Genomic DNA, 139068 nt, shown 5'->3' with positions numbered 1-139068 from the left:
TGGTTTTGAGCTGGAAGAGGAGAGGTTGAGACTGGAGAGTAGGAAGCCTGGCTGGGGCACTTAGTGCCATGGTCTGGTTGGTTGGGCAGGGCTGGGTGCTAGGTTGGGCTGGCTGAGCTTGGAGCTCTCTTCCAGCCTGCTTGATTCTATGATTCTATGAAAGCAGCCTTAAGCCTGCATCAAAATTAAATGGGAGCAGTATCTTCAGGTGCTGAAGGAAAGAAAGCTCTGATCCTGGAGACCTCTTCCAACCTGTCTGATTCTATGACTCTATGAAAGTGGTAAGTGGGGAGAAGTCTACAACTACCTGAAGGGAGGCTGTAGCCAGGTGGGGTTGGGCTCTTCTCCCAGGCACCCAGCAACAGAACAAGGGGACAGAGCCTCAAGTTGTGCTGGGGGAGGTACAGGCTGGATATTAGGAAGAAGTTCTCCACAGAGAGATATTTGCCACTGGAATGGTCTGCCCAGGGAGGTGGTGGAGTGTCCGTGGCTGGAGGTGTTGAAGCCAAGCCTGGCTGGGGCACTTAGTGCCATGGTCTGGTTGGTTGGGCAGGGCTGGGTGCTAGGTTGGGCTGCCTGAGCTTGGAGCTCTCTTCCAACCTGCTTGATCCTATGATTCTAAGGGAAGGAATTGCAGAGTCCTGGGCTGGGCATTCTTAGTATCTGGAGGTTTTTACTCTAATTAAGGTCTTTGGAGCAACACTTGGCAGGATGATTACATTAAAACTCTACCCAGGGTACCTAAAACCTCACTGGAGCTATCTGGCAGCACTGGAACACAAATCTGCATCCCTCAGCTCTTTAGCAGCTCTAGTTAATTAATGATGACATTAAACCAGCAGATGATACATTAATGATACATCAAACCTGCAGAGAGCTCTGCTTCTGGGTGTGCCCATTGATGTGCCTGTGCCAGAGACCAGTATGGCTGTGGCATCACCTAGCTTCTGTTCCTGGGCACTTCTCCATCCTCAGTTTGGCTGAGACATGGCTGGAAAGCTGCCCAGCAGAGACAGGCCTGGGGGTGTTGATTGGCAGCTGGCTGAGGATGAGCCAGTGTGTGTGCCCAGGTGGCCAAATTCGGGACAGTGAGGGTGGTAAGAGGCTGGCACAGATTGCCCAGGGAAGCTGTGGATGTCTCCTCCCTGGAGGTGCTCAAGGCCAGGCTGAATGAAGCCTTTTCAACCTGTTTAAGCCCCCATGGCATGGGGTTAAACCTAGATGATCCTTAAGGTCTCTTCCAACCTAAACCACTCTATGAGTCCATGACCTAGAAGAGGGCACAAGGACATTTCACTGCCAAGGAGCTGATGAAAAGAAGTCACAGAGCCACAGCAATTAAAGCTGGGACAGACCCATCAGCCTTTTGGTCACCAGTCAGGCCATGCTAGTGAGGAACTGTTCCCCACAGCACTTTCCAGGGCAGCAGCCAATGAAGAATTAATAATTACCTGATCTGTCAGTGTGATTTCATGGGATCAGAGAATGGGTTAGGTTGGAAGGTAACTCAAAGCTCAGCCAGCTCCAACCCCTTGCCCTAGGCAGGGACACCTCCCACTAGAACAGGTTGCTCAAGGCCTCATCCAACCTGGTCCTGAGCACCTCCAGGGAGGTTGTGGAGCACAGAAGCATCCAATGGGATCAAAGATCAGAGATCACACTGGGTGCTTCTGTGCTCCACAACCTCCCTGGGCAACCTGTGCCAGTGTCTCACCACCCTCACTGCAAACAACTTCTTCCTCACATCCACTTTCCATCTCCCCTCTGACACTTCAAACCCATTCCTCCTCCTCCTGCCATTCCCAGACCTTGTCAATAGTCCCTCCCCAGCCCTCCTGCAGCCCCCTGCAGATCCTGCAAGGCCACTCCAAGGGCTCCTCCAAGCCTTCTCCTCTCCAGCCTGCACAGCCCCAACTCTCTCAGCCTGGCCTCACAGCAGAGCTGCTGCAGCCCTCTCAGCATCTTGGTGGCCTCCTCTGCACTGCCTCCAACACTTCCCTGTGCTGCTTGTGCTGGGGGCTGCAGACCTGCCCCCAGGGCTGCAGGTGGGGTGTGAGGAGAGCAGAGCCAAGGGGCACAATCCCCTCCCTTGCCCTGTGCCCACACTGCTCTGGCTGCAGCCCAGCACAGGGTTGTGTCTGGGCTGCACTCACCCTGCAGCCTCCTGTGGAGCTTTGCATCAGCCCAGACCCCCAGGGGCTGTTCCTCAGGGCTGCTCTCAGCCATTGCCCACCCAGCCTGGAGCTGTGCTTGGCATTGCTCTGACCCAGGTGCAGGACCTTCCACTTGGCCTTGTTGAGTGTCCTGAGGTTGGCCTGGGCACAGCTCTGCAGCCTGTGCAGCTCCCTCTGGATGGGTCCCTGCCCTCTAGCAAGTCACCTGTGCCACACAGCTTGGTGCCAGCTGCACACCTGCTGAGGCTGCACTGATTGCTCTGCCCATGACACTGACAGAGATGTTCCACAGCACTGGTGCCAGCACTGACCCCTGAGGGAGCCACTTGGCACTGATCTGCAGGTGGACACAGTGCCCTTGATCACCACTCTCTGGGTGCCACCATCCAGCCAGTTCCTTACCCAGCAGTGCTGCACCCAGCCAGGCTGTGCTGTCCCAGTCTGGTGACCAGGATGCCATGTGGGACAGAGTCCAATGCCTTGCTCAGCTCCAGGTAGATGCTGTCAGTTGTCCTTCCCTTGTGCACTGTTGCTGTGACTTCATCATACAAAGCCACTGCATCTGTCAGGCAGGATCTGCCCTTGGTGCAGCCACTGCTGGCTACCACCAGCCACCTCTGCTTTATTTCCATTTGCCTTGGCAGAGCCTTCAGGAGGTTCTGCTGCATGACCTTGCCAGGCACAGAGGTGAGACTGACTGCTCTGGAGTTCCTGGGGTCATCTTTTTTTCCCCTTCTTGAATCTGGGCTTTATCTTTGCCCTTTTCCATTCAGCAGGAGCCTCACCAATCTGCCAGGACCTTTCAAACACGAGTGAGGAAAGGACTAAGTGGGTCTCCCAGATGGTAGAATCATTTTGGTTCACTTTAAGGAGCTCAAAGAAGAGATTCCAAGTTGCAGCCACAGAGCTGGAGCTTTCCCATTGCTGGAACAAGCAATAAATCCTGTTGGACAGCTGGAAGCACTCTGGTTGCTGTCTCTGCTCTTTCCTGCCCATCCCTCCCTAGGACAGGATCAACAAAACGTTTTGGTTGGAAAAGGCTTTTCAGATCACCCACTCCAACCATTATGCAACTCTGCCATGACTGATGCTAACTCAGGGCCCTCAGCAACACACTTCTGCCTCTCTGAAGCCCCTCCAGGGATGGGGATTCAACCACCTCCCTGGGCAGCCTGTGCCAGTAGCAGAGAACCCTTTCAGTTTCTTCTCATATCCAACCTCAATGTCCCCTAGGGCAACCTGAGGCCATTTCCTCTCATCTTAGCTGGGAGAAGACATCAACATTCATCTGGTTCCAGCCTCCTATCAGGGAGCTGTAGAGGGCAATGAGGTCTCTCCTCAGCTTTCTCTTCTCCAGATTAAACATCCCCAGGTCCTTCAGCTGCCAGTCACCAGCCCTGCTCTCCAGATCCTCCACCAGCAACTCTTTTCCCCCTCTGCCCTGGGGAACCTTTCCTCTCGTAGAAGCATAGAATTCTTTTTACTGGCAAAGCCTTCTAAGATGACCCAGTCCAACTCCCAACCCAACCCCACCAAGGCCACTAAACCCTGTCCCCAGGTGCCATGGCCACAGGCTTCTTGAACATCTCTAGGGATGGGCACTCCACCACCTCCCTGGGCAGCCTGGGCCACTCCCTGACCACTCTTGCAGCAAAGACTTTTTTCCTCCTCTCCAACCTAACCCTCCCCTGGCACAATTCCAGGCCATTCCCTCTCTTTCTATCACCTGAGACTAGCAGAAAAGACCAACCCCCAGCTCACTGCAGCCTCCTCTCAGGGAGCTGTAGAGAGCAATGAGCTCTGCCCTCAGCCTCCTCTTCTCCAGACTAAACACCCCCAGCTCCCTCAGCAGCTCCCCCCCAGCCCTGCTCTCCAGACCCTTCCCCAGATCTGTTGTTCTTCTCTAGACTCACTGCAGACCCTCAATGTCCTTCTTGTAGTGAGGATCCCACAACTGAATCACAGAACCAAGCAGGCTGGAAGAGAGCTCCAAGCTCAGCCAGCCCAACCTAGCACCCAGCCCTGCCCAACCAACCAGACCATGGCACTAAGTGCCCCAGCCAGGCTTGGCTGCAACACCTCCAGCCACAGCCACTCCACCACCTCCCTGGGCAGCCCATTCCAATGCCAATCACTCTCTCTGCCAGCAACTTCCTCCTCACATCCAGCCTAGACCTGCCCTGGCACAGCTCCAGGCTGTGTCCCCTTCTTCTGCTGCTGGGTGCCTGGCAGCAGAGCCCAACCCCACCTGGATACTATGATTCTATGAACGCAGCCTTAAACCTGCATCAAAAGCAAATGGGAGCAGTGTCTTCAGGGGCTGAAGGAAAGAAAGCTCTGATCCTGGAGGTCTTTTCCAACCTGCTTGATTCTATGATTCTATTACTCTATGATTCAGAAGGAAAGAGAGGCTGAGGGAGCTGGGGTTGTTTAGCCTGGAGAAGAGGAGGCTCAGGGCAGAGCTCATTGCTGTCTACAACTACTTGAAGGGACATTGTAGCCAGGTGGGGTTGGCCTCTTCTCCCAGGCAAGCAGCAACAGAAGAAGGGGACACAGCCTCAAGCTGTGCCAGGGCAGGTCTAGGCTGGATGTGAGGAGGAAGTTGCTGGCAGAGAGAGTGATTGGCATTGGAATGGGCTGCCCAGGGAGGTGGTGGAGTGGCTGTGGCTGGAGGTGTTGCAGCCAAGCCTGGCTGGGGCACTTAGTGCCATGGTCTGGTTGGTTGGGCAGGGCTGGGTGCTAGGTTGGGCTGGCTGAGCTTGGAGCTCTCTTCCAACCTGCTTGATTCTGTGATTCTATGATTCTATGACAGTAACAAACAATAAGGAGGGGATCAGGCTGAAAGGAAACCCTAAAGAAGTAGCTCCCAGGTTCAGTTGAGATCAGAACGAGTCATGCTCAGCATCAGCACAGGGAAGGCAGAGAGCTGAAGAGGTCAGAGGGCTCTTCAGAATCAATGAGGTGTGTTGGCAACACTGGGAGAGCCTCGGTGCAACACCCCTGAGGAGCCCCTTCTAGGAAGAGCTGCCATTGCAGACAGCAACCTCACATCTCTGCTGACAGCAACCTCACATCTCTGCTGACAGCAAGAGGAAGATGCTCACCTCCCTTCCCTGGTGTCAAACTCTAGGAACAGCCTGCAAGTGGAAAAGCTTAGGAAGCTGCTGGGACTCTGTTATTGCTGCAAGGGGGACAGGTTTGGCCAGCACGGAGCAGAAGCTGGCTGTGATTCTCATCAATCAGCCTTCCTGGTGGTAGCTGAGTCCCAGTCCCAGCTGAACAAAAGGGCTAAGGAGGAGTATGAACAGGAAAAGAAACAAACCAAAAGTTTAACCAAACAGCTCAGTACATCAAGAGGGGTAAAAAAGGGGAAGAGAGGAAGATCTAGGTCTGAGCTCAGGGTAGAAGTTCAGGCAGTTCATACTGTAACTGAGCCAGAGCACACAAACCATCTGCAACTCTCCTGGTGGCCCCCTTGCACTTTGTCAGTGAAAGAGCTTCAAGTGAGTCAAAATGTGATCTATTTTTTTTTCCTTCAGTTAAATTGTACTCTTCTGGACAAAAAGACCTCTTCAATCTCCTCCCTCCCATTCGCTCTCAGTGTTATAGCCAAGGGACTGAAGACCTCGAGTGGATGGTTAAGAGCCAGACTGATGCAGTGACTTAAGCATCACTTAAGCACTCTGAAGAGAGAGCCTGGCTGGAGGAGAGCATCATCAACCAGAAAAGCAGAAGCTCTAAGTCTAAGCATCCTACAGCACAATTAGGTGCTGCCAGGGAGCAGTGAACAGGCAGCAGAGGAGGGCAAATGCCAAACACAGCCAGCAAGGGATGGCAGCACGGTGTGGAGATCAGGGAGAGAAAGGAAGCACATCTGTGCCTGCTGGGACCCAGGAGAATCTGCTGGCCACTGAGCACTGTGTTAGACAAACACTGAGCTACAAACCACACCAAAATGCAGGTGGCACTCCTTGAGTCACTGCCACCACCACTGCCTCTTGAATGAAGAAGCCTGGAGAAAAGAAGGCTCCAGGGAGACCTTGGAGCAGCCTTCTAGTACCCAGTGGGGCTGGAAGAAGGCTGCAGAGGAACTGTAAAGGTCTGGAGTGACAAAACAAGGGGAAGTGGTTTCAAACTACAGGAGAGCAGATTTAGATTGGATGTGAGGGAAAAATTGTGCACCATGAAGGTGCTGGAAGACTGCAGCAGGTTGCCCAGAGGGGTGGTTGAGGCTCAATCCATGGAGATCATAGGATGCTAGAATCAGTCAGGGCTGGAAGGGACCACAAGGATCAGTCAGTTCCACGCCCAGGGACACCCTACCCTAGAGCAGGCTGCACACAGCCTCAGCCAGCCTGGCCTTAAACACCTCCAGCCATGGGGCCTCAACCACCTCCCTGGGCAGCCCATTCCAGCCTCTCACCACTCTCCTGCTCAACAACTTCCTCCTCACCTCCAGCCTCACTCTCCCCACCTCCACCTTTGCTCCATTCCCCCCACTCCTGACACTCCCTGACAGCCTCAAAAGTCCCTCCCCAGCTTTTCTTTAGGCCTCCTTAAGTGATATTCAAGGTGATGTTCAAAAAGGCTCTGGGCCATCTGACCTAGTAGAGGATGCCCCTGCTGAGTGCAGAGGGGGCTGGACTGGATGATCTTTGGAGGTCCCTTCCAGCCCAAACCATTCTACACAGGTTAGTGGTGACACAGGAGTACTGGGTTAACACAGGAGGGGCTTCCTCTACTAGTTCAGATTGCCCTTTTTGACCCTCACCTTGAGGATCTCCAGGGATGGGGCCTCAATCCCCTCCCTGGGCAACCTGCTGCAGTGTTCCAGCAGCCTCATGGTGCAGAACCTAGTGAACTTGGTGATCTCAAAGGGCTTCTCCAAAGCAAACATCTGTAGCCATGATAGTATATAGCAACTTCTCCCACCCCAGCCCATCTGGACCACCTCTGTGGGAGCTCCTGTGGCAGAGGGAAACTGCTGGCTCACCTTTTATCCCTGTGCCAGCAATAAAGGAGAAAGGAAAGGCCACAGCAGTCAGATGCACTTAGACCACAGTACAGAGCTGAAGTCCTGCCAGAGGAGATGCTCAGCTCAGCTCCAACCTCATGCTGTGACTCACTCAATTTCATCAGCTCCCCCCCTCCACATCCCAACATGAGTTTCCTGTTCTTGCCTCCCAACTGGCCTTCCAACTGGGGGCACAAAATCACCTTCTCTGAGCCTGAAGGCATTTCTATCCTTTGTATGCACCCCCCCAGCCCAGCCTTGGCTGCTGCCACACTCACAGCTTGCTTTCTGCCCAAAGCCACAGTCTGCTGCAAGTCTCAGTGTGACCTGGACAGGTTGAAAGGCTGGGCAAAGAGGAACCCACTGAAGTCCAACAAGGGCAAGTGTAGAGCACTGCACCTGGGGAGGAAAAACACTAGGCAGCAGGACAGGTGAGGGGTGACCTGCTGGAGAGCAGCACTGCAGAGAAGACCTTGGAGCCCTGGTTGATAAGAAGGTACCCAAAGCACAGCAATGTGCCCTGGTGGTCAAGAAGGCCAATGGCAAGCTTGGGCACATTAAGAAGAGTGTGGCCAGAATGTTGATGAAGGTTCTCTTTTACTCAGCTGTTAGACCATGTCTGAAGCACTGTGTGCAGTTCTGGTACCCTCAGTTCAAGAGGGACAGGGAACTACTGGAGACACTTCAGCAGAGAGCTGCAAGGATGGTTAAGTGACTGCAGCATCTCTCATCTTTCTTATGAGGAAAGGCTGAGAGCCCTGGGGCTGCTCAGTCTGGAGAAGAGAAGGCTGAGAGGGGATCTGAGCAATGGCTACAACTGGCTGAAGGGTGATGGTCAGGAGAGTGCAGCCAGGCCCTTTCCAGTGATACCCAGGGAGAGGACAAGGGGCAATAGACATAAACTCAGTACTGCTCAGGCCATCCCTTGAGTGCTGTGTCCAGTTCTGGGCTCCTCCATTGCACAGAGATGCTGAGGTGCTGGAAGGTGTTTGGAGAAGGGCAGCAAGGCTGGGGAGGGGCCTGGAGCACAGCCCTGTGAGGAGAGGCTGAGGGAGCTGGGGGGGTGCAGCCTGCAGCAGAGGAGGCTCAGGGCAGAGCTCATTGCTGCCTGCAGCTGCCTGCAGGGAGGCTGTAGCCAGGTGGGGTTGGGCTCTGCTGCCAGGCAAGCAGCAACAGAAGAAGGGGACACAGCCTGGAGCTGTGCCAGGGCAGGTCTAGGCTGGATGTGAGGAGGAAGTTGCTGGCAGAGAGAGTGATTGGCATTGGAATGGGCTGCCCAGGGAGGTGGTGGAGTGGCCGTGGCTGGAGGTGTTGAAGCCAAGCCTGGATGGGGCACTTAGTGCCATGGTCTGGTTGGTTGGGCAGGGCTGGGTGCTAGGTTGGGCTGGCTGAGCTTGGAGCTCTCTGCCAGCCTGCTGGATTCTATGATTCTATGGTCCTCACCAGAAATATTTGTTCCCTTTGAGGACAAAGAGCAAGGCAGATCCAGAAACTCTAGTAAGATGACTATGGGAGTCTTCAATGTCCTCCATCATCCTCTTCCTCTGCTCTGGTGGAAACTTTGCTGCTGCTGGCACTCATCTTTTCATGAGCAGAGCTGTGAGGCTCCTACCAAAGCCCAGCAGGCTGGACTGTGGGAGCCACCACCCATGCCACTTGCAAGGCCATGAGAGAGCTGATGAAGTGCAGGCTGTTGCAGTGAGTGTTTGCTGATGAAGCCCACGAACCACAGGCAGGGACTGAAGCCCTTGTGAGAAAGCTCAACCACGAGGTCAAGCAAACAGCAGAGAGAATTACTCAAAACTTGGCCCTGGGTGGGGGGGGAAATAAAATGGAGTGAGTGAGCACTTTCTGGAGCAGAGTGCTGGCAAGAAAGGGTGTTTGAAATTATACTCTGGAAGCTGTTCTCTGCTGTTTCACTTCAATTAGATCCCAGGATCAAAGCAGCTATGGACTTTTGCCCCTGAAGATGTAAAATTACAGTGAAACATGATGAAGCTGAACCCTCCTCAGCCCTGAGGCTGTTGGCTCTGCTGTGGATGAATGTCCCACAGAAGCCACCTTTGCTGTTGCAAGCTTCAATGAAACATTGGCTGTTGTCAGAAGGCCTTCAGAGTGTCCCCAGGTCCAAAGAGTGATGAGCTGGGCAGTCTTCTGAGGCACCAGGTTTGCACAAGTGAAAAACACACAGCAGGAAGCAAAACCTGCCAGATGCTGAGGGAGCTGGGGATGCTCTCTTCCAACCTGCTTGATTCCATGAGTCTGTGACACTACCAATACTGCATCCCAGCCTCAGTAATCATCTTCAGTAATCATAGCACCCTAGAATCAAGCAGGCTGGCAGAGAGCTCCAAGCTCAGCCAGCCCAACCTAGCACCCAGCCCTGCCCAACCAACCAGACCATGGCACTAAGTGCCCCATCCAGGCTTGGCTTCAACACCTCCAGCCACGGCCACTCCACCACCTCCCTGGGCAGCCCATTCCAATGCCAATCACTCTCTCTGCCAGCAACTTCCTAACAACATCCAGCCTAGACCTGCCCTGGCACAGCTTGAGGCTGTGTCCCCTTCTTCTGGTGCTGCTTGCCTGGCAGCAGAGCCCAACCCCACCTGGCTACAGCCTCCCTGCAGGCAGCTGCAGGCAGCCATGAGCTCTGCCCTGAGCCTCCTCTGCTGCAGGCTGCACCCCCCCAGCTCCCTCAGCCTCTCCTCACAGGGCTGTGCTCCAGGACCCTCCCCAGCCTTGCTGCCCTGCTCTGGACACCTTCCAGCACCTCAGCATCTCTCTGCAGTGAAGGAGCCCAGAACTGGACACAGCACTCAAGGTGCACTCAAGATGCACCCAAGGATGACCCAAGAGCCCGGGAAAGCTGCATCCATGCTGCTGCAGGAGGCTGACCTCCAGCCCCGAGCCAGCTGTCCTGACTCACAGCCTCTGCTCCAGCACAGATGTGCAGCCACAAGCAGTGTTTCTCTTGCCAGCACTCCCAGCTGTGTGATGTGAATGTTCCCATGAAGGGCTCGAGCACAGGGCAGGATTCCTCACCCACATCCTTACCTCACACCCAGGGCCTGCCCCATGGCAGGCTCCTGGCCAGAGCAGGTCACACAAGATGCCGTGGGGAGGTTCTTTCATTCACAGACTTCTCAGAGCCTGCAGCTAGACAAAAGTGCTGCCAAAGCTGCAGCAGAAAGGAGCAAAACTTCACAGGCTCTGATGGACTGAAGTCACATTTCTTTCTTTTATTGTCTCTCTTGTTTGTCCCCACTCTGCCCTGGAGAACCTTTCTTCTCTTTGGAAGCACAGTTCAAGAATTCCTGTGGCTGGCAAAGCCCAGTCCAACTCCCAACCCAACCCCACCAAGGCCACTAAACCCTGTCCCCAGGTGCCATGGCCACAGGCTTCTTGAACATCTCTAGGGATGGGCACTCCACCACCTCCCTGGGCAGCCTGGGCCACTCCCTGACCACTCTTGCAGCAAAGACTTTTTTCCTCCTCTCCAACCTAACCCTCCCCTGGCACAATTCCAGGCCATTCCCTCTCTTTCTATCACCTGAGACTAGCAGAAAAGACCAACCCCCAGCTCACTGCAGCCTCCCCTCAGGGAGCTGTAGAGAGCAATGAGCTCTGCTCTCAGCCTCCTCTTCTCCAGACTAAACACCCCCAGCCCCCTCAGCTGCTGCTCCCCAGCCCTGCTCTCCAGACCCTTCCCCAGCTCTGTTGCTCTCCCTGAGTCTCGCTGCAGTGCCTCAATGTTCTCCTTGTAGTGAGGGCCCCACAACTGAGCCCAGGACTCAAGGTGTGGCCTCACCAGTGCTGAGCAGAGAGGACTATCATTGCCCTGGTCCTGTTGGCCACACTGCTGCTGATCCAGGATAGGATGCTAGTGGCCTTCTTGGCCAGCCAGGAAGTCACTGATTTGGCAGGAGTGGTGGTCAGGCTGCTGGCTGAGTGGCTGTGAGGAGCAGGCTGCAGAGCAGCAGAAGCATGCCTGGGCAGTCTGAGCATGGCACAGGGCACAGGAACACCCAGGCTGCACAGGCCAGCCCTCAGCAGCCTTGTCCTGTCCTGCTGCATGGCTTCACAGGTGGGCAACCACTGCCCCGAGCAGCTGCTCCCTTGGCAAGTGTGTTACTGCTCCCATGTCAGCACTCAGCTCACTCCCCCCACTACAGCATTCACTTTCCTGCACTCTGACATGCCAGGTCCAGCTGGAGAGCTGTGACCAGTGGAGTCCCCCAGGGATCAGTGCTGGGGCCAGTCCTGTTCAGCATCTCCATCAATGCCACTGCTGAGGGCACAGACAGACAGAGGCTGCTCAGCAAGTTTGCTGCTGACACCAAGCTGGGAGGCTTGGCTGAGACAGCTGCAGGCTGTGCTGCCATCCAGAGAGCCCTGGGCACAGAGCTGGGCACAGAGGAGCCAGAGGAGGTTCAACAGGGACAAGTGCAGAGTCCTGCACCTGGGGAGGGATAACAAACTGCAGCAGTCCAGGCTGGGAGGTGACTGCTGGAGAGCAGCCCCAAGGAGAGGGCCCTGGGGGTGCTGGTGGCTAACAAGTTGCCCATGGCACAGCAATGTGCCCTGCTGGCCAGGAAGGCCAATGGGGTCCTGGGGTGCATTAGCAGGAGTGTGTGCAGCAGATCCAGGGAGGTTCTCCTGCCCCTCTGCTCTGCCCTGCTGAGACCTCCTCTTGAATCCTGTGTTCAGTTTTGGGCTCCCCAGCTGCAGAGGGACAGGGATCTGCTGGAGAGGGTCCAGCAGAGGGCTGTGAGGATGATGAGGGGACAGGAGGGCATGGCTGATGAGGAGAGGCTGAGGGCCCTGGGGCTGCTTAGTCTGGAGAAGAGAAGGCTGAGAGGGGATTGGATAAATGTTTATAAGTATCTGAGGGCTGGGGGTCAGGAGGGGGGGACAGGCTCTGCTCACTGCTGCCTGGGACAGGACAAGCAGCAATGGATGGAAGCTGCAGCACAGGAGGTTCCAGCTCAGCACAAGGGGGAACTTCTTGCCTGGAAGGGTCCCAGAGCCCTGGCACAGGCTGCCCAGAGAGGCTGTGGAGTCTCCTCCTCTGGAGCCTCTCCAGGCCTGTCTGGATGTGTTCCTGTGTGATGTGTGTCAGATAGGATTGTCCTGCTCTGGCAGGGGGTTGGACTGGATGATCTCCTTGGGTCCCTTCCAGCCCCTGACATCCTGTGAGCCTGTGAGCCTGTGAAAGCAGAGATCTCAGACAGCAGCACCATGAGGGACCCGAGGGATGCTTCCCCTTTTCCTAGCACTGCCCTTTCTGCCCTGCTGTGCAGGCTTCTCCCCAGCAGCAGGGTGGAAGCAGAGCAGCGCCGCAGGGCGCACAGCGAGGCTCAGGTTACCTCTGCCTGGGCTCCGCTCGCCGCTCGTGTGACGCAAGGGAGCTCTTTTCCCTCTTTCTCCTTTTTTTCCCCCAGCACCACCCAAATCTTTGTGTCCTTCCCACACTGTTACGTCACTTGCCAATTGTTATTTTAATTGCTTTCCTTTTCTTTCAGTGCACTCGCTGTAATACACCCCTGGAGCTGAGGAGCAGCTGCATTTTTGCCATCTGGCAACATACAAAGAAGGGAGAATGATGACTCAAACTCCCAAAGCAAAAGCATCAGACATCTCCTGAGAGGTGCACAAAGAGGCAACACTCCTGAGTGCAGGGCAGACTTTTCAGATCACAGAACCATGGAATCACAGAATGGATTGGGTTGGAAGGGACCTCAAAGCTCAGCCAGTTCCAACCACCCTGCCACAGGCAGGGACACCTCCCACTAGAACAGGTTGCTCAGGGCCTCATCCAGCCTGGCCTTCAACACCTCCAGGGAGGTTGTGGAGCACAGAAGCACCCAATGGGATCAAAGATCAAAGATCACATTGGGTGATTCTGTGCTCCACAACCTCCCTGGGCAACCTGTGCCAGTGTCTCACCACCCTCACTGCAAACAACTTCTTCCTCACACCCACTTTCCATCTCCCCTCTGCCACTTCAAACCCATTCCTCCTCCTCCTGCCATTCCCAGACCTTGTCAATAGTCCCTCCCCAGCCCTCCTGCAGCCCCCTGCAGATCCTGCAAGGCCACTCCAAGGGCTCCTCCAAGCCTTCTCCTCTCCAGCCTGCACAGCCCCAACTCTCTCAGCCTGGCCTCACAGCAGAGCTGCTGCAGCCCTCTCAGCATCTTGGTGGCCTCCTCTGCACTGCCTCCAACACTTCCCTGTGCTGCTTGTGCTGGGGGCTCCAGAGCTGCCCCCAGGGCTGCAGGTGGGGTGTGAGGAGAGCAGAGCCAAGGGGCACAATCCCCTCCCTTGCCCTGTGTCCACACTGCTCTGGTTGCAGCCCAGCACAGGGTTGTGTCTGGGCTGCATTCACACTGCAGACCCCCAGGACCTGTTCCTCAGGGCTTCCTCATCTCCAGTCTCAATCTCCTCTCTTCCACCTCATTCTGGCACTTCCAGTTCTTGTCAAACATCATTTCCCAGCTCTTGTGTAGCCCCTTTCAGGTACCAAGACCTCAAATGAAGCACTGAATAAAAAGTGGTCCTCATCTGCATCAACACATCAGACATGGCCTCAAGCTGAGGCTGGGGAGGTTTAGATTGGACATTAGGAAAAAGGTTTTCCTGGAGAGAGTGGTCTGGGACTGGAATGAGCTGCCCTGGGAGGTGCTGGAGTCCCCCAGCCTGGCTGTGTTCCAGGGTGGTTTGGCTGTGGTGCTTGGGGCTATGGTTTAAGGTGAGTCTTGCAGAGCAGGGTTCTAGGTTGGGCTTGGTGCTCCTGAGGGGCTTTGCCAGCCTGCTTGGTGCTGTGGTTGTGTGATCCTGAGGGTAAGGCCATGGTGATGAGGAAGATCTAAACAACAAACATTCAGTTTCACCATTTCCACTTCTGAGGGCTCTCTATGTGTTTAATAATTCAGTGCAAAGTGATCTCTCCAGAGAAGAGGAGGAATTGTTAGCTGAAGTGGGGTTCTTCACATACAGCCCCACAAGCAAACCAACTCACAGTCTCATTGGATGTTAGGGATTGGAAGGGACCTCTGGAGAGCTTCCAGTCCAACCCCCCACTGCCAGAGCAGGAGCAGAGAATGCAGCACAGGGCACACAGGAACACATCCCAGCAGGGCTGGGAAGGCTCCACAGAAGGAGACTCCACAGCCTCTCTGGGCAGCCTGTGCCAGGGCTCTGGGACCCTTGCAGTCAAGAAGTTCTTCCTCATGTGGAGCTGCAACTTCCTCTGTTGCAGTTTCCATCCCTTGCCCTCTGTCCTGTGCCAGGGCACAACTGAGCAGAGGTTGGACTGGATGATCTTGGAGGTCTCTTCCAACCTGGTTGATTCTATGTCCAGTTCTGTGGCCAGTGCTGTGCCCAGTTCTGGGCTCTTCCATTGCAGAGAGATGTTGAGGTACTGGATCATGTCCAGAGAAGGGCAGCAAGGCTGGGGAGGGGCCTGGAGCACAGCCCTGTGAGGAGAGGCTGAGGGAGCTGGGGGGGTGCAGCCTGCAGCAGAGGAGGCTCAGGGCAGAGCTCATTGCTGCCTGCAGCTGCCTGCAGGGAGGCTGTAGCCAGGTGGGGTTGGGCTCTGCTGACAGGCAAGCAGCAACAGAAGAAGGTGACACAGCCTGAAGCTGTGGCAGGGCAGGTCTAGGCTGGATGTGAGGAGGAAGTTGCTGGCAGAGAGAGTGATTGGCATTGGAATGGGCTGCCCAGGGAGGTGGTGGAGTGGCCGTGGCTGGAGGTGTTGAAGCCAAGCCTGGCTGGGGCACTTAGTGCCATGGTCTGGTTGGTTGGGCAGGGCTGGGTGCTAGGTTGGGCTGGCTGAGCTTGGAGCTCTCTTCCAGCCTGCTTGATTCTATGATTCTATGACTCAATGATCTCAGAGATCTTTCCCAGCCCAGTTAATTCTGTGATCCTGTGATGCCCTGAGGCTGTCTGTAGGTCTTGCAGTAACAGTTAAGAGCACTAAGAACTGCCTCACAGCTGTCCTGTATCTGCACTGATAGCTCTGGCACTCACGTTGAGATCTTCAGCATTAAACTGATAACAGAGCTCTTACAAAAGAGCAAGACCCCAACTTTGTGGCAGCCTCCTGTCCCCCAGCCCTCAGCTATTGATAGACATTGCTCAGATCCCCTCTCAGCCTTCTCCTCTGCAGACCAAGCAGCCCCAGGGCTCTCAGCCTCTCCTCAGCAGGCACTCCTGGGCATGCTTACAGTTTCTTAGTGGATTCCAAGAGCCATCATAACACAACAGTAAAGGAAGGTAGGAAGAAGCTGAAGGAGGTTGTGGAAAGGACAAGGAAGGGAAGGACAACCCTCTAGCACAGCCTTCCAATGTGATGAAGGGGGAGGAAGCCTTCTGCTGGTAGATGAGCCCTTGAATTAGCATGGTCAGAAATAGAGCTGGCCAGGGGCAGTGAGTTTCCATGCTGTGATCCTTTCCAAATTGCCAGAGTATTTGTCATCCTGCTCTGGGAGGAAAAGCCAAGCACTGGAAAATCTGCCCAGCACTGAGAGCCAGCCACAGTTTGCTTCAGGAACTCTCAAACACAAGGTGTTCCCAAAGAGAAATGTGTTTCCTAAGGGCCCCTCACTGGATCAGACACCACAGCTGGGAACAGCGACAGCAGCAGCTGTGTGGTACTGCAGGCTGCTCTGCAAGGGCTCCCTGGTGGCCTGCTGCATGCCCACCAGGCTATTGCTGTGCTGACTGCCATCTACAATGGCCACAAATGCTCCCACCCCTGCCCTCAAGCAGCTCAAAGAGTAGAAGTCCAAAGCTCAGCGGCTCAGATGGACTCAACCTGAGAGAGGCTGGGGAGAGGAGGGAGCAGCCTCTTCTCTTTGTAGCAAGTGATAGGCTCAGAGGAAATGGCTCCAAGTTGCAGCAGGGCAAGTTCAGGCTGGATGTCAGGAGCTCTTTCTTCACTGGAAGGGTTCTCCAACACTGGAATGGTCTGCCCAGGGCAGTGCTGCAGGCACCATCCCTGGAGGCAGTCAGTTCGCCTGCGGAGCTGGCGCTTAGGGATGTGCTTTAGTGCTGAGCCCTCAGTGCTGGGTCAAGGGTTGGACTGGATCAGCTTGGAGGTCTCTCACAGCCAGCTGTACTCTGTGGTTGTGAGGTTAGTGAAGCAGAAGCTGGGCAGAGAGATGTGGCATGGAAAGACATGACAAAGTGCCCATCCCCAGGCACAGAGATGCTCGCTCTCAGCAGCTGCCTGGACACGCTGGGGCTGCCCAGCCCTCAACCCACCCCTCAGACGGGTGCCAGGGAGGAAAGAAAGGCACTGACTAGGAAAACTGGCAAGTTCCTAACCAAAGCCTGCCCAGCACTGACATTTCAGATCCTGCCTCTCACCCAGCAGGGTGTAGGAAAGCTCTGGCCAGCTGCAGCCCCACGTTCTTTGCCACCCTCTCTGCTGGAGCTGCAGCAAGCACTGACCATGGCTGTCTGCAGGCCATTTGCCCTGGCAGGCTGCCCCAGCTGTTTGGGGCAGGTTTCTTCAGAGAACCCACCTGAGTAACACTGCTCTGCAGAAATTAAACCTTACATGCTCTGAAGTCTACTATGTGGAACAGAAACTTCTCATACATAGAATCATAGAATCATAGAATCAGTCAGGGTGGGAAGGGACCACAAGGAGCAGCCAGTGCCAACCTCCCTGCCATGCCCAGGGACACCCTACCCTAGAGCAGGCTGCACACAGCCTCAGCCAGCCTGGCCTCAAACACCTCCAGCCATGGGGCCTCAACCACCTCCCTGGGCAACCCATTCCAGCCTCTCACCACTCTCCTGCTCAACAACTTCCTCCTCACCTCCAGCCTCACTCTCCTCACCTCCACCTTTGCTCCATTCCCCCCACTCCTGACACTCCCTCACAGCCTCAAAAGTCCCTCCCCAGCTTTTTTGCAGCCCCCTTCAGATGCTGGAAGGCCACAAGAAGGTCCCCTGGGAGCCTCCTCTGCTCCAGCCTGCACAGCCCCAACTCTTTCAGCCTGTCCTCATAGGAGAGCTGCTGCAGTCCTCTACATCTGACTTTACAGAATAAGCAGCAGCAGATTCTATTCGGGGCAGGTCTAGGCTGGGTGTGAGGAGGAAGTTGCTGGCAAAGAGAGTGATTGGCATTGGAATGGGCTGCCCAGGGAGGTGGTGGAGTGGCTGTGGCTGGAGGTGTTGAAGCCAAGCCTGGCTGGGGCACTTAGTGCCATGGTCTGGTTGGTTGGGCAGGGCTGGGTGCTAGGTTGGGCTGGCTGAGCTTGGAGCTCTCTTCCAGCCTGCTGAATTCTGTGATTCTATGATTTTATTCACACCAAAGCACCTCCTCCATATTCTTTTTGGTTTAACTTCCTCTATCATCTGAGCTCTGCAGCATCAGGTTCTGTATGCTCACTGCTGCCTGGAACACCTCACTGAGCAAAACTCCTCACTGCTCATGGATCTTCCAGCACCACTCTGGTATCTATGAGTCAGTTAGCTCCAGCCTGCTTGCTTCTACTTTTCTGACTCTGGAAAGAGCACAGACTCACTGCTGAATCTAAAACCTGAGTGCCTGGGCATTCAGACAAGGCCAGTTCTCTGGAAGACAGAGGAGAGAAGGTGTCAGCTCCATCAGACTGTGCAAGGGAAAGCTGGAAGTTTCCTAGGAGGATCCCCAGAGTGTGGCTTTCCATGTTCAGAGAGTCATGGAACAGGGTGGGTTGGAAAGGACCATAAAGATCATCCAGTTCCAACCCTCCTGCCGTGGGCAGGGTTATCTCCTCCTTGACCAGGTTGCTCAAGGCCAACCTGGCATCAAACACTTCCAGGGAGGGGGAATCCACAATCTCCCTGGGCAACCTGTTCCAGTGTTTCCCCACTCTCACTAGAATTTCTTCCTCATTTCTTCCTCCAGTCTCCATGTCCCCTCTTCCAGCTCAAAGCCACTGTCCCTCAGCCTATCACTACAAGTCACAGAACCATAGAAACATTGAATCAAGCAGGTTGGAAGAGAGCTCCAAGCTCAGCCAGCCCAACCTAGCACCCAGCCCTGCCCAACCAACCAGACCATGGCACTAAGTGCCCCAGCCAGGCTTGGCTGCAACACCTCCAGCCACGGCCACTCCACCACCTCCCTGGGCAGCCCATTCCAATGCCAATCACTCTCTCTGCCAACAACTTCCTCCTCACATCCAGCCTAGACCTGCCCTGGCACAGCTTGAGGCTGTGTCCCCTCCGAGCTCAGTCAGCCCAACCTATCCCCCAGCCCTACCCAATCAACTGGACCATGGCACTAAGTGCCTCAAGTCCTTGTCAAAAGTCTCTCCCCAGCTCTCCTGTAGCCTCCTTCGAGTACTGTCAAGCTGCTCTAAGGTCTCCCCAGAGCCTTCTCCAGGCTGAGCAGTCCACACTGCTCCCTCTCTCCAGTCCACTTCTCTTCCTTCCTCCAATCCACATCTCTCCCTCTCTCCTGTGCACATCTCTCCCTTTCTCCAGTCCACATCTCTCCCTTTCTCCACTCCACTTCTCTCCCTTCCTCCAATCCACATCTCTCCCTCTCTCCAGTGCACATCTCTCCCTCTCTCCAATCCACACCTCCCCCTCTCTCCAGTCCACACCTCTCCCTCTCTGCAGTAGAGCCACATGGCCTTGCTACCAAAGTGCTGATTCCCTGGCTCCTTCAAAAAGCCTAAAGTCTCTTTCAGGCAGAGATTCCACTTCCTTGCTATTTCTTCTGCTCTCAGTGAGCTGTGCTCAGCTTCTGGCAAGGCTGTTTCTCACTGTCCATTTCATCTAGGCTGCAGAGACTCTTCCAGCAGCACAAAGTTGCACAGAGGTGGCAGAATGTTCCAGCTCTAGCTCTCTTTGAGCATTAATTAGGTGTACAGCTTTTGGCCAGAGACCCTCCTGGCAAGACTTGGTTGCCAAAGGAGTCACACAGTCAGTTAGGCAGGACTTAAAAGCTTAGGACACAAGACTCAATCAAATCCAGCTCCTTTTTATTTAAGGAAACAATTTCCTCTAATTCCATTCCTGCAATTACCATATAATCCAATTTCTTCTCAGCCTTCATTTGGGTAGGCTAAACAAGCCAAGCTCTGTCTACATCTGAGTCCCAGTGCCAAGCTGGGCAGCTGCAAGCCAGGTCTGACCCAGGAGCCACATAAAAGTCTTCACACAGCACTCTGCCAGAGTTAATATGCCCTGCAGAGAGGCTGAGCATGTTGCTTTGGACACAGCTCTGTGCTAATGTTGCTCTCTAGCTCCAATGAATGTTACCGAAGGGATTTCTAAAGTGATTATCCCAGACAGTGCCCTGCCAGGAGCTTAGCACATGCTAAGCATGCACCCAGTGATAGGCAGAGGAGAACTACAGCACCACAGCATCACAGCATCACTGCATCACTGCATCACTGCATCACAGCATCACAGAACCACAGCATCAGCATCACAGCACCACAGCATCACTGCATCACAGCATCACAGAACCACAGCATCAGCATCACAGCATCACAGCATCACTGCATCACAGCATCACAGAACCACAGCATCAGCATCACAGCATCACAACACCACAGCACCCCAGCACCACAGCATCACAGCACCAAAGAACCACAGCATCACAGCACCACAGAACCACAGCATCACAGCATCACAGAACTACAGCATCACAGCACTACAGCACTGCAGCACCACAGCATCACAGCATCAAAGAACCACAGCACCACAGCATCACAGCACCACAGCACCACAGCATCACAGCATCACAGCACCGCAGCACCACAGCATCACAGCATCACAGCACCGCAGCACCACAGCATCACAAAACCACAGCATCACTGAACCACAGCATCACAGAACCACAGCATCATAGCACCACAGCTTCACAGCATCATAGCACCACAGCATCACAGAACCACAGCACCACAGCATCATAGCACCACAGCATCACAGAACCGCAGCACCACAGCACCACAGCACCACAGCACCACAGCATCACAGCACCACAGCATCACAGCACCACAGCATCACAGCACCACAGCACCACAGCATCATAGCACCACAGCATCACAGCACCATAGCACCACAGCATCACAGCACCACAGCATCACAGAACCACAGCACCACAGCATCATAGCACCACAGCATCACAGCACCACAGCACCGCAGCACCACAGCACCACAGCACCACAGCATCACAGAACCACAGCATCACAGAACCACAGCATCACAGCATCACAGAACCACAGCACCAAAACATCACAGCATCACAGCATCACTGCACCACAGCATCACAGAATCACAGCATCACAGAACCACAGCATCACAGAATGTCAGTGGCTGAAATGGACCTCCAAAGCTCAGCCAGTCCACTCCCTGCCAGAGCAGGGTCACTCAGAGCAGATCACACAGGAACACAGCCAGGCAGGTCTTGAATGTCTCCAGGGAGGGAGACTCCACAGCCCCCCTGGGAAGCCTGTGCCAGGGCTCTGGCACCCTCACAGGGAAAAATCCTCCTCATGTTTCAATGGAACTTCCTCTGCCTCAGCTTCCACCACTGCCCCTTGTGCTGGCACTGGCATCACCCAGCAGAGCCTGGCTTCAGCTCCTGCCACTCACCTGCACATCTTTATACCCATTGCTGAGGTCACCTCTCAGCCTCCTCCTCTCCCAGCACACAGCCCCAGCTCCCTCAGGCTCTCCTCCTAACAGAGCTGTTCCATTCCCTTCAGCAGCTTTGTGGCTCTGCACTGGACTTTCTCAGCCAGTTCTATGCCTATGTTGGGGCATCCCAGTCAGATGGGAGGTGAAAAGAAATTACAAGCCTATGGCTGCTGTCTCCCATGTGCCAAACCTTCCATGGGAAAGGCAGCCTAGGAAGACCTTGGCTTCAAGCTAGGCTGATTCTCCAGTTAGACAGTGTTTGGCCTTCAAGCTTGGAGAAGGACAATTCTGGGTCATCAGCAGGTGCTCTTAAATCAGTTTTCTTCCTCAGCCAATCCCTTCCACTGGAGATATTATCACAGAATCAGAGAATGGTCTGGGTTGGAAGGCACCTCCAAAGCTCAGCCAGTCCAACCTCCCTGCACTCAGCAGGGGCATACTCCACTAGATCAGGTGGCTCAGAGCCTTGTCCAGCCTGACCTTAAATATCTCCAGGGATGAGGGTTCAGCTACTTCCCTGGGCAACCTGCTGCAGTGTTCCAGCACCCTCATGGTGCAGAACTTGTTCCTCACACCCAATCTAAATCTGCTCTTATCATAGAATCATTGAATCCAGCAAGTTGGAAGAGAGCTCCAAGCTCAGCCAGCCCAACCTAGCACCCAGCCCTGCCCAACCAACCAGACCATGGCACTAAGTGCCCCAGCCAGGCTTGGCTTCAACACCTCCAGCCACAGCCACTCCACCACCTCCCTGGGCAGCCCATTCCAATGCCAATCACTCTCTCTGCCAGCAACTTCCTCCTCACATCCAGCCTACACCTGCCCTGGCACAGCTTGAGGCTGTGTCCCCTTCTTCTGTTGCTGGCTGCCTGGCAGCAGAGCCCAACCCCACCTGGCTACAGCCTCCCTGCAGGCAGCTGCAGGCAGCAATGAGCTCTGCCCTGAGCCTCCTCTGCTGCAGGCTGCACACCCCCAGCTCCCTCAGCCTCTCCTCACAGGGCTCTGCTCCAGGCCCCTCCCCAGCCTTGCTGCCCTTCTCCAAACACCTTCCAGCACCTCAACATCTCTCTGCAATGGAGGAGCCCAGAACTGGACACAGCACTCCAGGGGTGGCCTGAGCAGTGCTGAGCACAGGGGCACAAGAACCTCCCTTGTCCTGCTGCCCACACTCTTCCATCTGACCTGAGAGTTCCCTGCTGAGCAGAACCCAGGAAGGTTTTCTGTTTTCAGCAGTTCCTTCCTCACCTTGCCACTTCTCTGCTAATTCCCACTCGTTTTAGTTTAAGTGGTAATTTCCTCCCTGGCAAGGAATCAAAGCCTTCCCTGGGATCCAGAGAGCTCCTACTGCATTTCTCTACTCAAAAAAAACCCTTCTATGTTTTATGAAAGAAAAATATTGGGCTAAGCTTCAGGATGGGGCTCTGGTAACCTTAGCTTGCAGTTGATCCTGTTTTAACTTCTACCTCCACAGCCTTCCTTGTTTTTCCTTTACAATCAGCCTTCCCAATGGAGTTCAGGCTGTGCTAAAGCACTTGGTATTACTCAGGACTTTCCCCCTCCTCTTTTTCTCTTCTCCCTTTGCACAGGACTAGCTCAGCTTACTCAGTACCCTTGGTGATTGGCCTTGAAATGCCACCACCTTCACAGTTTGGCTTAGAACTTAACCTGAAGCAGTTTAGCTTCCATCCCAAGGGCCTTCATTTCCTCTTGTGGCCTTTCAGACTCCTGAGCAGTGGCATCACCACAGCCATGCACTGCAAAGGGCTTTGTCAAAAGCACAGACTCCTTGCTTGGCAAATTGTGGTGGAGCCTGCTCCAGTCTCTGCTAGGCTCTGCTGCCTCAAAGCCATTAGAGAAAACACCTCCAGTTGAGGCTGATTTTGTTTTGTGAGCTTACACAGCTGCCTGCGTGGGGGTTTGCTTCTTCATCCGTGTGATGCTGGGAGAAGACTGCACAACTCTGCTGGGGATCATCCACTTCCAGATTCACAGCACCATGCAGGCTGGCAAAGCCCCTCAGGAGCACCAAGCCCAACCTAGAACCCTGCTCTGCAAGGCTCACCTTAAACCATGGCCCCAAGCACCACAGCCAAACCACCCTGGAACACAGCCAGGCTGGGGGACTCCAGCACCTCCCTGGGCAGCTCATTCCACTCCCTGACCACTCTCTCCAGGAAAAACTTTGCCCTAATGTCCAATCTAAATCTCCACAGCCTCAGCTTGAGGCCATTCCCCCTTCTCCTGTCTCCAGTGCCCTGTGAGCAGAGCCCAGCAGCAGCCTCTCCACAGTGTCCCTTCAGGTAGCTGGAGACAGCAATGAGGTCTCCCTCAGCCTCCTCTGTTCCACACTACCCATCCCCAGCTCCCTCAGTCACTCCTCATCAGATTCATTCTCCAGGCCCTTCCCCAGCTCCATTGCTCTCCTCTGGACCTGCTCCAGCACCTCCACAGCTCTCTTGTATTGTGGTGCCCAAAACTGAATTGGCTTGGCTGAGAGTATTGCATGAAACATACAGTGTAGAGTCTGAACTCACAGAAGTGTGAGTATACAGAAGAGAAGTTGACATCCAGGTGGTGGAGTCACCATCCCTGGAAGTGTTTCAGAGGAGGCTGGAAGAGGCACTTAGTTCCATGGCTTAGTTAATTACAAGGGTCATAGATGATCTGGAGCAGGGGATTGAGTCCAGCAGCAGTAAGTTTGCAGATGACACCAAGCTAGGAGCAGCTGTGGAGCTGCTGGAGGGGAGGAGAGCCCTGCAGAGGGACCTGGCCAGGCTGGATGGGTGGGCAGAGGCCAAGGGGATGAGACTGAACAAGGCCAAGGGCAGGGTTCTGCACTTTGGCCACAACAACCCCAAGCAGCACTACAGGCTGGGGAAGGAGTGGCTGAGAGCAGCCAGGCAGAGAGGGCCCTGGGGGTGCTGGGAGAGAGGAGTTGAAGAGGAGGCAGCAGTGCCCAGGTGGGCAGCAGAGCCAATGGCATCCTGGGCTGGCTCAGGAGCAGTGTGGGCAGCAGGACAAGGGAGGTTCTTCTGCCCCTGTGCTCAGCACTGCTCAGGCCACCCCTGGAGTGCTGTGTCCAGTTCTGGGCTCCTCCATTGCAGAGAGCTGCTGAGGTGCTGGAAGGTGTTTGGAGAAGGGCAGCAAGGCTGGGGAGGGGCCTGGAGCACAGCCCTGTGAGGAGAGGCTGAGGGAGCTGGGGGGGTGCAGCCTGCAGCAGAGGAGGCTCAGGGCAGAGCTCATTGCTGTCTGCAGCTGCCTGCAGGGAGGCTGGAGCCAGGTGGGGTTGGGCTCTGCTGCCAGGCAGCAGGCAGACAGCAGCAGAAGAAGGGGACACAGCCTCAAGCTGTGGCAGGGCAGGTCTAGGCTGGATGTGAGGAGGAAGTTGCTGGCAGAGAGAGTGATTGGCATTGGAATGGGCTGCCCAGGGAGGTGGTGGAGTGGCTGTGGCTGGAGGTGTTGAAGCCAAGCCTGGCTGGGGCACTTAGTGCCATGGTCTGGTTGGTTGGGCAGGGCTGGGTACTAGGTTGGGCTGGCTGAGCTTGGAGCTCTCTGCCAGCCTGCCTGATTCTATGGGTCTATGATTTTCTTCACACCAAAGAACCTCCTCCATATTCTTTTTGGTTTAACTTCCTCTATCATCTGAGCTCTGCAGCATCAGGTTCTGTATGCTCACTGCTGCCTGGAACACCTCACTGAGCAAAACTCCTCACTGCTCATGGATCTATGACTCAATGATCTCAGAGATCTTTCCCAGCCCAGCTAATTCTGTGATCCTGTGATGCCCTGAGGCTGTCTGTAGGTCTTGCAGTAAGAGTTAAGAGCACTAAGAACTGCCTCACAGCTGTCCTGTATCTGCACTGATAGCTCTGGCACTCACGTTGAGATCTTCAGCATTGAACTGATAGCAGAGCTCTTACAAAAGAAGAGGACCCCAACTTTGTGGCAGCCTCCTGACTGAATCACATCTCCTCTTGTTGCTCTGAATGAGAGAAGCACAGAATGGTAGGCCTTGGAGGGGACCTCTAGAGATCAATCAGTGCAATCTCCATGCCACAGAAGCATCACCCAGGGCAGGGCACACAGGAGCACATCCAGGTGGGGTTGGAAATCTCCAGAGAAGGAGACTCCACAACCTCTCTGGGCAGCCTGCTCCAGGCTCCAGCACCCACACAGTGAAAGTTTCCCTCCTGTGTCTGTGGCAGCTCCTCTGCTGCAGCTGGCACCCAGTGCCCTTTGTGCTGCCCTTGGCCAGCCCTGAGCAGAGCCTGGCTCTGTGCTCCTGGCACTGCCCTGCACAGCTTGAGCACAGCACTGAGGGCAGCCCTCAGGCTCCTCTGCTGCCAGCTCCCAGCCCCAGCTCCCTCAGCCTGGCCTCACAGGAGATGTTCACTGCCTGCAGCAGCTTTGTGGCTCTGCTGCACTCTCTCAAGCAGTTCCCTGAGGTCTTCTTGAACTGAAAAGGCCAAAGGACTCTTAAATTCTGGATGTGCAGAACAAATGCTCTTGGTCTTTGTTCCCTCTTGACTAGATAACAGCAGGTCACTTTGAAATGACCTTGCACAGTTGTTGTTCTTGGAAGCCTGCTTTCTGCAAGGCAGACTCCAGAGCCTGCACAACAGCCTCTTGTGCTGGAAATAGGTCTTCTTGGAGGAAAAAAAACCCACACCAAAATGAATGCCAAGATTAAAGGAGCCTAAACAGTCAGTGACTTCTTGGCCCACATCTTTCCAAGGCACCTGCAGTACTGCAGGAAGTACCCACACTAACATAGGCACTAAAGCCTCCTTTGCAGGCTTCTCCCCATGTACTGTCAGTGAGAGGCTTGCTGAGAAAGTGCACACCAAGAGCCCCAGAGCTGAGCAGGAGGAGCCAAAGGAGCAGGTTACCCTGACAATAAAGAGATGTAGGCCAAATGTGACCTCATTTCTCCATGAAACCATCCAGGCAGAATTGCTTCCAAGGGATTTGCTTGCACAGAGAAAAAAATCCTCCTTTTTCCTACCTTCTCCAGCTGAGTTCTACTTCTCTCTCGTTTTTTTTAGGGGGTGGACTGCATATTGTTTGGACATAAACACTCCAAACACTAACCCCTTGCCCAATAACTCAGAGTGTACCTTACCTGCTTCCCCACAGTCCATTCATTAGTTTGATGGCTGCACCTAAGGAGTGGCTGTCAACAGCTCCATGGCCATGTGCAGTCAGTGACAAGTGGAGTCCCTCAGGGATCAGTCCTGGGACCAGTCTTGTTCAGCATCTTTGTGGGTGCCATGGACAGAGGCACTGAGTGCAGCCTCAGAAAGTTTGCTGTCCACACCAAGCTGTGTGGTGCAGCAGCCAGGCTGGAGGGCAGGATCCACCCAGAGGGAGCTGCACAGGCTGCAGAGGTGGGCACAAGCCAAGCTCAGGAGCTTCAATAAGACCAAGTGCAAGGTCCTGCACTTGGGACAGAGCAATTCCAAGCACAGCTGCAGGCTGGGTGGGCAATGGCTGAGAGCAGCCCTGAGGAACAGCCCCTGGCGGTCTGGGCTGATGCAAAGCTCCACAGGAGGCTGCAGGGTGAGTGCAGCCCAGACACAAGCCTGTGCTGGGCTGCAGCCAGAGCAGTGTGGGCACAGGGCAAGGGAGGGGATTGTGCCCCTTGGCTCTGCTCTCCTCACACCCCACCTGCAGCCCTGGGGGCAGGTCTGCAGCCCCCAGCACAAGCAGCACAGGGAAGTGTTGGAGGCAGTGCAGAGGAGGCCACCAAGGTGCTGAGAGGGCTGCAGCAGCTCTGCTGTGAGGCCAGGCTGAGAGAGTTGGGGCTGTGCAGGCTGGAGAGGAGAAGGCTTGGAGGAGCCCTTGGAGTGGCCTTGCAGGGTCTGCAGGGGGCTGGGGAGGGACTATGGACAAGGTCTGGGAATGCCAGGAGGAGGAGGAATGGGTTTGAAGTGGCAGAGGGGAGATGGAAAGTAGATGTGAGGAAGAAGTTGTTTGCAGTGAGGGTGGTGAGACACTGGCACAGGTTGCCCAGGGAGGTTGTGGAGCACAGAAGCACCCAATGTGATCAAAGATCATGTTGGATGATTCTGTGTTCCACAACCTCCCTGGAAGTGTTCAGGACCAGCTTGGATGAGGCCTTGAGCAACCTGTTCTAGTGGGAGGTGTCCCTGCCTATGGCAGGGGGTTGGAGCTGGCTGAGCTTTGAGGTCCCTTCCAACCTAACCCATTCTCTGATTCTCTATCTGATCCACTATACCTGAATCAATTAGGTGCACTACCCCCACCCCCCTTTGGGTGAGATATTAAGACCAGGGACTTAGTTACCTATTTCTCTCCACAAGGTCATGGTATAAACAGGGAGGAGGCTGCAAGGATCCATGAATCACAGAAGCACAGAATGTTAGGACTGGAAGGCACCTCCAGAGGCCACCCAATTCAACCCTGCTGCCAGAGCAGGATCACCCAGGGCAGTCTGCACAGGGATGCATCCAGGTGAGGTTTGAAAGCCTCCAGAGAAGGACACTCCACAGCCTCTCTGGGCAGCCTGCTCCGGGACTCTGGCACCCTCACACTAAAGAAGCTTCTCCTCACATTGAGGCAGAACCTCCTGTGTTCTCCCCTTGCTCCCAAAAGGAGCCTGGCATCTTCCTCTTGACACCCACCCCTCAGATATCTCTAGACATTGATCAGATCCCCTCTCAGCCTTCTCTTCTGCAGGCTACATAGCCCCAGGGCTCTCAGCTTTTCTTCACAGCAGGAACGTTCAAGTCCAGCCAGACATCCTTGTAGCTCTGTTGGGCTCTCCCCAGCAGGTCCCTGTCTCTCTTGAACTGGGGAGCCCAAAACTGGACACAGCATTCCAGGTGGAGGCACTGTGTAGTCCTTAAACTGACTTCCTCTTCCCATGTGATAGTAAAGTTGTCCTTGGCAAGCCTTCACCTCCCTGACCTGCAGTGGCCTGGGGAATGCTGGGCAGCCCTCTGCCAGGCAGAGCCATTGTCACAGCCTCACTGGCACTTTCCTCTTCTCAGTGACTCTACAGGTGCTGTGGGTGCAACCCCACAGGATCACACATTAGGAGTTGGAAGGGACCTCATCGTGCAGTTCAAGCCCCCTGCCAGAGCAGGAGCACACAGCAATGCATCCAGGCAGGTTTTGGAAGCCTCCAGAGGAAGAGACTGGCAGGGATTCTGTCCTGTGCAATCTCTTCTGGGTGACTCTTCCTTGGCAAGGGGGTGGACTTGATTATCTGCAGAGGTCCCCTCCAACCTCCTGTGAATCTGTGCTTCTCAGGCTGGCAAGCACCCTCTTGCAGCTACTTGGAATAAAACTCTGCTGCTTCTCAGCATCTTCCCTCAGAAGTGGGAGTGGATGGGTCAGCACAGAGAATTCCTTCCCAGCCAGGGAGCTGCCCTCTAGCACAGCTTGGCACTTGGAAAGGCAAAATCATAGATTCACAGAATCAGGCAGGGTTGGAAGGGAGCACAAGGATCAGGCAGTGCCAACCCCCCTGCCATGCCCAGGGACACCCTACCCTAGAGCAGGCTGCACACAGCCTCAGCCAGCCTGGCCTCAAACACCTCCAGCCATGGGGCCTTAACCACCTCCCTGGGCAACCCATTCCAGCCTCTCACCACTCTCCTGCTCAACAACTTCCTCCTCACCTCCAGCCTCACTCTCCCCACCTCCACCTTTGCTCCATTCCCCCCACTCCTGACACTCCCTCACAGCCTCAAAAGTCCCTCCCCAGCTTTTCTGTAGCCCCCTTCAGATGCTGGAAGGCCACAAGAAGGTCCTCTGGGAGCCTCCTCTGCTCCAGCCTGCACAGCCCCAACTCTTTCACTCTGTGCTCACAGCAGAGCTGCTGCAGCCTCTGAGCATCCTCCTGGCCCTGCTCTGGACACACTCCAGCATCTCCACAGCCCTCTTGTCCCAGGGGCTCCAGAGCTGGATGCAGCACTCCAGGTGGGGTCTCAGCAGAGCAGAGCAGAGGGGCAGAGTCCCCTCCCTGGCCCTGCTGGCCACACTGCTGCTGCTGCAGCCCAGGCTCTGCTTGCTCTCTGGGCTGCAAGTGCACACTGCTGGCTCCTGTTGAGCTTCTCATCTACCATGGCATGGGCACATTCAGCACCTCAACATCTTTCTTAAACTAAGGGGCCCAGAACTGGACACAGGACTCAAGGTGTGGCCTCACCAGTGCTGAGTACAGGGGCAGGATCTCAACCAGACACAAATGAAACTTACCAGAACTCAGTAATTAACTGCCTGTTCACTTGGGATCTTTAGAAGTCTGGCAATACTGGTCAAGAGCCAGGGCATCATGTCCAAAGAAGGGCAAAAGAGCTGGGGAAGGGTCTGAGGAACAGGTCTGGAGAGCAGCACCAAAGGGAACTGGGAGTGTTTAGTCCAGAGAAAAGGAGGCTGAGGGCAGAAGACCTCATTGCTCTCTACAACTCCCTGGAAGGAGGTTGGAATGAGGCAGGGCTTGGACTCCTCTCCTTAGTAACAAGTGGCAGGATGAGAGGAAATGGTCTCAAATTGCACCAGAGGAGGTTTAGGTTGAGTATGAGAAGAAACTTCTTGCCTGAAAGGGTTCTCAAGCCCTGGCACAGGCTGCTCAGGGAGGCCCTGTGGGCAGATAAGGCACAGAAAGAGAGTCCTCCTGCATTCACTTATCTTCCTATGTCCTTCTCCAGCCTAGAGAAGGCTCCGGAGAGACCTCATTGCTCTCTACAACTACCTGGAGGGAGGCTGTAGCCAGGTGGGGTTGGGCACTGCTGTCAGGCAATCAGGGACAGAAGAAGGGGACACAGGCTCAAGCTGTGCCAGGGCAGGTCTAGGCTGGATGTTAGGAGGAAGTTGTTGGCAGAGAGAGTGATTGGCATTGGAATGGGCTGCCCAGGGAGGTGGTGGTGGAGTCCCTGTCCCTGGAGCTGTACAAGAGGAGGTTGCATGAGGCACTTAGTGCTGTGAGTTATTAGTTAGAAGGTGGTAGGTGCTAGGTTGGACTTGATGACTCTAGAGGTCTTTTCCTACCTGGCTAATTCTGTGATTCTCTGGTTGGATCCCATCCCTGGAGGTGTTTCACAGGAGCAGAGATGTGCTTGGTTTGGCACCACCCTTGGTGGTTGTTTGACTCTTGAAGGTCTTCTCCAACAGAAGTGATTCCATGATTCTATACGTTAGGAGCTCCAGGAGGTTTCATTTTCCCATCAAGCAGCTCTACTGATATTCCACCTATAGATAAGGAGAGATGAAACCGAAAGCTCACAGCTACTGCTGCTGAAATATGGACTGCAAGCACTGTGCCAGCACTTGCCAAAGGGCAGGAAGTGCTCAGAGCTCCATTGGCTGGTGCCATTCAACCATCTGCTCTAAGCATTCCCCCAGGCAGGGCTGCCAGGCAGGTTCCCTAGGTAAGCTGCCCTGCCTGGAAGCTGTGGCAGGCAGGCTGTGCTGCAGTGAGCTGCTCTGAGGGGAGATCCTAGCCCAGGCAGCTGAGAACTCAGTATCACAGTATCACCAAGGTTGGAAGAGACCTCACAGGTCATCCAGTCCAACCCTTTAGCACAGAGCTCAAGGCCAGACCATGGCACCAAGTGCCACGTCCAGTCCTGCCTTGAACAGCTCCAGGGACGGCGACTCCACCACCTCCCCGGGCAGCCCATTCCAGTGTCCAATGACTCTCTCAGGGAAGAACTTTCTCCTCACCTCCAGCCTAAATCTCCCCTGGCACAGCCTGAGGCTGTGTCCTCTCGTTCTGGTGCTGGCCACCTGAGAGAAGAGAGCAACCTCCTCCTGGCCACAACCTCCCCTCAGGTAGTTGCAGACAGCAATAAGGTCTGCCCTGAGCCTCCTCTTCTCCAGGCTAACCAATCCCAGCTCCCTCAGCCTCTCCTCGTAGGGCTGTGCTCAAGGCCTCTCCCCAGCCTCGTTGCCCTTCTCTGGACACGCTCAAGCATCTCAATGTCCCTCCTAAACTGGGGGGCCCAGAACTGAACACAGCACTCAAGGTGTGGTCTAACCAGTGCAGAGTCCAGGGGCAGAATGACCTCCCTGCTCCTGCTGGCCACACCATTGCTGATGCAGGCCAGGATGCCACTGGCTCTCTTGGCCACCTGGGCACACTGCTGGCTCATGTTCAGGTGGGTATCAATCAGCACCCCCAGATCCCTCTCTGTCTGGCTGCTCTCAGCCACTCTGACCCCAGCCTGTATCTCTGCATGGGGTTGTTGTGGCCAAAGTGCAGCACCAGCACTTGGAGCTATTGAACCCCATGCCATTGGACTCTGCCCATGTGTCCAGGTGGTCAAGGTCCTGCTGCAGAGCCCTTCTGCCCTCCAACCCAGCCACATCTGCCCCCAGCTTGGTGTCATTTGCACACTTGCTGATGACTGACTCCATGCCCTCATCCAGATCATCTGTGAAGATGTTAAGGAGGATGGGGCCCAGCACTGATCCCTGAGGGACACCACTAGTGACAGCTGCCAGCTGGATGTGGCACCATTCACCACCACTCTCTGGGCTCAGCCCTCCAGCCAGTTCCTAACCCAGCACATAGTGTTGCCATCCAAGCCATGGGCTGACAGCTTAGCCAGCAGTGTGCTGTGGGGGACAGTGTCAAAGGCCTTGCTGAAGTCCAGACAGAGCACAGCCACAGGCTCCCCACAGCCACCAAGCAGTCACCTGAGCATAGAAGGAGATCAGGTTGGAGAGGCAGGATCTGCCCTTCCTAAACCCATGCTGGCTGGACCTGAGCCCTTTGCCATCCCTCAGGTGCACTCTTATCACCCCCAAGCTAACCTGCTCCATCAGTTTCCCTGGCACTGAGGTCAGGCTGACAGCTCTGTAGTTCCCAGGTTCCTCCATCCCACCCTTCTTGTGGATGGGGATCACTGCAGCCCTGGTTGGTCATAGCCAATCCAGGTTGGCAGGGCTGGGTTGTTTGAAGCTGTTTCATGTGCTCAGCAAGCAGGATCAGCTTCATGGCTGGGATTGAGCAGTTTGGTGGAGCTGGGAAGAGTTTTCACCTGGCTGCCCTTTTGCTCAGCAGCTCCAGTTACACTTCAAACATCTCCCTCCAAATGGTTTCCAGTTTCCTATTTACTCAAGCATTGCCCTGCAGAAATTCCCAGCCCATGGCATTTAAGCTGCAGGGATAACTGCTTTAAAGGGCCTTCATTTCCTTTGCAGTAAAGGTTCCTATTGATTGTGTAGATTTCTATCCACCAAAAAAAAACCCAAGACAACCCACCTCACATTAAACTCAGAGCAAGTGAAAAGCAGGGAAAATATTGTTGCAGGTTTAAAGCACACAGCCTTGAGAAGGCTCTTTCATACCACACTTCTCTGGCAGCTCCTCTGTCTTGCCTGTGACCAGGGGAGGATTTACACAATGGTGTTTCTGCTGGTGCCAAGTGCCAGCTGCTGTCTGGAAAGAACCCTTGCAGCATGCATGGCTGTGACTTGGGGTACTCCTTGCTGTCTATCACCTGTTAGGAAGGGATGGGATACACCTGTCTGGAAGAGGCAGGAGCAGGGAGCAGGCTGGCCAGTTTGGTGAGGTAGGCTTTCAACTGAAGGACTGAGTGGCTGAGAGCAGGCAGGCAGAGAGGGAGCTGGGGGTGCTGGGAGAGAGGAGCTGCAGAGGAGGCAGCAGTGTGCCCAGGTGGGCAGCAGAGCCAATGGCATCCTGGGCTGGCTCAGGAGCAGTGTGGGCAGCAGGACAAGGGAGGTTCTTGTGCCCTTGTGCTCAGCACTGCTCAGGCCACCCCTGGAGTGCTGTGTCCAGTTCTGGGCTCCTCCATTGCACAGAGATGTTGAGGTGCTGGAAGGGGAGGGGAGGGCTGGGGAGGGGCCTGGAGCAGAGCCCTGTGAGGAGAGGCTGAGGGAGCTGGGGGTGTGCAGCCTGCAGCAGAGGAGGCTCAGGGCAGAGCTCATTGCTGCCTGCAGCTGCCTGCAGGGAGGCTGTAGCCAGGTGGGGTTGGGCTCTGCTGCCAGGCAAGCAGCACCAGAAGAAGGGGACACAGCCTGGAGCTGTGCCAGGGCAGGTCTAGGCTGGATGTGAGGAGCAAGTTGCTGGCAGAGAGAGTGATTGGCACTGGAATGGGCTGCCCAGGGAGGTGGTGGAGTCTCCCTCTCTGGAGATACTCAAGACCTGCCTGGATGTGTTCCTGTCTGATCTGCTCTAGGTGATGTTGCTCTGACAGGGGTTGGACTGGATGAGCTTTTGAGTTCCCTCCAGCCCCTGACATGCTGTGATTCTCTGGTTCTGTCTCCAGCTCCCTGTGAGCAGAGCCCAGCAGCAGCCTCTCCACAGTGTCCCTTCAGGTAGCTGGAGACAGCAATGAGGTCTCCCTCAGCCTCCTCTGTTCCACACTACCCATCCCCAGCTGCCTCAGTCACTCCTCATCAGATTCATTCTCCAGGCCCTTCCCCAGCTCCATTGCTCTCCTCTGGACCTACTCCAGCACCTCCACAGCTCTCCTGTATTGCAGTGCCCAAAACTGAACACAGCACTGGAGGTGTGGCCTCACCAAAGGCTGTGCACAAGAGGACAATCACCTCCCTGCTCCTGCTGGACACAGCATTTTTTATCCCAGCCAGGATGCCATTGGCCTTCTTGGCCATCTGGGCACACGGCTGGGTCACATTCAGCTGCCTGGGCACACGGCTGGGTCACATTCAGCTGCCTGGCACACTGCTGGCTCACACTCAGCTGCCTGGCACACTGCTGGCTCACATCCAGCTGCCTGGGCACATTGCTGGCTCACATTCAGCTGCCTGGCACACTGCTGGCTCACATCCAGCTGCCTGGGCACACTGCTGGCTCACACTCAATTGCCTGGGCACACTGCTGGCTCACATTCAGCTGCCTTGGCATGCTGCTGGCTCACACTCAGCTGCCTGGCACACTGCTGGCTCACACTCAGCTGCCTGGCACACTGTTGGCTCACATTCAGCTGCCTGGGCACACTGCTGGCTCACATTCAGCTGCCTGGCACACTGCTGGCTCACATTCAGCTGCCTGGCACACTGCTGGCTCACACTCAGCTGCCTGGGCACACTGCTGGCTCACACTCAGCTGCCTGGCACACTGCTGGCTCACACTCAGCTGCCTGGCACACTGCTGGCTCACATTCAGCTGCCTGGGCACACTGCTGGCTCACACTCAGCTGCCTGGGCACACTGCTGGCTCACATTTATCTCCTGTCTATGACAACCCCCAAATTCCTCTCTTCCAGGCAGCTCTCCAGCCACACTGCCCCAAGCCTGGAGCACAGCTAGGGGTTGTTGTGACCCAAGAGCTTACACACTGAAGTGCCATGAGAACCATCTCTTGTTTTCCCTTTGCTGGTTTCCTTCTGCTTGCAGGTTTCACTGCTGCTCCCCAAGAGCAGAGGAAGGATTTGGTGGTTCAGGCTCCTGGAGAACAATTTGGTGGAAACTGTTTACTTTGGCAGGAGGTTTTCAGTTTTCCAGCTATCCACTGGCATGTGCTGCCAAAGCCTGAACCAACAGAAACTTTTCTGTTTGGGGTTCCCAAAGCAAATAGGCAAACAAATACAAATGAGCTTTGCTCCAAACATCAGTTCACAACACATGGGCCCACTGATTTGAGTCAGCAGACACTCACATCAAGCCCCTGGTTCCATAACATGCAGCAAAATTCTCTCCTCATCCATCAAATGGCTGCAATGGTTGCAAATTATTTCTCTTTCTTGAACATCCAACTGGAGATCCTGGATAGAATCCAAGAGACAAAAGCAATCTGCAGCAGCACTCAGAGAGAGCTGCCCTTGCCTGCAAAGGAGGACAAATGGTTTACAGCACTGGCTGAATGGAGATGGCATTCAACAAGGCCAAGTGCAAGGTCCTGCACCTGGGTGGGAGCAATGCCAAGCACAGCTGCAGGCTGGGTGGGGAATGGCTGAGAGCAGCCCTGAGGAACAGCCCCTGGGGGTCTGGGCTGATGCAAAGCTCCACAGGAGGCTGCAGGGTGAGTGCAGCCCAGACACAAGCCTGTGCTGGGCTGCAGCCAGAGCAGTGTGGGCACAGGGCAAGGGAGGGGATTGTGCCCCTTGGCTCTGCTCTCCTCACACCCCACCTGCAGCCCTGGGGGCAGCTCTGCAGCCCCCAGCACAAGCAGCACAGGGAAGTGTTGGAGGCAGTGCAGAGGAGGCCACCAAGATGCTGAGAGGGCTGCAGCAGCTCTGCTGTGAGAGTTGGGGCTCTGCAGGCTGGAGAAGAGATTTCCAGGAGACCTTGGAGTGGCCTTCCAGGATCTGAAGGGGGCTCCAAAAAAGCTGGGGAGGGACTTCTGAGGCTGTGAGGGAGTGTCAGGAGTGGGGGGAATGGAGCAAAGGTGGAGGTGGGGAGAGTGAGGCTGGAGGTGAGGAGGAAGTTGTTGAGCAGGAGAGTGGTGAGAGGCTGGAATGGGTTGCCCAGGGAGGGGGTTGAGGCCCCATGGCTGGAGGTGTTTGAGGCCAGGCTGGCTGAGGCTGTGTGCAGCCTGCTCTAGGGTAGGGTGTCCCTGGGCATGGCAGGGGCGTTGGGACTGGCTGCTCCTTGGGCTCCCTTCCAGCCCTGACTGGTTCTATGATTCTATGACCTTCAGCATCTCCAGCCATGGAGCCTCAGCCACAGCCCTGGCAGCCTGTGCCAGGATTTCACCCCTCTCACTGTGCACAACCTCCTCCTGATGTCCAACCTAACTCTGCCCTGCTCCAGTCTCAAACCATTGCCCTTGTCCTACCCCCACAGGCCCTTCTAAACAGTCCCTCCCCAGCCTGCCTGTAGGTCCCCTTCAGGTATTGAAACACAGCTCTAAGGTCTGCCTGGAGCCTTCTCTTCTCCAGGCTGTGCACCCCCAGCTCCCTCAGCCTGCCTTTCCTCTGATCTTCTCACTCCATCTGAGTCCTCCTCACCTAAGCTTCAGGGTCAAGGTTTGCTGCTGCGCCGCAGGCACTCACAGGACGGTGACTGCCTGCCAGTGTGGCCAAGCTCTCACCACAGTCAGCTGCCTGCTCAGAAGTCAGAGTTTCCACTTGAAACTGTATCTTTAAACTGAACTTCTCCTGACTGGACAGACCCCCCAGCTGAGCGAGCCACTGCCACCCCCCTCCGCTCATCATCCCTCCCAGGCGGTGCTGCTGCTTTCCCTGCTCTCTGCCCTTCTGGCAGCACAGCACAAAACTCTGCTGCACTGCTTCATTCCTTTGCCATCTGCTTGAGAAGGGCAGCCTGAGCCTGGCAGCCCAACCTCCACCCAGGTCCCACTGGAGGTGACTGCTGCACCTACCCCATGCGATGAGAACATCACAGGCAGATCCTCTGCTGCTTCAGGGGAATGCAGCCAGAGGGCTCCCACTCAATGCCTGACTTCATTTCTCTTCCCACTGGGAGCACTGAACTGGCAGGGTTGGAAGGGACCACAAGGATCATCCAGTTCCAACCCTCCTGCCGTGGGCAGGGACAATTTCCACCAGATCAGGCTGCCCAGAGCCACATCCAGCCTGGCCTTAACGTCCAGGGATGAGGCTTGGACCATCTGTGCAGCCTGCAGCAGAGGAGGCTCAGGGCAGAGCTCATTGCTGCCTGCAGCTGCCTGCAGGGAGGCTGTAGCCAGGTGGGGTTGGGCTCTGCTGCCAGGCAGTCAGCACCAGAAGAAGGGGACACAGCCTCAAGCTGTGGCAGGGCAGGTCTAAGCTGGATGTGAGGAGGAAGTTCCTGGCAGACAGAGTGATTGGCATTGGAATGGGCTGCCATGTAGTGCCCACAGCAGCCTCTGCTGCCTCCACTTGGCCACACAGTGCCCACAGCAGCCTCTGCTGCCTCCACTTGGCCACGCAGTGCCCACAGCAGCCTCTGCTGCCTCCACTCAGGCCACACAGTGCCCACAGCAGCCTCTGCTGCCTCCACTTGGCCACACAGTGCCCACAGCAGCCTCTGCTGCCTCCACTCAGGCCACACAGTGCCCACAGCAGCCTCTGCTGCCTCCACTTGGCCACGCAGTGCCCACAGCAGCCTCTGCTGCCTCCACTTGGCCACACAGTGCCCACAGCAGCCTCTGCTGCCTCCACTTGGCCATGCAGTGTCCACAGCAGCCTTTGCTGTCTCCACTCAGGCCATGCAGTGCCCACAGCAGCCTCTGCTGCCTCCACTTGGCCATGCAGTGTCCACAGCAGCCTTTGCTGTCTCCACTCAGGCCATGCAGTGCCCAGAGCAGCCTCTGCTGCCTCCACTTGGCCATGCAGTGTCCACAGCAGCCTTTGCTGTCTCCACTCAGGCCATGCAGTGCCCAGAGCAGCCTCTGCTGCCTCGGTGGGTGAGGACAGTGCTGAGCTGCCCATGCAGATGCTGTTGTTCTATTCCATGAAAGGCTTCGTGCCAAGCAGCTCACAGAAGCTGCTGTAGATGTTCAGCTTCTTCTTGTCAAACACAAAGCACAGCAGGTGTGGGGCAGACTGAGCAGCCTGATCCTCCTCATGGAATTTTGCTGTGAGCTGGAGTTAGAACAGCCAAGGGCAGAAGCAGCTTAGAATCATAGCATCAACCAGGCTGGAAGAGACCTCCACGATCATCCAGTCCAACCTTATAACAACAGAGTGGTACAACAGAGTGTGGTACAGAGTGTGGTACAGCAGAGTGTGGTACAACAGAGTGGTACAACAGAGTGTGGTACAACACAGAGTGTGGTACAACAACAGAGTGTGGCACAACAACAGAGTGTGGCACAACAACAGAGTGTGGCACAACAACAGAGTGTGGCACAACACAGAGTGGTACAACAGAGTGTGGTACAACAGAGTGTGGTACAACAGAGTGGTACAGCAGAGTGTGGCACAACACAGAGTGTGGTACAACAACAGAGTGTGGCACAACAACAGAGTGTGGCACAACAACAGAGTGTGGCACAACACAGAGTGGTACAACACAGTGTGGCACAACAGAGTGTGGTACAACAGAGTGGTACAGCAGAGTGTGGCACAACAGAGTGGTACAACAGAGTGTGGCACAACACAGAGTGGTACAACAGAGTGTGGCACAACACAGAGTGGTACAACAGAGTGTGGTACAACAGAGTGTGGTACAACAGAGTGGTACAGCAGAGTGTGGCACAACACAGATTGTGGTACAACAGAGTGTGGCACAACACAGAGTGGTACAACACAGTGTGGTACAACAGAGTGTGGTACAACAGAATGGTACAGCAGAGTGTGGCACAACACAGATTGTGGTACAACAGAGTGTGGCACAACACAGAGTGGTACAACACAGAGTGGTACAACAGAGTGTGGTACAACAGAGTGGTACAGCAGAGTGTGGCACAACACAGAGTGTGGTACAATAACAGAGTGTGCTACAACACAGTGTGTGGCACAACACAGATTGTGGTACAACAGAGTGGGGTACAACAGTGTGTGGTACAACAGAGTGGGGTACAACACACAGTGGGGTACAACAGAGTGTGGTACAACAGAGTGGGGTACAACACACAGTGGGGTACAACACACAGTGGGGTACAACAGTGTGTGATACAACAGAGTGGGGTACAACAGTGTGTGGTACAACAGTGTGTGGTACAACAGAGTGGGGTACAACAGAGTGTGATACAACAGAGTGGGGTACAACAGTGTGTGGTACAACAGAGTGGGGTACAACAGTGTGTGATACAACAGAGTGGGGTACAACAGTGTGTGGTACAACAGAGTGGGGTACAACACACAGTGGGGTACAACACACAGTGGGGTACAACAGTGTGTGATACAACAGAGTGGGGTACAACAGTGTGTGGTACAACAGAGTGGGGTACAACACACAGTGGGGTACAACAGAGTGGGGTACAACAGAGTGGGGTACAACACACAGTGGGGTACAACAGAGTGGGGTACAACAGAGTGTGTGGTACAACAGAGTGTGTGGTACAACAGAGTGTGGCACAACAGAGTGTGGCACAACACAGAGTGGCTGAGAGACTGTGTGGCAGGATTCCCTGGGGAAGAAAACCAGGGGACAAATGTTCCTTTTGTGGAACATGGCAGAGCAAGCAGAATGCTGTGAGGAATATCTGGCTGCTCAGCCTGCCCTGCACCCTCCACCTGCAATGCTCCTTTGGATAAAGGACCTGCAAGCGGCGACACCGACAGCTTTGAGAGCTCCTGGGCATCCTGCAGCTGCCCCGAGTCCGAGCTGGTCGCTTCCACAAAGCCTAGGGGGGCGATGTGCCACCTGCTGCTGCTTTGCCTGCTGCGAGGCAACCCAGGGCTGCAGTGCTGCAGGTGCTCATGGACGCCCTGGGGCTCGTCAGCTTTCTTTGGGGATCACAGTGTCACCAAGGTTGGAAGAGACCTCACAGATCATCGAGTCCAACCCTTTAGCACAGAGCTCAAGGCCAGACCATGGCACCAAGTGCCACGTCCAGTCCTGCCTTGAACAGCTCCAGGGACGGCGACTCCACCACCTCCCCGGGCAGCCCATTCCAGTGTCCAATGACTCTCTCAGGGAAGAACTTTCTCCTCACCTCCAGCCTAAATCTCCCCTGGCACAGCCTGAGGCTGTGTCCTCTCGTTCTGGTGCTGGCCACCTGAGAGAAGAGAGCAACCTCCTCCTGGCCACAACCACCCCTCAGGTAGTTGCAGACAGCAATAAGGTCTGCCCTGAGCCTCCTCTTCTCCAGGCTAACCAATCCCAGCTCCCTCAGCCTCTCCTCGTAGGGCTGTGCTCAAGGCCTCTCCCCAGCCTCGTTGCCCTTCTCTGGACACGCTCAAGCATCTCAATGTCCCTCCTGCTGCCATCTCCAGTGGCCTACTCGCTGGGCACAAGCATTGGGGTTGCCAGAGCTGCAGGTTTGTGAACCGTGTCTGTAGGCCAGCACTGGCACAAGCAGGTGGCTGCTGGCCTGGCTGGGGCCCGGAGCTGCTCTCCGCTCTGCGCCCGGAGCTGCACCCATCATTGCGCTGGGAGCTGGTCCCTGCTGCCGCGCCCAGCCGCCCGCGCTCCTCCCTGCCCAGCGGGCACATGGAGCTCACCCCGCAGCTCCCCCGGAGCTCTGCGTCACCAGGGCCCAGGGCCCCGGGTGGCACCACCTCGCCCTATGCCACGGCCCCAGGTGGCACCACCCCTCCGAAGGGCCATGGCCCCGGGTGGCACCGCCTCGCCCCATGCCACAGTCCTGGATTGGCTTCAACACCTCCAGCCACGGCCACTCCACCACCTCCCTGGGCAGCCCATTCCAATGCCAATCACTCTCTCTGCCAGCAACTTCCTAACAACATCCAGCCTAGACCTGCCCTGGCACAGCTTCAGACTGTCTGCTTGTTCTGGTGCTGCTTGCCTGGCAGCAGAGCCCAACCCCACCTGGCTACAGCCTCCCTGCAGGCAGCTGCAGGCAGCAATGAGCTCTGCCCTGAGCCTCCTCTGCTGCAGGCTGCACACCCCCAGCTCCCTCAGCCTCTCCTCACAGGGCTGTGCTCCAGGCCCCTCCCCAGCCTTGCTGCCCTTCTCCAAACACCTTCCAGCACCTCAACATCTCTCTTGAACTGAGGAGCCCTAAGTGCCCTATTGCAGTGTCCAGGTGGGTTTTGAATGCCCTCAGAGCAGGAAACTCCAGAACCTCTCTGGGCAGCCTGCTGCAGAGATCCAACACTCACAGGGAAGGTGTTTATCCTTAAGTGAAACCTGCTGGGCTCTACTTATTGCTTGTTGTCCCATGTTCTGGCCCCGGGCACCACTGTGTTCAGTTCTGGGCCCCCCAGTTTAGGAGGGACACTGAGATGCTTGAGCGTGTCCAGAGAAGGGCAACGAGGCTGGGGAGAGGCCTTGAGCACAGCCCTACGAGGAGAGGCTGAGGGAGCTGGGATTGGTTAGCCTGGAGAAGAGGAGGCTCAGGGCAGACCTTATTGCTGTCTACAACTACCTGAGGGGAGGTTGTGGCCAGGAGGAGGTTGCTCTCTTCTCTCAGGTGGCCAGCACCAGAACAAGAGGACACAGCCTCAGGCTGTGCCAGGGGAGATTTAGGCTGGAGGTGAGGAGAAAGTTCTTCCCTGAGAGAGTCATTGGGCACTGGAATGGGCTGCCCGGGGAGGTGGTGGAGTCGCCGTCCCTGGAGCTGTTCAAGGCAGGACTGGATGTGGCACTTGGTGCCATGGTCTGGCCTTGAGCTCTGTGCTAAAGGGTTGGACTTGATGATCTGTGAGGTCTCTTCCAACCTTGGTGATACTGTAACACTGTGAAAAGAGTCGACACAAGTGTGGGAGAAGCAGTCTGTAGCAGCCCAAAGCATCAAGAGCTCCCGGGGGTCTGCTAGGCTGATGAGGATGCTCACACCCATGCTGGGCTGAGCTCACGGCTCGCTTTCCAGACGCAGCGCTCTGCTGCAGCAGTGAGAGCCGCACCAAGCGCAGCCCTGGAGGACCGCTGACATCTGGTGGTCACTCCAGTCCTTCTCAGCGTTCCTGCACCTGCTAGTTTGAAGCTAGCTAGACGGTTTTGGTGAGATAAATCAGATTATAGGCTCTCCAACCTAACCTGCCGACTTTGTGACTAATCCACCTGCTTCCTACCCCTCCGGGCCGACCCTCCATACCACCTTAAACATAAGGCAATAAGGGAATGCAAAGTGAAGAAGGATAATAAGAGGCGGATGCTGACCTTGGTTCCCACCTTATCTACCACAGTGTCACAGCATCACAGTATCACCAAGCCCTCCCCTTGGACTCTGCCCATCTGTGCAGGCGGTCAAGGTCCTGCTGCAGAGCCCTTCTGCCCTCCAACCCAGCCACATCTGCCCCCAGCTTGGTGTCACCTGCACACTTGCTGATGACTGACTCCATGCCCTCATCCAGATCATCTATGAAGATGTTAAAGAGGATGGGGCCCAGCACTGATCCCTGAGGGACACCACTAGTGACAGCTGCCAGCTGGATGTGGCACCATTCACCACCACTCTCTGGGTCTGGCCCTCCAGCCAGTTCCTAACCCAGCACAGAGTGTTGCCATCCAAGCCATGGGCTGACAGCACGCCGCTCTCCCGGCACAGCTCGGCAGCGGCTGCCGCCCCAAGCACGCCGCAGTCCGGCACCGGAGCAGCTCTCCCGGCACCGCTCGGCAGCGGCTGCCGCCCCAAGCACGCCGCAGCCCGGCACCGGAGCAGCTCTCCCGGCACAGCTCGGCAGCGGCTGCCGCCCCAAGCACGCCGCAGCCCGGCACCGGAGCAGCTGTCCCGGCACAGCTCGGCAGCGGCTGCCGCCCCAAGCACGCCGCAGGCCGGCACCGGAGCAGCTGTCCCGGCACAGCTCGGCAGCCGCTGCCGCCCCAAGCACGCCGCAGCCCGGCACCGGAGCAGCTGTCCCGGCACAGCTCGGCAGCCGCTGCCGCCCCAAGCACGCCGCAGCCCGGCACCGGAGCAGCTGTCCCGGCACAGCTCGGCAGCCGCTGCCGCCCCAAGCACGCCGCAGCCCGGCACCGGAGCAGCTGTCCCGGCACAGCTCGGCAGCGGCTGCCGCCCCAAGCACGCCGCAGGCCGGGGCGGGCCGGGGCCGCACGCAGCGCAGGCAGTTCTCGCGGGAGCCGCGGGCAGTTCTCGCGGGAGCGGCGGGCAGCTCTCGCGGGAGCGGCGGGCAGTTCTCGCGGGAGCGCGGCAGCTCTCGCGGGAGCGCGGCGCGGCGCGGTGCCTGCCGGGAGCCCGGCCCTTTCTGCCGGCCCGGCCATCTTGGCGGCGCGACTCCGGTGAGTGCGGCTCGGCCGGGGCGGCGCGGGCGGGCCGGGGGGCGGCTGCCGGCTCCTAACCCCCTCCCCGCCTTTCCCCTTGTGTTCCAGTTACCGCCCGAGCCCGCGCGAGGCAGCAGCATGGTGGCCGCGAAGAAGACGGTGAGCGGGAGCGGGGCTCACGTGGCGCGGCCCGGTCTCCGCGGCGGCGGGCGCGGCGCGGGGCGGGTGGCGCTGCGGCGGGCCCCGGCCTGGCCTTGGGGCGGCGGGAGGGAGGCGCTGGGCGCCGCCAGAGAGCCCTGGCGCGACTCTCAGAGCTCAGACCGTGCCCTCCTTGCGCGGGCTGCCGGCCGTGGCCTACAGCTGCCTCCTACCGGCTTCCCTGGCCCCGGGTTCCTTCAGTGCACGGCCCTGGGCTGCCTACGGAGCCCCCGTGCTGGCCAGGGCCGAGTTCCTAGTGCCTGCGGAGCTTTTGCCTTTCCTACCGCCTTCCTGTCTTTCTCTCTGGGTGACTCTGGAAGGTAGGGGTCTCTTCTCGGCCCTTGTCTGCTCCCTTGTAAGAACGCTAACCGGTGGTCTGGAGCACCATGCTCGCCTCCTGCTGCTTGCGATTTGTGTTTCTGCTAACCAGTACTGGTGTGCACCCGAGGAAGAGGAAAACGCTAAACCCGGCTTAGGTTTGCAAGCAGTGCTATGGGCTTGTGCTTGACTAGCAGAGCTGTGATAAAGGCTTGTCAAAAGCATCTGGATCACAGGCTCACAGGGTGCTTGGGGTTGGAAGGGACCCAAAGAGATCATCGAGACCAATTTCCCTGCCAGACCCGGACCAGAGAATCTAGCACGGGTGGTGCAGGAGTGCATCCAGACAGGGCTGGAAAGGCTCCAGAGAAGGAGACTCCACAGCCTCTCTGGGCAGCCTGTGCCAGGGCTCTGGGACCCTTACACTCAAGAAGTTCTTCCTCGTGTTGAGCTGCAGCTTCCTGTGCTGCAGTTTCCATCCCTTGCCCCTTGTCCCGTGGCAGGACACAAGTGAGCAGAGGCTGTCCCTGTCCCCTCCCTCTTGACCCCCAACCCTTAGCTATTGATGGACATTTATTAAATCCTCTCTCAGTCTTCACCAAACCAGAAGGCCCCAGGTCCCTCTGCCTCTCCTCCTCAGGCAGTGCTCCAGGCCCTCTGCCTCTCCTCCTCAGGCAGTGCTCCAGGCCCTTCAGCATCCTTGCAGCCCTCCCTTGGACTCTGTCTGGTAGATGCCTGTTGCTCCTGAGCTGGGGAGCCCAAAACTGGATGCAGTCTTCCAGATGAGGTTTTAGCAGGGCAGAGTAGAGGGGGAGGAGAACCTCCCTGGATCTGCTGGACACACTCTTCTTAATGCCTCCCAGGATCCCATTGGCCTTATTGGCCACAGGGGCACGTTGCTGTGCCGTGGGTAGTTTGTCCAACAGCACTTCCAGGTCCTTCTCCACAGGGCTGCTGGATGCTAATGGTTAAAGCAGGCAGCAGCAGCAGCAGTACTTAAGAATGTGTTTTCCTAATGTAAGATCCGTGAGTGGAAGAGGTTTTTATGAGGTCAAGGAAACACTGTACTGACAACCCCATCCCTTCTGCACAAGCTTTGCCCTACTGCTGTGGTAGGTTGGTTTTTCTTCCTCCACCTTGCAGATCATTAGGAAACAATGACAAGTTGGCTTCTGTCTGGAATTTGTTCACTTCCCTACATTCTCTCCTGTTTTGCAACCAGACTGACACAACACTAATGCTTCTCTCTGTCTGTTTCAGAAAAAGTCCCTAGAGTCCATAAACTCCAGGCTGCAGCTGGTTATGAAAAGTGGTAAATATGTGCTAGGCTACAAACAGACTCTGAAAATGATCAGGCAGGGCAAAGCCAAGTTGGTCATCCTCGCCAACAACTGCCCTGCTTTGAGGTAAGCAGATGTGGGGAAAAACTCACACTCTCCTTAAGGCTGTGTTGGGGGTTTGGTACAAATACAGACTGTGCTTAAGGTTTGTTGCTGCACTGAATTAAAAATGCAGAGGGTTTTGCTGTCTGTGAGTGCTCTGAAGGTAGGGATGAGTTGTTTGGGGTGTAAGGATTGCTGTTCTGGATGCGTTCAGATGCTTCCCAGCTTTGCTCTAGCTTTCCAGTCCAGAGAGTTTCAAGGCTCATAGGGTGTTAGGGGTTGGAAAGGATCTCTGGAGATCTTCCAGTCCAGGCCCCTGCCAGAGCAGGAGCAGGGAATCCAGCACAGGTCACACAGGAACACATCCTGTGTCACCTGGAAAGGCTCCAGAGAAGGAGACTCCACAGCCTCTCTGGGCAGCCTGTGCCAGGGCTCTGGGACCCTTACAGCCAAGTTCTTTCTCATGTTGAGCTGCAACTTCCTGTGCTGCAGCTTCCATCCTCCTTGTCCTGTGCCAGGGCACAAGTGAGCAGAGGCTGTCCCTGTCCCTTCCTCCCTGACCCCCAGCCCTCAGCTCTTGATAGACATTGCTCAGATCCCCTCTCAGCCTTCTCCTCTGCAGACTAAGCAGCCCCAGGGCTCTCAGCCTCTCCTCCTCAGGCAGTGCTCCAGGCCCTTCAGCATCCTTGCAGCGCTCTGTTGGACTCTCTCCAGTAGATCCCTGTCCCTATTGAACTGGGGAGCCCAGAGCTGGATGCAGTATTCCAGATGAGTCTCAGCAGGGCAGAGTAGAGGTGGGGGAGAACTGCTGGGTACTGTTCTTAATACACACCAGGATGCCACTGGCCTTGGCCACGAAGGCACGTTGCTGTCTGGGCTGGATGTCCTCTGGAGGCTCCTCCCAACCCCTCACCGTTGGTGATGCTGTGGTGTCTGTCTCTGCATAACTGTTTGACTGCGTGGGGAGTTTGGGGGCAGTGGAGTCAGGCACTGTCAGTGGCAGCGGGTCAGGTGCGCGTGTCAGTGCCCAGCTGCCCTCTCTTGGCCGCAGGAAGTCGGAGATCGAGTACTACGCCATGCTGGCCAAGACTGGCGTCCACCACTACAGCGGCAACAACATCGAGCTGGGCACAGCCTGCGGCAAGTACTACAGGGTCTGCACCTTGGCCATCATCGACCCAGGTACGGCTCTGGCACTGTGCTGGCCACGCGACCCCCTGCGCCTGCTTCCTGCCTGCAGCCCTGAGTGGCAGCACCCAGTGCTGACCTGCAGGAGTCATGGCACACTGCTGCCACAGAATGACCTAGGTTGGAAGGCACCTTGGAGATCTGCTCCAGCCACCCTGCCACGGGCAGGGATGCCTCTCAACCACACTCACAGTATCACAGTATCACCAACGTTGGAAGAAACCTCACAGATCACCAAGTCCAACCCTTTAGCACAGAGCTCAAGGCCAGACCATGGCACCAAGTGCCACGTCCAGTCCTGCCTTGAACAGCTCCAGGGACGGCGACTCCACCACCTCCCCGGGCAGCCCATTCCAGTGTCCAATGACTCTCTCAGGGAAGAACTTTCTCCTCACCTCCAGCCTAAATCTCCCCTGGCACAGCCTGAGGTTGTGTCCTCTTGTTCTGGTGCTGGCCACCTGAGAGAAGAGAGCAACCTCCCCCTGGCCACAACCACCCCTCAGGTAGTTGTAGACAGCAATAAGGTCTGCCCTGAGCCTCCTCTTCTCCAGGCTAACCAATCCCAGCTCCCTCAGCCTCTCCTCGTAGGGCTGTGCTCAAGGCCTCTCCCCAGCCTCGTTGCCCTTCTCTGGACATGCTCAAGCATCTCAATGTCCCTCTTAAACTGGGGGGCCCAGAACTGAACACAGCACTCAAGGTGTGGTCTAACCAGTGCAGAGTACAGGGGCAGAATGACCTCCCTGCTCCTGCTGGCCACACCATTCCTGATGCAGGCCAGGATGCCACTGGCTCTCTTGGCCACCTGGGCACACTGCTGGCTCATGTTCAGGCAGGTATCAGTCAGCACCCCCAAATCCCTCTGTGGCTACTCTCAGCCACTCTGACCCCAGCCTGTATCTCTGCATGGGGTTGTTGTGGCCAAAGTGCAGCACCCTGCACTTGGAGCTATTGAACACCATCTGCTTGGACTCTGCCTGTCTGTCCATGCTCCTCAAGGCCTTGACTGCCATCCACAGTTGCCTCCCTGGGCAACCCACAATGTGTTTAAAAGTCGTTTGGATGTGGTGCTTGAGGATATGGTTTAGGGGTGAACTTTGTAGAGGAGGGATGATGGTTGGACTTGATGATCCTGGGGTTCTTTTCCGACCCCAGGAAGGTTCCTGCGATTCCAGAGTCTCACCACCAAGACTGGGTGATCCTGGAGGTCTCTTCCAACCTGGTTGATTCTATGATTGTGTGAAGGACTTCCCTGTCCTTTTATGTCAGGTCTAACTTTTAGTTATCATTTCCTCTGACCACCATCCTGGCCCTTTGTGAGTCACAGAGCCACAGAAAACCGCTGGTTGGAAGAGACCTCAGAGGTCCTAGGTTCTTAAAACCTGGAATTCCTGCTGCTTGTGTTTGCACATGGATCCTCATAAGTGCCAAACCCTGTGGCCCTCCACTGGTCTGTAGTGGTGCTTCAGTGGCTGAGAACCACCTTCATGAATGCCCCCTCCCTGCAGGTTTTGAAGGTCAGGTTGGCTGAATCCTTGATCGATCTGGGCTGGTGGAAGGTGTCCCTACCCATGGTGGGGGAGGTGAAACTAGGTGATCTTGAAGGTCTCTTCCAACCTAAACCATTCTGTGTGTTTCTGAGCCCATCCAGTAGAGTGAGCTTATGCTGTGTGATGTTTGTACCAGCCCTGTTTGATTTGCCTTATTCTAAGGCAAAGGGTTGTGAATTAGCCTGCTTCCCAGGATGATCCATACAAAACCAACCCACACCAGCTGGGATGCTGATCCAGGAGTGAAGATCACACAGTGTTTTAGTTGCTGTCTGCGAGTCTGCCTGCAGTTCCTGAGGTGTGCTAGCCCACACTTGCTGCAGTTCCTCACGTGCACTGCTGAGGAGGTGACTGCTCAGCCTCTTGCCAGACTTCAGAGTATCCCAGTATCATCAAGGTTGGAAGAGACCTCAGATCATCAAGTCCAACCCTTTAGCACAGAGCTCAAGGCCAGACCATGGCACCAAGTGCCACATCCAGTCCTGCCTTGAACAGCTCCAGGGACGGCGACTCCACCACCTCCCCGGGCAGCCCATTCCAGTGTCCAATGACTCTCTCAGGGAAGAACTTTCTCCTCACCTCCAGCCTAAATTTCCCCTGGCACAGCCTGAGGCTGTGTCCTCTTGTTCTGGTGCTGGCCACCTGAGAGAAGAGAGCAACCTTCTCCTGTCCACAGCCACCCCTCAGGTAGCTGTAGACTTCTCTCAGAGAAGAGGGAATCTTCAGTTGTGTTTGCTGTGCAGAGTGCCAACCGCTCGCTGCTGCGCAACGGCCTGCGAACAATTCTCGCTGTCCTGGGATCTGTGACCAGGGCAGGCTAGAGATTCGCTAGAGGAAAACTGCATTGTGTCCTCCAGGACTAGGCTGCTGCTCTAGGCCTGGCTTTGTGAATGCTAGTGACAGCTGCACGCTCACAGTGAAAAGCCTTTGTACTGCTCTGAAGCTGTGAGCTGTTTGTGGAAGTAGGGTGTTGAGTTGTACTGAAACCACAGCATTCCCAGAGGCCTCTTGTAACAAGGTGGTTTTGTTTTCCAGGTGACTCTGACATCATCAGAAGCATGCCAGAACAAAGCAGTGAGAAGTAAATGCTGTAAAGGTGTTCTTTCTACAATAAAACTGGTTACAGATCTGTTTTAAGGAGAGAATTGGAGTATACCTTTGTTGGGTTTAGGGAAGAGCCTCTATAAATGGAGACTGGTTACTGCTGCTGTGTTTGCTGTTCTGCTGGCAGCCACTGCACCGGACAGAACGTGCCTCCTGCTTTCAGAGCTCTGCATCTTGGCAGTTCAATGGAGGAAGACTTGGTCATGGCAAGTGTGCTGTCAGTTCCAAACAGGCTACAACTTCCTTAGTTGTTTGGTTTGGAGTGTGAACTGCAAACCCAAAGCAAGGTACAGTAGCAAATTTGGGGTGTTGGTGGGGGATCCCAAAGGGTTTACTTGCATTTAAAAACCAAACTCTTATTACCAGGTTAGTCATAAAGTACCTAAGGCACATTATGCACCTGCTCTGTCTTCCAGGAGAGTATGTGTCAGGTGCCAGAGCACTTAGCTGCTAGACCTGATCTATGACATCCTATTTTCAATAAGATAACCAATTAACTTCCCTAAGCTGGTTTTAAACTGGGCCCTTTCTGTAGTTATTTGAGGATGTTACTGAGACAGATGAGTTGCTGTTGAGGAGATTCCTGTCCTGCAGATTTGTGCCTGGTCTGGGTAAGACATTGGGTGCCAAGATGGGCCTTATAGTGGCAACAACAGGGCTCTGCTGGCATGCAGTAAATAAATAGCTAATGAAGAGCATTGTCCTGGCAGGAGTGGCATTGTGGCAGAAGCTATCTGCACCTATCCATGCAGACCCCTGAGCTTACCTGAGATCATGTGGCTTTGCTGCAACTGCTTTGCCTCTGGCCTAGAGTGGATGACTAGTTGGAGATGGTAAAGAGGAGGAGGAAGTGCTGGTGTCCACCTGCCACACCACAGGTTTGGGTCAGTTCAAGAGTGTTCCAGTAGAGGATGGAAAGGTAGCTGAAACGTGCTGGCACTGCCAAGGGTAAAGCTTGCAGGCACCTCAGCTGGCCACGGTGGCTTTCATTTGTGCCTTGCAGTTTTACAAGCAGGCTTCCAGCTGTCTGCATTGCCCAAATAATGCTTGCATGGCCACAGTGCTAGGAAAGACAGTGTCCAGCAGGTCAGGGAGGTTCTCCTCTGCCTCTGCTCATCCCGAGTACAGTGTTCAGTCTGACACTCTCCAGTTTAGGAGGGACAGAGATCTGCTGGAGAGAGTGCAAGGGAGAGCTATGAGGATGATGAGGGAACTGGAGCACTGCCTGGTGAGGAGAGGCTGAGGGACCTGGGGCTGCTTAGTCTGGAGAAGAGAAGACTGAGAGGGGATTTAATGTTTATAAATATCTGGGGGTCAGGGTCAGGATGGGGGGACAGGCTCTGCTCACTGGTCCCTGGGATAGGACAAGCAGCAATGGATGGAAGCTGCAGCACAGGAGGTTCCAGCTCAACACAAGGGGGAACTTCTTGATTGTAAAGGTCCCAGAGCCCTGGCACAGGTTGCCCAGAGAGATTGTGGAGTAGGGAGGTTTGACTCTGATCTCTTTGGGTCCCTTCCAACCCCTTACATCCTGTGGTTTGTGAATTCTCCAGTCAAGACAAGTTAACAGGGTCTGGAGGTATTAAGAGCACTTCAAGGCTTTGGACTGTGACCTTCTGATTATCCAGCAGACTTCCTACTTTGTGCAGTTGCTTTCACCACAGTTTGAACACAAACATCTGTTTTTTTACCTCCAGCTGGTTTCAGTGGTCTGCTCTTGTTGGAAGAATAGAAGTGAGGTGATTCTGCCCCTTTTCTCTTGTGAGACCCCCTACCTCGAACGGCCACTTCTGGTGTCCCCAGCATAAGAAAGACAAAGGAGCTATTAGAGCAAGTTCAGAGGAAGCCACAAAGATGATCCAAGGGCTGGAGCACCTCTGAGAGGACAGGCTGAGGGAGCTGGGGGTGTTCAGTCTGGAGAAAAGACACTGAGGGGACCTTAGAGCTGCCTTCCAGTACCTGAAGGGATCCTACAGGAAGGCTGCAGAGGGATTTTTCCTAAGGGTGTCTGGAACCAGGTCAAGGGGGAATGGTTTGAAGCTGAGGCACAGCAGGGTTAGACTGCAGCTGATGAAGTTCTTCAGTGTGAGGGTGGTGAGACTCTGGAATAGGCTGCCCAGGGAGGCTGTGGCTGCCTCCTGCCTGAGGGTGTTCAAGGCCAGGTAGGATGAGGCCTTGAGCAGCAGTCTATTTGAGAGGTGTCCCTGCCCATGGCAGAGAGGTTGGAGCAGATGGTCTCTAAGTTCCAACCTGAGGCATTCTGTGACTGTATGAAGTGAAGGCTAATTCTGTGAGTCCTCTCCCACTTGTTCTGTTTTCTGAGTGCAGGTCCAGAACTCAATCCCCACAAAGGGTACTTCTAAGTACCAGCAGAGCTAGTGGAGGAGGGAAAGGCAGGACACCAAGGCAAATAAATCCATAGCCTAAAAGTACTTCAAAACATGGAAGGTTTCACTTAAAAAAGAAGAGCATTTTATTCTTTTGCATAGCTTATTTCAGTTCTTTAGCTCTGCTTAGTGAGAATCTGTTTGCTAGGCACTAAGTTGTTTATATAACAGAAAAATGTCACTGTTTCTTATCTGCAGTCAATGCAAGAACACACGGTAGAGACTCAGGCATCCAAAAATACTCTCTTCTTTTTTTCCTGCTTCAGACAGCAGGGTTTGTTGTTTTACTTGACACCAGTCTAAGAAAATAGCTCTGACAAGTTTGTATAAATAAACAGGGCAGGATGCACGTTGTTTGGGTCAGTATTTTAGCCTGTTTTCCAAGTCTTCCATTCTCTTTGTCATCTCTTCCAGTAGAGAAAAGTTAAGGAAAGAGCTACTGCTGGGATGCATGAATAGATAGAGAGTGGCTGCTGCCTGCTGGCTGTGGTGTATGACCTTGCTGCTCTTTCTCTTGGTTCTGAGTGCCAGCAGTTTAGGGTGGGGTGTTCCCTTGTTCTGCTTTGAGCAGCTGAGTTGAGAGAGCTCTCTGAAATGAGAGTTCGTTAATGAGTTCATTAATGGCCACCTAGACAGAGAGTTCAGGCTGCAGCTTCTCACAGCTGTCCCTTCTGCCTTGTTCTAAAGGGAAGCTAAACACCTGGGCAGTGCTGCAGGTGGTGTAAAGCTTACTGAGGCTGCTGGGCTGACAACTGCCTGGCAAAGACTGACCTGGCAGGGGTGTGGCAGCCTGCACTTGGCGTTTCCTGCCTCCTGCACTGCTTGGTGAAGCCCCAGATGCAGCCAGCTGTTCAAAGCCGTACTCCAAATGAGGAGGAGTTCAGAGGGCTGATTAATTTTGAACCAACATCATATAGCTAAAAATTCTCTGTCTCAATACCACTTGAAGAAGCAACCCCAAGAGTGTGACTCTTGAATTTCACCAGTCATGCCTTTGCTGTCCCTGCAGGTGTTTCCTCTTAGGGGTTATTAAAAGATCCTTCCTAATATGTTGTCCCTTTCTATGGAAGAGGCAGAGTCCAGGTCTTTAGAGCCTTGCTTCTTGCAGATAATATCCTCTGCATTTTTGCTACTCTACTGCTTTTCACTGCAGTGGATTGATCTGAGCCATGGGACAGCTTAGGCTTGCTGTGTTCTCATCCCTTTGAAGCTGCCCCCTTGTCTTTACATGTGAAAGGATATATCGCTGGGTGAGTTTCCTGACCTCGCTGGTTGCATAGTTCTGGAAGGTCACAAGGTTTTCACATTTGCACTGCTCTTTATCTTTTGAGGCTTTTGCTGAAAAAGAAACACCAAATCAACAGAAAAGCCTTGGCTAAGTGCTGAATAAATCAGGTGGGATGGGGCAGGACATGGTCTATGGTTGCACTCAATGAGTTTAAAGGTCTTTTCCAGCCTTAGTGATTCTGTGACTCAATTGACAAGGGCTTGGAACAGCTTCCTGTTCCCAGCACATGTCAACATCTAAAGGCAGCTGGAACATAGTGAACATAAGGAGAAACCTTTTCACTTCGAATGTGACAGAGCCTGGGAGCAGGCTGCCCAGAGAGGTTGTGGAGTCTCCTTCTCTGGAGACATTCAAAACCTGCCTGGACATGTCCCTGTGTGGCCTGCCCTGGGTGATCCTGCTCTGGCATGGAGGGGGCTGGACTGGCTGACCTTTTGAGGTGCCTTCCAACCCCTCAGATACTCTGAGTGCTGTGGGGCAAAGAGTCCACAGACAGGGCTGTGCACTTGGAGAGCAGGCTGGGTTGCTCCGAACAAAGGTAACCTCATTACCTGTTGTGGAGTGAACGTGACCATCCTCAAAAAGGTACTTGTGGTGCACTGCAAGGTTGGGACAGGCAATGACATCTGTGATGGCTATGGTGGTTGAGTCAGGTCCTGCAGGAAACCCCCCAAAAGTCTAAAAATCAAACCCACTGCATTTAATTACAGACTTGGTCTTCTTTGGTTTGCTTTCCTGTCAACATGCACCAAGTTCTCCTCCATCACAGTCTCACTGTGAGGCTCTTTCCTGGAGAGGACTTGGGGGATACAAGGAGGTGAGGGAAGCTGAGCTGTTAGGCTGCATTTGCTGTACACATGATTTAAGAACTGGAAGGGAGTTGTGAAAGGCTCCTGTGAGAACTGAAAGCTGAACATGCTTTAAATTCCCAAGCAGAGGGTGTGGCCATACAAGCTTCCCATGGGAGGGATTGGTTTGGGTGGTGCAAGGAGCATGCAGCCAGGCATTTGTTGTTAGAGCAACTCGTCTGTTTGTACTAACCAGATTTGAGCTGCAAAAAGGTGGTGTGGGGAGGGGAAGGGAAGTGGCTGAGCAGTTCTCTCCAGGGTGGGTTGTTAGGGTTCTCTATGGCAGACAGCAGAAGGGAGCACCTGAGCAAGGGGCAAACAGCAAGACACTGAGTTAAAAGAGCGCACCTGAGGGCTGTGGAGCAGTCTTGGGAAGCCTCCCAGACGATGGATCCTGCTGGTGGTGAGGTGGCTTGTTCAAGGCTGGTGTAGAAAGAAATTGCCAACAGAAAATGAGATTGCAGAGGCAACAGTGAGACTGTTCACATGCCCTGGCAGTGGAGGTTTCTTGGCCAGAAACTTGGTGTTTGTCTGCTACGGAGAATGCCTCAGATCTGTGCAGTTCAGATGAGGTCCTGCGTGGATGGAAACTCTGGGACTCACCTTCCAACTCAGAGTACCCAAGGAACTCCTCCAGAAGCAGAAGTGCTTCATGAACAGATGAACAGTTAAGTGATCTGAAGTGACAGCAACCTGCTTTGTGTCCTTCAGTTGGGAATTCTTGCATGTACCACTGCTACCCCTCAGCCCCCCTGGGTGAAGTGAGGAAGGATAGGAACTGTTTGGAAAAGGAAGAAATGTCTTGCTGCTGTTTGCTCTTGTGTGATGGGAGATGGTGATGAGGGAGCTGGGAGTGTTCAGGTGAGAATGGTGCCATGGTGGTAGAAGGTCTGCCACAAGAAGCTCCTAGCCAAGCTGGCAGCTCATGGTTTGGACAGAATCACTCTGTGCTGGATCAAGAACTGGCTGGATGGCAGAGCTCAGAGAGTGGTGGTGAATGGTGCCACATCCAGTTGGCAGCTGACACCAGTGGTGTGCCCCAAGGATCAGTGCTGGGCCCAGTCCTGTTCAATATGTTTATTGATGATCTGGAGCAGGGGATTGAGTCCAGCATCAGTAAGTTTGCAGATGACACCAAGCTAGGAGCAGCTGTGGAGCTGTTGGAGGGTAGGAGAGCCCTGCAGAGGGACCTAGCCAGGCTGGATGGGTGGGCAGAGGCCAATGGGATGAGACTGCACTTTGGCCACAGCAACCCCAAGCAGCACTACAGGCTGGGGCCAGAGTGGCTGAGAGCAGCCAGGAGGAAAGGGAGCTGGGGGTGCTGATAGATGGTAGGCTGAAGATGAGCCAGCAGTGCCCAGGTGGCCAAGAGAGCCAATGGCATCCTGGGCTGGCTCAGGAGCAGTGTGGCCAGCAGGACAAGGGAGGTTATTCTTCCCCTGTACTCAGCACTGCTCAGGCCACACCTTGAGTACTGTGTCCAGTTCTGGGCCCCTCAATTCAAGAGAGATGTTGAGGTGCTGGAAGGTGTCCAGAGAAGGGCAACAAAGCTGGGGAGGGGCCTGGAACACAAACCCTATGAGGAGAGGCTGAGGCAGCTGAGGTTGTTTAGCCTGGAGAAGAGGAGGCTCAGGGGTGATCTCATTGCTGTCTACAACTACCTGAAGGGAGGCTGTAGCCAGGTGGAGGTTGGCCTCTTCTCCCAGGCAACCAGCAATAGAACAAGGGGACACAGTCTCAAGTTGTGCCAGGGGAGGTCTAGGCTGGATGTTAGGAGGAAGTTATTGGCAGAGAGAGTGACTGGCATTGGAATGGGCTGCCCAGGGAGGTGGTGGAGGCACCATGCCTGGAGGTGTTCAAGAAAAGCCTGGATGAGGCACTTGGTGCCATGGTCTGGTTGACTGGATAGGGCTGGGTGCTAGGTTGGACTGGATGATCTTGGAGGTCTCTTCCAACCTGGTTAATTCTATGATTCTAAGATGCTTCTAGGCTCTACAGATTGGGATCTCTCCCAGTCTAGTGAATTTTGATATGCATGCTGACAGGCAGCTGTGCCAAGCTGCACTGGGAAGGAAATGAGACCCTCTAAGTGGAGGTTGGAGTGACTGAGCATGAGGAAGTGGGAAGGAAACAAGGTAAGTTGCTGAGTAAGAAGACCACAGTTCAGTGGCAGAACTACAATGTTCATATGTATAAAACAAAGCCTCTCTAGGAACCAGCTGGTGGAGGGCAGAGATTTTGGAGAGGACTGGAGAGATGTGTGGGATGAGATGATGAGGCAAGAGGGAGTCTAGCAGAAGAATGGTCAACTGGGAGCAAGGGTGATGAGATTTCCACTGCAGGAGAGAAGGAACTGGTAGAAAGAACCTTGAATGTCTGACCCTGACTGATGACTTGAGCAAGAAGTGGTTTAAGAGCTGTAGGCTAATGAGGAGGCTGTCTAGGAGGGCAGAAGAGCTGACCTGCAAAGTTTGAGCTGTGTGCCCTGGGCTGGTAGAATTAAGTGATGAGGATTCACATGTAAGGGCCAGGAGAGGAGACTGCTGGATCCACTGCTAGAGGTGTGGCTGAAGGTGTCCAGTTTGGGATGGGAACTGGGCATTTCAGGAACCCCAACCCTTAGAAACTGGTTGGGCCCCAAAGATTTCTGCTCTCATGGCCTCTATACAGCTGTGAAGGGTCAGCTGAGTAGTGACAGAAGCTGCAAACCCTGAGTCCCTTGGTGAGGCCAATCACAGAGTGTCAGGGGCTGGAAGAGACCTCCAAAGCTCATCCAGTCCAACCCCCCTGCCAGAGCAGGAGCACCCAGAGCAGATCACACAGGAACACAGCCAGGCAGCTCTTGAATGTCTCCAGAGAGGGAGACTCCACAGCCCCCCTGGGCAGCCTGTGCCAGGCTCTGGCACCCTCACAGGGAAAAAATTCCTCCTCATGATTCCATGGATCTTCCTCTGCCTCAGCTTCCACCACTGCCCCTTGTGCTGGCACTGGCATCACCCAGCAGAGCCTGGCTCCAGCTCCTGCCACTCACCTGCACGTCTTTATACCCATTGCTGAAGTCACCTCTCAATCTCCTCCTCTCCAAGCCCCAGCTCCCTCAGGCTCCCCCCATGAGGAAGAGGTTCCACTCCCTTCAGCATTCTTGTGGCTCTGTGCTGGACTCTCTCAAGCAGTTCCCTGAGGTCCTTCTTGAGTGGTGAGGCCCAAAACTGGACACAGTACTCCACGTGTGGCCTCCCCAGGGCAGAGTAGAGGGACAGGAGAACCTCTGAGTGCAGCAAAGCATCCAGACTGGTTGGGCAGCAGTGCTGCAGCTGGGGGCTCAGGGTCAGCATTCTGTATCAAACCCCCAGCATCTGGTTAGGAGAAGCCTGGGAGGAAGTGTCTTCTGAAACGTCTTCAACAACACTGGCTGGCTCTTTGCAGCCATGAGAACCACCTGCAGCTTGGAAGTAGAGCAGAATGTTGGCCAGCAGACTGCTGTCACCTGAGCAGGGCTGAGCTCTGGTGACAGAGTTATGTGTTCATGTCATGAAAGGCTCCCATAAGGCTCAGGACAGGGCTGAAGAGGCAATCATCATGAGTCTGCAATAGGTAGGATGTTGCTGTAGCCTCCAGCAAGTCGAGAGGAGATTCTCCCCCTCTGCACTGCTCTGGTGAGACCCCACCTGGAGCACTGTGTCCAGTTCTGGAGCCCCTATTGCAAGATCTGGGAGTGCTGGAACATACCCTGAGAAGGGCCACAAGGATGATAGAGGAATGGAGCTGCTCTGCTGTGAGGACAGGCTGAAAGAGTTGGGGCTGTGCAGTCTGGAGATGGCTCTGAGGAGACCTTATTGTGGCCTTCCACTATCTGAAGGGGCTACAAGAAAGCTGTGGAGGGACTTTTTAGGGTGTCAGTGATAGGACTGGGGGATGGAGCAACACTAGAAGTGGGTAGATTCAGATTGGATGTTAGGAATCATAGAATCAGTCAGGCTGGCAGAGAGCTCCAAGCTCACCCAGCCCAACCTATCCCCCAGCCCTATCCAGTCAACCAGCCCATGGCACTAAGTGCCCCAGCCAGGCTTGGCTGCAACACCTCCAGCCACGGCCACTCCACCACCTCCCTGGGCAGCCCATTCCAATGCCAATCACTCTCTCTGCCAGCAACTTCCTAACAACATCCAGCCTAGACCTGCCCTGGCACAGCTTGAGCCTCTGTCCCCTTCTTCTGTTGCTGGGTGCCTAGCAGCAGAGCCCAACCCCACCTGGCTACAGCCTCCCTGCAGGCAGCAATGAGCTCTGCCCTGAGCCTCCTCTGCTGCAGGCTGCACACCCCCAGCTCCCTCAGCCTCTCCCCATAGGGTTTGTGTTCCAGGCCTTTCACCAGCCGGGGGGGAGGCAGCACCTGTTGGTGAGAGGCCAGGAGCAGCACGGTGCCAGGCAGGCACTCCAGACGCTGCCACGAAGGGGCAGGATTGTCCTGGTTTCAGGGCAGTCGTTTAGCTCCCGGTTGCTAAGTGGCCCCGTGGGTGCCTGCAGGCTGCACTTGTACCAGCGAGCTCGGTGGGGGCTGGCCAGGTGGGATTCTGCTGCCTGGCACTGCTAGGAGGAGCTGCTGCCAGCAGCAGAGGAGCAGCTCGCCGACAGGCTGGGCGTTTGGAAGGTGGAACCAGGGCTTCTCGGGACCCAGAAGGTTAAGAATACACAGACTAGAATGGCACCAACCTGGCTGTGCTGCTATGCAGTAGGGGTGGGCAGGCTGGCAAGATTGGCAGAGGTGAATGTTGTCCTCAGCCTGGTGAGGAAGAGCCTCGTGTACCAGCACAGGGTAAGGACTGACCTGCTGGAGGACGGCCGGGGGGTCCTGAGGGACTCTGAATCTGCCAAGTTCACAGGCTCAGAGGATGTTAGGGGTTGGAAAGGACCCAAAGACATCTTCCAGTCCAGCCCCCCTGCCAGAGCAAGAACAGGGAATCCAGCACAGGTCACACAGGAACACAACCAGACAGGGCTGGAAAGGCTCCACAGAAGGAGACTCCACAGCCTCTCTGGGCAGCCTGTGCCAGGGCTCTGGGACCCTTACACTCAAGAAGTTCTTCCTCATGCTGAGCTGCAGCTTCCTGTGCTGCAGTTTCCATCCCTTGCCCCTTGTCCTGTGCCAGGGCACAAGTGAGCAGAGGCTGTCCCTTCCTCCCTGACCCCCAGCCCTCAGCTATTGATAGACATTGCCCAGATCCCCTCTCAGCCTTCTTCTCTGCAGACTAAGCAGCCCCAGGGCTCTCAGCCTCTCCTTCTCAGGCAGTGCTCCAGGCCCTTCAGCATCCTTGCAGCCCTCTGTTGGACTCTCTCCAGCAGATCCCTGTCCCTATTGAACTGAGGAGCCCAGAACTGGATGCAGTATTCCAGGTGAAGTCTCACCAGGGCAGAGTAGAGGGGGAGGAGAACCTCCCTGGATGTGCTGGACACACTCTTCTGAATGCCCCCCAGCACCCCATTGGCCTTCTTGGGCAGCAGGGAACACTGCTGTGCCATGCAGAACTTGGTATCCACCTGCACTCCCAGGTCCTTCTCCACAGGAGATCTCCTCCTAACCTGTGCTGCTGACAATTAACCATGAGCCAGCAATGTGCTCTTGCAGCCAGGAAGGCCAAGGGTAGCCTGGGCTGTATTAAGGAGGTATCCTGGGCCAAGGGTATCTTGGGCTGTACTCTGCTGCATTAGTGAGGCCACATCTGGACCACTGTGTCCAGCTGTGCACTCCCTAGTTCAAGAGACACAAAGAGAGAGTCCAATTCAGGGCTAAGAGGGTGATGAGGAGATTGGAGCAAGGAGAGGCTGAGAGACCTGGGGCTGCTTAGTCTGGAAAAGGAGACTGAGAGGGGCTCTTAACAGTGCTTACTGATATCTGATGGGCAGGTGACAAGAGGATGGAGCCAGACACTTGAGTGGTGCCCAGGGACAGGACAAGGTGCACTGGGCTCAAACTGGAACACAAAATGTTTCACATGAGCATAAAGAAGCAGGCTGCCCAGAGAGGCTGGGGAGTCTGCCTGGGGAGATTCCAAACCTGCCTGGACACAATTTCTGTGCAACCTGCTCCAGGTGAACCTGCTTTAGCAGGGAAGTTGGACTAGATCAGCCCCAGAGGTCACTTCCAACCCCACTTCTGTGTGACTCTGTGAGTCTCAGATTCTCTCTTTTTTTTCCTTCCCTCCAGATTGCCCAGGGAGGTTGTGGCTGCTCCCTCCCTGGAGGTGTTCAAGGCCAGCTTGGATGAGGCCTTGAGCAACCTGTTCTAGTGGGAGGTGTCCCTGCCTATGGCAGGGGGCTGGAACTGGCTGAGCTCTGAGGTCCCTTCCAACCCAAACCATTCTATGATTCAGTGAGCAGTGTATGAGGAAGAAATGCAGAGCTGCTTCCCTGCCAGTTTTATACAGCAACCTTAAAGGAAAAAAAAAAACAAAACCTGTTTGCATTTAATTCCAACCAAAACCAATCCCCAAACAACCACAAAAAGTAGTGCAAAATTCAGTCTCCCTGCACAGTTCCAGTGCTGTGAGTAAACCAACTCACAGGTGACATTTCTGAGCTTGGCTTTAGGCACCAATTTGAATGCACAATGAAAACCAAGGCTTGAGAAGCTGTGAGTGGGGAGGCCTTGAGCAATCTGGGCTGTCTGTTCCCCCTAATCCTGGCACTACCTGATAGCCTCAAAACTGCATCCAGCTCTGGAGCCCTCATTACAAGAGGGCTGTGGAGATGCTGGAGAGTGTCCAGAGCAGGGCCAGGAGGATGCTCAGAGGCTGCAGCAGCTCTGCTGTGAGCACAGACTGAAAGAGTTGGGGCTGTGCAGGCTGGAGCAGAGGAGGCTCCCAGGGGACCTTCTTGTGGCCTGCCAGCATCTGAAGGGGGCTCCAAAAAAGCTGGGGAGGGACTTTTGAGGCTCTGAGGGAGTGTCAGGAGTGGGGGGAATGGAGCAAAGGTGGAGGTGGGGAGAGTGAGGCTGGAGGTGAGGAGGAAGTTGTTGAGCAGGAGAGTGGTGAGAGGCTGGAATGGGTTGCCCAGGGAGGTGGTTGAGGCCCCATGGCTGGAGGTGTTTGAGGCCAGGCTGGCTGAGGCTGTGTGCAGCCTGCTCTAGGGTAGGGTGTCCCTGGGCATGGCAGGGGGGTTGGCACTGGCTGCTCCTTGTGCTCCCTTCCAACCCAAACCATTCTGTGACTGTGCTGTGCTGTCCTCGCTGTCTGAACAGCTTTTGTCCCAGCTCACATTCCCTCAGTAGTTCTTTTAGGCCTGCAACAGCCACAAGAAAACTCTCTAAGCATTCAGCCCTCTCCTCCCTCAGGACAAGAGGAATATTGTTACCTTCACAGATCTGGGCTCTGAGCTCTTCACTTATGTCCTCCAAGGCTGTGAAATCCTCAGCATAGAAGAGGTGTTTGTATGATGGCTCAGATGCAATTTGCAGCAGTTCCTCCTCAATGGCTTTTCCTATCCCAATGGCATAGATAATGATACCTGGGTGCAAAAGAAGTTGCACAGAGTTGTTACATCAGCAGCTCTAAATCCTTGTCTTCTGAAAGGGAAAATAGAGAACATTACTCATTCTAGAGAGAGGGGAAAGGTGCCTGAGGTTATCCCTCTGCCACTCTCCACCACTTGCCCAATGGTGGCAGGCAGGAGAGGTGCCTGAGGGCTGGAGCAGAGCCAGTGGCACTGCAGCCTTCAGAAAGGGCAAGAGAGAGGTTCCAGGGAACTGTGGAGCACTCAGCCTCACCTCCCTGCCTGGAAAAGTGATGGAGCAGCTCCTGCTGGAGGGCATCTCAAGGCACTTGGAAGAGAAGAAGTTATCAGGAGTAGCCAGCATGGACTTACCAAGGGCAAGTCCTGCCTGGCTAACCTGAGAGCATTCTGTGATGCCATAGCTGAATGGGTAGGGTCAGGGAGAGCAGTGGATGGAGTCTACTTGGCCTTAGCAAGGCCTTTGACACTGTCTGCCATGGCATTTTAGTGAGCAAGCTGAGGCAGTGTGGGATGGCAGAGCAGACACTGAGGTGGGTTAGGAACTGGTTGCAAGAGAGAGTTCAGAGGGTGGTGATCAATGGTGCCAGGCCCAGCTGGAGAGCTGTGACCAGTGGAGTCCCCCAGGGATCAGTGCTGGGGCCAGTCCTGTTCAGCATCTCCATCAATGCCACTGCTGAGGGCACAGACAGAGGCTGCTCAGCAAGTTTGCTGCTGACACCAAGCTGGGAGGCTTGGCTGAGACAGCTGCAGGCTGTGCTGCCATCCAGAGAGCCCTGGGCACAGAGCTGGGCACAGAGGAGCCAGAGGAGGTTCAAGAGGGACAAGTGCAGAGTCCTGCACCTGGGGAGGGAGAATAAACTGCAGCAGTCCAGGCTGGGAGGTGTCTGCTGGAGAGCAGCCCCAAGGAGAGGGCCCTGGGGGTGCTGGTGGCTAACAAGTTGCCCATGGCACAGCAATGTGCCCTGCTGGCCAGGAAGGCCAATGGGGTCCTGGGGTGCATTAGCAGGAGTGTGTGCAGCAGATCCAGGGAGGTTCTCCTGCCCCTCTGCTCTGCCCTGCTGAGACCTCATCTTGAATCCTGCGTTCAGTTTTGGGCTCCCCAGTTGCAGAGGGACAGGGATCTGCTGGAGAGGGTCCAGCAGAGGGCTGTGAGGATGATGAGGGGACTGGAGGGCATGGCTGATGAGGAGAGGCTGAGGGCCCTGGGGCTGCTTAGTCTGGAGAAGAGAAGACTGAGAGGGGATCTGATCAATGTTTATAAGTATCTGAGGGCTGCCAGGAGTGGGGGACAGGCTCTGCTCACTGCTGCCTGGGATAGGACAAGCAGCAATGGATGGAAGCTGCAGCACAGGAGGTTCCAGCTCAGCACAAGGGGGAACTTCTTGGCTCTAGGTGGAGGTGGCTCTGTGCGGCCTGCTCCAGTCATAACTGGCTCTGTGTGGCCTGCTCCAGTCATAACTGGCTCTGTGTGGCCTGCTCCAGTCATAACTGGCTCTGTGCAGCCTGCTCCAGTCGGAGGTGGCTCTGTGCGGCCTGCTGCAGTCATAACTGGCTCTGTGCGGCCTGCTCCAGTCATAACTGGCTCTGTGCGGCCTGCTCCAGTCGGAGGTGGCTCTGTGCGGCCTGCTGCAGTCATAACTGGCTCTGTGTGGCCTGCTCCAGTCATAACTGGCTCTGTGTGGCCTGCTCCAGTCGGAGGTGGCTCTGTGCGGCCTGCTCCAGTCATAACTGGCTCTGTGTGGCCTGCTCCAGTCGGAGGTGGCTCTGTGCGGCCTGCTGCAGTCATAACTGGCTCTGTGCGGCCTGCTCCAGTCATAACTGGCTCTGTGTGGCCTGCTCCAGTCGGAGGTGGCTCTGTGCGGCCTGCTGCAGTCATAACTGGCTCTGTGTGGCCTGCTCTAGTCAGAACTGGCTCTGTGCAGCCTGCTCCAGTCATAACTGGCTCTGTGTGGCCTGCTCTAGTCAGAACTGGCTCTGTGCAGCCTGCTCCAGTCATAACTGGCTCTGTGTGGCCTGCTCTAGTCAGAACTGGCTCTGTGCAGCCTGCTCCAGTCGGAGGTGGCTCTGTGCGGCCTGCTGCAGTCATAACTGGCTCTGTGTGGCCTGCTCCAGTCATAACTGGCTCTGTGTGGCCTGCTCCAGTCGGAGGTGGCTCTGTGCGGCCTGCTCCAGTCATAACTGGCTCTGTGTGGCCTGCTCCAGTCGGAGGTGGCTCTGTGCAGCCTGCTCCAGTCATAACTGGCCCTGTGTGGCCTGCTCCAGTCGGAGGTGGCTCTGTGCAGCCTGCTCCAGTCATAACTGGCTCTGTGCAGCCTGCTCCAGTCATAACTGGCTCTGTGCAGCCTGCTCCAGTCATAACTGGCTCTGTGCAGCCTGCTCCAGTCATAACTGGCCCTGTGTGGCCTGCTCCAGTCGGAGGTGGCTCTGTGCGGCCTGCTCCAGTCATAACTGGCTCTGTGCAGCCTGCTCCAGTCATAACTGGCCCTGTGCGGCCTGCTCCAGTCGGAGGTGGCTCTGTGCGGCCTGCTCCAGTCATAACTGGCCCTGTGTGGCCTGCTCTAGTCATAACTGGCTCTGTGCAGCCTGCTCCAGTCGGAGGTGGCTCTGTGCGGCCTGCTCTAGTCATAACTGGCTCTGTGCGGCCTGCTCCAGTCGGAGGTGGCCTTGCTGAGCGCAGGGGCTGCCCCAGCTGCCCTCTGAGGGCCCCCTGCACCCCGCAGCAGCTGTGGGGCCGTCTGCCCTCCCCGCACTCACCGCTTCGCTTGGCCCTGGCCGCCCACTCGGAGACGTCGTCCTGGGCCCGTCCGTCGGTGCAGACGATGGCGACGCGGGGGACGCCTGCTGAGGGCGGCCTCGCTCCCTCCGCTTCCGTGAAGCTCCTCTCCAGCACCCTCCTCAGCGCCAGCCCTGTCATGGAGCCTCGCCCCATGTACTTCATCTGCCACAGAGCCTTCTGCACGTCGCGGGCCGAGCCGGACTGCCGCAGCGTCAGCTCCGCGCGCACGTCGCTGGAGAACTGCAGCAGCCCCACGCGGGCGGCGCTGGGGGAGATCTCCAGCGAGTCCAGCACGCCCGAGACAAACTGCTTCATGGCCTCAAAGTTGTCCTCCCCGAGGCTCTTCGACCCATCGATGACGAACACCAGGTCGAGTGGGCCCTCGGAGCACCCTGCGGGGCAGAGCATGGCGGGGAAGGGTTACCTCCTGCCAGCGGGGAGGGTTCTCTGCTGCCTGAACAGCGACTCCATCCCCCACAGCCAACACCCTGGGATGGCCCCGGAGCTGCTTTGGGGCTCAATGTGCCTGAACAGCGACTCCATCCCCCACAGCCAACACCCTGGGACAGTCCTGAGCTGTTTTGGGGTTCAATGTGCCTGAACAGTGACTCCATCCCCCACAGCCAACACCCTGAGACAGTCCCGGAGCTGTTTTGGGGTTCAATGTGCCTGAACAGCGACTCCATCCCCCACAGCCAACACCCCGGGATGGCCCCATAGCTGCTTTGGGGCTCAATGTGCCTGAACAGCGACTCCATCCCCCACAGCCAACACCCTGGGACGGTCCCGGAGCTGCTTTGGGGCTCAATGTGCCTGAACAGTGACTCCATCCCCCACAGCCAACACCCTGGGACAGTCCCGGAGCTGCTTTGGGGTTCAATGTGCCTGAACAGCGACTCCATCCCCCACAGCCAACACCCTGGGATGGCCCCGGAGCTGCTTTGGGGCTCAATGTGCCTGAACAGCGACTCCATCCCCCACAGCCAACACCCTGGGATGGCCCCGGAGCTGCTTTGGGGTTCAGTGTGCCTGAACAGCGACTCCATCCCCCACAGCCAACACCCTGGGACAGTCCCAGAGCTGCTTTGGGGCTCAATGTGCCTGAATGGCGACTCCATCCCCCACAACCAACACCCTGGGATGGTCCCGGAGCTGCTTTGGGGTTCAATGTGCCTGAATGGCGACTCCATCCCCCACAGCCAACACCCTGGGATGGTCCCGGAGCTGCTTTGGGGTTCAATGTGCCTGAATGGCGACTCCATCCCCCAGGGCCAACGCTCTGGGATGATCCTGAGCTGTTTTGGGGTTCAATGTGCCTGAACGGCGACTCCATCCCCCACAGCCAACACCCTGGGACAGTCCCGGAGCTGCTTTGGGGTTCAATGTGCCTGAACAGCGACTCCATCCCCCACAGCCAACGCTCTGGGACGGTCCCAGAGCTGCTTTGGGGTTCACTGCTGCCTGAACAGTGACTTCATCCCCCACAGCCAACACTCTGGGACGGCCCCGGAGCTGCTTTGGATTTGGGGTCGGCAGGAAGGAGCTTCACAGAACTGAACAGTTGCAACAGGCAGGGCTTGGAAAACAAGGAAAAAATGAGAATGACACAGCCAGGGCTGGAAGGGAGCACAAGGAGCAGCCAGTCCCAACCCCCCTGCCATGCCCAGGGACACCCTACCCTAGAGCAGGCTGCACACAGCCTCAGCCAGCCTGGCCTCAAACACCTCCAGCCATGGGGCCTCAACCCCCTCCCTGGGCAACCCATTCCAGCCTCTCACCACTCTCCTGCTCAACAACTTCCTCCTCCCCTCCAGCCTCACTCTCCCCACCTCCACCTTTGCTCCATTCCCCCCACTCCTGCCACTCCCTCACAGCCTAAAAACTGCATCCAGTTCTGGAGCCCCCATTACGAGAGGGCTGTGGAGATGCTGGAGAGTGTCCAGAGCAGGGCCAGGAGGATGCTCAGAGGCTGCAGCAGCTCTGCTGTGAGCACAGACTGCAAGAGTTGGGGCTGTGCAGGCTGGAGCAGAGGAGGCTCCCAGGGGACCTTCTTGTGGCCTTCCAGCATCTGAAGGGGGCTACAGAAAAGCTGGGGAGGGACTTTTGAGGCTGTTAGGGAGTGGGCTCCTTTCAAGCCATTGCCCTCATCCTGTCCCTGCAGCCCTTTGAGAACAGTCTCTCTGCAGCCTTCTTGCAGCCCCTTCAGGTACTGGAAATTTGTTATTAGGTCCCCCTGGAGCCTTCTCTTCTCCAGGCTGAACACCCCCAGCTCTCTCAGCCTGTCCTCATAGCAGAGCTGCTCTGATCCCCTGTGACCCCCATCTGTACCCTCTCCATCAGGTCCTTGTCCTTCAGTGTCAGGCTAGGGAAGATGTCCTTAAAAGTAAAGATCCCATCCTAACAAGACAGATGTGCTGTGCTTCATGGCTGGCTCCTGTCTGGGCCAGAGGCAAGCACAAAGAGCTGTCCTGTCTCTGATGGTGCTGAGTTGAACGCACATCCCCCTCAAAGCACGTCAGCTAGGAAGAGAAGGCAATGGAATGTATGGTACTTGATAATGAGGTATATATAGGCTCAGAGCTTCTGCTGCCTCTCTGCTCTGCCCTGCTACAGCCACAGCTGGAAGGCTGTGTCCAGTTCTGAGCCTCTCACTTCAAGAAGAACCTCAGGGAACTGCTTGAAAGAGTCCAGCACAGCCACAAAGGTGCTGAAGGCAGTGGAACACCTCCCTGCTGGGGCTCTTTAGCCTGCTCTCCCCCAGCCTCAAACCATTATCACTAGTGGTGTCCCTCAGGGATCAGTGCTGGGCCCCATCCTCTTTAACATCTTCATAGATGATCTGGATGAGGGCATGGAGTCAGTCATCAGCAAGTGTGCAGGTGACACCAAGCTGGGGGCAGATGTGGCTGGGTTGGAGGGCAGAAGGGCTCTGCAGCAGGACCTTGACCACCTGGACACATGGGCAGAGTCCAAGGGGATGGCTTCAATAGCTCCAAGTGCAGGGTGCTGCACTTTGGCCACAACAACCCCATGCAGAGATACAGGCTGGGGTTGGAGTGGCTGAGAGCAGCCAGACAGAGAGGGATCTGGGGGTGCTGATTGATACCCACCTGAACATGAGCCAGCAGTGTGCCCAGGTGGCCAAGAGAGCCAGTGGCATCCTGGCCTGCATCAGGAATGGTGTGGTCAGCAGGAGCAGGGAGGTCATTCTGCCCCTGTACTCTGCACTGGTTAGACCACACCTTGAGTACTGTGTTCAGTTCTGGGCCCCCCAGTTTAGGAGGGACATTGAGATGCTTGAGCATGTCCAGAGAAGGGCGACGAGGCTGGGGAGAGGCCTTGAGCACAGCCCTACGAGGAGAGGCTGAGGGAGCTGGGATTGGTTAGCCTGGAGAAGAGGAGGCTCAGGGGAGACCTCATTGCTGTCTGCAACTACCTGAGGGGAGGTTGTGGCCAGGAGGAGATTGCTCTCTTCTCTCAGGTGGCCAGCACCAGAACAACAGGACACAGCCTCAAGCTGTGCCAGGGGAGATTTAGGCTGGAGGTGAGGAGAAAGTTCTTCCCTGAGAGAGTCATTGGACACTGGAATGGGCTGCCCGGGGAGGTGGTGGAGTCGCCGTCCCTGGAGCTGTTCAAGGCAGGACTGGACGTGGCACTTGGTGCCATGGTCTGGCCTTGAGCTCTGTGCTAAAGGGTTGGACTTGATGATCTGTGAGGTCTCTTCCAACCCTGATGATACTGGGATACTGTGATACTCACTTGTGCATGTTTTCTGGTCCTCTCTGAGCACATATCCCTCCTGGCACTTGCAGATGTAGGAATCATCACTGTTAACACAGGTGTGCTCGCAGCCATGGGCCACTGCTCTGCAGACATCCTTATCTAGGAACACAAGGGCAGGCTGCTGTGTGCTGGCTGTCTTACTGACACAGCAGGGAGGGGAGCTGTGGCAAGGGCTTGGAGTGACAGGGCCAGGGGGAATGGGTTGAAGCCTGAGGAGGGCAGAGTGAGACTGGAGATGAGGGAGAAATCCTTTCTGGTGAGCGTGGTAAGCCACTGGCACAGCTGGCTCAGGGAGCTCATGGATGCCCCCTCCCTGGAGATGTTCAAAGCCAGGCCAGATGAGGTCTCGGGCAATCAAATCGAGTGGAGAGGTGTCCCTGTCCAAGGCAGGGGTGTTGGAGTAGATGATGCCTGAGGTTCCTTCCAACCAGAGCCATTCTGGGAGTGTGACAATTCAGACTCCAAAGATGACACTTGAGGAGTGCACGGTAAAGGAGTGTAACTTCTTAGTCTGGAGAAGAGAAGACTGAGAGGGGATCTAACAAATGGTTATAGTTCTCTGAGGGCTGGGGGTCAGGAGGGGGGGACAGGCTCTGCTCACTGCTCCCTGGGATAGGACAAGGAGCAAAGGATGGAAGCTGCAGCACAGGAGGTTCCAGCTCAACACAAAGGGGGAATTTCTTGCCTGGAAGGGTCCCAGAGCCCTGGCACAGGCTGCCCAGAGAGGCTGTGGAGTCTCCTTCCCTGGAGTCTTTCCAGCCCTGTCTGGTTGTGTTCCTGTGTGCCCTGAGCTAGGTTGTGTGGTCCTGCTCTGGCAGGGTGATTTGGACTGAATGAGGTCTGTCCTTCCAGCCCCTGACATCCTGTGATCATTGCTCACTTCTGCAGCAGCAACAGCAGCAGAGTGTGGCTGACACACACGCACCGCAGCGACTCACCTCGGCAGGTCTTGCCATCCTGCCTCAGGACAAAGCCCTCACGGCACTGGCAGCTGTACCAGTCGTCCTCATTGATGCACAGATGCTCACAGCCATGGGCAATGGATTTACACAGGTCCTTGCCTGGGAATTGTGAAAAGAATTTCTTTGTGAGACCATTTCTGACACGAAAAAGATCTGGAGTGAAGTCTGTTCCTTCTTCCATGTCTCACAAACCACACTCCCCATGGAAGTTTCTCCTATTTGCTCCTGCACCTTGTCCTGTCTCCCCTCAGCACAGGTCCCCTGTGACACTGGCAGGTGTGGGAATCACCAGTGGGAACACAGACACATTCCTGGCTGGGTGTTTTGCAGGTGGAGTACTCAGAATTGCATCTGGCCTGGTTAGCTGGGGAAATCAGCTCCACAAAAGGTCAGAGTGATGGCAATAGGAAGCCCCGAAGGAGCTCACTCTCAGGAGCTTGGTTTTATAGTGAAGTCACAACCATTGGAGAGCAGTGCAGAGGAGAAGGGCCTGGGGTTGCTGGTGGGCAGAAGGGTGCCCATGAGCCAGCAATGTGCCCTGGTGGCCAAGAAGACCAAGGGAACCCTGGGGTGGATGAGAAGGGCTGTGGTGAGTAGGTCCAGGGAGGTTCTCCTGCCCCTCTGCTCAAGAAGGACAGAGGGGGAGAAAGTATAGAAAGAAGTGGATTCATCCAGCAGCATTCTCCCTGCCTTACCTTGAGAGGTGCTCCTGCCCCTCTGCTCTCCTGTGCTGAGGCTGGGTCTGCAATGATCTGCCCAGTTCTGGGCCCCTCACTTCGAGAGAGAGCTCAGGAAAACACTTGAGAGAGTCCAGCAGAGCCACAGAGCTGCTGCAGGCAGTGGAACATCTCCTGTGAGGCCAGGCTGAGGGACGTGCAGCTGGCAGCAGAGGAGCCTGAGGGCTGCCCTCGCTGCTACTGCTACAGAAGTGCAGGGCAGTGTCAGGAGCACAGAGCCAGGCTCTGCTCAGGGCTGGCCAAGGGCAGCACAAGGGGCACTGGGTGCCAGCTGCAGCAGAGGAGCTGCCCTGGGAACAGGAGGGAAACTTTGTCCCCGTGAGGGTGGCAGAGCCCTGGAGCAGGCTGCCCAGAGAGGCTGTGGAGTCTCCTCTGGAGCCTTTCCAGCCCCACCTGGATGTGCTCCTGAGTGATGCTGCTCTGGCAGGGGGTTGGGCTGGATGAGCTTTCGAGGCCCCTTCCAACCCCCACTGCCCTGTGACTGCACAGTGCCTTTCACTGCCAGCTCAGCAAGCACAAAACAAAGCTTCAGCAACTTACTCCTGCAGGATTTTCCATCCTCCCTCAAGATGAAGTCCTCGTGGCACTTGCAGACATAGGAACCCTCCGTGTTAACACAAACTTGCTCACAGCCATGGTCAGCTGAGCTGCAGACATCCTTAGCTGAGGAGAGTGGAGGCAGCTGGTGAGGTGCTAAGGCAGAGACTGCTTTTTATCCACCAGTTCAGTCCAAAAGGCCACAAGTGTGATCCAAGGGCTGGAGCAGCTCTGCTGTGAGGATAGGCTGAGGGAGCTGGGGCTGTTCAGCCTGGAAAAGAGAAGACTCTTGCGGGGGGGCTTAGAGCTGCTTTCCAATGTCTGAAGGGATCCTACAGGCAGGCTGCAGAGGAACTGTCTAGAGCCAGGCCAAGGAGAATGGTTTGGAGCTGAGGGAGAGCAGGGTTAGAGTGGAGCTGAGGAGAACTTTCTTCAGCGTGAGGGTGGTGAGATTGGAATAGGCTGCTCAAGGAGGCTGTGGCTGCCTCTTGTTTGGGGGTGTTCAAGGCCAGGTAGGATGAGGCCTTCAGCAGCTGAATCTAGTTGAGAGGTGTCCCTGCCCATGGCAGGGAGGTTGGAGGAGATGATCTCTGAGGTCCCTCCCAACCTGAGCCCTTCTGTGACTCAGGTAATTGAACCCCACAAACATACACATGTGCAAACACAGCCACAGCACTTAAAAGCCTCCCTTAAACCCATCCCTCTGTGGCTCAGGCTACTCACATCTGCAGGTCTTTCCATCCTCATTCAGTGTGAAGTTCTCATGGCACTGGCAGACATAGGAACCTTCAGTGTTCACACAAACCTGTTCACAGCCGTGCTGCACCCAGCTGCAGACATCCTTGCCTGCAAACAGCAGAGCTGGCAGTCAGGATACATCAGCAGAATCACAGAGTGGCAGGGGCAGGAAGGGACCTCCAAAGCTCAGCCAGTGCAACCCCCCTGCCAGAGCAGGAGCACCCAGAGCAGATCACACAGGAACACAGCCAGGCAGCTCTTGAATATCTCCAGGGAGGGAGACTCCACAGCCCCCCTGGGAAGCCTGTGCCAGGCTCTGGCACCCTTACAGGGAAAAAACCTCCTCATGTTTGCATGGAGCTTCCTCTGCCTCAGCTGCCACCACTGCCCCTTGTGCTGGCACTGGCATCACCCAGCAGAGCCTGGCTTCAGCTCCTGCCACTCACCTGCACATCTTTATACCCATTGCTGAGGTCACCTCTCAGCCTCCTCCTCTCCCAGCACACAGCCCCAGCTCCCTCAGGCTCTGCTCCTAACAGAGCTGTTCCATTCCCTTCAGCAGCTTTGTGGCTCTGCACTGGACTCTCTTCAGCAGTTCTGTGTCCCTCTTGAACTGGGGGGCCCAGAGCAGGACACAGTACTCCAGATGTGGCCTCATCAGGGCAGAGCAGAGGGGCAGGAGAGCCTCTCTTCACCTGCTCACCACAGCCCTTCTAATCCCAGCATGGCATTGCCCCTCCCAGCTAGAAGAGCACATTGCTGCCTCATGGTCAATCTTCAGACCACCAGCACCCCCAGATCCTTTTCCCCTTCACTCCCTTCCAGCAGCTCAGTCCCCAATCCATACTGCTCCCTGGGGTTGTTCTTTCCCAGATGCCAGACTCTACTCCTGCCCTTGTTAGATTCAATTTCTCCCTGCCCAACCCTCAGCCTGTCCCTGTCTGGCTGAATGGCAGCACAGCTCTGCTGTGGCAGCCACTGCTCCCTGCTGGTGCCATCAGCAAACCTGCTGACAGTGCCCTCTGTGCCCTCATCCAGGTCATGGATGAATATATTGAACTAGTCCCAGCACTGAGCCCTGTGGGACCCCACTAGTCACAGGCCTCTCTCTAAGGTCTCTCAGCTGAGACCTCAATTATGTCACTGCTGTCTGCAGCTCCCTGCAGGGAGGCTGTAGCCAGGTGGGGTTGGGCTCTGCTGCCAGGCACCCAGCAACAGAAGAAGGGGACACAGCCTCAAGCTGTGCCAGGGCAGGTCTAGGCTGGATGTTGTTAGGAAGTTGCTGGCAGAGAGAGTGATTGGCACTGGAATGGGCTGCCCAGGGAGGTGGTGGAGTGGCCGTGGCTGGAGGTGTTGAAGCCAAGCCTGGCTGGGGCACTTAGTGCCATGGTCTGGTTGGTTGGGCAGGGCTGGGTGCTAGGTTGGGCTGGCTGAGCTTGGAGCTCTCTTCCAGCCTGCTTGGTTCTATGTCTGGGATTCATCAGCTTGAGTTGTGCTACTCCTGCAGGTTTTCCCATCTGCTGCCAGCCAGAACCCATGGTGGCACTGGCAGCTGCAGGAGCCCTCAGTGCTCACACAAAGGTGCTGGCAGCTGTGCTCCACCGCTCTGCACGGGTCTCTATCTGAAAGCAGATGGCAGCTCCTGCTGCTCAGTGCCCCTCAGGTGAGCTGCAGAGGCAGAGTGTGCTGAACAGCAGCAGCCTACTTACCCCTGCATGTCTTCCCATCTGCTCCTAGCAGGAAGCCCTCCTGGCACGTACAGACATAGGACTCCCCGGCACCGACACAAGCGTGCTGGCAGCCGTGGCTGACTGCTTTGCAGATGTCCTTGCCTGGGAACAGCCAGACAGTAGTTAATGTGCTTCACCAGGGGAACAGCTCTTACACCATGGGGGCAATCCCACAAGCAAAGAAAGAAAGATGGAAGCCTGCAAACTGAAAATCAATCAGCTCATTAAATGTGGCACGGCTTAGCTTGGCACAGAGCAGGAGCTCCTCACCACATCAGCAGGAAGAAGTGCATGGTGTGGGTGGCTTCCTACTGACAAGAGAGCATTTTGGGGTTACTGTGACTAGAGGAAGGAGGAGGACTGGAAATTAAGAGCTGTAAAGGTGAAAGGAGGAAATAACTTAGTAGCCCTTTAGAGCAAATTCTGGCTGCTGAAAAAGAAAATCACACAAAGCACCACAGGATAGAATCATGGAATGGGTTAGGTTGGAAAGGACCTCGAGGACCAGCTAGGTCCCACCTGCTTCCACAGGCAGGGACACCTCCCACTAGAAAAGGTTGCTCAAGGCCTCATGCAACCCAGCCTTGAACACCTCCAGGGAGGTTGTGGAGCACAGAAGCACCCAATGAGATCTTTGATCACATTGGGTGCTTCTGTGCTCCACAACCTCCCTGGGCAACCTGTGCCAGTGTCTCACCACCCTCACTGCAAACAACTTCTTCCTAACATCCAATTTCAGTCTCCCCTCTGACACTTCAAACCCATTCCTCCTCCTCCTGGCATTCCCAGACCTTGTCCATAGTCCCTCCCCAGCCCTCCTGCAGCCCCCTGCAGATCCTGCAAGGCCACTCCAAGGGCTCCTCCAAGCCTTCTCCTCTCCAGCCTGCACAGCCCCAACTCTCTCAGCCTGGCCTCACAGCAGAGCTGCTGCAGCCCTCTCAGCATCTTGGTGGCCTCCTCTGCACTGCCTCCAACACTTCCCTGTGCTGTTTGTGCTGGGGGCTCCAGAACTGCCCCCAGGGCTGCAGGTGGGGTGTGAGGAGAGCAGAGCCAAGGGGCACAATCCCCTCCCTTGCCCTGTGCTCACACTGCTCTTGCTGCAGCCCAGCACAGGCTTGTGTCTGGGCAGCACTCACCCTGCAGGCTCCTGTTGATCAAACCTATGTCCCTACACCAAAGCCAGGAGTCTGCATAAATAAACCTCAGAAGAACAGGAACTGTTGATATGAGGCTGAATAACAACCAACAGATCACTGAGCACTGAAGGGAGTATTTGTATGAGTGCAATGGTTAAACCCAGTTGGGCTGTCAAGAAGGACAGAGGGGGAGAAAGTATAGAAAGAAGTGGATTCATCCAGCAGCATTCTCCCTGCCTTACCTTGAGAGGTGCTCCTGCCCCTCTGCTCTCCTGTGCTGAGGCTGGGTCTGCAATGATCTGCCCAGTTCTGGGCCCCTCACTTCGAGAGAGAGCTCAGGAAAACACTTGAGAGAGTCCAGCAGAGCCACAGAGCTGCTGCAGGCAGTGGAACATCTCCTGTGAGGCCAGGCTGAGGGACGTGCAGCTGGCAGCAGAGGAGCCTGAGGGCTGCCCTCGCTGCTACTGCTACAGAAGTGCAGGGCAGTGTCAGGAGCACAGAGCCAGGCTCTGCTCAGGGCTGGCCAAGGGCAGCACAAGGGGCACTGGGTGCCAGCTGCAGCAGAGGAGCTGCCCTGGGAACAGGAGGGAAACTTTGTCCCCGTGAGGGTGGCAGAGCCCTGGAGCAGGCTGCCCAGAGAGGCTGTGGAGTCTCCTCTGGAGCCTTTCCAGCCCCACCTGGATGTGCTCCTGAGTGATGCTGCTCTGGCAGGGGGTTGGGCTGGATGAGCTTTCGAGGCCCCTTCCAAGCCCCACTGCCCTGTGACTGCACAGTGCCTTTCACTGCCAGCTCAGCAAGCACAAAACAAAGCTTCAGCAACTTACTCCTGCAGGATTTTCCATCCTCCCTCAAGATGAAGTCCTCGTGGCACTTGCAGACATAGGAACCCTCCGTGTTAACACAAACTTGCTCACAGCCATGGTCAGCTGAGCTGCAGACATCCTTAGCTGAGGAGAGTGGAGGCAGCTGGTGAGGTGCTAAGGCAGAGACTGCTTTTTATCCACCAGACTCTTGGAGGGGTCTTAGAGCTGCTGCCTAATGCCTGAAGGGATCCTGCAGGACAGCTGCCAAGGGACTTTCCCTGAGGGTGTCTGGAGCCAGGCCAAGGGGGAATGGTTTGAAGCTGAGGCAGATCAGGGTTAGGCTGGAGCTGAGGAAGAAGTTTCTCAGTGTGAGGGTGGTGAGGCTCTGGCACAGGCTGCCCTCAGATGTGGTGGCTGCCTCCTCTCTTGGGGTGTTCAAGGCCAAGATTTGCAGTCTCCTCTGGAGACATTACAAACCAGCCCAGACCTATTCCTGTGTGCCCTGCCCTGGGTGATGCTTCTCTGCTAGGGGTGTTGGCCTCGGTGAGCTTTTGAGGTCCCTTCTAACCCCTACTCACATTTTGTGACTCTGTGTGATCTAGAGAGAGCAATATTCTGTGGTGAAAGCTATAAATGTGACTGAGTTGGAGGGCAGAAGGGCTCTGTAGCAGGACCTTGACCACCTGGACAGATGGGCAGAGTCCAAGGGGATGGCTTCAATAGCTCCAAGTGCAGGGTGCTGCACTTTGGCCACAGCAACCCCATGCAGAGATACAGGCTGGGGTCAGAGTGGCTGGAGAGCAGCCAGACAGAGAGGGATCTGGGGATGCTGATTGATACCCACCTGAACATGAGCCAGCAGTGTGCCCAGGTGGCCAAGAGAGCCAGTGGCATCCTGGCCTGCATCAGGAATGGTGTGGCCAGCAGGAGCAGGGAGGTCATTCTGCCCCTGGACTCTGCACTGGTTAGACCACACCTTGAGTGCTGTGTTCAGTTCTGGGCCCCCCAGTTTAGGAGGGACATTGAGATGCTTGAGCGTGTCCAGAGAAGGGCAACGAGGCTGGGGAGAGGCCTTGAGCACAGCCCTATGAGGAGAGGCTGAGGGAGCTGGGATTGGTTAGCCTGGAGAAGAGGAGGCTCAGGGGAGACCTTATTGCTGTCTGCAACTACCTGAGGGGTGGTTGTGGCCAGGAGGAGGTTGCTCTCTTCTCTCAGGTGGCCAGCACCAGAACGAGAGGACACAGCCTCAGGCTGTGCCAGGGGAGATTTAGGCTGGAGGTGAGGAGAAAGTTCTTCCCTGAGAGAGTCATTGGACACTGGAATGGGCTGCCCGGGGAGGTGGTGGAGTCGCCGTCCCTGGAGCTGTTCAAGGCAGGACTGGACGTGGCACTTGGTGCCATGGTCTGGCCTTGAGCTCTGTGCTAAAGGGTTGGACTTGATGATCTGTGAGGTCTCTTCCAACCTTGGTGATACTGTGATACTGTGGTACTGTGGTACTGTGAAATCAGTGACTAAGCTCTTCACAGAAAGCCAATGAGATCCACTCTCTTATTGCTGAGGGATTCCTCTGGCATGTTGCCCCATCCTGCCTCAGTACAAAGCCATCCTGGCCCTGGCAAAGGTAGGAGCCATCAGTTCACACAGAGGTGCTCACAGCCATGGCTGACTGAGCTGCAGAGGTCCTTGTCTAGGAAGAGTGTAGGTCTTATTTACTGCAGCTGGATGAATGAGAACATGTGGCTGAGCACTGGCAAGGCCACACCTCGAGTGCTGGGCTCAGTTCTGAGCCACTCTTTACACTGAGGACACTGAGGGACTGGAGCCTGTCCAGAGAAGGGCAATGAGGCTGGAGAAGGGCCTGGAGCAGCTGGGCTGTGAGGAGATGCTGAGAGAGCTGGGGGTGTAGAGGATGGAGAAGAGGAGAGCAGTCCTGTGGAGAGGGCCCTGGGGGTGCTGGTGGCTAACAAGTTGCCCATGGCACAGCAATGTGCCCTGCTGGCCAGGAAGGCCAATGGGGTCCTGGGCTATATTAGCAGGAGTGTGTGCAGCAGATCCAGGGAGGTTCTCCTGCCCCTCTGCTCTGCCCTGCTGAGACCTCATCTTGAGTTTTGCCTTCAGTTTTGGGCTCCCCAGTTGCAGAGGGACAGGGATCTGCTGGAGAGGGTCCAGCAGAGGGCTGTGAGGATGATGAGGGGACTGGAGGGCATGGCTGATGAGGAGAGGCTGAGGGCCCTGGGGCTGCTTAGTCTGGAGAAGAGAAGACTGAGAGGGGATCTGATCAATGTTTATAAGTATCTGAGGGCTGCCAGGAGGGGGGGACAGGCTCTGCTCACTGCTGCCTGGGACAGGACAAGCAGCAATGGATGGAAGCTGCAGCACAGGAGGTTCCAGCTCAGCACAAGGGGGAACTTCTTGCCTGGAAGGGTCTCAGAGCCCTGGCACAGGCTGCCCAGAGAGGCTGTGGAGTCTCCTTCTGTGGAGCCTCTCAGGGCCTGTCTGGATGTGTTCCTGTGTGATGTGTGTCAGAGAGGATTGTTCTGCTCTGGCAGGGGGGTTGGACTGGATGATCTCCTTGGGTCCCTTCCAACCCCTGACATCCTGTGAGCCTGTGACCCTGTGAGGAGGCTGAGGGCAGAGCTCATTGCTCTCTACAGCTCCCTGCAGGGAGGTTGGAGCAAGGAGGGGGCAGCCTCTGCTGCTTGCTGGCAAGGGACAGGAGCAGAGGGAATGGTTCCAAACTGCAGCAGTGGAGGCTCAGGCTGGATGCTAGGAAATATTTCTCCTCTGAAAGCATTCTCAGGCACTGGAATGGTCTGCCCAGGGCAGTGCTGCAGTCACCATCCCTGGAGGTGTTTCAGCAGCCTGTGGAGCTGTGCTTAGGGACATGGTTTAGTGTTGACCCTGCAGTGCTGGGTAGAGGGTTGGACTGGATGAGCTTGAAAGTCTCTTCCAAGATGTTGTGATTCTGTGGTTTCCAAAAAACCTTTAAAGCTTTAAAGCTATAAGTTCCTAATACCTGCAGAATGTACCCCCCTTTGCTCTGCTGAGACTCCCCAGACAAAGACCTGCCTGTAACATAGAATCATAGAATCATAGAATCAGCCAGGTTGGAAGAGACCTCCAAGCTCATCCAGTCCAACCTAGCACCCAGCCCTATCCAGTCAACCAGACCATGGCACTAAGTGCCTCAGCCAGGCTTTGCTTGAAGACCCCCAGGGACGGTGCCTCCACCACCTCCCTGGGCAGCCCATTCCAATGCCAATCACTCTCTCTGTGAAGAACTTCCTCCTAACATCCAGCCCATACCTACCCTGGCACAACTTGAGACTGTGTCCCCTTGTTCTATTGCTGGTTGCCTGGGAGAAGAGGCCACCCCCCACCTGGCTACAATGCCCCTTCAGGTAGTTGTAGACAGTAATCAGATCACCTCTGAGCCTCCTCTTCTCCAGGCTAAACAGGCCCAGCTCCCTCAGCCTCTCCTCATAGGATTTGTGCTCCAGGCCCCTCACCAGCTTTGTTGCCCTTCTCTGGACACCTTCAAGCACCTCAACATTTCTCTTGAATTGAGGGGCCCAGAACTGGACACAGCACTCAAGGTGTGGCCTGAGCAGTGCTGAGTACAGGGGCAGAATAACCTCCCTTGTCCTACTGGCCACACTGCTCCTGATGCAGCCCAGGATGCCATTGGCTCTCTTGGCCACCTGGGCACACTGCTGGCTCATCTTCAGCTACTATCTATCAGTACCCCCAGGTCCCTTTCCTCCTGGCTGCTCTCAGCCACTCAGTCCCCAGCCTGTAGTGCTGCTTGGGGTTGTTGTGGCCAAAGTGCAGAACCCTGCCCTTGGCCTTGTTAAATCTCATCCCCTTGGCCTCTGCCCACCCATCCAGCCTGTCCAGGTCCCTCTGCAGGGCTCTGCTACCTTCCAACAGCTCCACAGCCGCTCCTAGCTTGGTGTCATCTGCAAACTTACTGATGCTGGACTCAATGCCCTCGTCCAGATCATCAATAAAGATATTGAACAGGACATGTTTCTTCAGTAGCCCTGTGAGTGCACACAGCACAGTAACACCAAACCAACTCACTCCTACACGTTCTCTGGTCCTCCCTCAGGACAAAGCCTTCATGGCACTGGCACAGGTAGGAGCTGTCAGTGCTGACACAGAGGTGCTCACAGCCATGGTCGACAGAACTGCAAACATCTTTGTCTGCAAAACAAAAAGCATGAGCTTGCCTGCGTGGCAAGCCTGTCTGTGAACAGGCAGGTGCCAAAGGACATCTGGGGAGGATGAGGAGGCTTACTTCTGCATGTTCTGCCATCTTCCCTTAGTGCAAATCCCTCGGGACACTGGCAGGTGTAGGACTCGTCGGCGCTGACACAGAGATGCTCACAGCCATGGGCAACTGTGCTGCAGATGTCTTGGTCTGAGGAGAGTTGAGGTGTTTGGTTAAAGCAGATCTACAGCCAGGGAGGAGTAGCAGCTGACAGCAAACACTCCAAAGCCTTGGCAGCTGAAAAACTCAAGGCATGGCAGTTTGGCTGTAAAAACACACAGGGTCTCTTAGAAGCCTCTAGCAGGTCTGTGCTGCTCTTAGGACATAACAATAAGCTTCTGTTGTGGGAACTGTTAGAACACTGCCACCAAGTTACATACTGCAGAGGAAAGTCTGAGTAAGTATCACAGTTCAGGGACATCAAAGGACAGGACAAGGGGCACTGGGTGCAGAGGCTCCACGTGGACAGAAGGAAAACCTTTTTCTCTGTGAGGGTGGCAGAGCCCTGGAGCAGGCTGCCCAGAGAGGTTGTGGAGTCTCCTTCTCTGGAGCCTTTCCACACTCACCTGGATGTGTTCTGTGTGAGCTGTCCTGAGTGATGCTGCTGTGGCAGAGGAGTTGAACTGGATGAGCTTTTTAGGACCCTACCAGCCTCTTAATAATGATTTTGTGATACTTACTCCTGCAGGTTTTGCCATCTTCTCTCAGCACAAACCCCTCCTGACACTTGCAAACATAGGAGTCCTCCTCACTGACACAGACATGCTCACAGCCATGGCTGACTGATTGGCAGATGTCCTGTCCTGGGAATGGTTGATACAGAAACTGGTTTCTGAATGAAAATGTGGGGGGAAAAATCCCCTATCTAAAGGTTGGGGAGGGAGCTGTTGGGTTGTGGGTTTGGTGATTTGTTGCTTTGTTTTGGTTGTTGGTGGCTTGTTTCTTTCAGTGAGAAGGGAAGGTACCCAGAGAAGGGCAGCAAGGCTGGGGAGGGGCCTGGAGCAGAGCCCTGTGAGGAGAGGCTGAGGGAGCTGGGGGTGTGCAGCCTGCAGCAGAGGAGGCTCAGGGCAGAGCTCATTGCTGCCTGCAGCTGCCTGCAGGGAGGCTGTAGCCAGGTGGGGTTGGGCTCTGCTGCCAGGCACCCAGCAACAGAAGAAGGGGACACAGCCTGGAGCTGTGCCAGGGCAGGTCTAGGCTGGATGTTGTTAGGAAGTTGCTGGCAGAGAGAGTGATTGGCATTGGAATGGGCTGCCCAGGGAGGTGGTGGAGTGGCTGTGGCTGGAGGTGTTGAAGCCAAGCCTGGCTGGGGCACTTAGTGCCATGGTCTGGTTGGTTGGGCAGGGCTGGGTGCTAGGTTGGGCTGGCTGAGCTTGGAGCTCTCTTCCAGCCTGCTTGACTCTATGATTTTGTTCTATGATTCCCCTGCCTGCTCCTCGTGGTGAGATGTTCACTAGGTAGTGGCCACTCACTTCTGCAGGTCTTGCCATCTTCTCTTAAGGTGAATCCCTCATGACACTTGCAGGTGTAGGAGTTGTCAGCACTGACACAAATGTGCTCACAGCCGTGGCTGACTGCTCTGCAGAGGTTTTTACCTGGGAATAGTATGACAGATACAAAAACATCCACTGAGGTCAAGGGGAGATGGTCAAAGTCTTACAGTTCCCAGCTACTGAATGCAGTTCTTGCTAGCAGGCTGCACTCGGTGGTGCAGACCACTTTGATCTGGGCTGCAGCCAGAGCAGGGAGAGCAGCAGCACAGGGAGGGGATTCTGCCCCTCTGCTCCACTGCGACTTCACCTGCAGCACTGCCTCTAGTGCTGGGGTCAGCAGCAGAAGGGGGACATGGAGCTGCTGGAGAGGGTTCAGAGTAGGCCGTGAAGATGATCAGAGGGCTGAAGAACCTCCTCTGTAAGGATAGGCTGAGAGAGTTGGGGTTGTTCAGCCTGGAGAAGAGAAAGCTCCAGGGACACCTCAGAGCAGCCCTCCAGTACCTGAAGTGGGCTACAGGGGAGCTGGAGAGGGACTTTGGGAAGGGCTGGGAATGCCAGGATGAGAGGGAATGCATTGAAGCTTTTGGAGTCCTTGGCAATTTAAAATGCCACTGGGCAGCAATGTTTAGGCAACCAAAGCCCAGCTCACAGAGTTCTGTCACAGGCTCACAGGGTGCTAGGGGTTGGAAGGGACCTCTGGAGAGCTTCCAGTCCAACCCCCCTGCCAGAGCAGGAGCAGAGAATCCAGCTCAGGAACACATCCAGGCAGGGCTGGAAAGGCTGCAGAGAAGGAGACTCCACAGCCTCTCTGGGCAGCCTGTGCCAGTGCTCTGGGACCCTTACAGCAAGGAAGTTCCTCCTTGTGTTCAGTTTCCATCCAGTGCCCTTGCCCTGTGCCAGGGCACAAGTGAGCAGAGGCTGTCCCTGTCCCTTCATTCCTGCCCCCCAGCCCTCATCTATTTGTAGACATTGCCCAGATCCCCTCTCAGCCTTCTCCTCTGCAGCCTAAGCAGCCCCAGGGCTCTCAGCCTCTCCTTCTCAGGCAGTGCTCCAGGCCCTTCAGCATCCTTGCAGCCCTCTGTTGGACTCTCTCCAGCAGATCCCTGTCCCTCCTGAACTGGAGAGACCAGAGCTGGATGCAATGTTCCAGGTGTGGCCTCCCCAGGGCAGAGTGGAGAGAGAGAGGAGAACCTCCCTGGATGTGCTGGACACATTCTTTTAATGCCCCCCAGCACTCCAGTGGCCTTGGCCACCAGGGCACATTGCTGTGCCATGCAAAACTTGTTGTCCCAGGTCCTTCCCCGCAGAGCTGCTCTCTGGTAGCTCACCCCCTGACCTTGTAGATGTGTTCAGAGAATCACAGAACCAAGCAGGCTGGAAGGGAGCTCCAAGCTCAGCCAGCCCAACCTAGCACCCAGCCCTGCCCAACCAACCAGACCATGGCACTAAGTGCCCCAGCCAGGCTTGGCTTCAACACCTCCAGCCACGGCCACTCCACCACCTCCCTGGGCAGCCCATTCCAATGCCAATCACTCTCTCTGCCAACAACTTCCTCCTCACATCCAGCCTAGACCTGCCCTGCCACAGCTCCAGGCTGTGTCCCCTTCTTCTGCTGCTGGCTGCCTGGCAGCAGAGCCCAACCCCACCTGGCTACAGCCTCCCTGCAGGCAGCTGCAGGCAGCAATGAGCTCTGCCCTGAGCCTCCTCTGCTGCAGGCTGCACCCCCCCAGCTGCCTCAGCCTCTCCCCACAGGCTGTGCCCCAGGCCCCTCCCCAGCTGCTCAGAGGTAACTCACGTTTGCAGGTTCTGCCGTCGCTGCGCAGCCTGTACCCCTCGAAGCACTGACAGCTGTAAGATCTGTCCCCATTCACACACAGGTGTTCACAGCCATGATCACTCAGGGCACAGTAGTCAACTCCTGCAGCAGAAATCAATGATGGCAACAAGAAAAAGCTCACATGTGACCAGGCTGTGCTTTTCAACCTCTGGTGTTTGTGTGGCACAGGAGCAAGGCAACCCAGATACACTCAGCTGCTTCAACAGCAACCTGCTGCTCTGGCTCTTCATGCACACAGGGGCAGCAAGTGACCACAGCCCTGCAGCTCTGCCTCCACTTCTGCTGCCACCAGCATTAGAGGGACATGGAGCTGCTGAAGTAGGTCCAGCAGAGGCCACAAAGATCATAGAATCGACCAGGTTGGAAGAGAGCTCCAAGCTCAGCCAGCCCAACCTAGCACCCAGCCCTGCCCAACCAACCAGACCATGGCACTAAGTGCCCCAGCCAGGCTTGGCTGCAACACCTCCAGCCACAGCCACTCCACCACCTCCCTGGGCAGCCCATTCCAATGCCAATCACTCTCTCTGCCAGCAACTTCCTCCTCACAGCCAGCCTAGACCTGCCCTGGCACAGCTCCAGGCTGTGTCCCCTTCTTCTGTTGCTGCTTGCCTGGCAGCAGAGCCCAACCCCACCTGGCTACAGCCTCCCTGCAGGCAGCTGCAGGCAGCAATGAGCTCTGCCCTGAGCCTCCTCTGCTGCAGGCTGCACCCCCCCAGCTCCCTCAGCCTCTCCTCACAGGGCTCTGCTCCAGGCCCCTCCCCAGCCTTGCTGCCCTTCTCCAAACACCTTCCAGCACCTCAACATCTCTCTGCAATGGAGGAGCCCAGAACTGGACACAGCACTGCAGGGGTGGCCTGAGCAGTGCTGAGCACAGGGGCAGAAGAACCTCCCTTGTCCTGCTGCCCACACTGCTCCTGAGCCAGCCCAGGATGCCATTGGCTCTGCTGCCCACCTGGGCACTGCTGCCTCCTCTTCAGCTCCTCTCTCCCAGCACCCCCAGCTCCCTCTCTGCCTGCCTGCTCTCAGCCACTCTCTGATGATCAGAGAGCCTCCCCTGTGGGGACAGGCTGAGAAAGCTGGGGCTGTTCAGCATGGAGAAAAAAAGGCTCAGGGAGAACTCAGAGCAGCCTTCCAGTACTTGAAGTGGGCTACAAGAAAGCTAGGAAGGGATTTCTGAAAAGGGCTTGTAGTGATAGGAAGAGAGGGAATGGACTGAAGCTTGAGAAGGGCAGATTTAGAGTGGAGATGAGGAAGAAGTTGTTTCCAGTGAGGGTGGTGAGACACTGGCACAGGTTGCCTAGGAAGGCTGTGGATGGACAGGAGGGCATGGCTGATGAGGAGAGGCTGAGGGCCCTGGGGCTGCTTAGTCTGGAGAAGAGAAGACTGAGAGGGGATCTGATAAATGTTTATAAGTATCTGAGGGCTGCCAGGAGGAGGGGACAGGCTCTGCTCACTGCTGCCTGGGATAGGACAAGCAGCAATGGATGGAAGCTGCAGCACAGGAGGTTCCAGCTCAGCACAAGGGGGAACTTCTTGCCTGGAAGGGTCCCAGAGCCCTGGCACAGGCTGCCCAGAGAGGCTGTGCAGTCTCCTTCTGTGGAGCCTCTCCAGGCCTGTCTGGATGTGTTCCTGTGTGATGTGTGTCAGATAGGATTGTCCTGCTCTGGCAGGGGGTTGGACTGGATGATCTCCTTGGGTCCCTTCCAGCCCCTAACATCCTGTGATCCTATGATCCATGAAGGTGTTCAAGACCAGGTTGGATGAGGCCTTGACCAACCTGCTGTAGTGGAAAGGTGCCTGGAGCTAGATGGTCTTTAAGCACCCTACCAACCCAAACCATCCTATGGATCTATGAAATAAAGTGCAAGAGGTCCTTAGGCACTTCCCATTGGTTGCTTTATGTAGAGCTGAAAAATCCTTTCCTGTGCTTCATGTAGCTCAATGGAGCCCAAAGCTCAGGGCTTGCAAACTGAATCCATAAACCCCAAACCAAAATGCTTTAGCAACGACTTTGTACAAGACCTTTTAGAGTAATAAGTCTCTACCTGGACCTTACAAACCCATTCCAAATCTGAGGATTTACAGGCAAGGATCCATCCAGAGGGAACTGCACAGGCTGCAGAGCTGTGCCCAGGCCAACCTCAGGGCATTCAACAAGGCCAAGTGGAAGGTCCTGCTCCTGGGTGGGTGCAATCCCAAGCACAGCTCCAGGCTGGGTGGGGAATGGCTGAGAGCAGCCCTGAGGAACAGCCCCTGGGGGTCTGGGCTGATGCAAAGCTCCACAGGAGCCTGCAGGGTGACTGCAGCCCAGACACAAGCCTGTGCTGGGCTGCAGCCAGAGCAGTGTGGGCACAGGGCAAGGGAGGGGATTGTGCCCCTTGGCTCTGCTCTCCTCACACCCCACCTGCAGCCCTGGGGGCAGCTCTGCAGCCCCCAGCACAAGCAGCACAGGGAAGTGTTGGAGGCAGTGCAGAGGAGGCCACCAAGATGCTGAGAGGGCTGCAGCAGCTCTGCTGTGAGGCCAGGCTGAGAGAGTTGGGGCTGTGCAGGCTGGAGAGGAGAAGGCTTGGAGGAGCCCTTGGAGTGGCCTTGCAGGATCTGCAGGGGGCTGCAGGAGGGCTGGGGAGGGACTATGGACAAGGTCTGGGAATGCCAGGAGGAGGAGGAGGAATGGATTTGAAGTGTCAGAGGGGAGATGGAAAGTGGATGTTAGGGAGAAGTTGTTTGCAGTGAGGGTGGTGAGACACTGGCACAGGTTGCCCAGGGAGGTTGTGGAGCACAGAAGCACCCAATGAGATCTTTGATCTTTGATCACATTGGATGCTTCTGTGCTCCACAACCTCCCTGGAGGTGTTCAGGACCAGGTTGGATGAGGCCTTGAGCAAAACCTGTTGGAACTGGAGAGGTTGGAACTGGCTGAGCTTTGAGATCCCTTCCAACCTAAACCATCCTGACTGTATCCTCCCCTAAGTCTATTTTTCCCCTGCCTATTTCTGCTTTCAAATCATGACTAAAGCACTACCAGCATGCAGCCTGTTGGGATAAGCTGAAGGTGTGTTCCCAGCCCCGTGGGGAAAGCAGTGAGATGAGGGAGGGTGTCAAGACTTACGTGTGCAGGTCTTTAGGTCCTGGTTGATGACAAATCCCTCCAAGCACTGACAGACGTAGGAGCTCTCAGTGTTGAGGCACAGCTGCTCACAGCCATGATTGCTCTCAGCACAGTGGTCCACTCCTGTTGGTTTGTGGGAGGAATTGAAGATGATTTGTAGGGAGAACTGCAGAAATCACATCAGGAATCACACTGAGACACTGCCACTGTGGCCAGGAGGTGATGCCTCAACAAAGCCACACAACCAAACCAGCACAGCTCACTCCTTCTGCAGCAGCCCCACTTGCTTTAGTAGCTTGAGCTGCTTAACAACACCTAAATGAAATCAACAACCCCCCCTGGCAGACAGCAAGTGTGATGAAGGACCAAGAATTGGCAGGGTTGGAAAGGACCTCAAGGATGATCCAGTTCCAACCCCCCTGCAAGTCAGCAGGGACAGCTCACAGCAGGTCAGGTTATGGCAATCCCTCTGCAGCCTTCCTGTCAGGTCGGAGGGCTGCAGCACAGCTGCTCTGTGCACAGGCTGGGGGAGCTGGGCTGTGCAGCCTGCAGAAGGGGAGACTCTGGGGGGGACCTTAGGGCTGCTTTCTAATGCCCAAAGGGATCCTGCAGGAAGGCTGCAGAGGGATTTTTCCTGAGGGTGTCCAGAGCCAGCCCAAGGGGCAATGGTTTGAAGCTGAGGCAGAGCAGGGTTAGAGTGGGGCTGAGGAAGAAGCTCTGCAGGGTGAGGGTGGTGAGAGTCTGGAACAGGCTGCCCAGGGAGGCTGTGGCTGCTTCTTCCCTGGGGGTGCTCAAGGCCAGGTTGGATGAGGCCTTGAGCAGCTGAGTCTTGTTGAGAGGTGTCCCTGCCCATGGTGGGGAGGTTGGGGCAGATGACCTTAGCTAACAAGTTGCCCATGGCACAGCAATGTGCCCTGCTGGCCAGGAAGGCCAATGGCAGCCTGGGGTGCATTAGCAGGAGTGTGTGCAGCAGATCCAGGGAGGTTCTCCTGCCCCTCTGCTCTGCCCTGCTGAGACCTCATCTTGAGTAGTGCCTTCAGTTTTGGGCTCCCCAGTTGCAGAGGGACAGGGATCTGCTGGAGAGGGTCCAGCAGAGGGCTGTGAGGATGATGAGGGGACTGGAGGGCATGGCTGATGAGGAGAGGCTGAGGGCCCTGGGGCTGCTTAGTCTGGAGAAGAGAAGACTGAGAGGGGATCTGATAAATGTTTGTAAGTATCTGAGGGCTGCCAGGAGGGGGGGACAGGCTCTGCTCACTGCTGCCTGGGATAGGACAAGCAGCAATGGATGGAAGCTGCAGCACAGGAGGTTCCAGCTCAACACAAGGGGGAACTTCTTGCCTGGAAGGGTCCCAGAGCCCTGGCACAGGCTGCCCAGAGAGGCTGTGGAGTCTCCTTCTGTGGAGCCTCTCCAGGCCTGTCTGGATGTGTTCCTGTGTGATGTGTGTCAGATAGGATTGTCCTGCTCTGGCAGGGGGTTGGACTGGATGATCTCCTTGGGTCCCTTCCTCACATCCTGTTAGCCTGTGGTCCTGTGACCTCTGATGTGCCTTCCAGCCTGGGCCATTCTGTGATTCTATGCTACAGGCATAAACCACTTCAGCTTAACTTGCTCAGAAGTTGCCTCAGACCCAAACCCTCTCACGTGTCTCACTTTGCAGATGGTTGACAGATGTGCAAAGGCATCTGCAGCTCTCTGCTTACACAGAAATCAATGCCTGTATTTAGCATTGCTTAACTCTCAGTTTTGCTCTTTAGTAGTTTATTTAACTGAGCACTAATTGCCTTCAGTAACTGCCCACGGTTTAGCTCCAGAGACAGAGATAACTTTGGCTTGGAGAAGCAAAGTTAAGGTGTTGGTTTTTATTAGCTCAAGCAAGTTCCAGCTGGAAATGCTCTCCTTTTTCCAGGAGCTTACATCATCATGAAGAGCTTTGTGTAACTTCTCAGTGCTCCAAAAATCAGAGCTCCAAAAATCAGAGCTCCAAAAAAGGGGAGAGGAGAGGAAAGGAAAGAAACCTCTGCAGTACTCTCTGTGAGAAGCTGCATCTGCCTGGGGCTTATACAATACAAACACCCACACCAGTGGAACTTTTAACCTTGAACATTCTGGGCTTTGAGGTCTCCTGCAGCATCTCTTTGTCAGAGAGTGGAGTCATGGCAAAGCTGCTCATTAGCTGCTTCTAGAAGGTAGCACAACTCTGAATTTGGTCCTGACAGAATGAGAGAGGCATGGAATGGTTTGGAGGGCACCTTCAGAGATCATCCAGTTCCAACCCCACTGCCAGAGCATGGTCACCCAGGGCAGCTCACACTGGAACACAGAGAATGGTTCAGGTTGGAAGGGACCTCAAAGCTCAGCCAGTTCCAACCACAGGCAGGGACACCTCCCACTAGAACAGGTCTCTCAAGGTCTCATCCAACCTGGCCTTGAACACCTCCAGGGAGGCTGTGGAGCACAGAAGCACCCAATGTGATCAAAGATCAAAGATCACACTGGCTGCTTCTGTGTTCCACAACCTCCCTGGGCAACCTGTGCCAGTGTCTCACCACTCTCACTGCAAACAACTTCTTCCTCACATCCACTTTCCATCTCCCGTCTGACACTTCAAACCCATTCCTCCTCCTCCTGGCATTCCCAGACCTTGTCAATAGTCCCTCCCCAGCCCTCCTGCAGCCCCCTGCAGACCCTGCAAGGCCACTCCAAGGGCTCCTCCATGCCTTCTCCTCTCCAGCCTGCACAGCCCCAACTCTCTCAGCCTGGCCTCACAGCAGAGCTGCTGCAGCCCTCTCAGCATCTTGGTGGCCTCCTCTGCACTGCCTCCAACACTTCCCTGTGCTGCTTGTGCTGGGGGCTGCAGACCTGCCCCCAGGGCTGCAGGTGGGGTGTGAGGAGAGCAGAGCCAAGGGGCACAGTCCCCTCCCTTGCCCTGTGCCCACACTGCTCTGGCTGCAGCCCAGCACAGGCTTGTGTCTGGGCTGCACTCACCCTGCAGCCTCCTGTGGAGCTTTGCATCAGCCCAGACCCCCAGGGGCTGTTCCTCAGGGCTGCTCTCAGCCATTCCCCACCCAGCCTGCAGCTGTGCTTGGCATTGCTCTGACCCAGGTGCAGGGCCTTCCACTTGGCCTTGTTGAGTGTCCTGAGGTTGGCCTGGGCACAGCTCTGCAGCCTGTGCAGCTCCCTCTGGATGGGTCCCTGCCCTCTAGCAAGTCGCCTGTGCCACACAGCTTGGTGCCAGCTGCACACCTGCTGAGGCTGCACTGATTGCTCTGCCCATGGCACTGACAGAGATGTTCCACAGCACTGGTGCCAGCACTGACCCCTGAGGGAGCCACTTGGCACTGATCTGCAGGTGGACACTGTGCCCTTGATCCCCACTCTCTGGGTGCCACCACCCAGCCAGTTCCTCTCCCAGCAGTGCTGCACCCACACAGTCTGTGCTTTTACAGTGTGGTGAGCAGGTGGGTTTGCAGTCTCCATAGAAGGAGACTCCCCAACCTCTCTAGGCAGCCTCCTCCAGGCCTCCAGCGTGCTCACACCAAACAAGTGTCTCCTCGTGTTAAGATGGAACTTCTTGAACCTCCAGCTTGTACCTCCTTGTTCTGTTGTTCCATGTCCTACCAGTGGGCACCACCAAAACCAGACCAACCTCTTCATCCTGACACCCACCCCTCAGATGTTTGTAGGCATTGATCAGGTCCCCTCTCAGCCTTCTCCTCTCCAAACTAAACAGCCCTCAGGTCTCTCAGTGTTTCCTCTAATCTCTAAACCCCCTCAATGTACTAAGATAACCACAGACACAAGACAGAAACCAGAAAAGCAGGGACTGCTGGAAAAACAGCACTCTTAGGCAGTGATGCTTTGTGGGGATGCAAGTTTAAGGCTAAGAAAAACCCCCACCCCCACTTCCAGAACTTCCAGGTTTTCTGAGTGCCCAGATATGTAATGCTGCTGCTCCAGGCAAGCTCTTCACTCATAAAATATCACCAGCCCATTTTTCCCCCAACAAGCACTGAGTCACTAGGCCAGGTTAGTTCATTTTGCTAATGACAAACATCTGCCCTTGGCTAAACTAACTGGGCAAAGCAAGGAGGCTTCACTTCGTTCCTTACAGCTGCTTGTGTCACTGCAAGGCAAGGTCAGAATGCCTCAAGGAATGGTCTTACTGTGTCCAGCTCTGAGGCACCCAACACAAGAGTCAGGGACCTGCTGGAGCCAAGCAAGGCCACCAAGATGCTCAGAGGGTTGGAGCAGCTCTGCTAGGAACACAGGCTGAAAGAGTTGGGGCTCTGCAGCCTGGAGGAGAGAAGGCTCCAGAGAGACCTTAGAGCTGCATTTCAATAGCTGAAGGGGACCTGCAGGTAGGCTGGGAAGGGACAGTTCAGAAGGGTCTGTGGGGATAGGATGAGGGCAATGGTTTGAAACTGGAGCAGGGCAGAGTTAGGTTGGACACCAAAAGAGGACTGGATGAGACACTTAGTGAGAGACTTAGCAAGGACTGATGGCATTGGCCAGGAGAGCCACTGGCATCCTGGGCTGGCTGAGGAGCAGTGTGGGCAGCAGGACAAGGGAGGTTCTTGTGCTCCTGTGCTCAGCACTGCTCAGGACACCCCTGCAGTGCTGTGTCCAGTTCTGGGCTCCTCCATTGCAGAGAGATGTTGAGGTGCTGGAAGGTGTTTGGAGAAGGGCAGCAAGGCTGGAGAGGGGCCTGGAGCAGAGCCCTGTGAGGAGAGGCTGAGGGAGCTGGGGGTGTGCAGCCTGCAGCAGAGGAGGCTCAGGGCAGAGCTGATTGCTGCCTGCAGCTGCCTGCAGGGAGGCTGTAGCCAGGTGGGGTTGGGCTCTGCTGCCAGGCAATCAGCACCAGAAGAAGGGGACACAGCCTCAAGCTGTGGCAGGGCAGGTCTAGGCTGGATGTGAGGAGGAAGTTGCTGGCAGAGAGAGTGATTGGCATTGGAATGGGCTGCCCAGGGAGGTGGTGGAGTGGCTGTGGCTGGAGGTGTTGAAGCCAAGCCTGGCTGGGGCACTGAGTGCCATGGTCTGGTTGGTTGGGCAGGGCTGGGTGCTAGGTTGGGCTGGCTGAACTTGGAGCTCTCTTCCAGCCTGCTTGGTTCTGTGATTCTGTGATTTTGTGATCAGGAGGAAGTTGTGCACAGTGAGAGTGGTGAAATGCTGGACCAGGCTGCCAGGGCTGTGGCTGAGGCCCTGTACTTGAAGACATTGATGACCAGGCTGGATGTGTCCCTGCGCAGCCTGCTCTAGTTGGATGTGCCCCTGCTGAGTGCAGGCGTCTGGACAGGATGACCTTTGAGGGTCCCTCCTTCCAGCCTAATGCAATCTCAGAATCTCTGTTTTTGAGCCTCTCTGGTGGCACTCTGTCCCTCTAAAGTGACAGAAATCTCTTCTGAAGGCTTCTAACATCCAATCCAGGCTGCAAAACAGCAAACCAGCCTGAGTGGCTCAGCTGAAATCCAGGCTTACAAAGAAACATTTGTTTGAACCTTACTTGTGGAGCAAACTTTCATCCTTCCTGAAGGGAAACTGCTCTCAGCAGGTTTAAGAAACACCAGCAGATGAACTCTGTTGTGTCCAAAGGATTACTCACTTTTGCATGTTTTCTTATCTGGATTAAGCCTAAACCCTTCTTGGCATCGACAGAAATAGGAATCCTCTGCATTAACGCATTCCTGTTCGCAGCCATGGTCCTCAAGAGCACAATAGTCTGGTCCTAGATGGGGGGGGGGGAAAAACTGTGTCAGTGAAGGATACAACTCCTCAGAAACAAGCTGAGGCAGGAGCCATTAGTTGGCTTTCTTCAGGCTCTTAGTTTTGCCCAGCTGCCACTCTTGACTTCTGGATCATATTGCTCCAAAGGATGGAAAGAAAACGTTCCTTCTGGTTGGATGTTTCCCCCCACCCCAAACCCCTGCTGTGCTTAGCTAGACCTGATGTGAGCTCCTCAAGAACACCAGCCCTGCAGGCAGAAGAGTGAACCTGAAACTCTCCTCAGTGTCCTGCAGCTAAGTCCCACACATTGCCTCTTTATTTCTCTCAGAGCAAGTGAGGTCTGAGCTGCAGTGAGCACACAGCCCTGCTCCTGGGTGCTGTGCGTTGGATAAAGCAGGACAATCATCATCATCATCACCATCAGAGCACCGCAGAAGGGCTCAGATTGGAAGGCACATCTGCTGCAAAGCCCCTGCCACGGCCAGGGACACCTCTCAACTAGGCTTGGTTGCCTTCTAAGCGAGCCTGTGGCTGACACAGAGCCTAGTGAAGAGCCCTAAGCATGAGCTGAGGGAGCACCTGAGCTCAGCCATCACTGTGTGTTGTGTTGCTAAATACAAACCACTACAAAGTAAACCACAGAATTACAGAATGGCTCAGGGAGATCTTCTGGAGGAGACCTCAGAGATCATCTCCTCCAACCTCCCCACTGTGGGCAGGGACACCTTGTCCAAATGGCCTTGAACACCCCCAGGCAGGAGGCAGCCACAGCCTCCCTGGGCAGCCTGTGCCAGACTCTCACCACCCTCACGCTGAAGAACTTCTTCCTCAGCTCCAGTCTAACCCTGCTCTGCCTCAGCTTCAAACCATTCCCCCTTGGCCTGGCTCTGGACACCCTCAGGAGAAGTCTCCCTGCAGCCTTCCTGCAGGATCCCTTCAGGCACTGGCAGGCAGCTCTGAGCTGCCCCTGGAGCCTTCCCCAGCTGCCTCAGCCTGCCCTCACAGCAGAGGTGGAGCAGACACTCGTGATCCGAGTTGATGGCAGCCTAATCTATCTTGAAGTGTCCCTGCTGACTTACAGGGGGGGTTGGGCAAGCTTAAAGGTCTCTTCCAACCCAGTGCAATCAGTGCAATCTGTGGACCTGCAGTCTTGAGGGGAGAAGTGCCTGTAAGAGTTAAGTGACCTCTGCCTCACTGACAGTTCGAATTTGCTGCTCCCCTCCAGCCACCCTTAGAGGACTCTGTCGGTGTTGGCAAGGATGCTCTCCTGGGCCCTGTTCCTCCTACTGCATTCTGAGAAGCTGCTGTAACTCCCAGAGCAAACAGCTGTCAGATGTGCACAACTGTGCTGCTGATGTTTCCATCTCCCAGCTCCTCTCTGTGCTCAAGAGCACGAAAGCTTGCTTTAAAAGGCACCCCAGCACTGGGAGATAACCACAGGACCTCAGGAGCTTGTGCCCCAGGCTCAGGCCTGTTGGCTGATGCAGAGATGCACACCTGGCATGGCTATCAGCCTTGGCTAGGTGGTGATCATCCCTGGGATTCAGAGTGCAAAGCAAAGAGGTGGAAACTGATGTTAAAGGTTTTCAATCCACAAGCACTTCAAATCCAGAGAGCTGAAGTTTGTTTCTTCATGTTGCTTGTGCTTTCAGCTTGTCTTCCAGGGAGTGCCAGGAGTGGGGGGGATGGAGCAGAGCTGGAGGTGGGGAGAGTGAGGCTGGAGGTGAGGAGGAAGTTGTTGAGCAGGAGAGTGGTGAGAGGCTGGAATGGGTTGCCCAGGGAGGTGGTTGAGGCCCCATGGCTGGAGGTGTTTGAGGCCAGGCTGGCTGAGGCTGTGTGCAGCCTGCTCTAGGGTAGGTGTCCCTGGGCATGGCAGGGGGGTTGGCACTGGCTGCTCCTTGTGCTCCCTTCCAACCCTGCCTGATTCTAGGATTCTACAGTTCTCTGGTGTCTCAAAGGCAGCACAAAGGGGCTTTGTACAAGGGCTGGCAGTGACAGGATGAGAGGGAATGGATTGAAGCTTGAGGATGGCAGATTGAGACTGCAGATTGGGAAGCCAATATTTGTAGTGAGGCTGGTGAGACACTGGCACAGGTTGCCCAGGGAGGTTGTGGCTGCTTCCTCCCTGGAGGTGTTCAAGTTCAGCTTGGATGAGGCCTTGAACAACATGGGCTAATGGAAGGTGTCCCTGTCCATGGCAGGGGGGGTTGGAACTGGGTGGTTTTGAAGGTCCCTTCCAACCCAAACCATTCCATGAGTGTATGATTCACAATGTATGGCAGTTAGGGGGCACTTTTGCTCCAGTGAGCTCTCATGCTACCTTGATTTTCACTCTCAACCCTTGGCTCTCTCTCCCAAAAGCCAAGCTACTCCCTAAACAGCTTATAGAATCATAGCAGAGACCTCAAAGCTCATTCAGTTCCAACCCCCCACCATAGGCTGGGACACCTCTCAAGGTGATGCTCAAGGCTTCGTCTTGTACATCCTCATCCTGAACACCCCCAGGGAGGTTGTGGAGCACAGAAGCACCCAAGGTGATCAAAGATCACCTTGGGTGCTTCTGTGCTCCACAACCTCCCTGGGCAACCTGTGCCAGTGTCTCACCACCCTCACTGCAAACAACTTCAGGACCCTCCCAACACTTTCTTCACCTCCTCAGTATTCTCAGGACCACTGCTGCAAACTGGAAGGCAGAAGAGGTGCAAACTGGAAGACAGAAGAGGTGCAAACTGGAAGACAGAAGAGGTACAAACTGGAAGACAGAAGAGGTACAAACTGTTCCCAATCCAACTTACTTCTGCAGGTTCTTTTGTCTGGGTTTAAAAGGAACCCTGGGTGGCATCTGCAGTAGTAGGAGTCCTCAGTGTTAACACATTCGTGTTGGCAGCCTTGGTTATCCAGAGCACAGTAGTCCACAACTGGAAGAGACCAAGATGTGCAATGAGAAGAACAGAACCTGGGGGTGCTGGTGGCTAACAAGTTGCCCATGGCACAGCAATGTGCCCTGCTGGCCAGGAAGGCCAATGGGGTCCTAGGGTGCATTAGCAGGAGTGTGTGCAGCAGATCCAGGGAGGTTCTCCTGCCCCTCTGCTCTGCCCTGCTGAGACCTCATCTTGAGTGATGCCTTCAATTTTGGGCTCCCCAGTTGCAGAGGGGCAGGGATCTGCTGAAGAGGGTCCAGCAGAGGGCTGTGAGGATGATGAGGGGACTGGAGGGCATGGCTGATGAGGAGAGGCTGAGGGCCCTGGGGCTGCTTAGTCTGGAGAAGAGAAGACTGAGAGGGGATTTGATAAATGTTTATAAGTATCTGAGGGCTGCCAGGAGTGGGGGACAGGCTCTGCTCACTGCTGCCTGGGACAGGACAAGCAGCAATGGATGGAAGCTGCAGCACAGGAGGTTCCAGCTCAGCACAAGGGGCAACTTCTTGCCTGTGAGGATCCCAGAGCCCTGGCACAGGCTGCCCAGAGAGGCTGTGGAGTCTACTTCTGTGGAGCCTCTCCAGGCCTGTCTGGATGTGTTTCTGTGTGATGTGTGTCAGATAGGATTGTCCTGCTCTGGCAGGGGGTTGGACTGGATGATCTCCTTGGGTCCCTTCCAGCCCCTGACATCCTGTGAGCCTGTGAGCTGGAACCAGCACAGTGCTAGTCACACGCAGCAGCTGTGTGGGAGAGCTGACAACACCTTCTGTCATAAGAGCCTCTCCCCAAAAAGCAGTGCACTCTCCACAGCAGTGGGTGAGTCAGGTTTGATGTCAGCCCCTGATCATCTCTGCTGCCCTCTGTCAGGAGCCTCCTCAACGTGTTTTGTCAAAGCTAGGAGCCATGCTTGTCAGGAACTGTCCAGATGTCCACGCTGCAGACCAGGGCGTAGCAAAGTTTGTCTGATTCAGCTCTGCCTTCCATCCCACTCCTGGAATTGCTCTACTTTCCTTAGGTGCCTCCCAGCTGTATTTGTTCTGAAGAGCTGTTTCCATGGCCTGAGTATAAAGGAGACCCATGGCAATACCTTCTGCACTAAGGACCAGCTCATTGCTGTCTACAGCTCCCTGCAGGGAGGTTGGAGTGAGGAGGGGGCAGTCTCTGCTGCTTGATGGTAAGGGACAGAAGCAGAGGAAGTAGAATCATAGAATCACAGAATCAAGCAGGTTGAAAGAGACCTCCAAGCTCAGCCAGTCCAACCTAGCACCCAGCCCTATCCAGTCAATAGACAGATTATATCTGTACACACAAACCAAGGTAGCTTCACTCCCTCCAAGGTGCTCCAGATTCATCCTGTGCACAGCTGCTGCAGCTACCAAGCCTGAGAGCTTCAGGCTGACTCTTAACCATTGCTACTTTGCTTCTGTAACACCTTTTGCAGGGCAGAAACAAACCACTCTGAGTGGTCCACTCCCTCATTTCACACATCCATCCCTCACAAGAGAGGTTTCTCAAAGGGTTATAAGATAATTCACAGGCTCACAGGATGTTAGGGGTTGGAAAGGACCCAAGGAGATCATCGAGGCCAACCCCCCTGCCAGAAATATTTCCTAGCATCCAGCCTGAGCCTCCACTGCTGCAGCTTGGACCCATGGAGGTAGTGGAGGCACTGTCCCTTGAGGTCTTCAAGAAGAGACTGGATGAGGCACTCGGTGCCATGGTCTGGTTGACTGGATAGGGCTGGGTGCTAGGTTGGACTGGATGAGCTTGGAGGACTCTTCCAACCTGCTTGATTCTATGATTCTATGATTCTATTCCCTCTGCTCCTGTCCCTTGCCACCAAGCAGCAGAGGCTGCCCTCTCCTCACTCCAACCTCCCTGCAGGGAGCTGTAGACAGCAATGAGCTCTGCCCTCAGTCTTCTCACAGGATCCCAGGCTCACAGGATGTTAGCGCTTGGAAGGGACTCAAGGAGATCATCGAGGCCAACCCCCTGCCAGAGCAGGACAATCCTACCTGATTTGCATTGGAATTGGCTGCCCAGGGAGGTGGTGGAGTGGCCGTGGCTGGAGGTGTTGAAGCCAAGCCTGGCTGGGGCACTTAGTGCCATGGTCTGGCTGCTTGGCCAGGGCTGGGTGCTAGGTTGGGCTGGTTGAGCTTGGAGCTCTCTGCCAACCTGCTTGAGTCTATGATGATGAATGGCCTGGCTTGGGGCACTTAGTGCCATGGTCTGCTTGGTTGGGCAGGGCTGGGTGCTAGGTTGGGCTGGCTGAGCTTGGAGCTCTCTTCCAACCTGCTTGTTTCTGTGATTGTATCTAGCACAGACCACAGAGGAACACATCCAGACAGGCCTTGAAAGTCTCCACAGAAGAGACTGCAGAGCCTGCCTCAGTCAGGCCCATTCCAAAGTGCTAAAGAAGCTGTTTTGTTGGTGTTACTTCGAATGTCTTTGCAGAGTAAGCTACAAGATCTCAGATTAAGAAAGTCTTGGGAGGAATTAGGGGCAAGCCACAAAGCAGGTGTCCTCTCCCCAGAGAGCTGCCAGGCTCATGCTGGATGCTTTCTGCAGAAGACAGCAAATATGCTGAGCTTCACAGATGTTCTTGGGAGCCAGGTTCCCTTTCTTTGCCATCTGAGTCATTTCTGCATTACTTTAGACTCCTGAGCCTCCCAAACTGCTTTAAGAGGCAGTAATTTGTCTTAACACATCAGCTCCTTTCCTCTCTCTGCAAAGGTGTGCTGAGATGTTTAGGCAAAGTCATCTCGCCAGGAAAGGGGACAGAACATGGAGCTACTTGGAAAGAACTTCACTGTATCCCTCAGATTATATCTGTACACACAAACCAAATCAATTGGGACTACTTATGGCTACTCCGTGAGGCCACTTTGCTGGCCAGCACTTGTGGAGGAGATGGATCTAGACTCAGACATCTGGTGTGTTGCTTCAAAACAGCAGTGTTGCTTCCTGTGTGAAATCAGGACAAGTCACAGCCTCTTAGCAGCCAAGGCCTGCCAACATACCAGAACAAACTCCTCTTTGTCTGCTGCTCACACAGCAGAGGAGAGCTTCCCATCAGTGTCTACAGGATAAGCTGTTCCTTTTGACACACACAGGTTAGGGGTTAGAAGGGACCCCAGAAGCTCATCCAGTCCAACCCTCCCCCTGGAGAGCAGGATCACCTATACCAGATGGGCCCCATCCTCTTTAACATCTTCATAGATGATCTGGATGAGGGCATGGAGTCAGTCATCAGCAAGTGTGCAGATGACACCAAGCTGGGGGCAGATGTGGCTGGGTGGGAGGGCAGAAGGGCTCTGCAGCAGGACCTTGACTGCCTGGACAGATGGGCAGAGTCCAATGGGATGGTGTTCAATAGCTCCAAGTGCAGGGTGCTGCACTTTGGCCACAGCAACCCCATGCAGAGATACAGGCTGGGGTCAGAGTGGCTGGAGAGCAGCCAGACAGAGAGGGATCTGGGGGTGCTGATTGATACCCACCTGAACATGAGCCAGCAGTGTGCCCAGGTGGCCAAGAGAGCCAGTGGCATCCTGGCCTGCATCAGGAATGGTGTGGCCAGCAGGAGCAGGGAGGTCATTCTGCCACTGGACTCTGCACTGGTTAGACCACACCTTGAGTGCTGTGTTCAGTTCTGGGCCCCCCAGTTTAGGAGGGACATTGAGATGCTTGAGCGTGTCCAGAGAAGGGCAACGAGGCTGGGGAGAGGCCTTGAGCATAGCCCTACGAGGAGAGGCTGAGGGAGCTGGGATTGGTTAGCCTGGAGAAGAGGAGGCTCAGGGGAGACCTTATTGCTGTCTGCAACTACCTGAGGGGAGGTTGTGGCCAGGAGGAGGTTGCTCTCTTCTCTCAGGTGGCCAGCACCAGAACAAGAGGACACAGCCTGAGGCTGTGCCAGGGGAGATTTAGGCTGGAGGTGAGGAGAAAGTTCTTCCCTGAGAGAGTCATTGGGCACTGGAATGGGCTGCCCGGGGAGGTGGTGGAGTCGCCGTCCCTGGAGCTGTTCAAGGCAGGACTGGACGTGGCACTTGGTGCCATGGTCTGGCCTTGAGCTCTGTGCTAAAGGGTTGGACTTGATGGTCTGTGAGGTCTCTTCCAACCCTGATGATACTCTGATACTGTGATACACAGGTACCCATCCAGGTGGGATTGGAGAGGCTTCAGACAAGGAGACTCCACAACCTCCCTGGGCAGCCTGCTCCAGGGCTCTGCCACTCTCGCAGGGAAAAACCTTTGTCTCTGTCCCTGTGGCACCTTCTGTGCTCCAGCTGGCACCCAGTGCCCCTTGACTTGGCCTGAACTCCGCAAGCCTCTGTGCTGCACAACCTCCCTGGGCAACCTGTGCCAGTGTCTCAGCACCCTCACTGCAAACAACTTCAGGATCCTCCCAACATTTTCTTCACCTGTTCAGTGTTCTCAGCCCTGGCTCTGTCCTCCCGACACTGCCCTGCATATGAGGGCAGCCCTCAGGCTCCTCTGCTCCCAGCCCCAGCTCCCTCAGCCTGTCCCCACAGGGAGATGTTCCACCGCCTGCAGCAGCTTTGTGGCTCTCTGCTGGACCCTCTCAAGCAGTTCCCTGAGGTCCCTCTTGAAGTGAGCAGCCCAGAACTGGACACAGCTTTCCCCTGAGTCCCTCTTTGGTGTCAAGAGCAAAGGTGAGCTGCTCAGCTGGTACTCACCGACGCAGCTCTTGCCGTCCGCGTGCAGCTCGTAGCCTTGGTAGCACTGGCAGACGTAGGAGCCGGGCGTGTTGACGCAGATCTGCTGGCAGGAGTGCTGCTCCGCTGCGCACAGCTCCTCAGCTGCAAGGCAGAGCGGCACAGCGCTGAGGCACTCACGCACCGGTGCAACACGGAGCAGCAGACACGCTCCGGCAGGCCACCAGTGGCTCGCTAGGGCTCAGCTCATCCCCGGCGCAGAGGATGCAACCCTCTGCCGAGCGATGGGAGCCAGCCAGAGCGGCCCCTGCAGGCTGAGCTGCTCACTGCTTCCTCTGAAGGCAGCGGCTACGGGCGGGACAACGACTGCTGGTGGGCAAAGGACTACTGGTGGGCCAGTGACTGTCGATGAGCCAATGACTGCTTATGGGCCAATGACTACTGGTTGGCCAATGGCTACTGATAGGCCAATGAATATTGATAGGCCAATGAGTATTGATGAGCCAATGACTACTGATGGGCCAATGACTACTTATGGACCAATGACTATTGATGAGCCAATGACTACTGGTTGGCCAATGACTAATGGTGAGCCAATGACTACCGGTTGGCCAATGGCTACTGATGGGACAATGACTAATGGTGAGCCAATGACTACTGACGGGCCAATGACTACTTATGGACCAATGACTATTGATGAGCCAATGACTACTGATGGACCAATGGCTACTGATGGGCCAATGACTAATGGTGAGCCAATGACTACTGGCTGGCCAATGGCTACTGATGGGCCAATGACTAATGGTGAGCCAATGACTACTGGTTGGCCAATGGCTACTGATGGGCCAATGACTAATGGTGAGCCAATGACTACTGGTTGGCCAATGGCTACTGATGGGCCAATGACTAATGGTGAGCCAATGACTACTGATGGGCCAATGACTACTGATGGGCCAATGACTATTGATGGGCAAATGACTACTGATGGGCCAATGGCTACTGATGGGCCAATGACTAATGGTGAGCCAATGACTACTGATAGGCCAATGACTACTTATGGACCAATGACTATTGATGGGCCAATGAATACTGATGGGCCAATGACTACTTATGGACCAATGACTATTGATGAGCCAATGACTACTGATGAACCAATGGCTACTGATGAACCAATGGCTACTGATGGGCCAATGACTAATGGTGAGCCAATGACTACTGGCTGGCCAATGGCTACTGATGGGACAATGACTAATGGTGAGCCAATGACTACTGATGGGCCAATGACTACTTATGGACCAATGACTATTGATGAGCCAATGACTACTGATGGACCAATGACTACTTATGGACCAATGACTATTGATGAGCCAATGACTACTGATGAACCAATGGCTACTGATGGGCCAATGACTAATGGTGAGCCAATGACTACTGATAGGCCAATGACTACTTATGGACCAATGACTATTGATGGGCAAATGACTACTGATGGGCCAATGACTACTTATGGACCAATGACTATTGATGAGCCAATGACTACTGGTTGGCCAATGGCTACTGATGGGCCAATGACTAATGGTGAGCCAATGACTACTGGCTGGCCAATGGCTACTGATGGGACAATGACTAATGGTGAGCCAATGACTACTGATAGGCCAATGACTACTTATGGACCAATGACTAATGGTGAGCCAATGACTACTGACAGGCCAATGACTACTTATGGACCAATGACTAATGGTGAGCCAATGACTACTGGTTGGCAAATGACTACTGATGGGACAATGACTATTGGTGGACCAATGGCTACTGATGAGTCAATGACTATTGATGAGCCAATGACTACTGATGGGCCAGTGACTATTAGTGGGCCAATGACTACTTATAAACCAATGACTATTGATGACCCAATGACTACCGGTGGGCCAATGACTACTTATGGCCCAATGTCTACTGCTGAGCCAACAATTATTGGCAACCCAATGACTACTGATGAACCAATGACTATGGGGGAGCCAATGACTATTTAAAGACAACAACTATTGATGAGTCAAAGACTATTTTTGAGCCAACAATTATTGGCAACCCAATGACTACTGATGAACCAATGACTGTGGGTGAGCCAATGACTACTTAAAGACAACTATTGATGAGTCAAAGACTATTTTTGAGCCAGTGACTATTGATGAGCCAACGAGTACTGATGAACCAATGACTATGGGTGAGCCAATGACTACTTAAAGACAACAACTATTGATGAGTCAAAGACTATTGATGAGCCAATGACTATTGATGAGCCAATGAGTACTGATGGACTAATGACTATGGGTGAGCCAATGACTACTGATAAGTCAATGATGCCTGCTAGAGTTGCCCAACTGCATGTCACTCTAAAATGTTTGAAGGCTGATCTTCAGGTTTTGTAGAGTAAAAAGAAGAAACAAAACAAAACAAAACAAAACAAATAAAAAATGGAATTAATTTGTGTCCTTTTTTTGTCCTTTGTTTCTCACAACCCTCTTAAATAAATGACTATGAGGTTGGAAGGGGAAAGGTGAGAAACACATAACAGCAGGAGAATTTGGGATAGTTCACTTCTGAGTTGTACCATTTTTTTAGCTTAGTGCAAAATACAGAGCCAGTGACTCCCTCACAAGCAGAAGAGCTCATTAGGAAAGTCACTAAATTCCTCACTGAGGCCAGCACCTGGCTCAACAAAGCACACTGGGCTTTCTTTTCAACAGATGAAAGATTTCTGAGCCCCCCCTCCAAGTTTCCCCAGGGAGAGCTGTGGAAAGTAGAGGAACTTTGTGGTGCTCAAGATCAGGTTCAACACATAATGATCATTTACAGCTATAAAAAAAAAAACCCAAAGACTTTTGGATCATGTTTGAGGAAAGCAGCCAAGAAAACACAAACTTGCTTTTAGAGCTCTCTGCTTCATATCAAGCAGCAGGATCAACTGCATAAACAGTTGGGTAACGCTCTTGTTCCAGCAGAAATATTCACAAATAGAGCATTTTCCAGCTCTTTTCAGATCCATTTCCTCTTTTCTCTTATTTTCACAGCATCACAGAATGTCAGGGGCTGGAAGGGACCTTCAAAGCTCAGCCAGTCCAACTCTGCTGCAGAGCAGTCTCTCCTGTACCAGATCACACAGGAACACAGCCAGGCAGGTTTTGAGTATCTCCAGAGAGGGAGACTCCACAGCCCCCCTGGGCAGCCTGTGCCAGGGCTCTGGCACCCTCACAGGGAAAAATTCTCCTTGTGTTTCCATGGAACTTCCTATGCCTCAGCTGCCACCCACTGCCCCTTGTGCTGGGACTGGGAATTTCCTATGCTCAGCTGCTACCCACTGCCCCTTGTGCTGGGGTTGGGAACTTCCTATGCCTCAACTCCCACCCATTGCCCCTTGTGCTGGGGTTGGGAACTGCCTATGCCTCAACTCCCACCCATTGCCCCTTGTGCTGGGGTTGGGAACTGCCTATGCCTCAACTCCCACCCATTGCCCCTTGTGCTGGGGTTGGGAACTGCCTATGCCTCAACTCCCACCCATTGCCCCTTGTGCTGGGGTTGGGCACCACCCAATAGAGCCTGGCTCCAGCCTCTGGGCACTCACCCTGCACAGCTTTAGAACCATCAATGATTTGGCATCACCCAGCAGAGCCTGACTCCAGCCTCTGGGCACTCACCCTGCACAGCTTTAGAACCATCAATGATTTGGCATCACCCAGCAGAGCCTGACTCCAGCCTCTGGGCACTCACCCTGCACAGCTTTAGAACCATCAATGATTTGGCATCACCCAGCAGAGCCTGGCTCCAGCCTCTGGGCACTCACCCTGCACAGATTTAGAACCATGAATGATTTGGCATCACCCAGCAGAGCCTGGCTCCAGCCTCTGGGCACTCACCCTGCACAGCTTTAGAACCATCAATGATTTGGCATCACCCAGCAGAGCCTGACTTCAGCCTCTGGGCACTCACCCTGCACAGCTTTAGAACCATCAATGATTTGGCATCACCCAGCAGAGCCTGACTCCAGCCTCTGGGCACTCACCCTGCACAGCTTTAGAACCATGAATGATTTGGCATCACCCAGCAGAGCCTGACTCCAGCCTCTGGGCACTCACCCTGCACAGCTTTAGAACCATGAATGATTTGGCATCACCCAGCAGAGCCTGGCTCCAGCCTCTGGGCACTCACCCTGCACAGCTTTAGAACCATGAATGATTTGGCATCACCCAGCAGAGCCTGACTCCAGCCTCTGGGCACTCACCCTGCACAGCTTTAGAACCATCAATGATTTGGCATCACCCAGCAGAGCCTGACTCCAGCCTCTGGGCACTCACCCTGCACAGCTTTAGAACCATCAATGATTTGGCATCACCCAGCAGAGCCTGGCTCCAGCCTCTGGGCACTCACCCTGCACAGCTTTAGAACCATGAATGATTTGGCATCACCCAGCAGAGCCTGGCTCCAGCCTCTGGGCACTCACCCTGCACAGCTTTAGAACCATGAATGATTTGGCATCACCCAGCAGAGCCTGGCTCCAGCCTCTGGGCACTCACCCTGCACAGCTTTAGAACCATGAATGATTTGGCATCACCCAGCAGAGCCTGACTCCAGCCTCTGGGCACTCACCCTGCACAGCTTTAGAACCATCAATGATTTGGCATCACCCAGCAGAGCCTGACTCCAGCCTCTGGGCACTCACCCTGCACAGCTTTAGAACCATGAATGATTTGGCATCACCCAGCAGAGCCTGGCTCCAGCCTCTGGGCACTCACCCTGCACAGCTTTAGAACCATCAATGATTTGGCATCACCCAGCAGAGCCTGGCTCCAGCCTCTGGGCACTCACCCTGCACAGCTTTAGAACCATGAATGAGGTCACCTCTCAGTCTCCTCCAAGCCCCAAGCCCCAGCTCCCTCAGGCTCTCCTCGTAAGGCAGTTGTTCCACTCTCCTCAGTACTTTTGTGGCTCTGTGCTGGACTCTCTCAAGCAGTTCCTTGAGGTCCTTCTTGGAGTGAGTGGCCCAGAACTCAACACAATATTCCAGATGCAGCCTCCCCAGGGCAGAGCAGAGGGGGAGGAGAACCTCTCTCAATCTACTATCCACAGCCCTTCTAATCCACCCCAGAATGGCCTTGGCCTTCTTGGTCACCAGAGCACATTGCTGGCTCATGGTCAACCTTCCATCCACTAGGACCCCCAGGTCCTACCTGTTGTACATTAATGTATGGTTTGAACAGATCCAGAGGTGAAGTGAAACAACAGCAGTATAAGGAGCTAAAGACCAGGGAAAGGAGACAAACCCAGGCCAGCACCTGGCACTGCTCCCCTCCAGAGGTTAGGGCACGGGGTGGAAAAGGAACAGCAAAGCAATCCCAATGAAATGAGTGGAAGAACGTTTCACCTTCAATAAAAGCTTCTCCCCTCTTCTTTTTCTGTGGAGAATAGCCCAGCAGCCTTGCTGGTCTTGTTTTCTTTCTCTTTTCTCTCCTTCCTTTCCTTTGCCCCTCTCTTTTCTTCCTTATTCTCTTTTCTTCCTTAGTCTCTCTTCTTCCTTATTCTCTTTCTTCCTTAGTCTCTCTTCTTCCCTATTCTCTTTCTTCCTTAGTCTCTCTCCCTTCCCTTAACCTGTCCTCTCCCCTCCCATACCCTGTTCTCTCCCCTCCTTCCCCTGTTCTCTCCTCTCCCCTCCCCTGCCCCGTCTCCTCCTCTCCCCTGTCCTCTTCCCTCCCATACCCTGTTCTCCTCTCCTCTCCTCTCCTCTCCTCTCCTCTCCTCTCCTCTCCTCTCCTCTCCTCTCCTCTCCTCTCCTCTCCTCTCCTCTCCTCTCCTCTCCTCTCCTCTCCTCTCCTCTCCTCTCCTCTCCTCTCCTCTCCTCTCCTCTCCTCTCCTCTCCTCTCCTCTCCTCTCCTCTCCTCTCCTCTCCTCTCCTCTCCTCTCTTCCCTCCCCTCCCCTTCCCTCCCCTCCCCTCCCCTCCCCCTCCCCTCCCCTCCCCCTCCCCTCCCCTCCCCTCCCCCTCCCCTCCCCTCCCCTCCCTTCCCCTTCTCTTTTCTCCCCTTTTCTCTCCTCCCCTCTCTATTCTTCTTTCTCCTGCTTTATCTCATTTCTATTTTTTTCCTTTCTTTCTCTTTCTTTCTTTCTCTCTTTCTTTCTTTCTTTCTTTCTTTCTTTCTTTCTTTCTTTCTTTCTTTCTTTCTTTCTTTCTTTCTTTCTTTCTTTCTTTCTTTCTTTCTCTCTCTTTCTCTCTTTCTCTCTTTCTTTCTCTCTTTCTTTCCTTTTCTTTCTTATTTCTCTTTTTTTGCTTTCCTTTTCTCTCTTTTCTTCATTTTTTACTCTTTACTTATCTCTTCTTTTCTTTTACTTCCTCTTCTTTTATTTCTTTTCCATTTGCTTCTCATCTTTCCTTTTTTTTTTACTTTTTTTCTGGTTTTCTTCTTTTTTTCTTTTTTTTCCACTTTCTTTTTTTCTCTTTTCTTCATTTTTTTCCTCTTTACTTCTCTTTTCTTCTTTTCTTTACTTTCTTTTCTCTTCTTTTATTTATTTTCCATTTATTTCTCTTCTTTCCCTTTTTATCCTTTTTTCTTCTTTTTTTTTCACTTTCCTTTTTTTCGCTTTTCTTCATTTTTTCCTCTTTACTTCTCTTTTCTTTTCTTTTACTTTATTTCCTCTTCTTTTACTTCTTTTCCATTTGCTTTCCTTTTTTCTCTTTTTTCTTCTTTTCTTTCCCTTTTTATCCTTTTTTCTTCTTTTTTTCCACTTTCCTTTTTTCCCCTTTTCTTCATTTTTTCCTCTTTACTTCTTTTCTTCTACTTTCTTTTCTCTTCTTTTATTTTTTTCCATTTATTTCTCTTCTTTCATTTTTTCCCTTTTTTTCCACTTTCATTTTTCTCTTTCCTTCACTTTTTTCTCTTTCCTTCTTTTTTCTTCTTTTCTTTTACTTTATTTTCTCTTCTTTTAATTCATTTCCATTTGTTTCTCTTCTTTCCATTTTTCTTTTTCCTTTACTTTTTCTTTTTTTCCACTTTCATTTTTCTCTTTCCTTCACTTTTTTCTCTTTCCTTCTTTTTTCTTCTTTTCTTTTACTTTCTTTTCTCTTGTTTTAATTCCTTTCCATTTGTTTCTCTTCTTGCCATTTTTTCTTTTTCCTTTACTTTTCCCCTTTTTCCTTTTTTCCCCTTTTTTCTCCTTTTTCACTTTTTTCACATTTCCCCCCCTTCTTCCCCCTTTTTCCCTTTTTCCCTTTTTTCCCCCTTTCCCCTTTTTTCCCCCCTTTTTTCTTTTTCTCCCTTTTTTTTCCTTTTCCCCCTTTTTTCCCTTTTTTCCCCCTTTTTCTCTTCCCCCCCCCCTTTTCCCCTTTCTTTCCCTTTTTTTTCCTTTTTTCCCTTTTTTACACTTTTTTCCCTTTTCCCCTTTTTTCCCCTTTCCCCCTTTTTTCTCCCTTTTTTTCTCTCCCTTTTTTTTATTTTCCCCCTTTTTTCCCTTTTTTACCCCTTTTTCCCTTTCTTTCCCTTTTTTCCCTTTTTTCCCCTTTTTCCCTTTTTTCCCCTTTTCCCCTTTTCCCCCTTTTTTTCGTTTTTTCCCTTTTTTTCCCTTTTTCCCCTTTTTTCCCCCTTTTTTCCCCCTTTTTTTAACCTCATTTTTTCCTATACCTTTTCCTTATGCTAACCACAGGGAAACCTTTTCTCCTCCACAGTAAGACATCATTTTTCTTCTCCTGAACTAATCTGGCAGTGCTCTGGATGAAGGACTAAAGCAACCACTTAGCCAAACCCCAGCTGCAGCCTTTCCCAGCCTGCAGCAAGGCTGCCACAGGAGTGCTGATGGCAGCCGTTTGGTTAGGTCCTTTTAAGGAGTGAACAGAGCCTCAATGTTCACTGTCAGCCTGGAAGAGGGCAGACAAATGGAGAGAGGATAACCTGAGGCAGATGCCACTCAACTTCTCTGCACTGTTTGATGTGGAAAGTGTTAAGGTATATATGTGAGGTCATGATCTGCCCAGGGCAGAGCTGACAAATACATCCAAGCTTTAGCTAAACACATCTGGTTCGTGTCTATTATGGAGTGCACTAAACATAAACACGATGGAGACCTCTTTTACTCAGAGGTCGCATGAGGAACACTTCATCTCTGTGCACTTCTGAACCAGCAGGAGGTAATGGAGGTAACTGAAATGGGCACAGACTGGGAGGGGATTCTGTTGCCCTTAGGTCACTTAGTGCAGGCTTGCTCCCCCTTTCCTCATGAATCCTGCTCCTTGTTTGGTGAGCTTTGAGACACAGGCATAGAATGGCTTCATTTGGAAGGGACCACAGAGCTCAGCCAGTTCCAACCCACTGCCATAGGCAGGGACACTTCCCACTAGAACAGGTCACTCAAAGCCCCATCCAACCTGGCCTTGAACAATCCAGGGTGTTCCTTGATCACATTGGGTGCTTCTGTGCTCCACAACCTCCCTGGGCAACCTGTGCCAGTGTCTCACCACCCTCAACCTGTGCCAGTGTCTCACCACCCTCACTGCAAACAACTTCTTCCTCACATCCACTTTCCATCTCCCCTCTGACACTTCAAACCCATTCCTCCTCCTCCTGGCATTCCCAGACCTTGTCCATAGTCCCTCCCCAGCCCTCCTGCAGCCCCCTGCAGATCCTGCAAGGCCACTCCAAGGGCTCCTCCAAGCCTTCTCCTCTCCAGCCTGCACAGCCCCAACTCTCTCAGCCTGGCCTCACAGCAGAGCTGCTGCAGCCCTCTCAGCATCTTGGTGGCCTCCTCTGCACTGCCTCCAACACTTCCCTGTGCTGCTTGTGCTGGGGGCTGCAGACCTGCCCCCAGGGCTGCAGGTGGGGTGTGAGGAGAGCAGAGCCAAGGGGCACAATCCCCTCCCTTGCCCTGTGCCCACACTGCTCTGGCTGTAGCCCAGCACAGGGTTGTGTCTGGGCTGCACTCACCCTGCAGCCTCCTGTGGAGCTTTGCATCAGCCCAGACCCCCAGGGGCTGTTCCTCAGGGCTGCTCTCAGCCATTCCTCACCCAGCCTGGCATTGCTCTGACCCAGGTGCAGGACCTTACACTTGGCCCTGTTGAATGCCCTGAGGTTGGCCTGGGCACAGCTCCGCAGCCTGTGCAGATCCTTTTGGATGTGTTCCTGTGTGACCTGAGCTAGATTGTCCGATCCTGCACTGGCAGGAGGTTTGGATTCAGTGATCTCTTTGGGTCCCTTCCAACCTCTAACATCTTGTGAGATTGTGGAAGGAACCTTCAGAGATCATCCAGTCCAACCTCCCCAGGATCATCCAGGACAGGTCCCACAGGAACACATCCAGACAGGTCTTGAAAGGCTCCAGGAAAGGAGACTCCACAACCTCTCTGGGCAGCTTGCTCTGGGACTCTGCCACCCTCAAAGTAAAGAAGTTCCTTCTCAAATTTAGATGGAACTTCCTATGATCAAGTTTATCAAAACATTTACCAAGACACTGTAGCCAAAACATCTGGAGCTCTCTGCTGCCCTGGCAGCTTTGTCCATCACAGCTCAGCCAGCCCAACCTAGCACCCAGCCCTGCCCAACCAACCAGACCATGGCACTAAGTGCCCCAGCCAGGCTTGGCTGCAACACCTCCAGCCACGGCCACTCCACCACCTCCCTGGGCAGCCCATTCCAATGCCAATCACTCTCTCTGCCAGCAACTTCCTCCTCACATCCAGCCTAGACCTGCCCTGGCACAACTTGAGGCTGTGTCCCCTTCTTCTGGTGCTGGCTGCCTGGCAGCAGAGTTCAACCCCACCTGGCTACAGCCTCCCTGCAGGCAGCTGCAGGCAGCAATGAGCTCTGCCCTGAGCCTCCTCTGCTGCAGGCTGCACCCCCCCCAGCTCCCTCAGCCTCTCACAGGGCTGTGTCTCCTCCTTCTGTTGTAGTTTACCACTAATGAAATGCCAAGCTCTGTCCCTCCCTCTGAGCCCAGCAAAAAGCACTCTTTGGGAGCATGAAGAAAGCCAGAAGGAGAACCTACTGCTGCAGGTCTTGTGGTCAGCATTCAGGATGTATCCTTGCTTGCAGCTGCAGCTGTAGGAGCCAGGAGTGTTAATGCAGAAGTGGTCACAGCCATGCTCGACGACACTGCACATGTGGGGCACTGAAAGAGACAAAGGGAAGAGGTTACCCACTGCTGGCCTTACTCACTTGTGCCCACAGAATTAAGCCAGGAAACATAACAAGGAGCACACTTTGGGGAATTGGTTTGGAAGTTTCATGTTCAGTGTGGACAGCAGTGAGAAAAAGGGAAACTTACAGCATTCCTTCCTCAAATTAGGAACTGAGCCATAGGATCCTAGAGTGGATCAGGATGGAAGGGACCTCAGAGATCACCTAGTCCTGTCTCCCTGCCACAGGCAGGGACACCTCTCAGCTAGACTCAGCTGCTCAAGGTCTCATCCAACCTGGCCTTGGGCACCCCCAGGCAGGAGGCAGCCACAGCCTCCCTGGGCAGCCTGTTCCAACCTCTCACTGAAGAACTTCTTCCTCAGCTCCAGTCTAACCCTGCTCTGCCTCAGCTTCAAACCATTCCCCCTTGGCCTGGTTCTGGACACCCTCAGGAGAAGTTCCTCTGCAGCCTTCCTGCAGGATCCCTTCAGGCTCTGGCAGCAGCTCTGAGCTGCCCCTGGAGCCTTCTCCTCTGCAGGCTGCACCCCCCCAGCTCCCTCAGCCTGTGCTCACAGCAGAGCTGCTCCAGCCCTGGCAGCATCTTTGTGGCCTCCTCTGGCCTCACTCCAGTCCTTCTTCTGCTGGGAACACCAGAACTGGAGGCAGCATTGGAGGTGAGGTCTGAGCAGAGCCCAGGGGCAGAATGCCCTCTCCTGCCCTGCTGCCCACACTGCTGTGGCTGCAGCCAGCACACAGCTGCCTGCTGGGCTGCATGAGGGCACTGCTGGCTGCTGGGGAGCTGCTCTGTCTGGCTGACTCTGGTGGCATGAAATTACACGTGGAACAGAGAGCTGAACGCAGCAGTGATTACATGGTGGTGCCAGCAAGCAATGAAACAGCCTTACCACATCCAAACTGAGACAGTGAGTGGGATTTAAGTGCAAACTGCTCTAGAGAACATTCAATTTCTGGGGCTTGGCACTTAGGGACATGATTTAGTGTTGACTCTTCAGTGCTTGGTGAAAAGTTGACCTGGGTGATCTGGAAGGTCTCCTCCAACAGACATATTCTCTGATTCTAGAGAGTTTGATTTATCTCTGTGCCACAGAGTCCTTGTTTGACTTCAGGGGAGACTGGAGGGCTGGGCCCAAAGAGTGGTGGTGAATAGTGCCACAGCCAGTGGTGTCACTGGTGGTGTGCCCCAGGGATCAGTGCTGGGCACAGCCCTGTTCAATGTCTTTATTGATGATCTGGAGCAGGGGATTGAGTCCAGCAGCAGTAAGTTTGCAGATGGCACCAAGCTAGGAGCAGCTGTGGAGCTGCTGGAGAGGAGGAGAGCCCTGCAGAGGGACCTGGCCAGGCTGGATGGGTGGGCAGAGGCCAAGGGGATGAGACTGAACAAGGCCAAGGGCAGGGTTCTGCACTTTGGCCACAACAACCCCAAGCAGCACTACAGGCTGGGGCCAGAGTGGCTGAGAGCAGGCAGGCAGAGAGGGAGCTGGGGGTGCTGGCAGAGAGGAGTTGCAGAGGAGGCAGCAGTGCCCAGGTGGGCAGCAGAGCCAATGGCATCCTGGGCTGGCTCAGGAGCAGTGTGGGCAGCAGGACAAGGGAGGTTCTTGTGCCCCTGTGCTCAGCACTGCTCAGGACACCCCTGCAGTGCTGTGTCCAGTTCTGGGCTCCTCCATTGCAGAGAGATGTTGAGGTGCTGGAAGGTGTTTGGAGAAGGGCAGCAAGGCTGGGGAGGGGCCTGGAGCACAGCCCTGTGAGGAGAGGCTGAGGGAGCTGGGGGGGTGCAGCCTGCAGCAGAGGAGGCTCAGGGCAGAGCTCATTGCTGCCTGCAGCTGCCTGCAGGGAGGCTGTAGCCAGGTGGGGTTGGGCTCTGCTGCCAGGCAAGTAGCACCAGAAGAAGGGGACACAGCCTGGAGCTGTGCCAGGGCAGGTCTAGGCTGGATGTTGTTAGGAAGTTGCTGGCAGAGAGAGAGATTGGCACTGGAATGGGCTGCCCAGGGAGGTGGTGGAGTGGCTGTGGCTGGAGGTGTTGCAGCCAAGCCTGGCTGGGGCACTTAGTGCCATGGTCTGGTTGGTTGGGCAGGGCTGGGTGCTAGGTTGGGCTGGCTGAGCTTGGAGGCCTCTTCCATGCTGGTTGATTCTGTGATTCTGTGATCACATCTATTTGGATTAAAATTGAGCTGTACAACTCCAGTGTATTTACAGGACCCTGTTCGGTCAGAAACCAAACCTAACTAAAACACCCCAAGTACCTGGCACTTGTAATGGAGTTGATTCTAAAGCCCAGTGACAAAAAGGGTTGAGCCAGAACACAAACCAAACACCCCAAGGACCTGGCACTTGTGATGGATTTGATTCTGGAGCTCAGTGATAAAAAAGGTTCAGCCAGAACACAAACCAAACACCCCAAGGACCTGGCACTTGTGATGGATTTGATTCTGGAGCTCAGTGATAAAAAAGGGTTGAGCCAGAACACAAACCAAACACCCCAAGGACCTGGCACTTGTGATGGATTTGATTCTAAAGCTGAGTGGCAAAAAGAGTTCAGTTAGAAAACCAAACCAAACACCCCAAGTGCCTGGCACTTGTGATGGATTTGCTTCTGAAACTCAGTGACCAAAATGCAGTAAGGTGAAGTTTTGAAGCCTTTGCTGCTCCTCCTGCTGGAACTCTCAAGCCCAGTTTCAGTTTACTCTTTCTTGATGTGAAATGGATCTTCCTGGGCCAGCTAATCACACAGCAAGGAATAAACAGGAACCAATCCATTATCTGGTGGATGTCTGTGCTGGGGTTGGTGCTGATGCAGTTCAGCTGGAGCCTTGGTGCTCTTTGAAACAGTTGTGGAAAAGGCCAAGGAAGGAAAATTCTCCAGATCCCCCTGACAATAAAGGCTCAGTTCTCTTCTGGCAGGAGCAGCCCCAAAGAGGAGTGAGCATTCAGTCTCCCCATGCATTCTTTGTTTTTTGCTGGGCTCTGCTGAAAATGCCTCAGCTCAGTGCCAAATCTCTATGAAAATCTTTCATAATTACATCTCAGGACCAAAAAAAAACCAAAACCCCAACGACCACTCCAAAGGAAAATTATATTAAGTATAATTTAGGATGGATTAGGATGGATAAATAATAATCTCCTTTTTTTTTTGTTTAAGTAATCAAAAAACAACCACAGAAGGGTAAGAGTTGGAAGGGACCTGGAAAGCTCATCCAGTTCAACCCCCCCCTGCCACAGCAGCATCACCCAGGGCAGCTCACACAGGAGCACATCCAGGTGGGGTTGGAAAGGCTCCAGAGGAGACTCCACAACCTCTCTGGGCAGCCTGCTCCAGGGCTCTGCCACCCTCACAGAGAAGTTTCCCCTCCTGTTTCTGTGGCTCTGCTCCAGCTGGCACTCAGTGCCCCTTGACAGAAGGAATCAGAATCATAGAATCAACCAAGTTGTCCTGCCCTTGGCCAGCCCTGAGCAGAGCCTGGCTGCATCCTCCTGACACTGCCCTGCACATCTTGATCAGCAGCACTGGGGGCAGCCCTCAGGCTCCTCTGCTGCCAGCTCCCAGCCCCAGCTCCCTCAGCCTGGCCTCACAGGAGATGTTCCACTGCCTGCAGCAGCTTTGTGGCTCTGTGCTGGACACTTTCCAGCAGTTTGCTGAAGTTCCACATGAAGTGAGAGGCACAGAGCTGGGCATCTGATATACTGGAGAGTGTCCCTGCTGACTGAGGGGGGGGTTGAGCTGGGTGACCTTTAGAGGTCATCTTTCAGCCCAGCTCATTCTGTGATTCTGCAACAATCATCATGCATAATTCCAAGAGAGCCACTGGCATCCTGGGCTGGCTCAGGAGCAGTGTGGGCAGCAGGACCAGGGAGGTTCTTCTGCCCCTGTGCTCAGCACTGCTCAGGCCACCCCTGGAGTGCTGTGTCCAGTTCTGGGCTCCTCCATTGCAGAGAGATGTTGAGGTGCTGGAAGGTGTTTGGAGAAGGGCAGCAAGGCTGGGGAGGGGCCTGGAGCACAGCCCTGTGAGGAGAGGCTGAGGGAGCTGGGGGGGTGCAGCCTGCAGCAGAGGAGGCTCAGGGCAGAGCTCATTGCTGCCTGCAGCTGCCTGCAGGGAGGCTGTAGCCAGGTGGGGTTGGGCTCTGCTGCCAGGCACCCAGCAACAGAAGAAGGGGACACAGTCTGGAGCTGTGCCAGGGCAGGTCTAGGGTGGATGTGAGGAGGAAGTTGCTGGCAGAGAGAGTGATTGGCATTGGAATGGGCTGCCCAGGGAGGTGGTGGAGTGGCTGTGGCTGGAGGTGTTCTTGCCAAGCCTGGCTGGGGCACTTAGTGCCATGGTCTGGTTGGTTGGGCAGGGCTGGGTGCTAGGTTGGGCTGGCTGAGCTTGGAGCTCTCTTCCAGCCTGCTGGATTCTATGGTTCTCTTGCCTTGGCTTAGCTGCTAAACCAAGTAAGAACCAGGAAACAGCCCAGATTGGGTTGACCTTTGTTTGGTTGTTCGGTTTTGCATCTTCTCAAGGAAAGAAGCCCCTCAGCTAGCCGAGCGGGCAGGGCTGGGTGCTGGGCTGGGCTGGCTGAGCTTGGAGCTCTCTTCCAGCCTGCTGGACTCTGTGACGCTGTGATCCTCGCTGAACCTCCCCCTGCGCCCTGGCACCCGCACACCAGCTGCTTACCGCAGAGCCTGGCCTGGAAGGCGGAGGTGAGGCTCTCGATCTGGCTGAAGTTGGCCACCAGGAAGACGTGCTCCTCGTGCGGCTCGCTGCCGATGGCCCGCAGCGTGTTCAGATCCACGCTCCCCACCCCGATGGCGAAGATCAGCACCCCCGCGTTGCGCGCCCTGGCGGCCACCTCCGCCACGGGGTCCTGGGGCCGTCCGTCCGTCACGATCATGATGACGCGCGGCACGTGCTGCGCCCGCGGCCGGGCCCCCTCCGCCTCCGCGAAGGCGATGCTGAGCGCGTACTGCAGCGCCAGGCCCGTCATGGTGCCCGTCGCCAGGCGCACCATCCGCCTCACCGCCCGCTCCAGGTCCTGCTTCCTGCTGAAGGTCTTCAGGGCGAACTCCTGCTTGACGGTGCTGCCGTACTGCAGCAGCGCCACGCGGGTGGCGTCGGGACGCACGTCCAGGAACCGCAGCATGCTCACGAGGAACTCCTTCACCTGCTCGAAGTCGTGCGGCCGCACGCTGCGGGAGCTGTCGATGATGAAGACCAGGTCCAGGCGCTTGCTGCTGCAAGGGTTCGCTGCAAAGGCAAAGCGCAGACGGGTTCAGGGGGACCCTCGCACCTCAGATCTGCTGTCTGAGTGCTGGAGAATGCAGACTGGTTCAGCGGGACCCTCACACCTCAGATCTGCTGTCTGAGTGCTGGAGAATGCAGACTGGTTCAGGGGGACCCTCACATCTCAGACCTGTTGTCTGAGTGCTGGAGAATGCAGACTGGTTCAGGGGGACCCTCACATCTCAGATCTGTTGTCTGAGTGCTGGAGAATGCAGACTGGTTCAGGGGGACCCTCACATCTCAGACCTGTTGTCTGAGTGCTGGAGAATGCAGACTGGTTCAGGGGGACCCTCACATCTCAGATCTGCTGTCTGAGTGCTGGAGAATGCAGACAGGTTCAGGGGGACCCTCACGTCTCAGATCTGTTGTCTAAGTGCTGGAGAATGCAGACAGGTTCAGGGGGACCCTCACATCTCAGATCTGCTGAGTGCTGGAGAATGCAGACTGGTTCAGGGGGACCCTCACATCTCAGATCTGTTGTCTGAGTGCTGGAGAATGCAGACTGGTTCAGGGGGACCCTCACATCTCAGACCTGTTGTCTGAGTGCTGGAGAATGCAGACAGGTTCAGGGGGACCCTCACATCTCAGATCTGCTGTCTGAGTGCTGGAGAATGCAGACAGGTTCAGGGGGACCCTCCCCTCACATCTCAGATCTGCTGTCTGAGTGCTGGAGAATGCAGACTGGCTCAGGGAGACCCTCACACCTCAGGCCTGTTGTCTGAGTGCTGGAGAATGCAGACTGGTTCAGGGGGACCCTCGCACCTCAGGCCTGTTGTCTGAGTGCTGGAGAATGCAGACTGGTTCAGGGGGACCCTCACATCTCAAGCCTGTTGTCTGAGTGCTGGAGAATGCAAACAGGCTCAGGGGGACCCTCACATCTCAGGCCTGTTGTATGAGTGCTGGAGAATGCAGACTGGTTCAGGGGGACCCTTGCACCTCAAGACTGTTGTCTGAGTGCTGGAGAATGCAGACTGGTTCAGGGGGACCCTCACATCTCAGATCTGCTGTCTGAGTGCTGGAGAATGCAGACAGGTTCAGTGGGACCCTCACATCTCAGATCTGCTGTCTGAGTGCTGGAGAATGCAGACAGGTTCAGGGGGACCCTCACATCTCAGATCTGCTGTCTAAGTGCTGGAGAATGCAGACAGGTTCAGTGGGACCCTCACATCTCAGATCTGCTGTCTAAGTGCTGGAGAATGCAGACAGGTTCAGGGGGACCCTCGCACCTCAAGACTGTTGTCTGAGTGCTGGAGAATGCAGACAGGTTCAGGGGGAACTTGGCATGAAGCAGGGTTTGCATGCCCAAAGCACAGCTCCCAGTGACATCAGCTGCAGCTGGGACTGCTCAGCACTTCTGCAAGTAAAACCTCAGCATTTGCAGGGTGTAATGAGTGGCCTTGGCCCTTGGACTCACTCAGCACAGCACAGAAACTCTCTGGCTGCATCAGAGAGGAAAGCCCTGGCGGGCACAGTGCCACTCGACTTGGCCAGGAGACCACTCACAGCTTCCCTGAAATCTGCAGTCTCAGCAGCCTTGTTTTTGCAACAGCCCCTGCAGGAGAAACAGTAGAGTGGACATCCCTCAGCCCCATCTGCAGCACTGTGCCCAGTTTTGGGTTCCCCAGCTCAAGAGAGACAGGGCTGCACTGGAGGGAGTCCAATGGAGAGCTGCAAGGGTGACTGAGAGACTTGAACATCTCTGCTCTGTGAGCCCTGTGGGGATTGAGAAGCTGTCAGACTTCAGAGATCCTCCTGCAGCTCCTGTGTGCACCTGGGGGCTGTGTCTCCTCAGGAGCTGCTCCCAGCCATCAGGCTGTCCTCTGGACACGGCTCTGGGGAAGCACAGTGGGAATGGTTTACACAGACCTCAAGTCTGGAGAGGAGAAAGGCTGCAAGGATGCTGAAGGGTCTGGAGCACTGCCTGAGGAGGAGAGGCTGAGAGCCCTGGGGCTGCTTAGTCTGCAGAGGAGAAGGCTGAGAGGGGATCTGGGCAATGTCTATCAAGAGCTGAGGGCTGGGGGTCAGGGACAGCCTCTGCTCACTTGTGCCCTGGCACAGCACAAGGGGCAAGGGATGGAAACTGCAGCACAGGAAGCTGCAGCTCAGCATGAGGAAGAACTTCTTGAGTGTAAGGGTCCCAGAGCCCTGGCACAGGCTGCCCAGAGAGGCTGTGAAGTCTCCTCCTCTGGAGCCCTGTCTGGATGTGTTCCTGTGTGACCTGTGTTAGACTCCATGCTCCTGCCCTGGCAGAGGGGTTGGACTGGGAGATCCCCAGAGGTCCCTTCCAACACTTAGCATCCTGTCAATAAAGCTACCAAGAATGCTCCCCAGACTGCAGTGGCATCTTCTGAGCTCAGATACCCCAAGTCACTCACGTCTCTTATTGTCCAACCCAATCCCACTCCAGCACTCTGCCTTGTGCACTGAGTGAGGCAAATGCTTGGTGGAAAAGTGTACCCAGAGGCCATGCCAGGCAGCACCAGTGGGCCAGGCCAACTGGGCTCCACTGGAGAAACACCTGTCTGGAGACAAGGCTGTGCATGAGCTCACTTGTGCCTGCTGCTGAGTGCTGAGTACCACCCTTCTGCCAAGGGCAGGGGGCAGAAACAGGCCTGCCCTCAGCTGTTCACTCAGAGGCCCCTTTCATAGATCACCCAGAACGTTGGTGGGCACAGGATAAAAGTCATAGCATCACAGAACCAGTCAGGGCTGGAAGGGAGCACAAGGAGCAGCCAGTGCCAACCCCCCTGCCATGCCCAGGGACACCTACCCTAGAGCAGGCTGCACACAGCCTCAGCCAGCCTGGCCTCAAACACCTCCAGCCATGGGGCCTCAACCCCCTCCCTGGGCAACCCATTCCAGCCTCTCACCACTCTCCTGCTCAACAACTTCCTCCTCACCTCCAGCCTCACTCTCCCCACCTCCAGCTCTGCTCCATCCCCCCCACTCCTGACACTTCCTCACAGCCTCAAAAGTCCCTCCTCAGCTTTTCTGTAGCCCCCTTCAGATGCTGGAAGGCCACAAGAAGGTCCCCTGGGAGCCTCCTCTGCTCCAGCCTGCACAGCCCCAACTCTTTCAGTCTGTGCTCACAGCAGAGCTGCTGCAGCCTCTGAGCATCCTCCTGGCCCTGCTCTGGACACTCTCCAGCATCTCCACAGCCCTCTTGTCTCAGGGGCTCCAGAACTGGATGCAGTACTCCAGGTGGGGTCTCAGCAGAGCAGAGCAGAGGGGCAGAATCCCCTCCCTGGCCCTGCTGGCCACACTGCTGCTGCTGCAGCCCAGGCTCTGCTTGCTCTCTGGGCTGTAAGTGCACACTGCTGGCTCCTGTGGAGCTTCTCCTCCAGCAGCACCCCCAAGTCCCTCTCCCCAGGGCTGCTCTCCAGCCCCTCACTGCCCAGCCTGCATTGGTGCTTGGCATTGCCCCGACCCAGCTGCAGGACCTTGCCCTTGGTCTTGTTGAAGCTCCTGAGCTTGGCTTGTGCCCACCTCTGCAGCCTGCCCAGGTCCCTCTGGATGCACACAGTTGCTCCCCTCTCATCTGCTCATCTTGTGACCTGTTCTCAGAAGGCCACCAGGTTTGTCAGATGGACTTTGTTAAGATAAAATACAATAAAATGCAACTCCAGCTGGGTGATGTTTGGAAGAGTGGCAGTCAGCAAGCCCCTCAAATAAATTCTCAGCTGTCCTTTTGCAGCAGTTGGATGCTTTTGCACTTGCTCTGGAGCCCAGAACCCCTTTTTCACACCAGCTCTCCAACAGGGAACTTCCTCACAGCTTTGGCAACTATCCTTGTGCCCAAAAGTCGTTTGCCTTCCAGTCCTCTTATGAGAAGTGACATCCTCATTGAAAAGAGCTACTCATCTGGAAACCTGCTCCCAGGGCAGCAGAACTTTTTGTGTTGCCTATGAAAAGGTTAGGGAAACTCCCAGTGGGAGCTGTACTGACCAGAGGCCAAGCCAGGAGAGGCAAGACAAGGACAGAGAAGGCAAGGAAAAGCCAAGTCAGTAGTACCTAGAATCACAGAATGGTTTAGATTGCAGATGACACCAAGCTAGGAGCAGCTGTGGAACTGTTGGAGGGTAGGAGAGCCCTGCAGAGGGACCTGGCCAGGCTGGATGGGTGGGCAGAGGCCAATGGGATGAGACTGAACAAGGCCAAGGGCAGGGTTCTGCACTTTGGCCACAACAACCCCAAGCAGCACTGCAGGCTGGGGCCAGAGTGGCTGAGAGCAGCCAGGCAGAGAGGGAGCTGGGGGTGCTGGCAGAGAGGAGCTGAAGAGGAGGCAGCAGTGCCCAGGTGGGCAGCAGAGCCAATGGCATCCTGGGCTGGCTCAGGAGCAGTGTGGGCAGCAGGACAAGGGAGGTTCTTGTGCCCCTGTGCTCAGCACTGCTCAGGACACCCCTGCAGTGCTGTGTCCAGTTCTGGGCTCCTCCATTGCAGAGAGATGCTGAGGTGCTGGAAGGTGTTTGGAGAAGGGCAGCAAGGGTGGGGAGGGGCCTGGAGCAGAGCCCTGTGAGGAGAGGCTGAGGGAGCTGGGGGTGTGCAGCCTGCAGCAGAGGAGGCTCAGGGCAGAGCTCATTGCTGTCTGCAGCTGCCTGCAGGGAGGCTGTAGCCAGGTGGGGTTGGGCTCTGCTGCCAGGCAAGCAGCAACAGAAGAAGGGGACACAGCCTGGAGCTGTGCCAGGGCAGGTCTAGGCTGGATGTGAGGAGGAAGTTGCTGGCAGAGAGAGTGATTGGCATTGGAATGGGCTGCCCAGGGAGGTGGTGGAGTGGCCGTGGCTGGAGGTGTTGCAGCCAAGGCTGGCTGGGGCACTTAGTGCCATGGTCTGGTTGGTTGGGCAGGGCTGGGTGCTAGGTTGGGCTGGCTGAGCTTGGAGCTCCCTTCCAGCCTGCTTGGTTCTGTGATTCTATGACCTTGAGGACCACCTGGTTCAAATCCCTTTGCTTTGGGCACAGACACCTTCCACCAGCCCAGGTTGCTCTAGGCCTCATCTAACCTGGACTTGAACAGCTCCAGGGAGGGGACATCCACAGTACCCCTGGGTAACCTGTGCCAGTGTCTCAGCATCCTCACTGGAAAGAATTTCTCCCTCATGTCCAGTCTCAGTCTGCCCTTCTCAAGCTTCAGTCCATTCCCTCTCATCCTATCACTGCAAGCCCTTGTCAAAATCCCTTCCCAGCTCTCCTGTAGCCCCCTTCAGGTACTGAAAGGCAGCTCTAAGGTCTCCCCAAAGACTTCTCCTCTCCTGGCTGAACATCCCCAACTCTCTCAGTGTGTGCCCATAGCAGAGGTTCTCATCTTTGTGGCCTTCTCTGGACCCTCTCCAGCAGCTCCATATCCCTTTTATGCTGGGGTCTAACCAGAGCAGGAGGCAGTGCTGCAGGTGAGGTCTGAGCAGAGCAGAGGGGCAGAATCCCCTCCCTGTGCTGCTGCTCTCCCTGCTCTGGCTGCAGCCAGCACACAGCTGGCTCTGGGCTGCCAGCCACCAGTGCTGGCTCCTGGGTACTTTGGCACCAACTGACACCCCCAAGGCCTTCTCCCTCAGGCTGCTTTCAGCCACTCCTCACCTGACCTATACTTGTGCTTGGCATTGCCCCAACCCAAGTGTAGACCCTTGCACTTGTTCTCCTGAATTCAACTCTAAATGAGAGTTGCAGTGGTGCAAAGTTAACAATGCCAGGAAATTTCAGCTCTGCTTGGAAAAACCCAGCTGGGATTCAATTACCAAGGGAGAAAAACCCAAAAGCATCAAAACAGAACTTTTCCAGGTGCCAGGTAGTGATAGGACTGGGGGGAATGGAACAAAGCTGGAGGAGGGGAGATTTAGATCAGATGTTAGGAGGAAGTTCTTCCCCATGAAGCTGGTGAGAGCCTGGCACAGGCTGCCCAGAGAGGTGGTAGAAGCCTCTTTCCTGGAGGTGTTTAAGGCCAGGCTGGATGTGGCTCTGGGCAACCTGACCTAGTGAAAGGGTGTCCCTGCCCACGGCAAGGGGCTTGGAACTGGATCCTTGGGGTCCCTTCCAACCCTGCCCATCCTGTGATTCTGTGAAATCACCACCATGGGCAAGTGTTAGAGCACTTCATCAGCCTGCCTGGGTGCAGAAACCCACTTCAGTTAGATCTGAGAGGGATCAGCTGACGTTCCAGCCCCACCTGGGTCGTTACAAGCACATAGCCAAGCACATTCCCATTGCTGCTTTTCTGTAGCATCCACAAAGCAACGCTCAGCTGGCAAACTGTGCTGCCACTGGGCTGTCTGCAAGCAGCTGTGCTCAGCAGGAGCAAAGAGACCATCACAGAGCTGAGCACAAACCCTTCAGAGCTCTGACAAAGCCTTCCAGTTGAGAGACTCTAAACCAAAAGACTTCTTTCCTTTCAGGAATCAGAATAAGGCCAGAGGCCAAATGCTCAGGTAAAAAAGAAGTGGGCAGGGGAAAGAGAAGACAAAAGTTAGTTCATCTGTCACCTATGGGAGAGGTAACCACCCTCTGGTACAGGGAAGACAAATGGATCATCCTAGTGAGCAGTGGAACTATGGAGATGCTCCTCTACAACATGGAACTATGGAGATGCTCCTCTAAAACATGGAACTATGGAGATGCTCCTCTAAAATGTGGAACTATGGAGATGCTCCTCCAAAACATGGACTAATGGAGATGCTCCTCCAAAACATGGACCCATGGAGATGCTCCTCTAAAACATGGAACTATGGAGATGCTCCTCTAAAATGTGGACCTGTGGAGGTGCTCCTCCAAAACATGGAACTATGGAGATGCTCCTCCAAAACATGGACCTATGGAGATGCTCCTCCAAAACATGGACCCATGGAGATGCTCCTCTAAAACATGGAACTATGGAGATGCTCCTCTAAAATGTGGACCTATGGAGGTGCTCCTCCAAAACATGGACTAATGGAGATGCTCCTCCAAAGCATGGAACTATGGAGATGCTCCTCCAAACATGGAACTATGGAGATGCTCCTCTAAAATGTGGAACTATGGAGATGCTCCTCTACAACATGGACCCATGGAGATGCTCCTCTAAAACATGGAACTATGGAGATGCTCCTCTAAAATGTGGAACTATGGAGATGCTCCTCCAAAACATGGACCTATGGAGATGCTCCTCTAAAACATGGACCCATGGAGATGCTCCTCTAAAACATGGAACTATGGAGATGCTCCTCCAAAACATGGACCTATGGAGATGCTCCTCTACAGTGTGGGCCTGTGGAGATGCTCCTCTAAAACGTGGACCCGTGGAGATGCTCCTCCAAAACGTGGAACTATGGAGATGTTCCTCTAAAACATGGACCCATGGAGATGCTCCTCTAAAACATGGACCCATGAAGATGCTCCTCTAAAACGTGGACCCATGAAGATGCTTCTCTAAAACGTGGACCCATGGAGATGCTCCTCTAAAACATGGAACTATGGAGATGCTGCTCCAAAACATGGAACTATGGAGATGCTCCTCTAAAACGTGAGCACATCTGCATTACACAGTATCACAGTATCACAGCATCACAGTATCACAGTATCACCAAGGTTGGAAGAGACCTCACAGATCATCAAGTCCAACCCCTTACCACAGAGCTCAAGGCCAGACCATGGCACCAAGTGCCACGTCCAGTCCTGCCTTGAACAGCTCCAGGGATGGCGACTCCACCACCTCCCCGGGCAGCCCATTCCAGTGTCCAATGACTCTCTCAGGGAAGAACTTTCTCCTCACCTCCAGCCTAAATCTCCCCTGGCACAGCCTGAGGCTGTGTCCTCTTGTTCTGGTGCTGGCCACCTGAGAGAAGAGAGCAACCTCCTCCTGGCCACAACCTCCCCTCAGGTAGTTGTAGACAGCAATAAGGTCTGCCCTGAGCCTCCTCTTCTCCAGGCTAACCAATCCCAGCTCCCTCAGCCTCTCCTCATAGGGCTGTGCTCAAGGCCTCTCCCCAGCCTCGTTGCCCTTCTCTGGACACGCTCAAGCATCTCAATGTCCCTCCTAAACTGGGGGGCCCAGAACTGAACACAGCACTCAAGGTGTGGTCTAACCAGTGCAGAGTACAGGGGCAGAATGACCTCCCTGCTCCTGCTGGCCACACCATTCCTGATGCAGGCCAGGATGCCACTGGCTCTCTTGGCCACCTGGGCACACTGCTGGCTCATGTTCAGGCGGGTATCAATCAGCACCCCCAGATCCCTCTCTGTCTGGCTGCTCTCAGCCACTCTGACCCCAGCCTGTATCTCTGCATGGGGTTGCTGTGGCCAAAGTGCAGCACCCTGCACTTGGAGCTATTGAAGCCATCCCCTTGGACTCTGCCCATCTGTGCAGGCGGTCAAGGTCCTGCTGCAGAGCCCTTCTGCCCTCCAACTCAGTCACATTTTGCATAGAAAGAGGCAGCTGCTAACCTCTCTTCCACTGCTGTGGAGCTCCAGAGTGGGTTTATTAAGCCAGTGGATGTGATGTCACTGAGATCATGGTTTGGCCCCGTTCCTTCTTCTATGTCACTTCAGGACCACTGGAGCTCTCCAGCAGAGGGACAATGCATGTTACACATTCTGTTCCTCAGAGAGGCACGTTTTAGCCAGGCCACTGCTGAAACTGAAGCAGGTGACCTCATTTGCTGTAAGGGAATGCAAGGCTCTGAGCTCTGATTCCAAACCGCCACATGCTTCTATGGGCTGGAACAGAGACTTTCTTCAGTGGCCTGAAAGGGTTCTTCAGCCAGAGCTGCCAGGATGCAGGATACAGGCTGCACACCCCCAGCTCCCTCAGCTTGTCCTCACAGCAGAAGTGGCCCAGCCCTTGGATCATTCACAGCTTCAAGGTGTAGGCAAAATAAAATCTCACCACCCTCACGCTGAAGAACTTCTTCCTCAGCTCCACTCTAACCCTGCTCTACCTCAGCTTCAAACCATTCCCCCTTGGCCTGGCTCTAGACACCCTCAGCAAAAGTCCCTCTGAAGCCTTAGTGCAGGATCCCTTCAGCTCTTGGCAGGCAGCTCCAAGGTCCCCCTGGTGCCTTCTCTTCTCCAGGATGCACAATCCCTCAGCCTATCCTCACAGAAGAGCTCCTCCAGCTCTTGGATCATCTTTGTAGCCTCCTCTGGACTCACTCCAGCAGCTCTGTGTCCCTGGAGGTGTTGAAGCCAAGCCTGGCTGGGGCACTTAGTGCCATGGTCCGGTTGGTTGGGCAGGGCTGGGTGCTAGGTTGGGCTGGCTGAGCTTGGAGCCTGCCCAACCTGCTTGATTCTATGATTCTATGATTCTTTTGGGGACAGCAGAGCTGGAAGCAGAATTGGAGGTGAGGTCTGAGCAGAGCCAAGGGGCAGAATCTCCTCTCCTGCTGCCCACACAGCTCTGGCTGCAGCCAGCACACAGCTGCCTGCTGGGCTGCATGAGGGCACTGCTGGCTGCTGGGGAGCTGCTCAGCACCCAGCACCCCCAAGTCTCTCTCTTCAGAGCTGCTCTCAACCCGTTCTGGTGATGGGTGGTGGGGGTTTTTTTGCCCAAGACAGCAAGTATTTCCTGCATACCACCTCCATAAAGTAGATCTGGTACCCCAAAAGTAAACACCTTCATTCAACAGCTGCTAACCTCTGTTAGCAAACTTGCTCCCTATTCCTGCTTGCAAACAGCAAGCTCCTTTCTACTCCAAACTAACTCAGCCAAGGTCTGGCCAGCTGCTGGTGCCTTTTGTCATTGGCAGCTGAGATGGCTTCTGGCAGTGGGGTTTGGGAGTTGCTGGTTTGGGTGGTTGTGGATGACTTACACAGCAGAGACTGTGAACTCAGAGCCCTTCTTTGGGGGGAGCGTCCTGCGGGCAGGTCTTTGGCCATGACACAGAGAGTGGAGAGCAGAGCTTGCCCAAGCAGCAGAAAGAAGCAGGCAATCATTTTCTTCATCTTCAAGAAGCAGAGGGATGTTCAAGGGTATGAAACTGCAAGAGAGAGAGAGGAGATGAGCTGTGGGGTGAGACCAAAGGATGTGCTGCTTGCCTGTCATCACACACCAGCATGAAGGTACAGTGGCAATGGATGATGCAGTGACCATGGCTGGCTCATGGTGAGGTTGTCACCAAGTCCTCCTCCTTCAGGCTGCTCTCGAGCTGCTCTCACAGTCAGTGGTGATCAATCAATTGCCCTTCTCCCCTGCCAGGCATATTATACAATCATAGAATGGGTTAGGTTGGAAGGGACCTCAAGGATGAGCCAGCTCCAACCCCCTGCCATAGGCAGGGACACCTCCCACTAGAACAGGTTGCTCAAGGCCTCATCCAAGCTGGCCCTGAACACCTCCAGGGAGGTTGTGGGGCACAGAAGCACCCAATGTGATCAAAGATCACATTTATCCAAGCCACAGATAGACTTCCTGGTATCACTGCTGCAAGACTGGGAACTATTAAATTGTAGTCAGAGGATAACTGAATCACAGAGTTGTCAGGGCTGGAAGGCATCTCAAGGGCCATCCACTTCCAACTCCCTGCCATGGGCAGGGACACCTCACACCAGATCAGGTTGCCCAGAGCCACATCCAGCCTGGCCTTAAAAACTTCCAGGGGTGAGGCTTCCACCACCTCCCTGAGCAACCTGTGCCAGGCTCTCACCAGCCTCGTGGTGAACTTCTTCCTAACATCCAATCTGAATTTAGCCACTTCCAGTTTTGTTCCATTCCCCCCAGCCCTATCTCTCCCTGACAGCCTAAAGAAAAACCCTCCCCAGCTTTCCTGTAGCTCCCTTCAGGTCCTGGAAGACCACAAGAAGGTCTTCTGGGAGCCTTCTCTCCGCCAGATTGAACAGCCCCAACTCTCTCAGCCTGCCCCCATAGCAGAGCAGCTCCAGCCCTCTGAGTATCTTTATGGCACTTCTCTGGACACCTTCCAGCATCTCCAGATCTTTCTGTTAATATGAGCTCTGGAGCTGGATGCAGTACTCCAGGTGTGGTCTCACCAGAGTGGAGTAGAGGTCAGAAAGGACCTCAGCAGGTTATCAGGTCTGACTCCTGCTCAGAGCTCAATCACCTCCAGAGATCATCCAGTCCAACCCCGCTGCCAGAGCAGCAGCAGCATCCAGGGCAGCTCACACAGAACACACCCAGGTGGGTTTTGAAGGTCTCCAGAGCAGGAGACTCCACAGCCTCTCTGGGCAGCCTGCTCCAAGGCTCCAGCACCCTCACTCTAAAGAAGCTTCTCCTCACGTTGAGATGGAACCTCCTGTGTTCCAGCTTGCACCTATGACCAGGCACTACCACAAAGAGACCACCACCTTCCATGGCAGGGGGGCTGGAGCTAGATGATCCTTCTGGTTCCTTCCAACCCTGACTGATTCTATGATTCTATGACCTCCATCCTGACACCCACCTCTCAGGTACTGATGGACATTGATAGGGTCTTCTCTCACCCTTCTCTTCTCCTGACTATACAGCCCCAGGGCTCTCAGCCTTTCTGCACAGCAGAGACATTCCATGCCCCCCCAGCCATCCCCCCCTGCCCCCACAGCTCTCCAGCAGATCCCTGCCTCTCTTGAATTGCTGACAATCACCTCGGTACTTCAGAGACTGAATTATAGAATCATAGAATCAACCAGGTTGGAAGAGACCTCCAAGCTCATCCAGTCCAACCTAGCACCCAGCCCTAACCAATCAACCAGACCATGGCACTAAGTGCCTCAGCCAGGCTTTGCTTGAAGACCCCCAGGGACGGTGCCTCCACCACCTCCCTGGGCAGCCCATTCCAATGCCAATCACTCTCTCTGTGAAGAACTTCTTCCTAACATCCAGCCTGTACTTGCCCTGGCACAACTTGAGACTTGTTCTATTGCTGGTTGCCTGGGAGAAGAGGCCACCCCCACCTGGCTACAATGCCCCTTCAGGTAGTTGTAGACAGCAATAAGATCACCTCTGAGCCTCCTCTTCTCCAGGCTAAACAGGCCCAGCTCCCTCAACCTCTCCTCCTAGGATTTGTGCTCCAGGCCCCTCACCAGCTTTGTTGCCCTTCTCTGGACACCTTCCAGCACCTCAACATCTCTCTTGAATTGAGGGGCCCAGAACTGGACACAGCACTCCAGGGGTGGCCTAAGCAGTGCTGAGCACAGGGGCACAAGAACCTCCCTTGTCCTGCTGCCCACACTGCTCCTGAGCCAGCCCAGGATGCCATTGGCTCTCTTGGCCACCTGGGCACACTGCTGCCTCCTCTTCAGCTACTATCCATGAGGAAGCAGTAAGGGATCTGCTAAGTCACTTGGATCCTCACAAGTCCATGGGACCGGATGGGATCCACCCTAGGGTGCTGAGAGAGCTGGCAGCTGAGCTGGCCAAGCCACTCTCCATCATTTATCAGCAGTCCTGGCTCACTGGAGAGGTCCCTGAAGACTGGAAGCTGCCAATGTGATTCCCATACACAAGAAGGGTCGTAAGGAGGAGCCAGAAAACTACAGACCTGTGAGCCTGACCTCAGTGCCAGGCAAGGTCATGGAACAGGTCATCTTGGGTGCCATCACAAAGCACCTACAGGATAGCCAAGGGATCAGGCCCAGCCACCATGGGTTTAGGAAGGGCAGGTCCTGCCTCACCAACCTGATCTCCTTTTATGATCAGGTTACCTGCCTGGTGAATGTGGGGCAGGCTGTGGGTGTAGTCTACTTGGACTTCAGCAAAGCCTTTGACACTGTCTGCCACAAGAAGCTCCTGGCACAGCTGGCAGCTCCTGGCTTGGACAGATTCACTCTGTGCTGGGTCAAGAACTGGCTGGATGGCAGAGCTCAGAGAGTGGTGGTGAATGGTGCCACATCCAGTTGGCAGCTGGCACCAGTGGTGTTCCCCAAGGATCAGTGCTGGGCCCAGTCCTGTTCAATATCTTTATTGATGATCTGGATGAGGGGATTGAGTCCAGCAGCAGTAAGTTTGCAGATGACACCAAGCTAGGAGCAGCTGTGGAGCTGTTGGAAGGTAGGAGAGCCCTGCAGAGGGACCTGGCCAGGCTGGATGGGTGGGCAGAGGCCAATGGGATGAGACTGAACAAGGCCAAGGGCAGGGTTCTGCACTTTGGCCACAACAACCCCAAGCAGCACTACAGGCTGGGGACTGAGTGGCTGAGAGCAGCCAGGAGGAAAGGGACCTGGGGGTACTGATAGATAGTAGCTGAAGATGAGCCAGCAGTGTGCCCAGGTGGCCAAGAGAGCCAATGGCATCCTGGCCTGCATCAGGAACAGTGTGGCCAGTAGGACAAGGGAGGTTATTCTTCCCCTGTGCTCAGCACTGCTCAGGCCACACCTTGAGTGCTGTGTCCAGTTCTGGGCCCCTCAATTCAAGAGAGATGTTGAGGTGCTGGAACATGTCCAGAGAAGGGCAACAAAGCTGGTGAGGGGCCTGGAACACAAACCCTATGAGGAGAGGTTGAGGGAGCTGGGCCTGTTTAGCCTGGAGAAGAGGAGGCTCAGAGGTGATCTTATTGCTGTCTACAACTACCTGAAGGGACATTGTAGCCAGGTGGGGGGTGGCCTCTTCTCCCAGGCAACCAGCAATAGAACAAGGGGACACAGTCTCAAGTAGTGCCAGGGTAGGTCTAGGCTGGATGTTAGGAAGAAGTTCTTCACAGAGAGAGTGATTGGCATTGGAATGGGCTGCCCAGGGAGGTGGTGGAGGCACCGTGCCTGGGGGTCTTCAAGCAAAGCCTGGATGAGACACTTAGTGCCATGGTCTGGTTGACTGGCTAGGGCTGGGTGCTAGGTTGGACTGGATGAGCTTGGAGGTCTCTTCCAACCTGGTTGATTCTATGATTCTATGATTCTATCTATCAGTACCCCCTGGTCCCTTTCCTCCTGGCTGCTCTCAGCCACTCTGGCCCCAGCCTGTAGTGCTGCTTGGGGTTGTTGTGGCCAAAGTGCAGAACCCTGCACTTGGCCTTGTTCAGTCTCATCCCATTGGCCTCTGCCCACCCATGCAGCCTGGCCAGGTCCCTCTGCAGGGCTCTCCTACCTTCCAACAGCTCCACAGCTGCTCCTAGCTTGGTGTCATCTGCAAACTTACTGCTGCTGGACTCAATGCCCTCGTCCAGATCATCAATAAAGACATTGAACAGGACTGGGCCCAGCACTGATCCTTGGGGCACACCACTGGTGACAGCTGGCAACTGGCTGTGGTACCATTCACCACCACTCTCTGGGCTCTGCCATCCAGCCAGTTCTTGATCCAGCAGAGTGAATCTGTCCAAGCCATGAGCTGCCAGCTGTGCCAGGAGCTTCTTGTGGCAGACAGTGTCAAAGGCTTTGCTGAAGTCCAAGTAGACTCCATCCACAGCCTGCCCCACATTCACCAGGCAGGAACCTGATCATAAAAGGAGATCAGGTTGGTGAGGCAGGACCTGCCCTTCCTAAACCCCTGCTGGCTGGGCCTGATCCCTTGGCCATCCTGTAGGTGCTTCTATACTGGCTGTATAGAAGCTGACAGTGCTGCTGTAGAGCAGTGCACCCACAGCCTGGTTGCCTCTGCTTGGTTCCCTGCGGTCAGGCAGCAGGATTTAGCAGTGGGAATTCTTGGTTCATGACCACATCAGTAATCTCCATGTTATGCTGTTCCTCGGTTACCACTTGGACAATAAACCTTTTCATCATCCTGCTCTTTCTGAGGAAGGCTCATTCGCACTTCCTGGATCTGATTCTGATCTAGACATCAGAGTTTCCACAAAGTTCCCAGAAGAGAAGTGTGGGGAAGTGAGGAACCTTCCCTGGAAGCACCAAGATTAGGGACTTCTAGGAAAGCATAGGTCCTGGGGCACGTGAGAGATGGGGGCTGCTTAGCTGTGCCTCTGTGAAGTACAGCCACAAACCAGAGCAGGCTCACTGCAAACAGAAGGGCTCCTCCCAAACAAAAAGATAGGTTACAAACAGGCTGAATGCCTCACAGAATGGTTCAGGTTGGAAGATCATCTCCTTCCAACCCCCCTGCCACAGGCAGGGACACCGCACACTAAGCCCAGCTTGCTCAAAGCCTCATCCAAGCTGGCCTTGAACACTTCCAGGGAGGGGACATCCACAGCCCCCCTGGGCAGCCTGCTCCAGTGCCTCACCACTCTCACTGGAAAGAATTCCATCCTCATTTCCAGACTGAATCTGCCCTTCTCGAGCTTCAATCCATTCCTTCTCATCCTATCACTGCAAGCCCCTTCCTGGCTTTCCTGTACCTGAAAGGTACAGGAAGGCTGCTCTAAGGTCTCCCCAAAGACTTCTGTTCTCCAGGCTGAACATCCTCAGCTCTCTCAGCATGTCCCCATAGCAGAGGTTCTCAACTCTGTGGCCTCCTCTGGACCCTGTCCAGCAGCTCCATGTCCCTCTTATGCTGAGGTCTCACCAGAGCTGGAGGCAGTGCTGCAGGTGTGGTCTCAGCAGAGCAGAGCAGAGCAGAGCAGAGCAGAGGAGAGGGTCAGAATCCCCTCCCTGTGCTGCTGCTCTCCCTGCTCTGGCTGCAGCCAGCACACAGCTGGCTCTGGGCTGCCAGTGACCAGTGCTGGCTCCCGGGCAGTTTGGCACCAACTGACACCCCCAAGGCCTTCTCCTGCAGGTTGCTCTCAAGCTGCTACTCTCCCAGCCTGAGATTTATGCTTGGCATTGCCCAGGAGCAGGTGCAGAACCTCGCTCTTGGCCTTGCTGAACTCCATGAGGTTGGCTTGGGTCCAGCTCTGCAGCCTGTCCAGGTCACTCTGGACAGAAGTCTTCCCTCCAGTGTGTCAGCTGCACCACATAGCTTGGTGTCACCGTGGACTCACTGAGGGTTCCTCAATCCTATGTCTGTGTCACTGACAAAGATGTGAAACATGCCCAGTCCCAGCACCAACCCCTGAGGGGTACCACCTGTCACTGGTCTCCATTTGGACATAGAGGTGCTGGTACAATGACTGAGACAGGAGCTCTGAAACCCTTTTCAAACCCACACTGAGGAACAGCAGCATGGAACAGTGACTTGGGGATGAAACCCACTCCATTCCAAATGCTCCTGGCTCATAATGGAAACATGATCCAACAATGAGCACACTGTATGAAAGGAGCTGGTTCATCATCTCCAGGCTGCCATCAGACAACAGTGCTGGGTGTTCTACCCTCCCATGGAGATAGTTTATAAGTCATGGGAGAATATTTACATCTGATTAGCCTTTCCCTAGTTTGACTGAAGAAAACATCTTTTACACTTACAGCTGGGTCCCAAACTGTAAGCACCAGTGTTCAGCTTGCTCAGGAGAAACCCAATGAGGTCAAAGGAGAGATTCACCCTGAAGTCATGAGGTGTGAAGGCTGAGTGCAAGATCAAGGAGCTCAGCTGCAGCCCTGCATAACCCAGGGCTATGTTTGCTCAAAGCACAAAGCAACTCCAATTTGATGTGGCTAAGGCAGTGGCAATCAGTGACAAGCAGAGGGTTCAGCTTGCTCAAGAGAAACCCAGTGAGGTCAAAGGAGAGATTCACCCTAAAGTCATGAGGAGTGAAGGCTGAGTGCAAGATCAAGGAGCTTAGCTGCAGCCCTGCATAACCCAGGGCTATGTTTGCTCAAAGCACAAAGCAACTCCAATTTGATGTGGCTAAGACAGTTACAACCAGTGACAAGCAGAGGGTTCAGCTTGCTCAAGAGAAACCCACTGAGGTCAAAGGAGAGATTCACCCTGAAGTCATGAGGTGTGAAGGCGAGTCCAAGATCAAGGAGCTCAGCTGCAGCCCTGCATAACCCAGGGCTATGTTTGCTCAAAGCACAAAAGAACTCCAATTTGATGTGGCTAAGGCAGTTACAACCAGTGACACAGGTGAGGGGAAGTTGGACAAAACCCACTGCTTACAGCTGACACATCCCTAGGAAAAGTGTGTCCCTCAGAAATGCTTTCCTGCAGGATTTCATGGGACAGCCACATGTGTACTTTAGGAAACGGTAACTTACCTCTTCTTGAGCAGCCAGTTTCATGACAGTGGCACAGCTGCAACGTGTAACACAGCCTGTCACCCCTTCAGATCTCAGTCAGCCTCACTCACCCCTTGAATGGTGGCCCCAAAAGAAACCCCGAGCCTTAGGTAAAGCAGTAGGTTGCATTCTGGCCTCTCAGTCAGCATTGCCCTGCAGTTAAGCTGTGACCGTGGCTAGGTCTTGACAAGGCAAGGGCTGTCTGCTGAAAGGGGAGCAGGTGATGGTTACAGATGCCACAACAACTTTTGCAAGGTCGAAGAGCACCATCTAGGTGGGGTCTGCACGGTAAGGATACTACATGCAGCAAATTACCCCCCAAGATCCTTCCCTCTCCAGCAAACGTCCTGCTTTCAGGAACGCCAAGCAGCTCCCACGCCGCCTGCCTGAGATGCCTGCTCCATCACAGAGCTGCCTGCAGGCTGTACCCACCGCACCACGACCTGCTGCATCCTGTCCAGCTCAAAGCCTGCAAAGGCACCTGCAGGCTGCTGGCTGAAGAACGGTTTCCAGGGAAAGTTTGGCTCCGGTTCCGCACTGATTTTCAAATCCGGTGGCCTCTTCCCTCGCAGCAGATGCTCAACAGCGGTTAAATGAGCTGCCGAAGCGGGCGACGGGCAACAGGCTACGCGGGGAGTTTGCTCTGACCCATGCGGCCCAAACGAAAGGGAAAGCTTTCCCCCGCAGGACCCAGCGGCACAGCACCTAACCCATCCCCGGGCTCCGCCGCAGCCCCTTGCCTCGGCCTCCCGCTCCCAGCCGGGCCCCTAGCGCCTACGCTGCAGCCCCTGCCGCCCGCAGCGCCACCCCCGCCCGCTTCCTCACCCGGAGGGGCCTCTGCAGCACCGCCGCCGCGGGACGGCACCGTCCCTCCCAGGAGCCCGGATTCCGGCATGGGGGGGGACCGCAGGCTCCGCCGTGCCCGGAGACGGCTGCGATGCGGAGCGGCGGGGGCGGCGCGGCGGGCACGGGGCTGCCGGTGCCCCGGGCGCGGAGCGGAGGCGGCGCGGGGCGGCGCAGAGCGGGCGGCAGAGCTTACCCGACGGGCTGGCGGCAGAGCTTACCCGACGGGCTGGCGGGGCCGCTGTGCTCGGCGGAGGGCAGCGGGCGGCAGCGAGCGCGGCACTGCCTCCTCCCCCCTCGGCGTGGCCCCGGACGGCGCTCCCACTCCCGCCCCCCCGGGAGCGCCGCGGGCCGAGGGGAGCTGCCATCTCCCGCCAGCCCTGTCCCCGGGCGGCCGCAGCCCGGCTCCGCCGTGGGCAGGGCAGGGAAAGGCGGCGTCCCGCTGAGGAGACACCGGCCTCCCTGGCCAGACCTCCAGAGGCAGCTCCTCTCCGGGGGCAGCCGCGGGTGGCCGGGCTCCTCTCAGCTCAGCCGCCTCTGCCCCCAGCGCCGCGGCACCGCTCCTTCCCGCCTGCTCCGCTGCGGGACGCTGCCTGCCCTTCCGCGCCCTCCCGCCTGCCGTGAGGGGAGAAACGGGATCGATGTCCCTCCAGGAGTACTTGCCCGTCGGTCCCACGCCTTCCCGCCTGCCCCTCGAGTGCTGCGAGACCCGCTCCGGCCCGGGCTCGTCGTCCCGCGCTCGCCGCGCCCCTCGTCCCCGCCGCCGGTTCTTACCCTCCGGACCTGCGAGGGGGCGGCGAGGAAAGCTCCTGCGACCCCAAGGAGGAATTGCTGCCTCGGCCGAGTAGGCTCTCCCCGCAGGAGGGTGCCGTGGGTCCCACGCTAGAGGAAAGCGGCGGCGTTTTGGTGTGCCGGTTCAGCGCCGGAGCGGCAGCAGCCTGTCCCGGCTGCCCTGCCTTCGGTGTGCCGGTTCAGCGCCGGAGCAGCAGCCTGTCCCGGCTGCCCTGCCTTCGGTGTGCCGGTTCAGCGCCGGAGCAGCAGCCTGTCCCGGCTGCCCTGCCTTCGGTGTGCCGGTTCAGCGCCGGAGCGGCAGCCTGTCGCGGCTGCCCTGCCTTCGGTGTGCGGTTCAGCGCCGGAGCAGCAGCCTGTCCCGGCTGCCCTGCCTTCGGTGTGCCGGTTCAGCGCCGGAGCGGCAGCCTGTCGCGGCTGCCCTGCCTTCGGTGTGCGGTTCAGCGCCGGAGCAGCAGCCTGTCGCGGCTGCCCTACCTTCGGTGTGCCGGTTCAGCGCCGGAGCAGCAGCCTGTCGCGGCTGCCCTACCTTCGGTGTGCCGGTTCAGCGCCGGAGCAGCAGCCTGTCGCGGCTGCCCTGCCTTCGGTGTGCGGTTCAGCGCCGGAGCAGCAGCCTGTCCCGGCTGCCCTGCCCTCCCGGCCGGTCCCGCTCTCCCTTCCAGGGAAGCCGACGGAGGGAAGCGCCGGAGAATGGAAATCCCACTCCCTGCGGGCCAAAGCAAACAGTCCCCGGTGAATCATTCGGGTGTCCGCCACCGCGTCGGGCAAGGACATCCTCCGTAGGGGACAGCGCCGAGGCAGGCGTGCAGGGAACGGGGGCGAGCAGCGGAGAGCGGCGTTTCTGTGCTGTCACCGCAGTAGCCCATGTGGGACAAGCTGAATGTGGGGCTTATATCAACACGATTTTGATATGTGTGAAGAGCCAAAAAAATCCTGCTTTGTTCCGAAGAAATTGTGGGGGGAAAAAAAACCACAACGCATGGGTGAAAGCCACTGCGAACGGCAGAGGTGCCCAGGTTGGCTGTCACGTAGAACATCACCGTGGTGAATCACCGAGCCGTGCCCGTTCTGGTGCCTCGGGTGCCAGCAGGGTTCCGAGAGAGGAGATGTGCAGCACAGCCAGCACACTTTGGAAATCAGCAGGGCTGATGAGCGTGAGATTTGAAGGACACGATTTAGTGTCTGTCAGGTGGGTGTAAAAAAGCTGCTCCCTAAAAACGGGAGGGTAAGCGACGAGCAAATCTCAAACTGGAAGAGGACGGATCTGTGCCGTCTTTTACTCTCTTATAGCCAGAGGGAAGTGTAAGAGGGCTCCCAGACATTTGATGGCCATTGCAGCAAACCCAGCAGAGCCAAGTGCAGAGCAGTTCACACCTTCTGTTTGACCCTTTGTAATGTGAGCGTAAGGATGAGGCTCCAACCACAGTGCCAATTAATGCTGCATCACAGAATCATAGAATGAAGCAGGTTGGAAGAGAGCTCCAAGCTCAGCCAGCCCAACCTAGCACCCAGCCCTGCCCAACCAACCAGACCATGGCACTCAGTGCCCCAGCCAGGCTTGGCTTCAACACCTCCAGCCACGGCCACTCCACCACCTCCCTGGGCAGCCCATTCCAATGCCAATCACTCTCTCTGCCAGCAACTTCCTCCTCACAGCCAGCCTAGACCTGCCCTGGCACAACTTGAGCCTCTGTCCCCTTCTCCTGTTGCTGCTTGCCTGGCAGCAGAGCCCAACCCCACCTGGCTACAGCCTCCCTGCAGGCAGCTGCATGCAGCAATGAGGTCTGCCCTGAGCCTCCTCTGCTGCAGGCTGCACACCCCCAGCTCCCTCAGCCTCTCCTCACAGGGCTGTGCTCCAGGCCCCTCCCCAGCCTTGCTGCCCTTCTCCAAACACCTTCCAGCACCTCAGCATCTCTCTGCAATGGAGGAGCCCAGAACTGGACACAGCACTCCAGGTGTGGCCTGAGCAGTGCTGAGCACAGGGGCAGAAGACCCTCCCTTGCCCTGCTGCCCACACTGCTCCTGAGCCAGCCCAGGATGCCATTGGCTCTGCTGCCCACCTGGGCACACTGCTGGCTTATGTTCAACCTACTAATTAGCAGTACCCTGAGGTTTCTTTCTGCCTGGCTGCTCTCCAGCATCTCAAAAGCCAGACCCTGTACCCCTGGAGATTTCACTGTGACATAGCTTGAGGCATCAGCTGAGTTGCCAGAGGAAGTCAAAGGGCAGGAGTGAAAGTGCTGTGTTAAGAAGGTGAGAGTGAGCAGAGACTCAGCTTGGCAGCTTCAGTTCCAGCTGATGTATAAGGAATCCCAACATTCACTCTTCCCAGAGGTCACACAGCCTGCTGCTGGTGACAGACTGAACACATGGGAAGTGTCTCAGTTAGAGACCAGAGGAAGGGTACAGTGGCTGTGGGTGGGCATAATAAGGCAAGTCACTGTTTCATGTGATGGTTTGGGAGTTATCTGCCCCCCAACTCTCATGAAGTCACCCAGACTCGACTCAGCTGGCTGGAAGTCAGTGACTGAAGCTTTATATTCACAGCTTAGCACAATATAGAAGCAGATATGTACTTTATATCACAAATACATACAGCTGTATACAGAAGAATGGCAGTTAAAAGCAATACAGAAGCACAACAGCCCTCTCAGAAACCAGAGTCCCCAGGAGGGACTCCCAACCACCCTTCCACCTTCTTTCCATCCCTCTACCTTATCCCAAACTGTGCCTTATGGTCCAGGTGAGCTGCGAGGGTCAGCAAGGGGGGTTAGGAAGCAGAAGGATTAGTTACACAGAAGCAGCCCAGGGCACCCATAGTGACAAAGACACACACACACTGACACCCTCTGTCTTAGCTGTGTTTTGTGTCCTTGCTTTTATCCATCTCAGCAAGCCTATGGGTGCAGCAGACATCACCACTCTTTCCTTTTCACAGCCTGGCATCTACCTTTCCCCATTAAAATACCCCAGTTAGCCTCGAGCTAGCACATTCCATAAGACACAGCTGAGATGGGAGGGTTCCTGTTTGGCTTTGCTGTTTCATTTGTGACTCTAGCAGGAGTTCTGAGTGTTCCATGCCTCACAAAGCCTCACTGTTTCTGTGCTGCCTCTTTAACTTGTCTCTTTCTGCCCCTAGCTGTGTCTATTGTAAACACCTGCTTGTGCAGTGTACCCATGGTGGGCACCAAAATAAGGATGTGATGGTTTGGGTGTTTCTCGCCTCCTCCCCTCCTACTTAAGAAAATCACCCAGACTAGACTCAGCCAAGCAGGCAGTTAAGGACTGAAGCCTTCTGCTCACAGCTCAGCACAAGATACAAGCAGAGAGTTACAACAGTTACAGCTGCAGACAGAAACAGACAAGTTAAAGGCAGCACAGAAACACAACAGCCCTGCCAGGAACCAGAGTGCCCAGCAGGGGCTCCCAACCACCCTTCCACCTCCTTCCCACCCCTCTGCCTTATCCCAGCCTTTGCCTTAGGTGCAAGGTGAGTTTGGATGGTTGGCAAGGGGGGTGAGAAGCCAAAGGATTAGGTACACAGAAGCAGCCCTAAACCTTACCCCAGCCTTTGCCTTATGTTCAAGGTGAGTTTGGAGAATTGGCCAGGGGGGTTTGGAAGCAGAGGGATAAGTCACACAGAAGGCAGGTTAGAGAGAGAGGGGGGAGGCAGCCAAAGCCAAAGCGCAACTCTGCTACCTGTGTTGGTGTTCTTGTTCTTATCCATCTCAGCAAGCCTATGAGTGAAGCAGACACCACCACTGCTTCCTTTTCACAGCCTGGCATCTAATTCCTCTCACTGAGAAATCTCAGCTAGGCTCACACTAGCACACTCACCATCTCTCCCCCACTTGTTCCTCATAGGAAGAGCTCCTGTCCTCCACTCCCATGGTGTGGCTTTGTTTGGATTGGTTTGCAGAGATGGGTGGAGGGAAGTTGGAAGATGTTAAGTGACAAAGAGATGCAGGCTTTTGCCAAGCCGTGTTTTGACCTGCAGCAATTATTAAGCCTCTTGAAGTTTGCTAACTGGATACTAGAGTTTTTCTGGGTCTCATCTTTGCTTCTTGCTTTCTCTCAGAGGCTGCAAGGACAGTTCTCAGTCTGGAAGAAACTCCCAGTGAGCCTGAAGGGTGAGTGCAGCCCAGACACAACCCTGTGCTGGGCTGCAGCAAGAGCAGTGTGGGCACAGGGCAAGGGAGGGGATTGTGCCCCTTGGCTCTGCTCTCCTCACACCCCACCTGCAGTCCTGGGGGCAGGTCTGCAGCCCCCAGCACAAGCAGCACAGGGAAGTGTTGGAGGCAGTGCAGAGGAGGCCACCAAGATGCTGAGAGGGCTGCAGCAGCTCTGCTGTGAGGCCAGGCTGAGAGAGTTGGGGCTGTGCAGGCTGGAGAGGAGAAGGCTTGGAGGAGCCCTTGGAGTGGCCTTGCAGGATCTGCAGGGGGCTGCAGGAGGGCTGGGGAGGGACTATTGACAAGGTCTGGGAATGGCAGGAGGAGGAGGAATGGGTTTGAAGTGGCAGAGGGGAGATGGAAAGTGGATGTTAGGGAGAAGTTGTTTGCAGTGAGGGTGGTGAGACACTGGCACAGGTTGCCCAGGGAGGTTCTGGAGTCAGGGTTGGAAGGGAGCACAAGGAGCAGCCAGTGCCAACCCCCCTGCCATGCCCAGGGACACCCTACCCTAGAGCAGGCTGCACACAGGCTCAGCCAGCCTGGCCTCAAACACCTCCAGCCATGGGGCCTCAACCCCCTCCCTGGGCAGCCCATTGCAGCCTCTCACCACTCTCCTGCTCAACAACTTCCTCCTCCCCTCCAGCCTCACTCTCCCCACCTCCACCTTTGCTCCATTCCCCCCGCTCCTGACACTCCCTCACAGCCTCAGAAGTCCCTCCCCAGCTCTTTTGGAGCCCCCTTCAGATGCTGGCAGGCCACAAGAAGGTCCCCTGGGAGCCTCCTCTGCTCCAGCCTGCACAGCCCCAACTCTTTCAGTCTGTGCTCACAGCAGAGCTGCTGCAGCCTCTCAGCATCCTCCTGGCCCTGCTCTGGACACTCTCCAGCATCTCCACAGCCCTCTTGTCCCAGGGGCTCCAGAGCTGGATGCAGCACTCCAGGTGGGGTCTCAGCAGAGCAGAGCAGAGCAGAGGGGCAGAATCCCCTCCCTGGCCCTGCTGGCCACACTGCTGCTGCTGCAGCCCAGGCTCTGCTTGCTCTCTGGGCTGCAAGTGCACACTGCTGGCTCCTGTTGAGCTTCTCCTCCAGCAGCACCCCCAGGTCCCTCTCCTCAGGGCTGCTCTCCAGCCTGGCACTTCCCAGCCTGCATTGGTGCTTGGCATTGCCCCGACCCAGCTGCAGGACCTTGCACTTGGTCTTGTTGAACTTCCAACTTGCTGTGCTGGGTGTGTAGGAAGGATTCACAGAGGGACTCAGGTGGCTGAAGAGCATCAGGGAGCTTGTGCATGAGCTGGGCAGCAGCCTACTATGCTGTCCAGACTGGGGGGTGTTAAGCATAATTGCCAGGTTCCTCTCTTTACCAAGTACTTCTGGAGCCAAGGCAGAAGGTGAATACCAAAGCTGAGGAAACTTGGTCTGCAGCACATTGGCTTCAGGCACCAAGGCAGCAGCTGAATGTTGAACACACTAAAGCATTTGTAAGGCTGGGCAGCCATTGAAGCTGCTGCCTAGTTTGGGAATTAAGCATCCAAATTTCTGTTCTGAGCCTTCTGCACACCAAATGAGGCAGAAATTCCCTGAATTAATTTTGTTCTTGGATTAGTTTATGGATTGCCTCATGAATACCTGCATTTGGTACTCAAAAAAGATGCTAAGGGGGAAAAATCCAAAACCAACCTCACAAAAGCATAGAATCACAGAATGAAGCAGGTTGGAAGAGAGCTCCAAGCTCAGCCAGCCCAACCTAGCACCCAGCCCTGCCCAACCAACCACACCATGGCACTAAGTGCCCCAGCCAGGCTTGGCTTCAACACCTCCAGCCACGGCCACTCCACCACCTCCCTGGGCAGCCCATTCCAATGCCAATCACTCTCTGTGCCAGCAACTTCCTCCTCACATCCAGCCTAGACCTGCCCTGGCACAGCTTCAGGCTGTGTCCCCTTCTTCTGTTGCTGCTTGCCTGGCAGCAGAGCCCAACCCCACCTGGCTACAGCCTCCCTGCAGGCAGCTGCAGGCAGCAATGAGCTCTGCCCTGAGCCTCCTCTGCTGCAGGCTGCACCCCCCCAGCTCCCTCAGCCTCTCCTCACAGGGCTCTGCTCCAGGCCCCTCCCCAGCCTTGCTGCCCTTCTCCAAACACCTTCCAGCACCTCAACATCTCTCTGCAATGGAGGAGCCCAGAGCTGGACACAGCACTCCAGGCTATCAGCTATGAAGAATGGCAGGCTAGAGTAGCAGAAAAGCAGCTTGTTCCTAGTCTGATTTTCCTCTCTGCAGGTGTCTGTCAGCAGGTGCCTCTCACACTGCTGTTGGCTGCATTGGCAACACTTTTTATGCACTCACATATATGGTGTCCCCAGGTCACCTCTTAGATGTGAGTTAGCAGAGGCACTGCCTTTCCTGAGTTTTTCACTTGATGGCATCTTTGGCAGATCTCTAATTGTTGAGTTTGTTTTCAGCTCTTTTCCAACCCACTCCAAGGTTTTTAAAGCATTTCTGCTAGTATTAGTCACAGCTTTAAGGTATAGGTAAAATAAAGTCTCACCAGCCTCAGGCTGAAGAACTTCTTCCTCAGCTCCACTCTAACCCTGCTCTGCCTCAGCTTCAACCCATTCCCCCTTGGCCTGGCTCTGGACAACCTCAGGAAAAGTCTCTCTGTAGCCTTCCTGCAGGATCCCTTCAGGCACTGGCAGCAGCTCTGAGCTGCCCCTGGACCCTTCTCTGGGCTGCACACTCCCAGCTCCCTCAGCCTGTCCTCACAGCAGAGCTGCTCCAGCCCTTGGATCACCTTTGCAACCTCCTCTGGACTCACTCCAGCAGCTCTGAGTCCTTCCCATGCTGGGGACAGCAGAACTGAAGGCAGCACTGGAGGTGAGGCCTGAGCAGAGCAGAGCCCAGGGGCAGAATCCCCTCTCCTGCCCTGCTGCCCACACTGCTGTGGCTGCAGCCAGCACACAGCTGCCTGCTGGGCTGCATGAGGGCACTGCTGGCTGCTGGGGAGCTGCTCAGCACCCAACACCCCCAGATCTCTTTCTTCAGAGCTGTTCTCAACTCACTCTGCACCCAGCCTGGCTTTGTGCCTGGGACTGGTCCAACCTGGCTGCAGCACCTTGCACTTGGACTTGTTGGACCTCCTGCAGTTGTCACTGGCCCACTCCTCAAGCCTGTCAAGTTCCTTCTGGATGGATCTTTTCCCTTGAGTGAGTCCATAGCACTGAATAGCTGAATCTTGTGCTATAGCTCAGATCTAAACCTGTTAATTCAGAACTCTCCCAAACATGCTTTTTGAGTGACACCACTGGCCAAGCAGATCTAAATAGCCACACTGAGAAGGAATAAGTTTTGGAGAAAGAGAAGAAGGAAAAGGAAAAGGAGAAGGAGAACAGGGAAAGAAG

The 139068-nt window shown here is 55.2% G+C and overlaps 2 protein-coding genes and 1 non-coding gene across 10 annotated transcripts; 2 read left to right on the top strand and 1 right to left on the bottom strand.

Moving 5' to 3' along the window:
- Positions 1–42461: 42461 nt before the first annotated feature.
- RPL30 (ribosomal protein L30) lies at positions 42462–48307 on the top strand. The gene is made up of 5 exons (XM_064154755.1): positions 42462–42555; positions 42646–42696; positions 44314–44459; positions 45487–45617; positions 48206–48307. The coding sequence occupies exons 2-5, from the start codon at positions 42676–42678 to the stop codon at positions 48253–48255; spliced, it is 348 nt and encodes a 115-aa protein (XP_064010825.1). The 5' UTR covers positions 42462–42555; positions 42646–42675; the 3' UTR covers positions 48256–48307.
- Positions 47944–48075, top strand: LOC135181504 (small nucleolar RNA SNORA72). Its single transcript, XR_010304896.1, has one exon. It is a non-coding gene; the product is annotated as a small nucleolar RNA SNORA72 (small nucleolar RNA).
- Positions 48308–49413: 1106 nt separating the features above from the next.
- Positions 49414–130957, bottom strand: MATN2 (matrilin 2). 8 transcript variants are annotated; one of them, XM_064154754.1, is made up of 25 exons: positions 130918–130957; positions 122714–122881; positions 112341–112910; positions 107543–107665; positions 97549–97671; positions 92732–92854; positions 89815–89937; positions 84215–84337; positions 81064–81186; positions 79248–79370; positions 78459–78581; positions 77806–77928; positions 77589–77711; positions 73527–73649; positions 71546–71668; positions 69822–69944; positions 69102–69224; positions 67801–67923; positions 66839–66961; positions 63058–63471; positions 60145–60297; positions 53146–53220; positions 52501–52605; positions 51904–51999; positions 50746–51074 (listed from the first exon to the last, which is right to left on the bottom strand). In XM_064154754.1, exons 2-25 carry the CDS (start codon positions 122844–122846, stop codon positions 51022–51024), a joined length of 3567 nt encoding a protein of 1188 aa, XP_064010824.1. In that variant the 5' UTR covers positions 122847–122881; positions 130918–130957; the 3' UTR covers positions 50746–51021. The 8 variants fall into 8 exon arrangements, with proteins under 8 accessions (XP_064010823.1, XP_064010824.1, XP_064010817.1 ...); XM_064154747.1 differs by lacking the exon at positions 78459–78581; XM_064154750.1 differs by lacking the exons at positions 66839–66961; positions 78459–78581.
- Between the last annotated feature and the right edge of the window lie 8111 nt (positions 130958–139068).

The sequence above is a fragment of the Pogoniulus pusillus genome, chromosome 14 (assembly GCF_015220805.1).
Source record: "Pogoniulus pusillus isolate bPogPus1 chromosome 14, bPogPus1.pri, whole genome shotgun sequence".
NCBI classification, from domain to species: domain Eukaryota; kingdom Metazoa; phylum Chordata; class Aves; order Piciformes; family Lybiidae; genus Pogoniulus; species Pogoniulus pusillus.
Note: the sequence above shows the minus strand (reverse complement) of the source record. Positions and strands in the feature narration are given on the sequence as shown.

What these genes read in the sequence shown, in the direction of transcription:
- RPL30 (XM_064154755.1), top strand. Translation starts at nt 42,676, where the DNA reads ATGGTGGCCGCGAAGAAGACG. An exon ending in TGGTGGCCGCGAAGAAGACG is followed by an intron (nt 42,697 to 44,313) that starts GTGAGCGGGAGC and finishes TGTCTGTTTCAG; the next exon opens with AAAAAGTCCCTAGAGTCCAT. An exon ending in AACAACTGCCCTGCTTTGAG is followed by an intron (nt 44,460 to 45,486) that starts GTAAGCAGATGT and finishes TCTTGGCCGCAG; the next exon opens with GAAGTCGGAGATCGAGTACT.
- MATN2 (XM_064154754.1), bottom strand. Translation starts at nt 122,846, where the DNA reads ATGAAGAAAATGATTGCCTGCTTCTTTCTGCTGCTTGGGCAAGCTCTG. An exon ending in AGATGGCAGAACATGCAGAA is followed by an intron (nt 77,712 to 77,805) that starts GTAAGCCTCCTC and finishes TTTGTTTTGCAG; the next exon opens with ACAAAGATGTTTGCAGTTCT. An exon ending in GGATGGAAAGACCTGCAGAT is followed by an intron (nt 69,225 to 69,821) that starts GTGAGTAGCCTG and finishes CACTCTCCTCAG; the next exon opens with CTAAGGATGTCTGCAGCTCA.